The 121,896-nt window shown below is 40.1% G+C and overlaps 2 protein-coding genes and 1 long non-coding RNA gene across 9 annotated transcripts; 1 reads left to right on the top strand and 2 right to left on the bottom strand.

Annotated features, from left to right (window-relative positions):
- The first annotated feature begins 4,356 nt into the window (after positions 1-4,356).
- On the top strand, positions 4,357-97,403 carry AKAP7 (A-kinase anchoring protein 7). 7 transcript variants are annotated; one of them, XM_087776823.1, is made up of 9 exons: positions 4,357-4,650; positions 8,938-9,087; positions 10,133-10,278; positions 15,123-15,259; positions 20,579-20,739; positions 34,467-34,579; positions 46,037-46,181; positions 50,416-50,494; positions 95,136-95,160. In XM_087776823.1, exons 1-9 carry the CDS (start codon positions 4,458-4,460, stop codon positions 95,137-95,139), a joined length of 1,128 nt encoding a protein of 375 aa, XP_087632949.1. In that variant the 5' UTR covers positions 4,357-4,457; the 3' UTR covers positions 95,140-95,160. The 7 variants fall into 7 exon arrangements, with proteins under 7 accessions (XP_087632949.1, XP_087632951.1, XP_087632948.1 ...); XM_087776825.1 differs by having other exon boundaries at positions 50,437-50,494; positions 95,136-95,158; XM_087776822.1 differs by lacking the exons at positions 50,416-50,494; positions 95,136-95,160 and adding an exon at positions 96,102-97,403.
- Positions 39,051-41,486, bottom strand: MSH5 (mutS homolog 5). Its single transcript, XM_009460755.2, has one exon. It carries the CDS (start codon positions 41,484-41,486, stop codon positions 39,051-39,053), a length of 2,436 nt encoding a protein of 811 aa, XP_009459030.2.
- A 19,447-nt stretch (positions 97,404-116,850) lies between the features above and the next one.
- LOC148053355 (uncharacterized) lies at positions 116,851-121,670 on the bottom strand. Its single transcript, XR_015708075.1, has 3 exons — positions 121,317-121,670; positions 120,102-120,176; positions 116,851-117,506 (listed from the first exon to the last, which is right to left on the bottom strand). It is a non-coding gene; the product is annotated as an uncharacterized LOC148053355 (long non-coding RNA).
- Between the last annotated feature and the right edge of the window lie 226 nt (positions 121,671-121,896).

Raw genomic sequence — 121,896 nt, 5'->3', positions numbered from 1 at the left:
TTAACTTGACCTCTGGAGCTAAAAAGTCCAGCAGGTTTAGTAAAGTCCTAAAAGAGAAATGTGCTTTTATTTCAAGGTACAATCTCTTATGTTGCAGATCTATGAAGGTTTCCTGTCAAACTGTATGGTGCCTTCAGTCCGCAGACTGCCATTCTTAATGGTCTCCAGAACATGCAACTTTTTGCTTAAATCCAAATTATATGTATCAAGAATAAGAGAAACAACATTGTGGCCATCAAAATCACTTAAAGTTATTTTCTATTTTATAGTTTTGTTTGTGTGTGTATAAATATTTAGTAAAAAGAAAGCCATCTACTCACATCTCAAAATATGAAGTAGTAGTAGTATTCCATAATATTATTTGTATTCTTGTTACCCTATATTTTGAAAACTGAAGTTATGTATATCACATTGTTTGATGGAACTTGTGCTTCTGAGACAAAGGTTAAGAAATTAATAGCTTCTTTTAACCTGATGGTGGAGCAACATAGGGAAGACTGTTTCGTTGGCTATGGAAGGATGATGTAACTCTGATGCAGAATGAGGATTTACCTAGATAACTTCTGGTAGATTTTCTGTGCTGACAAGTGAAAGAAAAATTAGATTAGGAAAGTATATTCTACCCCTGCTGCTTCAAGTATTTAAGAGAAAATATTAAAACTAGCCAATGAGATATAATTTGCAGGGCAAATGGGTAAAGGAAATAGCTCTAATAACTGCTTTTTTCAGGGAGCAAGGGCTGTAGGAGTTCAAGCTAGAGATTACACCCTAATAATAATGCCCAATGCAGAGTCCAAGTTAGTAAAAAATGTCACAGACTGTAATTTAGTGCAGATGTGCATCCAGCTGCTTTTGCCAAAACCCATCTGTCCTAGATGCAAGATTTTACATTTGTCTTTGTTAACTTCATGAAGCAAGCATTTGTTGTTCCACTTCTCCAGCCTGTTGAGGTTCCCCTAAATGCTAGTCTGAGTGCAGGAGCATGAGATGGGCCCCCATGCACGCCGCTTTCTCAGGCAGAGAGGGACAGCCTCTGCCATCATGGTCCTGTATCCGCATTCCCATTATCTACCACTGCCTCTCTGCCAGCACATCTCTTCTAGCTCTTCCAGTTCTCTTCCAGCTTAGGTCTGATGGGACTGCTTCTCCATCATTCAATAACCTAGTTTAAAGCCCTCCTTATGAGGCTGGCAAGCCTGTTGGCAAAGACATTCATGCCCCACTTTGTTAGGTGAATCCTCTCTCTACCCAACAGCCATCATTCCTCAAAAAGACTGCTATCAGCATAAAAGCCTGGAGGAACCTGGAAGTGTCTCAAAAAATACCTGGGCATTAGTACCATTGAGTGTCTATGCCGATCTTTAGCCAGTGTCCCTCATAACAGGTCGCTATCCAGAGGGTAGCAAGTGAAGAATTGCTGCTTTGGGTAATCAGTTAAATTTTCAGCTGATTGCCACGGTTCTGTTCCCTCCCCCTGCAATGTAAATGAATGCCCGTGATCAACAGATCATGAAAATATCCATTTATGTTAATACTTTTCACATTAATCTTCATATTCATGTTAAATGTCAATCAAATGTAGTTTCTACTCATTAAGTACAACCGATAGCATCTTCATGCGCTTCTTCCTTTTATACCAGTTATTGCAGACAACCTAGCCAATTTGCTTTTTGATCTTTGCATTAAATTACTTTATCCCAGGCACTCCTCTACCTCTCATTTTCCATTATCTGTAGTTCTGCAACTCAAGCTTCTCTTTGTTTTGCTAGCAAATCTCTTATTACTATCAGATCACGGTTTATTCTTCTTCACTTGTCAGAAGACAAGTTGCTGTATCAGCAGTGTCAGTCATGAAGCCTTGTTTTGTGTCAGCTGTGTCCTCCGTTCTTATCACAATAACTCAAGCTTCCCCTATAGTCTCCATGCCCTCCCATTACAATACCTTCAACTCCCTCCCACGTCCTACACAATATCCCAATGTCCCCTACTGACATTTAGGCCTCCCTGTAACACATCCCGTTCCTGCCCCTTTATTTCCTAACTTCCCACAGTGAGTCATGTCCCAAATACTCATAGCTTCCCCATATCTCTTGCTTGACTAAGATAAGACATAGTATGTATTGATAATATGTACTGTGACCTATCACGTAAGGAGCTGACCAGTACTCATGGCCAGCCACCGTTTCATGGAAAAACATACACACGGTGTTGGTTTTTCTTTCCCTCATTTGGGAACTAAATGACTCTCTCTTTTCTCCCAAACCACTCATTTTCAGGAAAGGTGTGGGAATATCCTATCTCTGAATCCTCTTACTCTCTACTGAATTTGATTTAAGTTAGACGGTGGATTAAGAGACAGCAAGGTGGGTGAGAGGCTCACAGGCACGGGCAGTGCGGTTGTGTAAGCAAATACATTTGTAGAGCTGGCTGTGCTTCCTCTTTCTGTTAGCGTCACTCAGCTGTCATTATGTGATTTTTTTTTTTCCTCAAAGGGACAACTGTACCTCTGAGAGGTTAATCAGAAACTCTCTTTAATAAAGACAAGGCCACAGAAAATTGATAAAGTGCTGGCTTTAGCCCAGACCTAAGCAGCCTGAAAAACAGTTTCTGCCAGGTAGCGGGTCAGTGACCTCTATGAAACTTGTGCAGTATTTGGGCAGTCAGAAAAATCACAACTTGTTACTTCAGCTTTCTAGTCCTCAATTGAACATTTTCCTCTAACACCCGTTTTATCACTTGTAGGGACAATTCATGGTAACTGTTACCAGCTCCAGCGAAGGTGCTTTTGACTTCTCACTTCCCCTCATCCTGGAGATAGTACATTCAGGCACGTCATGAACCCAAAGAATGCATCTATGTGTAAGTTCTAGGCTAGTGGGTATTGGTTAGATACAATTTTAGCTCCACTAAAAATGCCTTGTGTTTTCAATTGCTAAGAGGATATTAAACACTAGCTTATCTAAACATTGCATTGGACTCCCCTGTCAACTGTACAAACAGAAATGTTCCTTCTAGAGTTTGCTTGCTGAAGGTTTCTGTGAAACACCTAATGAATTGATTCGGAGCAGTTTCAGATCCAAAACTGCGTTTTAAATTAATATTTTTAAAAAGACACTTGATATCAAAAGATCTTCTCCCAGTATTTGATCTGTAACCCTATGGAATCAGATTTTTATGGAACTATCTTACTTGCCGATGCTAATAGGCTAGGAAGAGGTGACCACTTATGTATTCAGTCTCCTAACGACAGCTGATATTCAGATGAAATGCATATAGTAAGAAAAACTGCCAGCAGCCTCATCCTAAAGCTCCTCTTGGATCCCACAGAACTTGGACTTCTGTGTCACATCCAGACTTTGGTCTCCACAGGACTATGCAGACCAAATGAAAATACTACGTGAAAGACAGTGAAGGTAAACACAGCACAAAATGGGTCAAAACAGTGGTAAAATATTTCAAAACAGATTTTATATCCCAGAAAGGGAAGGCACAGAGGAGCCAAATACGGAAACTGGCCTCATTTTTCACCTGTCTCTCAGCTTCTAACATCCAGCAGCCATGCAGCTTCCTCCCTATCACAGCCACCCTATTTTATTAATTTACTTTTGCCATCCCTACTCTCTTTAAAAATGAAAGTAGGAACCTTTATATACATAGAAACAATTGGCTCCCTCAGATCTAGTCTATATGCGCAGACCAATCTGTAAAAGCACCAGGTGACAGTTGGCTTGGCTTCTCACGCTTCTTCTGTCCCACAGAACACAGCAACAGGATTTGGCTTCCAGGAGGCACCAAGTCTTTATTTAAGCAGGCAAGTAGCGTCACCCATTCCTCGCCTCAGAGAAGCGGCCTCTCCCGTCCACCCCAGGGGCCGATTCCCAACAGGAGACTGTATGGCCACAGCAGAGGCGTTTGTGCAGGGCTCCGGGGCTGCGTGGGAGGGCGAGAGGGCTGTGTAAAGCAAAGAGTTTACAGCAAGACCATCTAGACTGCAGCTAATGGAGGGAAATGATCACTCTGGATTGTATACAGTTCTTCTGGCAGCCCTAAGCTACAACTGGTTATTTTGGGGAGACACCAGCCCAAACCACTCCGGTTAGTTGCAGCCCTTCTGTGGGACGAGCCCTCGGGCAGGCACATTTTGGTAAAATACCGAGTGAAGCAAGGCTTGCAAATGCGGATCTCACGCTTCAGGACGCGCTATCTCAATAACTTCTCCGTGAATCGGACCGCTCAGCCAACAACCGGCGTTAGGGAGGGCAGGGTAGAGGAAAGTGACGGGTGGGGACGTGCAAGGCTCGGGGCCGCCTCCCGCCGTGCCCCGCGCGGAGCACGCTGGGAGCTGTAGTCCCGCGGGGTCACGGCCCGCTTCCCCGCCGTCCTTTCCCCGGCGGCTGCGGTAGATCCCCTCCGGCCTGCGGCTTCCCGGCGGGCAGCCCTGTTCGCCCTAACCGGGCATGCAGCGACTGCTGCGGCGGCTTCTCCCCGCGCTTTATTCGGCGAGGCCGGCGGCGGCCCTCCCCCTCCTCGCCCGGCGGGTTCTCCCCGCGCTCCCGCGCCTCATGGCGCTGCGGCCGGCGGCGGCAGCGGGAGGGGGCGGCGGTGGCGGCGGGGACCTCTCCCGCGCAACCGGCGCGACCCCGGAGCACGGTGAGGAGGCGGCGGGGCGGCCTGGCGCTGGGGGAAGAGGGCTGGCGGTTTCGAGGCCCCGCGGACGCCCCCCCCGCCGGCTGCGGGCGCCTGCCCGCAGCCGGCGGGGGAGGCGACCGCGGGGCTTCGGAGACGCCTCAGCGCGGACCGGGCGCCCTCCGCTGCCGGCGGGCAGCGTGTGTGGGTCGTGCTGTGAGGGGCGGGGGGGAGACCCGACGTTGCTGATGTCCGTTAGCCGTTAAACGGTCGCGTTGGGCAGAGCGGCTGCAGAAACGATGGCGTGTGCACACGTATTCGAATGGAAAAAGGTGGATTTCACAGCAGGGGTTGTGGAGAGCGTAGGGGAAAGTGATTCAACTTAATGGTGGGCTGTTGCTAAAAAGTCTTCTGCTTTTATTTTCCCTGCCTGCCCCGCTCTGTCCAGAGGCTTGCAGTCGGTGTAAGCATCCGACCTGGCCGAATACTAAACCTATCATTTTTTCCCCCAAGTTTGGGTTTTTTGCGGTTTTTTTGTTTGTTTTTTTTTTTTAAGCTTTTTCAGTTCTCTGACTATATAAACACTGGTGCCAGCACTGGAGGTTCAAAAAGCCTGGAGAGTAAGACCATCTATTTCTACAGCAGTTTTCAGTTAAATTGTCTCCAAAGGATTCATTTGTTATTAAACATAGGAACATAAACATATTAAACATATGAACATAAACATATTAAACAGGAAACAGTGCCTAGAGACCTAATCTCACTCTGACCTCTGTTGTGTAGCTGTCATATAACAGAAGATTATTCTATCTGAAACTATAATCTGAGTATGGAGAGAAGAGGGCCGGGAAAGGAGTGCAATATCAAATACGTTTTATTGCACCATATTTTTGTATTCTCCCCTTTATGAGCTAGGTTTATAATTTTTTTTTTTTCTGCTAGAACAGATTACTTAAATACTAGTGAAGATGAGCAGCCACTTAAACAAAAATGAATATGGGAATAATGTATACACCTGTTCATATATGAAATTCAGGCTAATATAATTAAGCATGCGATTAAGAAACAAGAGTTTATCGTATAACAGCTTGATGGTCAAAGGGTTCCTATGGAAGCTGGTTTTGTTACTTAGGTCTCAGATTATCGATGTTATGTCAAGAATTTTGAAAAATCTTGTTTTCAGGTTGTTTTAGTGACTAGAATGCAATTCTTGAATTTTGTTGCTGATTTCTTTAATAAAGTTTTCAGAAGAGGTGAGGGATGGAGTTTTTGTGCTTGAGGCACAACCTGTAGAATTTGGAAGAAGTACCTGTTCAGTTCAGCTAATTGATTAGAGAAGGGACGTTGTTGAGCAAGCTGTGCCTTTGCTATGCCCATCTGCTATTGTGAGCAGACAGAATTTTTCAAAGTGGCTCAAGTATGTTGCTTCTTGAGCAGACAGAGCAAAGGAAACGCGTAATCTGCAATATACACCCTTCAGATTTATGTGAGTCCTTCCTCTGCAGCTGATGCCACCTTAACAAGTCCCTTTTGCTCCCAGCTGGTTATGATTCTGCACTTCTGAATCTTGTCGATAACTTTTCTGCCCCAGACTGACCTACTTGTTTGTCAGTTTCATAGAATTATAGAATCGTTAAGGTTGGAAAAGACCCATAAGATCATCGAGTCCAACTGTTAACCTATCACTGCCAAGTCCACCACTAAACCATGTCCCTAAGCACCACATCTACCCTTCTTTTAAATACCTCCAGGGATGGGGACTCAACCACTTCCCTGGGCAGCCTGTTCCAGCGCCTGACTACCCTTTTGGTGAAGAAGTTTTTCTTCCCATGGTGCAGCTTGAGGCCGTTTCCTCTCACCCTATCGCTTGTTACTAGGGAGAAGAGACCGACCCCCACCTTGCGACAACCTCCTTTCAGGTAGTTGTAGAGAGCAATAAGGTCTCCCCTCAGCTTCCTTTTTCTCCAGGAAACCCAGTTCCCTCAGCCACTCATAAGATTTGTGCTCTAGACCCTTCACCAACCTCATTGCCCTCCTCTGGACACGCTCCAGCACCTCGATGTCCTTCTTGTAGTGAGGGGCCCAAAACTGAACACAGTACTCGAGGTGCAGCTTCACCAGTGCCGAGTACAGGGGCACTATCACCTCCCTGGTCCTGCTGGCCACAGTATTCCTGATACAAGCCAGGATGCCATTGGCCCTCTTGGCCACCTGAGCACACTGCTGGCTCACGTTCAGGCGGCTGTCAACCAACACCCCCAGGTCCTCTTCCACCAGGCAGCTCTTCAGCCACTCCTCCCCCAGCCTGTAGCGTTGCATGGGGTTGTTGTGACCGAAGTGCAGGACCCGGCACTGAGCCTTCTTGAATCTCATGCAGTTGGCCCTGGCCCATCGATCCAGCCTGTCCAGGTCCCTCTGTAGGGCCTTCCTACCCTCCAGCAGATCGACACTTCCACCCAACTTGGTGTCATCTGCAAACTTACTGAGGGTGCACTCAACCCCCTCATCCAGATCATCGATGAAGATATTGAACAGGACCGGCCCCAACACTGAGCCCTGGGGAACACCACTCGTGACCGGCCGCCAACTGGATTTGACTCCATTCACCACCTCTCTCTGGGCTCGGCCGTCCAGCCAGTTTTTAACCCAGCGTAGAGTGCACCCATCCAAGCCGTGAGCAGCCAGCTTCTCCAGGAGAATGCTGTGGGAGGCAGTGTCAAAGGCCTTACTAAAGTCCAAGTAGACAAGAAGTTTCATGGACTTCTGTCCATGGACTTCTGTCTCGTCCTTCACTTTGAGATCTCTTTGAAGGAAGGATTGTTCTCTGTATGCTTGTGGATCACCAGCAACAATCTGGTTTGTGTGAGCTTTACTTTAATCTAAGTGTTAAGTAAAAGTTTTATTACTGCTTTAACATCTGTTTATTGTGCATAGTTCTTCAGTGTCTACAAGGGGAACAAGCAACAAATCTAAATACTTGTTTCTTTTTAATAGCCTCTGGGATAAAGTTAGGTGTCAGACCACAACCACAGAGTGATTTATGCTTCCCTGCTTTAGACTGGAGTGAATTAACATTTAATCAGGTTGTTCTTTTACTTATCTTTCCTAGCATAAAGTGATATGTGCAAAAAACACTCCACAGGGTGATAACCCAGATTGGGTCTGTAATACTGATTTTATACATGTAGTGTAGCTTTGCATGCCCCAAGAACATAACATGCACTTTTGCTGCCAGATTTTCCCCTTGGGCCAGATTTGGACTATCTGTACTGGTCACAAGAGGAGCTTTGAAAGTATGTTGTCTGTAGTACTGAGCTGTCCTAGGATAAACTGCAATTCTGACATAAGACTTCTTCCACTACAGTAATCCCATTGTGGAGTTGTCCCAAATGAATATTGCTGGATGCCTGGTTATGTGCACATTTTTTGCTGCTAGAGAAGATTTTACCTTTTCATTTTTTAAGGTATAATTTAGTACGCAAATATTACAGTTTACTGATGCAGAAGCATGAAGCAGACATAAGGAAGTGAGTGGTGCTTAGTTAGTACTCTTAGGGAAAAAGACATTTTTGAAAACTTGTTAGTGGAGATTATTCTGCTATTGTGGTATTACTCTGAGGTAGAACTTCATGTGTATCTTTATACATGCGAGATGAGTTTTGATTTGTATTGGTTCCTTCTTTAGCTTAAATACTAAAAGGCAGTTTTTAGAACCAGAAATTCAGATCATTGCTGTCTATAACATGTTATATTGTGTGGGAGATGCAGGAGTAGAATAATCATCTCATTCCTGAATATATAGTCAGCTGAGAACTCTTTGTTATATGTGGAATGGTAGGATTCCCTTCCTGCTCCTTCGTGCCTCATTTTCAGTGTGTTTACATTGGAATTCATTTGCCAATGTTTTTCTGCACTGAATTTCATATGCCATTACTATTATCTAAAGTGAACTTTATGTGACGTCTGAAGACTTTATTTTTTCATGCTTGGTTATAAGTTTTTTATATATAGATATATCCTTTTTTTTTTTTTTTTGCACGTAATTGCATTTTCTTAGAACCGAACAAGACCATAAGTTATTAAGTACAGAAGGCTGATCTCCCTTTTTTTGCTATTCCACATAAAGCGTTGAAGTATTTTTGCTGATATGTTGACAAGGAAGAAGAGCAGCATTCTTAAGGGGGTTACATGTCAATATTCATTTGCTGATAATTAGAGAAATGTATGCTTGGTATATTGCTTGTGTATAATGCCTCTTAGTTATTTATATCAAGAACTAAGACCCAGTGTGTTATTTTAAATATATTACAGATGGGCTGGAAAATGTACAGCAAAAGAAAATCCTTAAAGAGAATAAGAAAAGCACACAACAGAGAAAAGAGCCATGCCCTGCTGATTCGGTAGAATCTCTGATGGCAGAAATGCCATTTGTCGACACAGATATTGAAGATGAATTTGTTAGTAAGTATATTAAACAGAAGTAGTGTGAAAGCATAGACACATCACACAGTCAGTTCTTGGTCCTGCCTGTTGGCATGTACACATGGAACAGAGTCTCCCTGCAAACAGGATCCAGTCCAGAGCCTCTCTTATTAGTACTCAGTCCTCCAAATACTTGAGTGTATTAAAAATTTACCATTTTGTGATCCATTGCAGCAATGAGTCACAGAATAAAGACATCTTGTATGTTAATTCACATTACTGTATATGAGCTTCTCACATGGTGGCTTTTATGAGCTATCTTTCAATATGTGTATTCCCAGCATGTGGCTGTAAGTGCACCCCAAATTAGACAGTGGATGTCTGCAGCCTGGTCAGCTTATGGGTATGTGTCAAGCCGCATGGTGGAAGAGGGTCTGCAAAGTCTTGAGGAAATAAACTGGGAGAAAAATAATTTATGGTGCAAAGGAAGAATTGAGGACGTGCACTTTTCTTTTGCTATCTGTGTTGGAAGGGGTCTTTGGGAAAGAAGGAAGTAGAAAGTAGATCTGGCTTGGATTAAATTTTCGTCTGGGCTGGCTTTGGTCCTTGAACTATAGGTTGGCCAGTCCTAGTCTAATACAACCTTTAATAATCCTATGTATTATCTTGTTTTATATTTCAAAATGCAGCATGCATGGGATTTTTGAAATTTAATATTGGCGCTTTTGCTCTAAAGTCACGTCCATATTCAAGTGTAGACAATTAGCAGGCCTATTCCACTGCAGTGTGAGTTGGCTAAATGAAACACAGCAGTTTGGAAGCCATGTGTCTATGTTAGCAGTTTATAAGCCCTGCTTAGAGATATAGGCTGTTAGTTCAAGTACGGTACTCCACTTGTTAGACTACATTAATTCAGGTTGGAGTAGGATCCCAATCAGACAGTTCAGAGCATGGGCAGATCAGATGACTGGGAAGACACACTTCAGTCAGCTGACTGAAGTCCAGCTCCTGTTGACATAAGATTAAGTATATCTTTGTTTTGATTTGTCGGTATGCTGAAAGTAATCTTTTTTTTTCTCTTCAGTGCATGCAACCTCTGAAATAAATTTAAAAAAGAAAAGAAAGAGGACTACTGGAAGGGAAATTGAAGAAGGCAGTGAAAGAAAGAAGAAAAAGAAAAAACAGTATCAGCCGAATTATTTCATTTCTCTTCCAATTACTAATCCACAGGTGATATTCTTTATTGTACTAATTTGGTATAACCCGAAGTACTTCAACAGCTGCATGTGTTTATAAGAACAGTGTTTGATCTTGAGCAAAATAATTTTTTTCAGGTATTTTTAAAGAAACATTAGCAGCCTATTCAAAGAGTGACTTTATTTTATGTAACATTTTTGCGAATAAAATTGCTTATCTGGAAAAGACTAGAGGAAAAATATTTATCTGTTTATGCAATTTGTCAGTCTTATGGATTTCACATTACTTTGACTGAAGCTAACTTACATTTCCCCTCTGTACTGTTCCAATATTGCTTATTTTGTCATTCACTTAGAATAAGGAAGAGAGACATTCTTATTTAATTTAATAAGAAAATCCCTAGCAATATTTTTAGCTCTCCTTATAGATAGGAATTTAAATTTGGATCTGTTGCTGTTTTAACTAGGCAGTTTGTAGTTTAACATTTTGCAGTAAAATTGACCATCTTATTTAAAATTCAAACAACCTATTGTTTTAGTGAGATGTTGTTCAAATGGATTCAAGAAGTGCAGAGAGCTCTTTAAGAAAATGTATTTTCTTGTAGTTGGCATGTGTTGTCTCATTTAGACAGTGAATGAGAATGATTTATTACATGCTGTGGGATGTCTCTGATACAGCTTTGATACCTTTTGTGTCTGCAAACGAGGAAAGTAGGTGCATTATGTTTAAAAAGTTAAACCTCACAGTTTACCACCATTTCCAAATTTAGGTTTATTTTTTAATACCAGAAGCTCTCTCAGATGAATTTTAACTCATCCTACATCTGTACTATCTGTTCTCTGAGAAAGTCAAAGGATAAGAGAATCCTAAATGAAAACAAAGCAAAGTAGGTTTGAAAATTATAGTGCAATCTTTGAGTCTTCAAAACATACTATGTGAAGAAGAGATTGTAGAGGCTGGTTTTATAAGATCCAGGATAGCCTGACACGAATATTGTGGGAGATGTTTTGTGCCGTCTTATTCTGAAATATCTTTTCTTCCTGTCTGTTCCATGATTTAACAAGTGCAAGAATAATGTAGGGGTTATATAATCTGATAATTGAGAATTCCTGCTCACAATTGTTATTATGTTGAATGACTGGTTGAGTGGAAAAGTCTTAACTATGTATGCTTTTTTATATGTCATGTGTTTAGTCTTATATCATTTACAGAGGTAAAGGAACAACTATGTTTAATCTCAGAGCATTTGGGAATTCCAGGGCTTTGCTAGAAAGTTTTGTTTATACTTGCCTTAGATGTAGAATTGTTCTGAAAGTAGAAAATACACGTTCAAGTTTGTATAGGCAGCATTAGCCAAAATTGAGACTGAAGACACCTGGTTTCTTGATAGCCAGAGGGAATCTGGTAATTACTGGTAGTATTTCAGTTAGTAATGAGAGACCTTTCTTTTCTTGAGGATCTGATTTTATTCCAGTGAAGTGTTTTAGGCATTAGTACTCTTTCTTCATATTTTATGTAGTATTTTAAGCTTTACCCAGGGAACCATTTTGTAATAAGGGATATTTCTGGAACATTTAATGAACTGTTCCTCTTGGAAATTAAACAGTTTCCTTGTTTTCATTATGTTTTGAATCTTCAGAAATAAAATGTGGTCTTCCATTAATTTTGAATTTATGTTGAACTTTGCATTATTACTTGTGCAAAAATAGTTAAATGGATGATTATCATTGTATCCTTCTCTGGTAATTTTTTTTTTAAGTTATGTTTCATCTGATGTGTTATCACTTGGTAGGTTAGTCTTTCAGGGTCCTCCAGTCTTGATTATAATTATAATTAATCTGTTAAATCTATAAAGCTTACAGTCTTTGTATTCACTTACTAGTAGCATCCTTGCAATAAGCAAAACTAAGTTATTTTATTACTCTTCAGAATAACATATTCCAAGTAATGGGAGAGGGGACTTTGAAATCAGTATTTGAGGCCTTATATTGGAGCACTTTTAAAAATAATCTGAGGGGGGAATTGTTGAGTATGATCTGCCTGCAGACATTTCTTTCAGTTAAGTTAGGAAATCTCAAGTTAGAAGAAATAGTCAGCATGATAGCAGTTGGAATGTAATATAAAACTTTGTAAGGTAATGTAAGTAGCAGGTTAAATAGCAATTTAAAGTTTTTATTTATGCCGTGGGTCGTAACTAGTTATACAGAGATATAGGAAGAGTCATGGCTCGCTTAATTATAATTCAGCGTACTCAACTGTTAATTTCACCTTAGATTTATTGAAGAAAACAGAATGAATCTGAAGTTACATTATGCATTGTGATGGCACAGCTAAGCTACAGCTATTGTGTTACATTTTGATCACATAACTTCTCGGAAAACATATTAAATTCCTGACATTCACAAAAATGTACTTGAAAACTTTTTTTCTTCTTTCTGAATAGTGTAGCTTGTGTAGAATGTTGTCACGTAGCCAGGGAAAGAGAACATGCTCAGTCTTTCTATTTTGCCTTTAAAAAAGGCAGCTCATTTCATGCTTTTCTGGTAGGTTCAGCAATAGCTTGTCCCTGGAACTGCTAACTGGCCATCTTTGGAATTAATCTGGTTCCAAAGATATGTTATTCGTTAGGGTTTTAGCTTGGTTTCCTAATGGAGTTTATACAGGTGTGAACCTGCCTATCTCTTTGCCTTGTTATAACCCCATTGGGTTTCTGTGGGTTTTGAACCTGCTGTGGGTTTTCAACCTGTTGTCCAAATTTGGATTAAAAAATTGACATCTTGGAAGTACTAATTTCCTACAATTTTTGTGGGATTGGTGCTTGCATAAAAGAGAGAGCCTTGAAAGAACATGCTTGTAGTGTGAGTGTGGCAATTCTAGACCTGCCAGCTGACAAATGAATATCTGCATGTTTGTTAGCCAGTCAACCCCTTAAGCTGAAAATCAGCCACAGCGTGTGTTGCTTCTTGCCCAAGCCAGAACTGAACTATATGAGGGAGCTGGAGGTAGTTTAGGACATGAGCAGGAAGGGACTCAGAAGAACTACTGAAGGAAATGACATGGGTGAGGGGATGTGGGGTATTGGCTGCTAATCTGGATGCTGAATAACATTGATCTTTTTCAGAGCTAGGATGGTCTTACTGCTGTGATAACACAGTTCCACACCCGTCTTCTGTATTTTCAAGGGCTTGTACACTTACTTTTTTTTTTCTTTGCCAGCTCTCAGGTGCAAATTAAATTTAGAAGCAATAGTTGAAAATGGAATAAAATTGTAATTCTTATGATAGGTAATTTCATTTTTGAGGCTTGTGGGTTTTTTTCATTACAGGGATAACCACATTTGCTTTAGTTTATAAACTTAAATAATTTTGCAGTCAATACATTGTAATTATCAGGGATTATGTTTACCAGTTTTTTGCTTAAATGTGGGTTAAATTTCTCCTACATCTGAGACAATAAAAGTGTTATTTATCCAGGATAAGATCAGTTCTGACACATAAAGGAAGATGATCTTATTAAAACATGATTTATGATCAAAATGTTGGTGCAATTTTCTTCATATGTCTTACACTACCGAAGACACTTGTGGTTTTGTAGATGCCATATCACCTTTTTCTAAGCAAGTGGCTTTTACCTTCCTTCCTCCTCCCCACCCTCCCTAGAGTTGGTTCCTTTCAGTCATAATTTGAATTTATTTACATGGCACTACTAGATATCTATGGCACGTTAGGTGAAACTCCTGCATGTCAAAACTCATCTTAAGAAATATGATCAGAAAAATACTGACCACTCCCATTAGATTGTGTTTTCTTAGGAAATGTATGTGTTCCTTAGAATTAACAGAACTACCAAAATATATCAAGGCTTTTTTTTTTTTTAACGTAAAAGCTACTTGTGCTTGTGTTATAAAAGTCAATATGTACAGTATATTTGTGAAGCATTCACCACTGAGCTTCAAATAAATAAAAAAATCAGGTTGAAGTTTTCTACATGCTTCTTTTAGACTCTGTACACCAAAGCTGATTTGTCTGGAATGTCTTTGCTTACCATGCTTTAAGAAATAACTCATTTTGTCAGATGGTCAAGGTTATTGGATTTGATTTAATTTGCACTAACATATTCAAGAATTGTTGCAGGTTTGGGGTTTTTTTGTTGGGTTTTTTTTGTTTTGTTTTGTTTTTTTTCATCACTACAATACAACTATCATAATGGCAAGCACAGTAAACATTTTGGATACAATTTATAAAGCAGGTATAACCATACAAATAATTTTCAATGAAGAAAATTGAATTCAAATAGTTTTTAAGAAAAAGACTGATGAAGTTAGAATTGTATACATGTTGTATGGAAATTCATTAAAATATGGTTGAAGAGAGTATATAAATTATATCTGTCTATTGGACAGTATAATCAGAATTGTAAATTGGATATCTCTACAAATTATTTACTGAATATTTCTGGTTTTTATGTGCCCGATCCTAAAAGATCTCTTTCCAGGCACTTGTCTGCACATAGCAACATACAGGTTTAGCAAAGTGGGCAGAGAAAGTCATTGAAGAAGCCTTTTATTTGGATTACTGGCAGTGTAAAATTGGATGATCTTAATCTGCTCCAGGAATTTATCATACTTAATGGAAGCAAACTCCTATTAACATGTGATGGGGAGTGTCCAGTGATTTATTAATGGCTCCATTCGTACCCACTTTGAGTTTACTTGGGTCAATTAGTGCAGCTTTGTCAGAGGATAAAACTTCCTTCTGCTAGAATGGTTTTTACATAAACGTTTGATTTCAGTTTGTGTGCTTTCTTGTTCACTTGCATGATGGGATACAGTAACTGTAATGGCTAACTCTTGTTTCTGTGTCTGTCTTTCTTCCCAGATTACTGGCAGGATTCAGGCTGTCCAAGACGCAATAACACAAAAGGATCAAAGGCTTTCCAAAGCAATGGTTCACTCTGGCTCGTTGCATGTCACCATGTTAGTGATGCATTTATCCAATGAAGAAGAAATTAGCATGTAGGTATTTGGTGTTAAATGAAGTATATACAAGTATTTTTGCTGGAGGTGTTCATAAAAAGACTAGCAGGGGTAACTGATGCTTTTTTTTTGTCAGCCTGAAATTACTAGGGTTACTGAACATTTAATTCATGTTATTCTTAAAATGCTAATCTTAATATTAGCCGTTTTCATAATTTATGGTATGTCATGAGCTCTGAACAAAGCATGCTTTTTTCCCTTGCATTTCTCATACTGTGTGCTGAACTTGCATGCACAAATCTCATGTTTGCTCAAGTAATTATTTTAAAACAATGTTTTGATATAGGGGGGACTAAATAGATTAAGAGGGGAATTTTCAGGATTTCATAGCTTAGCAAATGTTATAAGCCAAATTAGTAATTGTCACTGAAAGACTTTAATAAAGTAAACCTTAGCTCCAAGCTAATGCCTCATGCAGTTACAGGGTTTTTTTGTGTCCCTAAATGAATTTATTATACTAAAAATTTAAGGACGCTAGAAGAGAGGTGGCTATTAGGCCTTACCAAAAGTATAGTTTTTATGTTGCTTCAGTGATATACCTGATTTTTTTGATCATATAAAAGGTAGAAAAGTTGTAGAAAGGCGTATGTATTACACAATGACATTATGTGTCTAAGTGTTAGATGCAACTACTTGCTTTATAAAAGTGCAGCTCTTTGGTGGTTTTTACTGTTTATCACATGTTGTACTGCTATCTGACAAGCCTACTTTAATGTACAGGTTCAATGGTTAATACGAAGATGTTCAGACTTTTAAGTCTATCTATACAGCTGTAATTTATGAATGTTCAGAATAATAATTTGTGTGTCTAGCTGTAATTTTGACTTGAAATGAAAACATACATTGTATTTTATAGTCCTGCTTTATGCAGACTTTCTCGATGGTTTCTATTTAGATGTGGTGCCCAATGGCCTGCATATGTGATGTCTCTATATTTGCACATTATAATTGCAGAATTGAGATTACAAACACTTTGGTAACTGTAACAGAGTATTATGTAAAATGCTGATAAATGGCCTACTGGCATTATATGAACATCTGGGAATCCTCCATTGCTTATGTGTCAATTTTGTAGTGAATTGCTAATGAATCAAAATTCATCAGATCCTTATAATTCTGGGAAAGAGAAGCCTCACAGTTTCATCTCCCCCAGATGAGTTATTTCAGGGGCCCTCTGTCATATATATATATATCTATCTCTGTATATAATCTTACTCGTTCTCTCTGCAGTTTTAGCAGGCATGCGATCTATGTACTGAATTATCTAGATCACATAATGAATAAGTGCAGTGAGACATTGCTTTGGTTATGGTAATACAGTTACAAAATAATGTGTCTAATAAGTGTGTGTTAAATAACTTTTTTCCCCCAGAGGGTTTGGCTGTTGAAGTTTGCTCATAAGAGAGTGAGAATCCAAGATAGAACGTAGGAACCATTTGGTAGTCAAGGGCATGCTTCTAATAAGTAGAAGTGCTGTGGCTAAAAACATTTAACGCACCTAAAAATATTGAGGTATCAGTGTATCCAAATCAGTTGCCCTGCTTATTTTTCCACACTTGTTTCCCTGAATGCTGTATCCTTGAAGCCTCTAGACTCTTACCTCTCCTGTGAGGATGCAAGTCTGTCGGCATCCTTGTTTCCTATGGTCTGATCTAAAGGGAGAGGAACAGATAGCTGGGAACAGAGAATAGAAAGGAAAGCAAAGGATACTACATCTGCTGGACTCCCTCTCCTCTCCATGTGCCTTTTGTCTCCTGGAGCAGGCATACCAGCTTCCTCTTGCCCTGGTTGATGAGCAAACTGTGGTAGCACCAGAAAATCGGTGAGCACAACCACCGACTCTGTGCACAAGATTTTTTTAAAAAGGGTTTGAAGTATGAACTTTTTAGAAAAGGGAATGTGAGAGGATATCTCAAAGGCAAGTATGCCTCCTCCTGAATATTTTTTAGAGTCCTAAACTGTATATCAAAACAAATATTCCCAAATTCAGTATCTTTTGCTACTCCTTGAGCTCCTTGTCAGCTCTCACTGTCTGACTGCCACCCAAGCACTTACTTACGGAGTTCTTCTCTGCCTCTCCCAGCAGAACTCCACAGTCCAGGCGCCCAGGAGCTGTCCTCTAGTCAGCAGCAGCTTCCCCAGTGATTCACCCCTTCCCTGGCCAGATGCCTCCTACAGGTATCTAGCTCAGCTATCCTCAGGTATTCTAGATTGCATTTTCTATTATGTGGGATTCTTTTTTTTTTTTTTTTTCCATAACTGATGTTTTCTGTTTGATCTTCTGGGACAACTTGAAGCGTAAAAAGTTGAATTTTCGTTTCTTTGCTTCACCAATTTTTGATACCAGGTTAATGGAAAGAAACCAAGACCCAGGCTGGCAAAAGAACCTGTGTGTTAACGTGGGGTGAGAGTAATCCCTCAAACAAAGTGCAGCTAGTCAACTGGGCATCTGAGAGTCCATAGATCGTTAGGTTTGGATCCATTACGTTACTTAGATATCTACAGTTTTTCTACTGTGTTTGCACAATAGTGCCTCTGTCTATACAGAAATGAAATGTGTTGAACGCTATTTGAAGTCAAAATGCGTGATAAGAATGTGCTAAACATAACATTCAATTCAGTACAAAGCCCTTTGTATGGTATTTTAGTACATACAGCTTTCACCCTGAAAATGGAAGATCTGTATTCTAGGCTGCTCTTTCTAAGGGAATCCAGACCTGCAATTCCCATGCGAGTTGTAACTCAGTTAACTGATTAGCTGTGACCTAGCCTGCATGAATGCACTTTAGATCTCTTTTTGTAGGACTATATGAAACCATGAATGTGAGATTTTAAAAACCACAAAGAAAGCAAGCAAGCAAGAGTCATGACAGCACTCCCTTCAAGCAAAGGAGTTCTAGTCCATGCTAAATGTATGTGTAGTCATGGGATCAGGTACTAGAAATGAGGATGCCTGCCTTTGCAGTAAATGCCTTCATTACCAGACTGTAATGTCAAATTCTTCTTGCTTGTCATTTGTCAAAGACTCTGTGAATCTAACCTTTTCATTATAAATATGAGAGCTGAAAGGATTCAGTTTGACTTTTTTTGCGGGGTTGCTTTTCTAACGAGTAATCAAAATTAGCAATTCAGAAATTTCTAAAAAGAAGCTATGGCAATTTTAAGTAATATAAAATTATAATATTTACACTACAGCAATATAGAAAAAAACAGGTACTGCTTCTATAATCCTAGTTTGTATTCAATTAGAATATGCTGCTTAATTCTTCCCCTTCCCCCCCTCCCCCACTTTGGAGCAAAATGCTTGTAAACTTTTTTGTTATCCCTGTGGATTAGTTGCACTGAGCGTAACTACTATTTGGCATTGTAAATACTATTTGGTATGGAATAACAAGAAAATACCACTGTTGCATTTGTTGCTATTGATTTCAGTGGAAATGTTTGTCCTTGTGCATTATTCTTAAAAAGCAATTATTAGGTATTACTAAGTGATTGATAGAATATGGAAATACAAAATATGCTAGAGTGAGATGACAACTATTTTTCTAAATATTTTAGTGTTTACAAGATTATATATAAAAGAAAAAGTAGAACTAAATCTTCAGTGACACAGTGCTAAACTGAAAACACACTGCACTGTTTGAATTGACCTTTCATAGACCTCATCAGGTAGAGTTGGTCAGTGAGTTCTGCAGCAGACCCTACAGTATGTAAATATAAATCTTTGTTCAGCTGGGGAACAGAGCTTTCCATGATTCCCTGTGTACCAGTTCTCAGATGCAAAAAATCCAGGGATGGGTTTTAGGTATGTGCATGATTCACTACTTGAAAGCCCACTGCAATCTTTGACACTGTATTTGAAATATTTGTACTTGTTTTGGAACAATTTTCGGGTTCATATCGGTAAATAAATCTACACATGATTACCTGTGAAGTAATCTGACAGTTATAATCAGTATTAGATGGTGTTTTTGAAAGGCCTTGAAAAATAGCACATATGGAAGACATAGGAACAAGCTTGTGTAATGATGATAAAAGGGTAGGTAAGTGGCAGAGACTATGCTCAAAGAAAAATATCTTTGCCGAGGAACAACTAATGGCATTGTTGTTTAAAGTGGTTATATAGGAGCTAAAGTACTTCTAGGTTGTAGATTAAAGCCTTATAAGAAAACCACAGGAGTACTATATCAATCAAGGATATTTTGTGATGTAATCAACCTTAACATCTTTCTTAAGCTGCCCTATGTTTCAATTAAATGCATAGTTCTCATCAAGAGTCCATCTTGTTAAACACAATTGAAACGTGTGCAGAGTTGTTTGTAATTGTACAGGCATAAGAATATATTTTAGCCTACTTTAGAAATCATGGTGAAGGCTTTCAGCTAGAACAAAAAAAGTAAAATAAACTCTCTTGAGAGTTTTTAACCTGTCACTGCCATCTAGCGTTTATAAAATCAATGTCCGTTTAGTGAAAAGTTTAAATTCAGTTTTGTCAAATAGAATTAAAAACTGTGAGCAAGTGAGAGATCTTTTAGAAGACACTAAGACTGTTTATATAGTTTTTGTTTAGCAAGTGAATCACTTCAAGTGCAGGTCAAAACAAACATTTCATGTAATCGTACGTGCCCTTAATATGGCTAATTAAAATGGTTATTAAAAGGTTACCAGGTTTGCTCCTGTTTCTTAAGTTACATGTAGATTATGCGTGCATGCCACTTATCTCTTAAAGAAAGTAAGCATCAATTTAGATAGTACTTCTTTTAATAACAGTTCTCAATGAGCTTAATAGTAATTTCCATATGATTTTATCATTATATATAATGTCACTAACCTCTGTTTAAAATATTAAGTAACACTCTGTAGTAACTTTGAACGAAGCAGAATTTTATTCAGTTGAGCTATCAGGAGATGAAAAAAGTGAACTAATTTAAGAATGAAAAACGAAATGCTTCCGAGTAAGCATCTTATTTAAATGGGATGCACAGAGTAATAGAGACACTACCATGTTAATACCTAGTCACCTTGAGGACTGAGATAAACTCTTTTCAGGAATTACACCTCCTGCGAGGTCTGCCTTATTATTTCTGTGGTTTTGCAGCAGGGTGTATGAACCAGTTTACCTTTATAAAATGGTAATAATAATACTGCATGGATAGGAAGTAGTGCAAAAGTACCTGAGTAGACCATCAAATGACACTAATAAAGCTTTGTGAGATTTTTGGATGGAATCATAAGTAGCCATGTAAACAGTATTCATATATTTGACTTTCACATAGATATTTTCTTTCCTCTTGACAGAGCAGTTGGTGCTCTTTCAGACAGCAAGGATTTTGTAGAAGATCTCCTGAAAGGAAAAACTGTGGATTTGTCTTTTCAAGGAATTGATCACTTCAAAAATGAAGTTGGATTTGTGAAGTTGGCAGAAAATGATCATACAACTATACTTACGGAAATAGCAGGTACACTTGTCAATCTAGTTTAAGTGCTTTAAAGACATTTTGTCAACCTAGATAAGAGTGGAGCACAAAGATAAGTTGGTGCTAATTTAGTCAACATTAATTTACTTTTAACACCTGCAAAGGCTATATGATGAATTTCCCAGTATAGTTCAAAAGGATATTAATGAATTACAGACAGTACTGTTATCTTGTATCTTTTTATCTAGTATAGGTAAAAAATGTAGTGCAGGTTTGTAGATGGATATAAAGACTCCACTCTACGTTGTTTTGGTCCAAGTACTGTCTGCTGTTTCTCAAGTGATATTTATACCCCTTTCAATTTGTATATTTGTACTTACTGACTTTGAGATCTGTGATGCATGTTACCTGACTTGCAAAGTTACATAGTTCTCTCCTTTGTATTCATGCTGAGTAGAGCACTAAGTAAGAGCCAGTGACATTCTTTCCTCTTCTGTGCTCTGGGGAGTCTTTAAGTTTTGTGTTTCCTGTATGTTATACATATCACTCTTAAATTTCAGTAAATTATGACTCTCACATGTATAAGTATGTATAAGTAAGTATGTATAAGTAAGTTATGACTCTCATATATATATGTCTCACATAGATACACACACACATATATACGTGTATATATATATGTACTTCATATATGCACATCCACTTATGTATAAAGTAAAATCTGGACTTTCTCTACACTCCTGGAGGATGAGGGGAATTCAGGAGAAGGACATGACTCATCTGCCAGAGGAATGGAGTTGGATTCCATGCTGCTTTAGCCTGAAATATTTTTTTGGAGCAGTTATGGAACCAGTCTGTGGCTTGTTCAATGTTAATTGCTTTCCTTTGGCAATTAGGAAGTTACTGAAAGATGTGTCAGGTACGTGCTACTATGCATGTGCGCCCACATGTTCACTTCAAGAGTGAAACTCTCAGTTCTGTCTTAACAGGGGAGCTAAGGCCACTGCCTTTGCCAGTCAGATAAAATGCATCCAAAGATACAGTTCAAGTCAGTAGGAATATATAAATTTAAAGGAGTGTAAATATCAGCTGAGAAACAGCAGTCACTACCTAGACCAAAACAAGGTAGAGTGGAGTTATTTTTATCTGTCTGTGAGCCTATACTTAAACTATGTTGTTTACAGATATTAAATAAAAATTCTCAGTGAACAATACTGTCTGTAATTCCTTGGTGTCCTTTAAAACTATCCCGGCAATTCCAACTATTCCTTGGAAAGACTCTAAAAGAGTTTTTCAGTATTGATGAATTATCTTTTGTGCTCTGAGGAATGTGAGGTCACACCATTTTTTAATAGTGCAATAGCCCATATAGGACATTTTGTAGAGTAGCAAAGACTGCTGCTGTCACGCTACCTCTTTGCAGTCCAGTACAGAGAAAAAATGGAAGAAGTCTTTATTAATACAGTGCTTTCTCTCGCAATTCATTAGTTTAATTTCTGAAGGGCTTTTAGAAAACGTGTTGTATTTTTTCACTTACATTTCAAAGAAAGGTTGAATAGAAGACCATGAGCTTTTCAGCTTACCAAATTGCTAATGCTGTTATTGGGCAATGCTTTATTATTTTAAGCAAGCTTGATAGAGAAGTATTTCTAATATTCAATATGGTAGAAATTGAACAGTACTTACAGTTCCAGAGAGGCTTTGGTTGTCAAATAATCCCATAATTATTTCAAGGATTGAATCTACCAAGTCCTTTGGATGCTTCCTCATCCTTGTCTTTGAGTTTGTCTTTAGATTTCTTTTGAAGATGACAGAATATTGCATGTATGCTGTTTTAGAAACAGTGAGATAATTCATAAACTGTGTTCCCTTTCAAATACCTCTTGTGAAAGGAGATGAATGGTTTCTGTTAGTGACAGTAACTTTTGATTTTGAGAAGTTTATAGTTAATTATTAAGAACTCCAAAATAATTGAAGTTGCTAGACATGGAGAGCCAGATGTCTTTCAACTACAGGAAATAAAGGTTTGTTATGAATAATTTTCTACACATCTGTGTTGGGTTTGCATGCCAAGGTTTTGGTAGTGGGGGGGCTACAGGGGTGGCTTCTGTCAGAAGCTGCTAGAAGCTTCCCCCATGTCCGATAGAGCCAATGCCAGCCAGCTCCAAGATGGACCCACTGCTGGCCAGGGCCGAGCCCATCAGTGATGGTGGTAGCACCTCTGGGATAACCTATTTACGAAGGGAGAAAAGTTACTGCACAACAACAATTGCAGCCAGAGAGAGGAGTAAGAATATGTGAGAGGAACAACCCTGCAGACACCAAGGTCAGTGAAGAAGGAGGGGGAGGAGGTGCTCCAGGCACCAGAGCAGAGATTCCCCTGCAGCCCCTGGTGAAGGCCATGGCGAGGCAGGCTGTCCCCCTGCAGCCCATGGAGGTTCACGGTGCAGCAGATATCCACCTGCAGCCCGTGGAAGACCCCACGCCGGAGCAGGTGGATGCCTGAAGGAGGCTGTGACCTCATGGGAAGCCCATGCTGGAGCAGGCTCCTGGCAGGAGCTGTGGAGAGAGGAGCCCACATGGAGCAGTCTGTTCCTGAAGGACTGCACCCTGTGGAAGGGGCCCACACTGGAGCAGTTCGTGAAGAACTGCAGCCTGTGGGAAGGACTCACATTGGAGAAGTTTGTGGAGGACTGTCTGCCGTGGGAGGGACCCTATGCTGGAGCAGGGGAAGAGTGTGAGGAGTCCTCCCCTGAGGAGGAAGGAGCAGCAGAGACAGCGTGTGATGAACTGACCACAGCCCCCATTCCCCGTCCCCCTGCACTGCCCATGGGGAGCAGGTAGAGAAATCAGGAGTGAAGTTGAGCCTGAGAAGAAGGGAGGGGTGAGGGGAAGGTGTTTTAAGGCTTGGTTTTATTTCTCATTACCCTACTCTGATTTGATTGGTAAGAAATTAAATTAATTTCCCTGAGTTGAGTCTGTTGTGCCCATGGCAGTAATTGGTGAGTGGTCTGTCCCTCTCCTTATCTCGACCCACAAGCGTTTCGTTATATTTTCTCTCCCCTGTTCAGCTTAGGAGGGGAGTGATAGAGCGGCTTTGGTGGGCACCTGATATCCAGCCAAGGTCAACTCACCACAACATCTTAAAGGACTAGTGGACCAGATTTTGATCAGAATTAGACAAGTGAAAGATAAGATCAGATTTCAACCTTTGCTTTTCAGTTTGACAGTCCTTCCCAGTAGACAAACTCAGTACAGTCAAATTTAGCAAACAAGCAAACCTATGTTTTCTTTGTAAAGCTTAACTATTAATACTCACTCCATATAAGCATTCTTTGCTTATATTAGAACTACAGCTGTATATTATTATTTCCACTTAACATTGCTGTTTAGTAAAAATGTTTCTTCTTTCAGTGCTTACTTTTGCTAAGTGAATGGGTCATTTCTTGGCCTTAGGCCTGTTCTTCAGTCTCTAGACTTACAGAGTGATATTTGTTTCATCTGGATTTAGTTCTGAAACAGGGTAGGGAGCTGAACATTACCAGAAGAAAATGGTAAAATGACTGAAAATGTTTAATGGGTATGATTTCAGGATATGCTACCTTTACACTTCCTAGGGACTGTCATAACGGTAACTTCTGAATCGCTGCTGATTTCAGAGTAGCTTTTTGTGCCTTCTTGGATGTGCTAATATTATTTCATAATGAGTAACCTATAATTCAGGAAAGCAAATTCAGTGTTTGTATTGATGCTTGTGCCAGAAAAAAAGTTTTTAGGTCTGTATGTAACGCTGAAGATTACACAAGTGTGTTTCAAATGTTAGTTTAGTTACAGATTAAAATAGTGAAAAGGCCAGGTATGAGTAGGAAGAAAATGAATACAGTAAACAGTTTCTATGTATGTCTTCATTAGATTAAATTGCAAAAAAATTAATACAAGTAACCTGATAAAAACAGATAATTTCTTATTACACAGATGTCCTTCAGGGCAGTGCAATTTGGAATGTGAAGTAATATTAAACAAAAGAATCCGTGTGAACTCTTCAGAACTGGTGAGGTAAACAAGAGAGTCATTAGGATTCTCCCCCGTCCCCCAAGCATATCACATGTATAATTCCTTTAATGTAAGAGTACACTTAGAGAGTTAATTTGAACACAGTTTAGTTTGCATGCAGTTTTTACAAAACGTTAGCAGACAATCCTCTAAGGGCCAAACCTGCTACTGAAGGTGTTGCATTTTGGGGAAAAGACCATGTAGTACTTTCTGGGCTGTACTTGACACAATAAATATATCTTGTAATGTAAAGAATCATATTACCAGAAATGTGCCATTGAGTTTATTTTCTGTAATACGTTTCATGTATTAATTCAAAACACACTGTATGTCAGAATTATGCCTAGTACCTGCTCTGTGGATAATATCCTGAATACACAATTTTAGGGAGACAGCTGCGGGAGAAGATAGTGGAAACTCTTTTCTGTTGGGTTGCTATTGTCAGGATCTGTGTGAAGATTGCTATCAGCTCTTCATAAATGCTGCTGTGAGGTTATATAGGGTTGACAGAAATTAATAGTCTCAAGTTTATTCTGGCTCCTAGTACAGCTTGCTTGTGATATAACTTGTGTCCCTAGAAAACTGCAATTTTAAAACTGAAGCTGGCAGAAAGAAAAAAAAAATACACAGTACTGCCTGCAGGGTGTTAATCATTCTGTTGTTGTCCACAGAACAGTAAATAGAGATCATTTCTGTAGCTGGTTTGATTTTTGGCAAGACCTAAGTTTAGTTTATTACAGAATTACTGTTTTGCTATTTCAAGATTATGTTTGGTTTCTGGTATGCTCTAAGGTGAATTTTGACTTCATGTGTTATTTTGTGTTCTACATGGATATTGAAGGAGAAATATTGATAACACAAAAATAGAAAATAAAAGAAGTCAAATTAGCTTCTTGTAAGAACGCATTTAGTTCCATAAATCATATAGAGATTTGTTTGAAACCTGTAATGTCTGAATGTGGTACAGCATTATAATGGTGCATGTTTCCTAATGCCAATGTAAATGTAAGTTTCCCAGAGACAAAAGTTCAGGAAAAGCAGAGCTAATATGGAACTTCTGTTTGTTGTAATTTGCTAGTTTTTTCCCAACAATCCATTAAAAGACATTAGCATCATATATTTATCTACTAGGAATAGTGCTAAACTGCTATGAAACAGAAATTTATTGATAGAAATTTTAGGAGTATTTTAATCACTCTTTGTCCAAGTCTTTTTAGAAATCCTGAGCTAAAAGCAACATACACGCTTACAGTGATTTAAAAGTGCTTCATTGCATGTGCTTTGCTACACTACAGAATATGTGAAGTACTAAGTGAATTTGGAAAAGGTAATTAATTGTTTGGCTTTGATTTTCATTTTGATAGTTATATTGTAAATGCTATTTGAAGCTGATAAAAGTGAATCGGTGAATCCGGGTTTTTACCCACCAGGATTTGCAGATTTTGGTTCTCTGGACGTATGATGCACATTATGGTCTGACCATCAGAGGGAGCTTGTATTTCATGAACAAAAAAGTGACTCTTCTGTTTATGCAGATAACTATTTTGTTTGCTTTTGGTCCTTTCTTTTTAAGAAATGTTGATTTGTTGGGTTAAATATTTTAATACAGTTAGGACTGCACTAGACAGACATGTCGTACACCTAACTAGTCATTTTCTTTAACTTAAGTTTTCTAAAAATGACATTTAGTCTAATCTCACTAAGCTGATTTTCCTGACAGTCCGTACTAGAGAGAGAGAAATGGAAAGCAAGTCACACTGCCCGTGTTCTTCTCTAAGTACATTACAGCTTTACTCAAGCATAAGCTGGCATTGCCACCATACCAAAGCAGTCCATCCCTTTTTGTTGTGCTGGGGATTTCTGCAGCTGCATAGTGAATATCACTGTGGTTAAATCAACATTTTTACCTTTGCCAGCTAATTTTTAACCTAATCAGTTTGCCAGTGCAGTTTACTGTATAGCTACATGACTGTCGGCAAAAAAGATAGGAGCAATGGCAAGCACGGGGCTGGAGAAGAACAATCTGTTTTGGCAAGGATGGTGGTTTATGAGTTTCTTTAAAGATTATGAAACCACACATTTAGCATCTATTTTAGGGTAAGTTAAATTGCCCTGACTTCAGAGGGCCTAGAGAAATGGTTTAATTCAGTTAACTTTGTTCACTTTAGTTCCAGATGGCTGGAGCTAAGATAAATGAATTTTGCCTCTTGTCAGTTATTCTTAAGTCATTTCACATGATGGAAAAATTAAGAAGTCAAACCTGTTGTAATTTTCCATTAAAACAGCTGATTTGTACAAAGTGAACAAAAAGCTGCTAGTCCAAATCCATAGCAGTTGCATGGAAAATGTGCTGCTGTGACATGTTAGATTTTCTTCTAGTCCATGTGCCATTAGTTGTAGTTTCTACTAATGTGTGTAGCAGAACTTTACTGGCATGTGTGGGAACTTGGCTCATCCACAGCAGGAAGAGAAGCGTGCTCTGAAGTTGAAAGTGGCAGTGTTCTGCTGTTTCAAGAATGTAATTATCTATGTCAGCAAATATATGTATATGCTGTACCGTGTGATGAATAACTGGCAGAAAAAAAAAAAAATCCAACAATTTTTTTGTTGATTTCATTACAAGAGCCAAGACACCTAGTACTTACTTACATCAAGGACTGATTCCAGTAGACCTGAGCATTGTTCACGGCTTTTGATATTACGTAGTTTTCTGCATGCAACCTTTTCTAATTCAGCTTTGTGCTACATGACAGTTTTCTTCATTTTAGGCCCCTTGACTAGACAAATACTGACAACAGGGGCAATCATTTTAGTGAAAATAAACAGTTACTATTAAGGCCTAGTATAACACCAGTTAGTTTTATGAGTTTGTGCTTCCAACAGGTAGTAGTTATTAAATACAGTTTGCTCTGGAGCTCAACATTTATTGCATGGGAATATTAAATGCTGTGCTATTGCCAGATCTCTTAGCTCACCCTTTTTGTGTGTCACATGATAAGTAGGAGAGGCTAAAGTAGATACACAAAAGCAATAGGCTGGGACAGGTGCCTGGCTTTGGAGCACTGTATTGCAGTGCCTCTCCTGCCCTTTGACTGTACTACTCTTCACTCAGGGTCTTAAAATTTTGATCAATTGTGTGGAAGGAGTCAGAAAGAATAGAAAAAATTGTTTCAGTTTGCTAAGAAAAATGTGATTTGGCTGTATACTGGCATTTTCAGCAAGGTACAGAGAATGCAGATACAAGGGGAAGAATAAGGGTTTAATAGAAAGGAAGTCGGGGTAGCAGGAATAAGTAAAGGATCTGTTTGTAAGGCAAGGAGAAAGTAAATCTTATGGGAGGATTTTGGCATTTACAGGCCAGGTAATCTCTAATTTGCTGTTGTGTAGTCAGGTGGGACTGGAAGCAAAGTTTTAAATCGTTGCGAGGAATTTATTCAATTAGTAGGGAGATTGAAATATCTTCAGTTTGTCATAGTATTTTATCTTTGCACCTTGATGTTTATTATGGTTTTTATTCTCACTGTAGTTGTGTTTGTGAAATATATAAAGCAAACTAACCATGTGCATGCCTGGCTCTGAACCTGCCATTTAATTTTTCCTTGATTTTTTTATTATGAGATGTTTTTGATTCTTAACACCCCTCTGTTCAGAACACATATGATGATCTGGTTAAAGGTCATTGAGCACTGCTGTATTGTTTAATGAAACTGAACATGCTGTTCACTATGTTCATTGACTGTGTTCCTCTAAAACACCCATTAGTGATCTCCACATTTGTTCCTTAATGCTAAAAATGTGAAGTATGGTTCTCTGAAAGCAAGGACAGCAAATGCTTTTAGATTTTCATTTACATTCTTCTTCGTATTGTGCTGCCAAACACTGAATAACAATTACTCTGATAAATACCTCATCAAAATGACGCAATAAGATATGTTTTTTGTGGTTTAAAAGAAGGTACTCTCACCCACTTCTTTTTGTGATCATGACAAACTTTTAGGAAGTATTGGAATGTATTAAAGCCAGTAAAAGAACCCAGTTTCATCAAGTCCTACCTATGTTTCTATTTCAGTCCAGCACTTTGAGCCTTCACATTATCATTGTTTGTTTTGCAAGGCTTAGCTTACGTATTGGCATCCTTGCACAAAGTGGGGATTGCTTGGTCCAGCTGCTTTTTGGATCCTACCTCATGAATGAGCACATCTTTTTTCTATATATGTGTATGGCGATGGAGAGAAACAGAACAACCTGCGCATACTGCCGATACGTGTTTGAAATAACCATATAGCTCACTGATATATGATAGTGGTATGGTACAGTGACAACTCACTGTAGAAAAGCCAAAGTAATATATAACCAAGTAGCAGTGGAAGAACCATTGGGAAATTGGCTTGATTCTGGTTTACCTTTTGGCACAGTGTAAAGCTGACTATTTTCAGAGAAATGCTAGTACTGATGGAGATTTAAAATAGCCACTTTTCATATGGAGAGATGAGAAGCAAGAGCTTCCCTTTTCTTACATCCTGGAGATAAAATCACCAGACATGAGGTAGTGACTGACCCTGGTTTAGCCACCATTTTTTTTTATCAGAGATTGGGGATTGCTGAGGTGTTCAGGAGTCAGTAGTTTTTGTCAGGCAGCAGCCAGGGACACTCCTCAGGCTGCTACTATCATTTATGATGGTCTTAACAGTAGGATGGTAGAGAGTTTGGTGCTTGATGCAGCCTTTGATTATATATTCCAAGCATAACATGATAGCTAAAATAATTTTTTTTAAATTTGTGGTGCTCACCTCTGGTGACATATAGTTGAGGTTGTGATAAATACTAGCATCTGAAATAGATGGCTTTGAGTTCTTCACTGGCTTGGAGATGGGGTCTTGTAAGGCTTTGTGAGTGCATTCTGCTCAGTGCTATTAGGAAAGTAAGGATGACCAGAAGAGCTTGTTTGTAAACCCCAAACTTCTGCTAACTGATAGCCAACAGAATACTCCTAAAAAACAACTAAGAACTTAAAAATTTTAACATGACTTAACGTGATGGTTATAATTGTAAGTTATCTATGCTTAGCTTTTCCTCAGCTCCAAGTGTAAAGTAAAAAGTTTTTCAATAAAGAGACAGAATACTGTTTCTAAATTCTAAATCTTTTAATTGAGGGAGCATGGTTTAGAGACAAGCAGAAATTAATAGACTGTACGAAAATGTGCGTACATAGCAGTTTTCCATAGCTAATGAAATCTTGGAAAAGAGTATGGCCATTTGTATTATGGAATATGGTTCAATGTGCAATTTTTCTATGAATCATTCTGTATTGATCTAGCTGTTGAATTTTTGAGCCTTTCCAGTATATAGCAGTTCTGAGTAAGTTTCACATATCACATTTCAAGTCTAATTATGGGGAAACAGTTGTCTAATGGATTCAGCCACATCCAATGTAAGAGAGGCAGATGACATTCAGTAACTTTGACATTATAAAAATAAGGTACAAAATGGTATTGCAAAGTACTTCAAATTGCATGAAAGACAGTCTGAAAGCTGTCCAAAAATTTGTTCCAGGAAGTCATTGAGCTTGTAAAAATAGTCGTAACTTTTCTAGGGTATACTTTGAAGCTGCGAACATTGGTCAGCCTGAGACTGGCCAACATTTTTCAGCCACAAAAATGATCAGAAGGATGGAGCACTTCTCCTATGAGGAAAGGCTGGGCTTGTTCAGCCTGGAGAAGAGAGGGCTGCGGGGAGACCTTATTGTGGCCTTTCAGTACTTAAAGGGGGCTTATAAGAAAGATGGGGACGGGTTTTTTAGCAGGGCCTGTTGTGATAGGACAAGGGGTAATGGTTTTAAAAAGGAAGAAATTTTTTATGATGGGGGTGGTGAAACACTGGAACAGGTTGCCCAGAGAGGTGGTAGATGCCCCGTCCCTGGAAACATTCAAGGTCAGGTTGGATGGGGCTCTGAGCAACCTGATCTAGTTGCAGATGTCCCTGCTTACTACAGGGGGGTTGGACTAGATGCCCTTTAAAGGTCCCTTCCAACCCAAACCATTCTATGATTCTAATAAGGGAAAACACAGATCTTGTGTGATTTTTCAGTCTAGCTAGTAATGTTGATGTCTGGGGGAAAGATGACAGATCCTCATTTGTTAAGACCCATGGGCATTGTCTGTCTACCATTCTTGTCTTTGGCCTCTAATTTCTTTCAGTTCAGGCAATCCCCATCATAAACCTTAACCTTCGTCTATTTGCTCAGTCTTCAAATCCACTTTCATGCTGTCCCATAAGCCTGGAACTTTCTCTTTCCCACAGCATCCATGCTTCCTTCCCCATTTCTTTTAAAACCCTTCTTGTGGCCACTTCTTCAAAGAGCTGCATGTATATTAATAGCATTACATTATCTTTTAACCTTCCTGTGCTCTCAGGAAAACATTTCCCTTTGTTTCTTTTTTTCCCTCTCCATCTACTCAGATTTCTTTCTATTTTCATTATCTTTGAAGAAGGAAACATTGTGCTAATTATGTTCGTAAGTCACCTTAACCAGTAAAATGTCATGCGTTCCCTAAGTGTCAGGCAAAACTGGGGCTATCTGTAGTACCAGCAAGCGTGGCCAGTCTCTTGAGCCTGTGATGTTTAATGACAGTCCATGCCACGACAAAGCTGTGTGAGAAGTCTGATCACCATGAGAACGTGTGTGGACACACACACACACACACACGTAAATCTCTTAAATTTAAAACTGCAGTCTGTCTCTGAAGTTATGCTTTCTTTCCTCTCGCCCAGTTTTTCATTATGTTTTTTTCTTGATTAGAATTGCCAGGTATGAAAAAAAAAGATAAATTTAGAAAGATAAATCGAAGCAGACACTGAACAAAGCTATTTAGCACAAAATGGAGACACGCAGGCCATGTGGTTGCTGTTCAGCGGTGTGAAGTGTGGGTCCCCTACTGTCCCACTGTGACACACATTGATAGTGCCATATGACCAGTCTACCCTGTTGAAAACACTGGGCTTAAAATCCTGTGATCAGGTGCACATCAGCAAACCTCTGGTCTGACACTAAGCTCTTACTGGCATTAAGGGGACACCCTTAGAGGTGCAGATCGTCACCAGATCTTAATTGCAGAGTGGGAGGTAAGACGCTGCTTGGCATAAGACATGGTGGCAGAAAGACTTTGAGCTTTTAGGGGAGAAAAAAGACTACAATCCACAAGACTGAGTCAGAATATCACAGGATAGCATAAACCTGGTTTTGATAAGACTAAGCCTTTGCTGGAACATCAAAGTCAATGAGTCCCCAAATGGTGCAGTTTAGAGAACCAAACAAAGGAACCAGAAAATGGCTTTGTTACAGGCAATTTCAGTTTCAAATAAATGTAACATTTTATTGGCTTACTTACATCAGAAAATAAGCAGGCTGTTAGACACAGGGAAATACATGCACACCATAACTAAATGACTTAATTTGAACTTCCATATCTCAGTTTGAAGAAGCAGCAAACATTTGTAGTCTTCTGTTTTGATATGTTAATCTGTTGTTCAGTAGCATTTGTGTGCACAGCTGCACAATAGCTTAGTGCGGATTCAGTGTAAATTTAGAAATGTTTCCCGCAGACACAATTTAAAATAATACAAGTAGGTAAGCTGTGCTTGTGTATAGATATATAGCCATAGCTATAGATATATAGTAGGCCTATAGATCTAGATATATAGATCTATAGATCTATATAGCAGTTATGCTTGTATATACATACAGGGGTCGGGGGGAAGAGAGAGAGAATGGGCACAAACTGAAGCACAGGAGGGTCCCTCTGAACATCAGGAAACACTTTTTTACTGTGAGGGTGACCGAGCACTGGCACGGGTTGCCCAGGGAGGCTGTGTGGTCTCCCTCCTTGGAGATATGCAAAATTCATCCAGGCATAGTCCTGGGCAACTGGCTCTAGGTGACCCTGCTTGAGCAGGGCGGTGGGACCAGATGACCTCTGGAGGTCCCTTCCAACCTCAACCATTCTGGTAGGCTATTTTCAGCATCTGCCATAGTCATGTGGCCCCTATTACCATTGTGTAAACGCTTCGCAAGTTTTAATCTGGTTGTCCTTTCAGCATCCTGGGAGTTAGAATAAAAGGTTGGGCTAATTCTTTTTTGTAAAATGCATCAGCATCTTGTAAGTGGGGAGTGAAGGTTGAAAGAGAATTTTCAAGTGGGCCTGTTTAAAAGAGATGGCATTTGGGTCTTTGATTTCCTTGGCTTCTTTCAAAATCCCAGCTTTAGTTGCATAGACTGTGGAGCCTAAGGTTATAAATCATATGCAGCAAAGACAGAGAAGTGAATTTTGATCTCCAGGTCCCAAGTGAATACTCTGAGCTTCTTCTAGAACTTTTCTGTTGCAAAGTGATGCACAAACTTGTAAAATCTCTTCTTAAGTGTGATTTCAAAGTAGCTCACTTAAATAGTTACTACAGAAAACAAAAAATGGTAAGAGTAAGGGCTCTGGAATGACATGTTACAGGAGCGTGAACTGGCAGACTTATGCTAGCCAACTCTATATGCCTATATTCCTCTTCTTTGGGCCTTCCCTATTTTCTTTTCAGCCAGCTGTGTTGTTCGGTTCCCAGTGTAATGCATTTTCTTCCAGGTGGGAGAATAAAGCACTGGATCTTTCTGTTACAGCTGAACTATCAAGCCAAAAAAATAATACACTTAAATGCAAATACATCGTTATGATAAGGGTTGATTAAATTCATGTGATAGGATTGATTTTATTTTTTTCCCCTATTTTGATTTTTGTTCAAAGATAGCATGCGTCAGCTAGACCTACAGCTAGTGAAAAAACTGGTAGTTGTATTTGCAAAGGAAAAAAAAAGGATATTGCAGTTTTTCTGTTTTTCAATTAAAAAAATATTCTACTTATTGGTATTATTTTTGCCACAAGTTTTATCAATTTTATCTAAACTTTTTTTTTAAAATTACAACAGAAATTTTTCATTTGTAGTATTTCAGCTAAAAGAAATATGGAACATAATCCAAACATTATACTAAAATTATTTTTCCAAAAAATGAAACATTACATTGGGCAGATGAGTTGGGAAATAGTAAACTAGGTCAGTGTAGTAGAGTTGCTTTGGCCTGGGCTGTAGACAGATAAAAGTGTACGTTAAAAATAGGAAATTAGCTTGGAAGGCAACAGTGAAGCTTAAAAAAACAAACAAAAATCATCAGCATGCCTATTCTCTAATTCTGCCATGTAAATCCAGTGCCAGAACTTACAGCTTTCAATTTCAGATTTCCTTTGGTCTGAATGGGAGATTACCCAAATACAGATAACAGAACTCACTACAGAATAGTGTTCTTGAAGAGAGACAATTCTGTTACATACTCAGTTTTCCTGAAATTTCCAAAACTTTTCCAGTGAAAGTAACTCCTGAACAGTTCTAATGTCAAGTTCCTATTTTGATAGCAAAAGCAGACAGCATGGACAGCTTTCTAATTGCCATTATGTTAGTAAAGCCAAATTTATGACACATATTAACTGCAAATATAAGACTATTTTCACATGAAATAATATGTACCTTTGAAGTTAACTAGAAATCTCTCTGCCTTTTCGTACACATCATCTTGTTTTTTCCATGTGGAGCGGCTATGACTCATATTAGAGTAGAAAGCACATTTTTAAGCATTCTATCATGTAATATCTTTGTGCCTCTACGTTTTTCTCCCCACTCAGAGACTATGAAGAAAATATTTCAAGAAAAGGGCATCTTGGCAGGAGAAGAAAGAGCTTTTAAACCACATCTGACCTTCATGAAGTTGTCAAAATCAACCCAGCTACGTAAGCAGGTGAGCTCACATTTCACATAGCTCAGCAGCAATCTAGAAAGTTTAATTTGGAGATGAACAAAGGAGTTGCTTGTGCTATAGCATCATACTTTCTACTTTGTAACCAGCTGAAGAGGTAAGACTTGAAAATACTGATTTTTTTAGAAAAAATAGTTAGTACATCTGCCTTATAAACAGTAGTCCTGTACTGTAAGTTACCACTCTTGATATTCTCAGTACAGTAATATCATGGTCTGTTTTCTTTTGTGAAATTATGCAAGACCAAAGGATGAAAGTACTTGTTCAAAACTACAGAATTGTTATGAGGGTGTAGATTATATGCATGCAGTTTGTTTGGATAGTTTTGTTTTGTTACTGTATAGGAGAAAATAAGCAAATAAACAGTGGAATTTATATTTGGATTATGCATAATATGCAGACCATCAGTTCCCTCTATTGAATATGCTTCGGTGAATTTCAGAGTAGTGATGAAACACATCTTCTATATTCTGTCTCGCAGGCAGTTATTTCTTGCCTGTTTATTAGGTTTTTTGACAAAATACACAAATACATAAAAATAGTTTATAACTGTGATGATAAATATATAGAAGCAATACTAGTATATCTAGTTTTTTATTTCATATTAATTTAACAGTAATGTATTATTTAACATAAATTATATCTCCATAAAATTTTTTTGCTGACATTGTATAGGATGTTTTATGTGATCCTTTAACATTAAGCAGGAAAATAATTTTAAGAAAAAGTGTATTTTTAAATAAGAATTAAAGTACATAATATAAATATTTTAAGTTGATTTTTTCCTTAATAGTAAACATTAAAGAAAAGTACTTTAAAATGTAAGTAGAAATAACTAAAAAATGCTGAAGGTGCACATTTTAATTAAGTAGTATTGTGAAATCAATTGGAAGAAGGCAGTGAGGTTTGAGATACATCAAGAAACTTCAAGGGCACACATACTCGCTCTGAAACAGAAATAAGGACTTGTCCACAGGTTGTAGGTGGTATATTATAGCTATTCAGTTTGTAAGCTCACATAAGCTTTTGCTTGTATTAACAATTGTTCTTTAAAACACTCATTTTAAAAATCCATAGCTCTTCTAGAATATCAGCTGTTCAGTAATTTAACTGTTTGGTTAAAACATCTGAGACAATCAGGGTGGGTTTTTTGCTGTGCTGTTTTTTGGTGGTTTGTTTTGTTTACATTTATCTGCCTTTCATGAACTATTAGCCAGGATGCATGCTTTCTGTGTTCTGATATTCACTGCTGCTGACAGAACAAGGTCAATGGCATTCCAAATCATCTTCCTTAGTCCTTCATAATGCTGGATAATGCATATGGTATTCTAAAGATACACTGTATAGAAAGATACTATGTATTAAAAATCTGTAAATTATTTTATCAATCAGGAATTTTTCTCTGTCAAGCCACTGTCGGGCATAAGCATCAGCCTTTACTATCATTTTTTGTTTCATTGTGTCCATGCATTTAGTGAGATGGTTTCATGCATTTACTGAGAACAATAAATAAAAACATGAAATATAAAAGGAATAACTATTTTATAGTACGTTTTAATATAATGTTTAATTGCATTTTCAGGTCATACAACAGTGTGAAAAACAAGAAGGGAGGAGTGGATAAAGATTACATGAGAAAGCATATAAAAGAGCAAATAGAACTAAAGTAGTTGAGTATAGTTCACAGCTATAGCTTTGTAACTATATTAATACTTCTTTTAAATGTTAAAAGTTTCCTTGTTTGAAGCAATACTCTGTTAAGCCACTCTCCTCATAATGACATCTAAATTCCACAAAGTTATCTTTTGGGGAAAAAAAAAAAATCTGTTTTTCAAACCTTAATATAGCTACAAGCATTTTTGAAATGCATATACTCTGAAAAGATTTTGACTTTCCCAAATTGTTGCTGGTATTTACAAAGCAAAGAGTTTGAGAATTCAAAATTAATAAAGATCTCAAGAAATCAGCTTTCCATGTTGAAAGCACAGCATTAAGCTAAAAATGGTAAATGCAAAACACTTGGAAACAGACATTAATAAAGGATAAAAATGTGAGATAAAGTAGGTTAGAAAAGAGCTACCTGGGTTACTGCACCCTCTTCAGCTTCTCAGGTTAAAAAACTTATTTACCTACTCAGAAGTGGGAGCAACTCATTCTTCGTGGTTAGTTGGACAATTCTGAGATCAAATGTGCCACTGAAAACTTCCCCAAAATAAGGAGGTGGGGTGTGCCTCTAGGTGTCGTTGTGGAAGGAGATAAAGGGATATAATTTACTTGCACATGTTTAGCTGTTTCCACAATTGATTGTTTGAATGAGAAGAATCTTGGGTTAGTATCATTATCTTCTATACAAAGAACCTAATGAAACACAAGGAAAGAAGCAACTGGAGTTTTGCACTTGAAGATAACATTTCCATTCCTGCTTCCCTCACTACCCTGCTATGCTGCCACAGGTCATTCACAACCCCTCTGCTTTTCATTCGTCCAGACTGCTGTTTATTTCAGGGCGTGTTGTGAGGCACACTTGATAAATGCTGCATGACGTTTGGAGATCCTTTGATACCTAGTGCTGCCAGAACTGCAAATACTGTGAAATGGATTTCATAAGTAGAAGATGACTGACAGCTAAATTGCTCTGATGGCATCTGCTTAATTAGTAAGGAGTATATCCTTAGCCTAGACAGTGGTTGACAAGAAAAAATGCCAAAAATATAATTTATGAATATTTAATATATGATGTTCTTCTGTACACTGTATCTTTAGAATACTCTATGTATAATTAGTAAAAGAGAATATATTAGTGAGAAAAATCCATTTGTATTTACAACACTTGCAAGTGTTGTACAAGGCCTGATTCACTGTTACCATTCAGCTTCAAAGGTAACATCATCAAGATGCTAGATATTACTTTGCAGACAGTATTATTATGATTGTACTGGAAACAGCAGTAACTGCATGATTCAGTAATTTAGTCTTGTATTTTTAATGTAAATTATTTTAAACTTTTGCCACTATCCTAGTTTCATATAGAGATAACATGAGGTACTTATTTTGTAGTAATAATAATAATCATAATTCCTTCATCATAAAAGAAAAAATTCCACACTGAATCAAACCCAAAGCAGTGTCTCCAAATTCAAATCTTTTTGATGTGCACTCACATTCATCTTTTTGCTATCTTCAGCTAGACATACCAGATAAGATGCTTAATACTGATAGTTATGAAGGTAATGACTTTTTTCTCATGTAAATTTTCTCTCAATTTGTGTGACATTAATATTTTTGGCTTCTTGAAATGAAATATAGCTGAAGAGAGATGTAGTATATCTGCTGATGTCTTTTATTAGCCATACTGTAAGCAGTTACAGCAAGTTTTGGCAGTCAGACGATAAGCTATCTAATGTCTCTTCTGTCTTATTTAGATAAGGAACCCCAGGCACTTATCTTGTTGCAGGGAAGGATATTACTTCTATAGTACTTCCATATCATGTCTCCTGCTTCATTAATTTGTTAATGAATTTTTGTTGCATATGCATACATCAAATACTGTGTTCAGTAAAGATCCTCTGTATGACAAGAGAAGTGAAAGGGAATCCTTCCCTTCTGGTATTATTTCTCTCATGTTAAGTTTTACGCAATACTCAAAAATAGAATAGAAAACGTGAATTTCTGTCTTACATCCTAGTATAGTTTTCAGTTTCCTAGATTTGTAATTTTGCTTTTATTTATACCCATATGGCATAGATACATAGTCATACCATATCGAATCTTGTGAGAAGAGTGATTCTCAGTAAAACCAAAGCACTTCCCCTGTTTATCAGTCCCTGCTGATTCTGACCTCCAGCATTCTTTGTATAATAACTCCTGGGATCTCTGGCATTTTGGACAGAAACGCTAGTATAAGAAAAGCTGCAGAGCTCATTAAATCGCTCTGTATTTCCATTTATCAGCCTCCACGTCAGTGGTTTGTATTATGACAACTGTTACTTGCTGATACGGGAGTCTGAGGCACATATTTATTTGGAATCTTTGATGCTGATCCTAAAATGTCTGAAACGATCACTTTGGCACAATACAAAACAATAAACACTTTGCTTTCACAGTTTTATGAGACCAGCAGAAATGTTTTGTGATTTTTCTACAGTAGTTTTTTAATCTGAAGATCTAACAACAGGGGCAGAAAATGCACAAACTGTGTGACCCAACAGCTGGAAGAGGTTCTTGAATTCTCATCTTTCGGTCTTCCTGCTTTCCTATCATACACCATATTGCAGAGATATGTAACTACAGTACTTGTTTTAAACAAGAAGAAGAAAGGACATAACTATAGACAGTTTGTTGCAAGCTAAATGTAGTGTGAGGTGTTAGTCACAGTGATCATTCCTTAAATTTCCAAACTCTTCTACTGAACATGCTAGATAGGATGTAATCTATGCTGTTACACCTACCCCTGTTACAGGACGGAGGCTGCAGAAGGCAGCACCTCTTTACGCATGAACTCTTCTACGTCCACATGGGGATCATCGAGGTCTAGGCGAAGAAACTTTTCCACAACAGACTTGCATTTCTCCATCCGATCTCCTTTTGAAGGATGATCAATACGTTTGATAGCTTTTCCATTGCGAATCAGTTCTGACACTTCCACTCCTCTTTCAATAATTTTGGCTGGCATTCCTGCTAATGCAGCAATGTTGGCCGCATGACTAACAGTGGACATGCCCTGTTTGATCTGATAGAAAAATATCAACTCATCTCCATCTTGGTGGGTCTCCATGGTCAGGTATTCCAGAAGAGGTGTGTCAGGCAGGAGTTCTAGCTGCATTAAACTGTGAAAATTAGTGGAGACAAAGACCTGTGGGCACTGTGTTCCTTGACTGATCCAGTACCTCAGGACCGCAGCCAGAAGGGACAGGCCGTCCAGTGTGTTGGTCCCTTTACCAAACTCGTCAATAAGTACCAAGGACCTCTCTGTGGCATTGTTTACTGCCTTGGCAACCTGGTTAAGATCAATCATGAAAGTAGAGAGCCCTACAGAAACTGATTCCCTACTGTGGATTCTTGTGTAAATCCCATCAATTACTCCAATCTCTGCCTCTGCTGCAGGGACATAACTACCGATTAGAGCCATGAATACTATAAGACCTACTTGCTTTAAGTAGACGCTCTTTCCAGATGAGTTGGGCCCTGTGATGATCTTTATTCGTCTGGTAGCCTCACCACTGTTCACAGGATTGGCCACAAAAGTCTTTGCACATAGTTCCATGAGTGGATGTCTTCCATCCTTGATGCGGAAGCCATGGCGGTGAGTAAAGCGTGGCCGGCAGTAGGCATTCTCCCGGGCCATCACTGCCAAAGCTAGCAGCACATCTAGGTGTGCAGTATACTCAATCACACTGTTAAGCACTTCAGACTTCTCCAAGATCTTTGTCTGCAGCTGGTGCATAATAAGTGTTTCCTGGTCTCTGATCTCACAGTGCAAGTCACCCAGCAGGCTGTCTAGCTCCTTAGTCCTAGCACTCCTGTAGTGCAGTTTATCCTCTGACAAGAACATGAAGTCCAAGCCTTCAATTTCGAAGTCACTCTTATCCACCATAGTTGGTAGCCGTGGAATGGAGAGAAGGAACCCAATCAAAGGAATGTAGATCACACAACAGGAAGGAATACGATTGTCCAAGGTCTCCAGTTCTTTTCGTGCCACTTCAGTAAGGAAGTCTGACAGTCCCATCAGCTTTCGTTTCTTCTCATCGATGGTGGGGTCCACATTGGGTCTAACAGTGAAGCGGTTCTCTGAGCTGCTGCCTTCGAAGTCCACCACTTTGCTGATTAGACTAGCAATGTAGTGCAGATCATCAGTGAAGACACGCGAAATAGTCTGAAAGAGTTCAATAGTGTTGGGCAGAGAACGACATGTGTCTCTAAGGCACACTGCACTGTACACTGTCTTATAGAGTGCTTGCCAGTCACTAACTTTTGTGTGGGAAAGAGTCATTCTCTTTAGAATAAGAGGCACATTTTTAATATTCTTGAGGCAACCTTGAAGAGTGAGGACTGTTTCGTGGTTCTGAGCCAGTAGGAAGAAGTGGATAACATCTAGCCGTTTGTTCAGCTCTGTCAAGTTCCGAGTAGGTCGTGTGAGCCACAGCCTCAGCAGTTTTTCTCCCCATTTGCACCTGCAACGGTTTAAAATTCCATATAAACTGAATCCTTCTTTTAATCCACTGGACAGCTTGTACACAGAAGGATGGATATCACTTTTAAATATCTGCAGGACACAGTAAGTGTCTTGGTCCATATTCACAATATCTGACAGCACAAACTTTTTAAAGGCCAAAATAGGAACTGCAATAGTGCTTTCTTCGAGCTCAACTCCAACCCTTCTCCTGTCTAGGAACTTAAGGAGTCCCCCTAGGGCTCGTATCATGAGTGGGCTCTCAAAAGGGATGATTGAGGACAAGTAGAGAATTTTCTCTGTTGCAGTCATATGAGATGGGATAAATGGAAATTGCCTAGATAAGATCCGTTGCTTGCTGACTTCTAGGCCAAAATCTATGTTAGGAAACAGGACAATTTCTGGTTTTCCTATATCTTTATCACCAGCAGTAGCTGTTAGGTTGGTCAGGAATTCGGCAATATTCTGGTCCTGTTTTGCACTGGTCACTATGCATTGAGGATTAACTTCCCCGATCACTTTATGCAGTAGCTTGAGGTCTTCATTATCAGGTGTGTCAGACATGAAGTAGACTGAGCAGTCTTCTGTATCATAATAAGTAATTGCAAGCTGCCCTGCATACCACAAAACAGACATGTGTGTCTCAGAGCACTCTTGGTCCTCTTGTTCAGGCCCAAGTGGTGGTGGCAAGGCACAACTCGTGGCTGATGTGGCGCTCATTCTGTTGGAGAAAGATATTTTTATTCACAACTCATCCAAAAAGTCCTGAGAAGTAACTGTAATTGAGAACAGCAGGTTAACACTCAGTCTTCCAACCCTGGAGAAACTAAGATGCTACCAGGAATTAAAAACACGCGTTACCTGTTCAAGTGAAAAGATGCAGCCAAGAACTACAGCCGCCATCTTGCTCCAAGCCATGTGTGACTGAGCTAACTACCAGCAATGCTGGAATTGTTTTACAGTTTTTCTTTGTATCCTTTATTTTAGTAAGTATATTTGTATGCCCAAATACCCATAAATACAGTAATGTATATGCACATGTATATATATATGTACAAAATCATCATTCCTCAGAGGTACGGGACACCCCCACGGGCTGACCACAGCTCCTCACAACAATGCAGCCACGTAAACTGGTCATTGTTTCAGGGTCCTACCCCAGCAGCACCGTCACATAGTACCAGTTTCTGTACAAGTACATAACATACTGCTCCGGGGATCAACCATACCAAATGGTTTCCACAGTGGCTGTCAGCAACCCACCTCCAACCCTCTCCCACATCTTCCCCCCTCTACTCACCCTCCTCACCACAGACGGGCAGCTCGCCTCGGTTGCTGCGTCTCTTTGCAGCCCAAAAAGTTTTATCTTGACCCCCTTCCCCTCCCTCTCCGGGCCGCTGCTTGGCCCTCCCTGCGCTCAAGCCTCCCCGCCGCCGGGTCCTGTCAGGAAGGCGCCGCGCAGCGGCGCTGAGCCCCGTCTCCCCAGCCAGGCCGCGGCCGCCATCCCGCCCCCGCCCCTGCCGCGACCCGCCGATCCCCCACCGCTGCCGGGGGCGCACGGCAGCCCTCTCCCGGCAGCAAGTCCCTGCCGTCATGCGGGGAACGGACCCCCAACCTCCCTCGCGGCCTCCCGGCGGAATGGGAGCACCCCTCTCCTCGGGGCTCAAGCTCTTCCCCGCCAGCCCCTGCCCCGTCCTCGGGGAGCGGCTCCCGGCCTCCTCGGAGCCCCGCGCTGAGGAGGATGGAGAGGCGGCGGTCGGAAGAAGCCCCCTCGAGCAGCCGGCCGGCAAGGGATGCCAAGCGTCCGCTCCCAGGGAGCATCTCTGTGGCCTGCCTCTGCACCGCCTGTCAGTGCGACAGCGGGACCCATGGCCGGCCCTACCCTCTGCCCAGCTCCCCGCTGCTCGCCTCTTTCATCCGTTGCGGCTTCTGCAGTTCACTTAACGAGCTACTTCGAGCAACTGTAAATGAACCTCCATATGCAGTCCTCGGCTTTGGAGAGCTGGATGTGTGGTGATGGGCGTCGGGCATTTTGGCTGTGGGGTCTGGTACACAGAAACTGAAGCTGCTTGCGGGAGGGTGTCGGGCACCTCGCTTTGCAGCCATGTTAAGGCCTGTCACCACTTGAGCCTTCCTGCCCCTGGTCCCACGACGGGGCGAACGCTGCCTGGCTGCCTGCTGACAGCAGCCATGGGGGGTCCATGCAGCTGGAGGGTTCAACTGCAGGCTGGGGGCGGCAGGCTGCACCTTCCTGCCTGCATACAGAGGAGGTGCCGAGAGTTAACAGACATGACAAGGCTACCAAATGCTGTCTGCTTGGTGCCCTGCCAGTCTTGCAAGAGCTCCACATGCAACGCCTCTCCAGGCCTGCATTACGCAGCCATGTCCCTTTACAGGCATCTATTCATTACAGCGCTTCCTCAAGAGGCAGGTGTCTTCCTCCTCCCCTTCCAGCACCAAACGCTTCAGAATGGCCTCTCAAGTACTCTTGTTTCTCACCCTGCCCCAGTTATAGCATATCTCTGTAATCAGCATCTGTAACTTTCCCATGTGGAAACAACTCCTCGTTTTCATCTCTACTGCTCCAGACCCTTTCAATTAAGAAATGAACCGTGACCTTCCCATGCACCCGCATTGTTTCATCCTTTCACATCTCATTACAAACAGTGCTCCAGAAATTGCTCCAAGTTACTAAAAATATCATAGTTTTCCCATGGCTGCTTTTCCAAATATCTTTCAGTAGTGCATCTCGAGCATAACTAGGTTCCTGAGCATTCAACATTTGATTCACATCGTACCAATCTGTTTTTGACAAGCAACATCCCAACCTCTTGTAAATGCTATTTTTTTATTGGAGCGTGAAGTGGTGATTTTGATCTTTTCCTCGTTTTGTTCCACGAGTACTCAAGGCTTCACATTTTGACAAGTGTTCTCCTGGCTGAAAAGGTGTTTTTTTATTACTGATTGATGTCTAAATGTATTTCAAAGAACTGTCAGCCAAAAGGCAAAGAATGATGATTTAATTTCAAAATAACCTTAGTACATAAGGACTAATCTAGCCATAGAATATCAAATTTTAAATAATGACACTGAGGCTGGAATAAATGTAGATTTCCAAGGAGGTGGTGTACCTGAAACGGAAAGCATCCACCACTAGATGTCATCGTTTCAGAGATTAAAGAAATGGAAGGACATTTCTGATTTTCACTAAATTAGACTTTAGGGGACCAAAAGTCTCTAAATTAGACTTTAGAGAACCAAATGTGCAGGTACTTACTCAAGCAAAGTGCTTCCGAAGTCAATAATTTTGTACCTAAGTAAAAGCTAAGTAGACATACCAATGCTGAGCTCATCTTGCATATGAGTAATTGTAAATGAAGCATCACGAGAAGCGCCTGAGTGTGATGCTCAGATGAACGGATATAGTGTAAGGGTGTGAGGAAGGAGACGGCATCTGTCCCCTTTAGGGTGTCTGGTGAAGGACCTTTTCAGTGCAGAAGGGGATAATAAGAAAAGGAGGAAGCCCTAAACAACACATACAGAGACACAAACCTGACCAGCACAGGATAAGGGCGGCAGTAGCAAGAGCCAAAGCTGGTCGGCCGCACAGACTGATAAGGGCATGTGGAGTGTGGGGATGTTTATTTCAGTAGCATTGTCTGGCTGAGTACCTTGTCAAATGGGATGGTAAGGGAAGGGGGGAAGCCATAAACAAAATACAGAAAGACAGAAACCTGTCAAACATAACAGACAAAACCAAGAAACAAACCTCGTCAGTCACACTAATTGATGGGCTGTCAGGAAACTTCAGGCACACCGGGACTTTGCAGCTGTTGGGGATGTAAAGCTGAGGGCCCAGTGTGCTGGGGGGGTCGGTGGGACTGTGCAAACAGATGGGGGATGTGCAGGGGAAGGGGATGGGGAGGAACAAAGGAGGAGTGGACAGAATGGGGTGTAAAAGGGTCGGTTCTGTGTAAAACGGCGCTGGTGGGCACACCAAGCTAGTGCGCTGGCTGCTGGGGGCAAATGTCTGTATCTTCCCTAAATCGGGGGGGGGGGGGGGGGGGGTTTGTCTGCGGGTGTTCACTACCAAACCTCAAGCTGGACTGGCGGGCAAATGGGGGACCTGTGAGGTGGGTAGGGGGGCCTGGGATCTGGGCAGGGGTGCCGGGCGGACAGAGGGGCCGTGACAGTGCTTGGGCGATGCACAAATGTGTGTGTGCTTGTAAACCTGGAGAGAGTCATGGGTGCACCCGCCCTAGCGACCTTCTGTCTCTGCTGGGGGCTGTCCACACGTGTGTCTCTTGTGGGCCATGTATGTGGGTGCTGTTGAAGGCAGCACCTTGTGTGTGGCAGCCGGTGTAGCCAGCCGTGTCCATGTCCTCTGAGCATGTTTATGTGTCTCTGGGATGGGAAAGCAGCAGGTACATCCATCAAAGACCCTGGGTCCCCGGGGCACCGGGCTGGGCTCCAGCAGCCAGGCAATAGGGAGCCCTGGGCTGCAGCTGCTGGAGGCAGTGGTCATTCCTAACATCCCTTAGCATAGAGTAACGATTTTTAAAAAGCAAACAGCATTATTCTGAGGTAGCTTGAAGGAGGAAATATTGACTTTCTGCAGAGATCATGCATTTTTATTGAAAATACAATGGAATGAGGAGCCCTAAACTCTTAAAATAACTACTGAAATGAGGTTTTCTGAAAACAGCCTAATAGAATATTTATTATGTTCCACTTTGTATATGCAAAGCTACATAATGATACTGATATGATAAATCACTGGAAGTTTTCTAGATTTACTGAGATAAAATGCCTAGTGCTCATTAAATACAACCATATTTTCCTGTTTGGTGATTTTAAAGACCCAGAAAACTGCCCTTGACAAACATTTGAGATTCTTCCTTGAGTAGCATGCCCAGTGAGGACAGCAAGAATAATCTCCAGTTACATGTTCCATGAAGACTGCTGCAAACCATTGGAAGTTAAAGCAGTTGTAGCATTGTGTATATTGAGTTGTTTCCTACAGGACTGAAGAAGGAGGGGTAGAAAGGAGGTGTAATGGCACTTTCATTTCATTGTTTAAGTTCTGTATCCGTCAGTGCTTAAGTAAAACAGAAGATCTGGCACATTATTGTTTCAGTATTCTCTTTGCATCTTGAAGTAGTTTTCCATCGTAACTATACCTCTGGTTAAAATGAAAACTGTAGGAATTAAATATGAAAATTCTGTCTTCTAGTAGCATGCCTAATTGAATTTTATGTTGCTATTTAAAGGTGAAAAAAATTGACTCAAGCCTGTACGAAGATTTTAAAAACCATTATTTTGGAGATGAAATCCTGCACCGCCTAGATCTTTGCTCCATGTTGAAAAAAAAGCAACCGAATGGTTACTACTTCTGTGAGTCCTCTATTGTTTTTGGTAAGTACATCTTCATTTTCCTGTTATATCAATTGTGCCCATAAGTTATATGCCTGAAAAGCCATTTTTTCTGCAGTTTTCTGCAGTTGGGCGATTCTTGTAATAATATACATGGAGTCTGACAGAAGTCTGTCCTTTAATCCTGGCTCTCCAGGAACACTGTGCAGTGCTTCTTGCTGACAGCTAAAGTTTGTGTTCAACTATCTGTCCCCAGAATCCAGTTCCATTTCTCATCCTAAAATGAACGTTTAAGATACATGAGATGTATCACTCTCCAGAGCTGCTCGTCTCTCTGTTGACTATAAAGACAGCCTGTGTGACTAAGTTAGATTAGATGAAGTAATTATAGATGACTAAAGCTAAGTGAAATGTCTCTGGTTTGGCAGAGACATGACCTTACTTGGACTACATTCATATACAGACAGAATTTCAGTGGTACAACAGATTTCATAATAACTGTTCAGAATGCCATCAAGACTTTAAACATGGTACAGACACCTTGCTTAGATCATTGCAATGCTAGAAATCACAGTTGTGTTCTCCTGCTTCATCTGAACAGAAGCTTCACATCCCTATGATTAAAATTACAGGCTTGTCTTCTCATTTCTGCCACAAGTTACGTATAGCTGGAACTTCAGGTGGTACACATGGAAGGTCTGTGGACTGAGGGACTATGGGATAATGGCTTGTACAATACATCTCGCTGTGATGGTTAGTTCCCAGCAGCTGATAGTGGATCTTGGGGCTGCTATTAGTCATATTAAGAACATGAGTTAAAACACGCTGAGTGGAGTAACTAGAGAATGTTGAGGATTTTTTCTTAAATGCAATCACCCCTTTAAATCTAGGAGTATATTGTGTGATGTGTTGGGAATATTTTTAAAAATACCATTCCTGCACCTGCAGGTCTTTAAGAAATCAGATGACATGGGAAGACGGTCAAGTAGTAGTACTGCAAAATACAAAGTTTTTTATATTAATTGCTTTTTTCACCTGTCCTAATTAGGCTGATTCTTTATATATGTCATGTCAGAGGTGAGTCTCAAAAGACACGTTTATAGCAAGGAACAGGCCATGGTCTTTGGAGATCGGGTTATATTTTTTCTTTGTACCGGTACAGCTTGGTTTTTATGTTTGGGGGATTTTTTTTTTTTTCTGGAGTCATGTCAAAGGTTGAATGCAGTGTTGGAAGACATGAGATACTGAAATTCATACCAAAAGTTCGTGTGAAGACTTAACTTTGTCTTTTTTCTTTAGAAATAGAAATTTAGAAATAGAGCAAAACTCTATTTTGCATGTTGTCAATGAGCAATAGCTCCATCTCACCAAGAATATGGACAGTGTTAATAAATCTTTATAAAGTAAAGTATTGACTTTGACCTACTTAAGGAAAAGAGAACATCTGTTCTTATATGGATCCTCTAATAATAGGAAAGAAATATGAAAAATCTTTTATAAGGAGCCTCAGCAATAAAATGCTTACTTAAAGACTATGATAAATTTGTTCTCATATACCTTGCAACATTCTCCAGATTTCTGGTAATAAACAGAAATATAAAAAAAAAAAAAAAAGACCGGAAGTCATTCCAACAAGCAAATTATTCAGTGGATCTAACATTTCCCACTCCAAAGCATACTAGCCTTAGTAATGAAAATATTCATGACCAAGGAATGATCATATCCTCAGAAAGAAAGAACAAAACATGCAACATCAGGGAAATCTTCCAATACCGCTGCCATCCCAACTAGCTGACTAGAAACGCCTTCACTGGAATGTTTTCTCATGTGGACAGTTTTGAAGGAAAGTCCTATCTTCACCCTTAAGTAATAAGGAATCTCAAAAAGATGAAAACTTCTATTTGTTATGAAGACACATCCTTAAGGACTAAGAAATCTCAAAAAGATGAAAACTTCTGTTTGTTATGAAGATACATTGTTAAGGACTAAGAAATCTCAAGAAGACGAAGACTTTATGAAGGTACCGTGTCCATCCCCAAATTCTGCAAAATGTTTAAAAGTATGGTGAACATAAAATAAAAGGAAAACTTTTGATCAGGCACCTCTTCTAATTGAGCTAATTTTGATGGAAAGATCCAACTTTCAAAGGCTTATAATTGACGGAAATACATGTGAATAATGCATTATACTCCATTTTTCCTAAGCACATATTGGTTTTTTCATCATCGTAAAAACTATACCTGGTTAATAGGCAGGTTATGCCTGGTTATACCTGGTGTCTCATCTGCTGTTTTTCAGCTGCTTTTCAAGATCTGAATTGTTTCATTTTTAATGCTATCAAAACCAACACTCTGTTGGAGACAAAGGATGTTCATGAACAGTTAGTAATACTTCTAATTCCTGTTGTTTGGACCAGCTTTACATAAACACCGTTATTAAAAGTTGGTGCTGGTTCCACGACTCGGTGTAGGGCTCTGGTGGCAACTTGGTTTCTGCCTTCTGGTAAACTGTTTCCCTATGCTGCAGCATTGCAGGTGGAAGTGCTCACTGGTCTTGAGGACTGTTTTGAGGACTTATGATTAAATACTTATACAATACTTTAAACATGTTAGGCACTTTGCAAATGCTAAATATTATTTCCTGTAAATGGTTTTGTTTGCACTTAGGGCCACCTTTATTTAGCTTAGGTAGACTGTTAACAAAACAAATCAAAAGCAGTACAGAGGGAAAAAAAGTGTAGGATGTCTGTTTAAATTAGTGGTAACACTATTGCAAAATCCAGACCAGTCAAAATTAAAGTGAGATATATTTATACATATCTATTTTTCTATCTATCTATCTATCTATCTATCTATCTATCTAAATATATTATCATCTTTATTATCTTGTTATGCATATCTCATAGTTATGTTTATATCTGTGTATATAACCATATATCTAATGTCTTCTGTACATGTTTTTATATTCAAATATGTATTTATGTGCATCCAAATGCTTACATAAATAGAAATTACAGGATTACTTAACATGTTATACAATTTTTCATTTGGGTGAAATTGAGGTTCTACCGTTCACAAATATACTTCAGAATATTTTGGAATAGATATCTGATTAAGGAATTTGGTAAATAACTCATTACAAATAAAAGTTGTTTAGTAGTATATTTGGTAGATATTGACAGTGTTCTATCAAAACATTTGTTTAAATCTCTCTTCTTGAACTTGTCTTGTTACTGACATCTCAGAATGCTAAAATGAGACAGTCAGTCTTTCAGCTGTCTTTTGAATATGAGTCCTATTAAATGGTTTATAACAGCAGTCAATCAACTGGTATTCAAAGCAAGAATCAGATGCTTGTTTGGCTTTAACTCAATCCTGGTGTGACAATGCATAAAGAATTTATGGGAACTGTCATTTTCACTGTCCGAACAGAATTCTCTGAATTATTTTTACACGAGTACTACCTCTGGCTTTCTCTAGCCGTGGTATTTGAATGGATGTTCTTCACTGATGCCACATTAAGAGAGGATAGTATTACTATCCCCACTTTTCTCAGTCCTATATGGACATAGGTGCATCTTGCCCGAATGCATACATTTAATTTTTCTGGTTTTGTACACGTTAATATTTATCTAAAGCCAACAGGAGAAGGAAAACAGCTATATTGGAACAGAGTTTAAATCACTTATTTTTTAATTTTAGAGAAAAAAACCTATATTTTAATGAATTTTGAAAAACTAATTTTAAAATGTTTTAAAATGTGATTTGAATAGGGTTTTTAGTAACTATAGGTAGCTAGAATATTAAAATAAGCACAGGAGGGAGTTAATGCAGTTCTATTAATACATCAGAAATAGTGAAATTTGAAAATTACTTAATACAGACAAAACACTGTCTAGCTCTAGTCCTTTCTACGTGTACGTGTACTCAAGCATCTTCTTTCCTTGAAGTGCACAGAAAATACAAAAACAGTGTTTACTTTTTGTTAGCTAGAGTTTGGGCCAGACTTGAGTGTTATGCATCGAATAAGATGAAAAGATCTAAAAAGGGATCAGAACTAATGTTAGAAACAGAAATCCATACACAACAAAGAATTGCATACTACCATAACTAATAAGTGCCACAACACATATCGGCTTGGTAGCTGTGCATTTGAAAAGCATGTTTAAAAATATGGGAAGCATAAAAGCCTGATATGAGTAAAGACAGCTGTGAAACACCTGCTGAGCTGCAGCAATATGCACAGCAGGTAAACAGGCTTTGACAATATGTTACAGAGCAGCATCCGCTATCTTCAGCAGAGCCTACCAACATCTGCACCAGAAGATTTCTCTGCATCTGCATGCCAGCCACAGGGTATGTATTCAGGAGTTAAAATTTAGTGTGACAGTGACAGTAATGTTGAAGCTTCATCCTCAAAGTAGAGTGCAGTTTATTCTTTGAAGCAAACAAAACAGCAAGCCAACAAAGTGTCCTTCTTCAGAGCACCCACCTCATGGCAGCTGTTGTGTGTCACCTCAAATCCCAAAGAAGACCAGTGAATGCTGAAATGAGTTGAGCTTCTCAATGTATACTCCTTCACCTGAATGATTGGTCAGTTATTTGTGTCATGGTGAAGATGTTCAGTAGAACCTCTGACCATCAAAGGGAGCATTATGTAAATCTTCTTATGTTAAATATGCCTTTAGTATTAAGTATCTCCCTTAAATATTTTCAGGATCCATTCATGAAGATTTTTCTAGGCTTGTTTCAAAGAAAATTTTTTATAGTAATGTAATGTAAAATGAGATTATACACACATTAAAGAAAGTTACCACATGCCAAGCTGTATTCAGCCTGTAAACTGTGATAAGGTTCTCCTGAGTGGCTAGTAAGAAGTTTATGTATCAGACTTCTCCTGTGCTGTCTCTGAGGTAGAGAAACTTCAAGACGTCTGTTCCTTGGTGGAAACCACCCAGCAGGTTACTCTGACTTTCTGCACAGCCAGAACTCGTATGTCTGGAATGTGTGCCAAGTTGGAGGTTAAAATGCTATTATAGTTCCCCTTAACCCTTGCAAGCTAGCAGTAGCAATATGGAAATTGAAATATCAGACTACAAACATCTATTTTATCTGGATAGAAGCATAATAACACGGTAAAAGGTAATGCTCCTTGCTGCTCAAATAATACCTCAAACAGATGCCTTTTTAAGTAGCAGAACATTGGTGGGTTGATTTACATTTCAATGGAACTATGTACAAGTTCAGTGTCCAGTCTGACCTTCTCATCAGGGTACCTTCTGCAGTTTCTCTGAAATGGGAAACACCTGCAGAAAGTCACTCATCCCATCCTAAAATGTGTGTGTAAGACAGGCAAGATCTAAGAGGTGTCTAAGGTAGGCGAGATGTGCGTCTAAGATATCTACTTGAACGGATGTTAATATTTGTTAATTAGCTTGCTTGTTAATTTCATATATGTATATATAAAGACACAAATTTTCAACTAAATGACAAAAAGATGCATTATATTTGCAAGCTTCACGTTTCTGAGGGAGGTCAATAATATTATGAATGGAACATGTTACAAACAAAATTTATTCTTGCAGATTGCCGCTGTTAGGCTAGTTGAATCGTTTAAGTAACTTTTTAGTTAGTTAAACTTTAATAACCTTGACTTAGGATTTAGTGGTGCAGTTTATGCTTCCACATTACATTTTACGATGTTAGCCAGGCAGCTGCTCAACACCCATGTCTCAAACAAAGAACAAGATGCTCCTGGTGGTACCTTGTATAAGAGCTGTCCAGACTGAAGACAGATTTGTCAGCAGTAGGTTTTGGGGATACCTACCAAGAAGAAAGAATCGGAAGAAAGAAGAACGGGAGAAAAGACTCATCTGTACCTGAAACAGAAAATAGATATGATAACATCACTTTATGAACTCAAAATAATACTGAGAAGAAATAGATGACTGAAAATAAAAGAATTGGAAACCACTTGGTAGTTGGATAGATTGTGAACATCCCTCGGTTTGCTCTTTTTAAAAAATGCACTTACAGTGTCAAGCAAAAAATACAGTAATATTTCACCTTCATCATCAAGGAAGAAGAGAGTTCAAATACAGTCTGCAATATGAAGTTTGCCCAGTTGGTCTGAAATCTTTTTAAAGTGACACTGGCTTAAATGAAGAGAAAGACTGCCATTTGTCTCCTTTAGATACTCTCCTCCTTCTCTGTCTACAGATGGTTTGACCAAAATGTGATTGATTTTATTCATACAGCATTTAAACATTTTCACACACTGGAAACAGCAATGGTAATCAAGTAAATGCTGTTTTGATTGTCCAGATTCTACATCCTCCAAAATTACACATATCGTGTGTTCGTTTCTTTTACTTTCCTTCTTACTCACATGACAGTGACTCACTTCTAAAATTCCTCATTCTTTGATTTTATCTGTTATCTGCCCTTCTTTCTTGTTTTTCTATAATTTCAAAGTACCCTTAGGTCTGTTTCTTTCACTCCTTAATTTTTCTTTCCTTGGTAGTCTATTTGTAGGCTAGCTTCTACCTTCTGTACTTTATGAGGTTGTGAGTAACAGCTCTTGAGTTTCTTGCATATCTATGGCACTCTTCCTAAATTATAATTAATAATATGGCAATCATAATGCTTTTGGATAAAAATGTCTTGGGCAGCTTCCCAGGGTCTATTTCTTAACATTTGAAATCAGTAATTAATTCACTGTTTGTGATGAGTTTATCCACAGCTGCTGCAATTTTGTGCACGTAGTATGCTGAATAACTCTTTGCCTACATAAAAAGCAACAGGTATTGTGTGCTAAGTAAAGTCCTTCCCTAAAGCACTATTTCTTAGCAGAGTCATGTGGTAGAATATTGACTTATAAAAATGATTCTTTTAAACATGGCAGAGAAACACTCACATTTTAGTTAACAACCTAGAAGCCAGGCTCTTTATGGACAGTAACTAGAAAGTGGCAATCCGGTTGTTTCTTACACACATCAAATGTTTTCTATTCACTGCCTAGAACAGAGTGGTGGTTCCCTATTGAGTCCTTTTCTCTAGTCTTACATTAAAACTGGATGGATGTTCTCTTTAGCTCTAGTGACATATCTCATCTTGTATCGCTACATTGGGCACTTTTTTCTGTATTTGGTAATTTTCCGCTATGGAAGTATTGACCATTAGTATAGCATTTTTCATAATGAGATAGCATTTTTGTATTAATTTTGTAATAACAGTTATAACGTAAAAGCTATATTGATAAATTCTGTGTGTGGAAAGGAGGAGAACAAGCTGACTGAGAGGGAAATAACCAGTGTAAATATGGTTTGAAAGCAGAAATTTTAATTTCAGAATGATACTTCATTGTTTTGAGGGCAAATTCTAATGTCCCTGACTTTGAGCTTTAATGTTGGCAAATGTGTAACAAACTTTTCATTAGAAAGTGACAGGGAGCTTTAAGGACAGGAACGTGATGTTTAGTATTCAATCATGCATCTCCTAATACTGAAAGTAAGTAAAACTTTCTCATCACCTTCCATGATTCTGTGATTTGCAATTCTGTGATTATAAGGTATGTAGTATTTGCTTTATTGTATAGGGTAATTTTTGCAATTTTCTTTTAAAAATACCATAATGTAATTCTATTCTAAAGGCTGTTGTCCTTTTATTTTTCAACAAAAAGGTGTTTGAAGTAGTGATGTGTTTTCATGTCAGAGCTGTTATCAGTAGTTGAAAATAAGTGAAAATAAGATTTTCCACAAATGACACTCAAAAATATGTGCAGACAATGGGATAAAACCAATGAAATAAATCTGACAGGAAAACACAAAAGCACATTTGACATCAGTAAGAATGTGATTGATGACTGAAAATTTAGTTGAGTATAAAAAAAGGCAGAATTGATTTTTCACAACATAACATAGTATGCTGTAAAATACAATTTAATAACATCCAGCAGCTTTTTTGTATCTTAAGTACTTCTGCTTTAAAGACATTTTTCCTCTAGCGGACTTTGGTGTCCAAACAACTAATTTATTCCTAAATTTAATATCTTAAAAATTCATTGAAAATCTGTAAAACATTAATTTCAAGATATGTTAATTGCAAAAAGTAAACAGACTGCCTAGGAGGTGAGGAGTAAATTAAATATGTAATATTCTTTCATTGAATAGATCAGTAAAAGATAATTACGTTTTATTCTTAAAATTTTCCTAGCTAGGATGTTGCTTTTGTTGATACATATTTATTGTATAGTCTTAACATCAAGCAGAAAGTATGTTTGATTTACCATAACTGAATTAAGCTCTTCTGCAGTTCCTGTGAGGAGTTTTCCATTGTTCAAATGTCACCATTTTCAATTGTTGATGGTTAGTGCAGATCCGAAGAGCTTATCCAGTGTGCTGCATGTTTACACAGAGAGAGAGTCTACTAAGCTTCCTACCTAATCCCTGTGAGGTATTCTAAAATAAGACATGGTAGCAGATCAATAGAGATCAGTATTTCAGGGATAATACAAACAGTGACATAAAAATGTGGTTGTTGAGGAAAAGGGCTTTGCTTTGCTTAATACCACAACTTAGGTTTCTCTTTCAGAACAGTACTCAGCAATGAATAGAAACAGGTGATAATTTCATTTCCAGTAGTTTTCTTGTTCTAGACTGTACATAAAATATTTTTGAAGCTCCTAGTATTTGTAAAAATAGTTTCTTTTCAGTGGAAATAATTTCAAGGTAAAATGTGACAGATTTTAAAGAAGCATCATTAATGTGGCACACAGTCTCATTTCTGGCTTCCTAGAAAGCAGCAACACACTGTTTCTTATGGAAGCAGTAGAACATAAGAGCAAGATTACATCAACCACAAGCTAAAACATGCCATTATTGTCTTAACAGTAGTCTGTCAAATTACTTGAAGCTTTAATCTGTTCTCAGACCCATAAAAAAGGGCCATCACAGTACCTGCAGAGTACATAGTATGTGATCTTCTATTTTTCAAACAAAGATCAAACATTTAAGATCTGAATTAATGTTTAATGACAGGAGAGAAATCTGAAACACCTGTCTGTTTATAGGACAGTTACACAAATCTGTTGGGTATGAACGGTTGGCGAGTGTCACTCAGGCAGTATAGAGAACTTTCTGGGAGGGTGCATACAATTCATAAACACCTTGCTTTATTACATAGGTGAAAAGTTTCTATTTCTTCTTAGTGAACTGTGACTGAGTCTGAATGTGGGCCCTTATTTGTCAGCCATCCAGCTGTGGACAGTCCAGCATTGGGCTTAATCCCCCTGCCCCACAGCTTGGAAATTTACCAGAGGACATGGGTTAGAATAGAACCACTGTAGGCAGAACGGTGCCAAACCTTGCCATTTACAGCCCATAATAAATGGCTGAGCAATGCATAAGAAATAACTTTTTTATGCTGCCTTTCATGCTATGTGTACATTCCTCTGCTGTTCTATTGCTAGATTAAATGGATTTGGGTCAGCTGTGAGTATGGGAAGAGTGAGCTCCTCTTGTCCCCTCTAGACTGCATGGTTTTACTTTAGGTAAATAGCTTGATTTCTGAAGTGCTGAGACACTACAGCTGACCCTTTGGCATATGCTTTCAAAAACGCCTGCTGTAACTTTGTGTTTTGCAAAGAGCAGATTTGTCTTAAAGAATTCTGAGTAACCATCCACAGCCTGCAGATTACAGCAGAAAGTAATTGCTGACTGAAGACTGTTTAAAAAACCTTTCACCTTTGAAATCACTTATTTAGGGAAACAGTGAAAAAGCCACAATTGCATTTTAATACCTAGGCACTGTTTCCATAGCTTGCTTATTTTTTAAAAATGTTTAAGGTGTTTTGAATCAGAAACCCCAGATACTGAACTTTATTGCTTTAATCAAGAGAACAAACAAAAGGCTTTCTTACACATAAAACCATTCCTAATTAAATATACTTGGAAAGTGGGTCAAGCTGAACAGGAACAAAGCACTCTTATTCCAAAATAAGAGAGCTGACATATGGAATTATTCAGAAACAGCTCTTAGCACTTGAAAATTCGCAGCCAGTGTTAATCTGTCTTATCTTTCAAATGCAGGCAAGCCCTATAGTTTTCCTTCCCCATTCCTATCTATTGTATTGCAAACACAGAACACATTGGATGTTACAAATTTACATTGCTTGATTAGGATTTGGCAGAAAAGGAGACTTGTCAGTGTATCTTCAATATTAGAAATGTTATTTTCACATGAAAGCAAGTAAAAGCATTCATTATTTTACATGGCAAATATACCTACTTGCGGATGTAGTCTTTTAGAAGCATATGTTGAATTCTTTGTGATCTTTATTATTGGTGAATTCCATTTTCTACACATTGTAATTTCCTTTCCTGACATATTACCCAAAATGTAGAGATGCTAATCTCCAAATATCTCAATCACCATCCATAATCGGAATTAGCTGTTACCTCAGCCATTTACACCTTCCAGTTGTCTTGCAGTTATCTAATTATCTAGTCAGAGCTTCTCATATATGTTTTTTCTTTTCAGAAACATACTGAGCATCTGGTTTATCTTTCTTCATAGTTCATTACCTGGATTGGTTTGAATGTACTTAGTGGTTATTTATATTCTTGGGGATAGCTTTTCTTAATTTTGAAGAACACAACACATGTGAAAGCATATTGTTTCTCCAAATGGAGTTTAAAATCTTGTAGTACAATTCTTTCTATATAGGCATAACAAACACGTATTTCAAAGTAAACCTAAATCCGTAATTTGAAATAGACGTGTGTAAATCCTAATGCCTTAGTTATTTTTAAACTATTGTAAATAATTTCCTGATGAAGAATCGTCTATATTTTTACTGCTTCTCTGCATCATGGGGCCTTTTTTGGTTTATATGACCATTTTTCACCATGATGCTCTAATTACTCAGGTTGCTTATGAGGAACAAGGGCTAAGAGTTTTTAAAAATGAGTTCTTTCTGATTGTTTATCTGCCCTTTCAATTTTAAACTCTCCAATCACTTTCAGTCCTTTTCTTCACTTCTTTCTCAGTTTGGGACTTCAGTGGTACAGGGACAGAGGTGATGAGGCTTACATAAAGGAAAAGAACATTACTTTGGGAGAATACTGCTCTGTGGTAGGGTAGATTTAAAAGTAAGAATCATACAGTACAGTGCAATAGTCGAACACAAAATATTTTTGAATATTTGAATATTTTTGAGCTTCTACTTAGCATGCCTCTTGTCTAGACTCTGGATGAGTTGCAATGCTCAACTGCATGGAATTAGCCAGCTGCATATATTTAATAAGTTTGTCTTTTGTAGCAGTAGCTATTCTGACTATTGCTTTTTTATTTGAACACTTTTGTCTTTATTGGTTTATTTAATGGAAGAATCTGTAAGGGGTTGCATTCTGTCACATATACATTTTTTCAACGTAAATTTACATTTGTGCAAATTCAAATGTAATGGTCCATCAGTGCAATTATATGAATAACTTTGTGCTATTATAGTAAGAATTATAGTAAGAATTCTCCCTACAGACTCTCTCCTAAGGGCTGTATTCCAAACAGATTTTCGTCCGCAGTCCTGGTCCACAGTCTTTTGCGCCATGGAATATAACACATGGACTGAACGTACATTAACCTACCTGACTGAAAAGTGCATTTGATAGGTGTATTATGTTGACAAGTCCTGCTGTTTTGTATTAAAGGAGGGGTTTGTTATATGTCTTTGTGTATAAACAAAATTTACAAGTCAAAGAAAGGTTTTAGGTGAATGAGGTGCCTCCATTTCCAATTGTGTGCGCAGAGTCCAGTATCTCAGAGCAGAGTCAAGAAATTGCAGGCTGACCTGAGTGCTGCATTGAACAAGCCAGTGGGAAACACCCAACAAAGAACTGTGTCAACACCTCTCTGTCTTCATTTGATTTTTGAGTTAGGCATCTCACCCTACTGGGATCCAAAGCCCAGTATCCTCTGCTGATGATACATGGATACTTAAATCAGGTTTCACTTTTTTTATTTCAAAGAGGACATACTTATTACACATATAGTTTGGTTACAATTCCCATTCAAATTGACCATCAGGGCTTTTTCTTCCCCCAGCTTGGGGGAATTCAAGCCCCCAAAGGCTGAAAAAGCCACAACTGGTAGCTTACCATGGAAGCTGAATGATGCACCTGTGTTCTTCAAGGAGCTTCTCCAGCATAGCAAAGAATTCAGATCTCATAGAGCCAAAGAGTGAGCCTCCCCTGCCCCAAGTCAAACTCTGTAATCCTGTGATTATTTCTTGGAGTGTCTAGTCTTATGGAGATCACAGGCACAGTGTTAAAATGGACTCTTAATCTTGTGGCCGATTTAGGAAAGGGAGTATCCAGTTTCTGGATCCTAAGCAGATGGAGCCCAGGCTGTTCAAACTGAGCCAGTTCTGAACATGACTGTTTCTACTGCTGGGCAATAGCAGAATATGTGGGTTTTATTCAGGTTTTGGATGCAGACACATCACTCCTGCCTAAATGCCCTGTTTGGGGCTTGTCTTTTTTTGGTATTCATTAGAGACAAATTGTCTCTAATGTGTATACAGGGTGGATACATACGTGTATATATATATGTAGATGTCTGTGTGTGTGTGTTTGCATATTTGTGTATTTGCACCTGCATGCATGTGTACATAGCATAACTCCTGGTATTTACTTTACTGTGAGGTAATGCAAAACGTTTCTTTTAAGCAGCATTTTTCTTGCTGGAAACCTTTTAATCAATTTAGCCACAAAAGTGGGTGGTGTTTGCATGGAGGAGGTTAAGAAAAAGCACACCAGAAAAGCATTGAATAAATGTGGTTTTGGACAGCCTTTGGCTATGGGATTTGTACAGTACCTTGACATATATCAAAGGTGCTTCCTACCAGTTGCACAGTAGGTTCCCCATGATAGGCTTTGGACTGAGTACAGCCCAGATGTTCGTTTTCACATGTATTGTTAGTACATGATTCATTGAAATGTTCCTTTTCTTTGGAAACAGTTCGCCGCATCTCGTACACTGACATGTATATGAACGTCCATTTAAAGGAGCATCTTTTTTGATTGTTGCATGTCGTTATTGTCTTTTGTATGTGAACTCATTTTTCAAGCTACCCTATCTTTTGCATTCGTACATAAAAGTTTCATTAGCACTTAAATAAAAAGTTCATGTTTAACATTGTAATTAAATAGATAAATCCCATTTTATCAATTGGTATAAAACAGCAATTTAAAAATCAGAGCAGATACTGAAAGTGTAACCAGTGATTTCTCCTGTCTCCAAAACATACTTACCATTGCTGAGGATTAAAACTAATGTCTCTCTCCCTTCTCTAGGAGGGAAACACAGTTGTAGTTTGTACAGTACTCAGAAATTTTATGGAAATAAACAGAATCCAGAGCAAAGGAAACCATTTTACTCCTTTTAAAGCCTGTTTGTACATGAGTACATTTTGCAAAGAAATATTTTTCAATACATTGAGGGAGGGACAAAGCATTTGTTCTTTCATTTAGTAGATACTGTATCCTCTCCTTGTTCTGACAGCAAATGCAGAATCACATTCCTTTGTTTTTGACCTTTAGAAATATCATTGTGTCCTTGGAGTAAAGAAATATGTAGGAATGCCCACTCAGTTACTTATGGTGTACTCAGTTAATATAGGCATCTCAGTCAAAGCTGCCAGTTCTTGAACTCCTTTTTAAGAATGAAAATATTTTTCTCAAAATGGTACAATTTTTGTACAAATAGAATAGGTGTTCATATATGAAACTAAAATTCCAGAACACACTTCCCTCATAGTCATAAATCTTAAAAACGGAGATTGAAAGACAATAAGCATGTTTCTAGATGAAGATACAAGAAGTTTTCTAGGTGTAGTGCTAGCTGGCTTTTTTTGAGAACCTTCCAGTAAATCAGTCCTAGCTGTTTGCTCACTTTTGACTCCATAGATTTTTAGGAGAACTTTCAGATTATGCACTTTTAGTGTTACCAACTTTATATTAAATAAATATCACTTCTATAGATTTTTATAGAGATGTGATAGAAAATCATAATGCACAAGCTTTGCTTCACTTGTTCTTACTTTACTTTTTAATTCGTCCAGGTATACATAACAATCAGATTAATTGTTGTCAATACTCTCTTATACATAATGACTTACAAAATAACTTATTGATTTGAGTTTATTTGAAAATGCGTGTATTTTAATTTTATATCTGTAAGTATATTCTGTTAATGCTTGAGTCTCTTGGGTAAGTAGTATAATTACATTTACATTATTTTAATGAACTCTAATGTTTTATCTCCTCTGTAATTGGAGGCCAGTGGAAAACTGGCAGAACTATTTGTTTAAATCAATATTAAAATTAGGAGGCTGTTGGTCTGTAGCAAAGGAATGGCTGGGTTCCAGCAGAAGTTTCTGGTAACATTGGGGCAGGACATAATTTTTGTGTTACTCGGGTTTTTCTGAGAAGAATATATGAAGTGAATAACAAGAATCTGTGTATGACTAACCAAAAGGAGTTTAGTTCACAGTCATCTGAGAAAGCAAAAGCTGGCTGACATTCCCAGTTCTCCTTTCCTTTCCATTTAGAATGAGTTTTCTGCTTTGGTCTCAAGAAAACCTTGGAGCAGAATACCGTAAGAAATGAGTCAGTGTTTTACTGCCTGTTCTGATCTTTTAGTAGAGACTATCTGGCACTTCTCTCCATGATGATGAATCTGATAGATTCACATACAGGCAGCCGTGGCAGTGTAATACCTATTAGTTAAAATTAAACCAACGTTTGTCCAACTTTAAATCCTTTGGCAATGCGTTTATGATGTGTTGGCAAACTATATGCTAGGGGGTCACCTGCAAGTGATAAATGCAGATTATTCAGTATACTTGCTGCAAAGATATATTAATAATGAATGCATCTTTTGTGCCTGTTTGTGAGAATGAACATTTCAAATTCCGTGCTGTTTTCCCCTTCCTTTTCATAGTTTAAATTAAAATAGCAAAAATTAAAAAATGTAAAAGAAGAGAAACTTCTTTGTTAAGTCCTTGTTAAGTCCTTCCTAAACAGACAGAAATGGGGCAAGGGAAAATATTTCAGGATCCAGCCCACGTATTCTAGAATATTGTAAACATTTAGTCTAGCAATCACTTATGGATTGTAATTTTTAAAAGCTGTTTCTGAAATAAGTTTGTTTTAACTGGTATACTCAGAGTAGAGCTTAACAATTTAGCGCAGTTGCTACCTCCAAAAGACTGTACTCCCTGTATCAGTTTTAGCTGGTGTAGATATGGGCTTAACCTTGTAGATACTGCTTTAAATTACGTAGTGCATCTCAAATGAAAGCTACAGTGCTGCACATAAATCAGATAAAACAATTCAAAGAAGAGGGCAGCCTGAAAGGTCTGTTCTTGATTTCTGTTTGAAACTCAAGGGAGAGACTGCTGAATTTCTGAAAATAGCTGTTGAAGCTGCATGAAGTATAAAGCCAGAGATGGTTCCATAGTCCAGCCTGATCTCTGCTATAGCATGGGCTGTTAGCCCACCTGGCCCTTCACTGAGATGAATAGGTTTAGGGAGGCTGAAAAGATGATCTATGGGGTCCCGCAGGTGCGCGGTGCAGGCATGGAACAAGGACGTTTTGCCTGCTGCCAGTGGTCAAAGCCCTGGCAACGGCGGAGAATTAACTGCTTGGAAGACTAAACTGCTCTCCCATCTCATTGGCATGGAAGAAGCTAGAATTCCTTTGGGCATCAGTCTTGGGCATCGGTCTGACCTCCTGCACGCTGCGTAGGTGTGCGCCAGTCAAGCACTTAAGATTGAGGATGGTCTGTACTGAACCTGGTCACTGGTCAGAGCATCCTTCTCTCTTCCTGCGCCATTCACAGACCTTCTTCCCACTATGGCTGATCTTTTCAAAGGGCGGTTGGCTGTGAAAGAAATGGACGTATTTAAGGATATATTCAAATCTAGAGATTCTTTTTCTGGAAAGCTTTGAGGTGAAACGTGTTATTGCAAAGGAAAGGGAGTCAAGGGTTAATCCTTTTCTGTCAGAGTATTTTTTTTTTCTTTATAATCTGAACAAACATTGGTTAGGGTGTGTTTCTTGGTTAGCTATACAGCTTACTAAAGCAAATGACAGCACACAGGCAGATTTCAGTGAACCATATTAACGTGCAGCAATCTAGCAAGTGCTATCAGCTGACAACATCAAAACCTTATTAATTGTGGGTTTTTAAATATAAGTTTTACATGGATTCCTTTGCTGACTTAATGCTACTTTCCTTTTTTCCTCCCATGAATCATGAAAAACCTTTGATAAAATCTTAAAAACATAGCTGTAATGCACAGTAACTAGCATTGGTCTTCTGTTCTTTAATGCTAAGTATTTGCACAGCACCAAATACTACGTTTTCACTGGCATACCAGAATAATATGGCAAAAGACTGAAAAATGACCTGACATGCTGGGGTTTTGTTCTCACGAGAAAGTCAGCAGAAATAACCTGTTACTACTGATTTCCAGAACTTCAAAGAGCATAAAGCATCTGTCTATTCAACATTTAGTTTTTCTTCAGACTGTAAAAATACATATTTAAGGAGCCTTCTGCTGTTGCACTGTCAAGTACATCTTAAAGAAATGAAAATTTTACAGAAAGGACTACCTTAAATCTCAGCTCTGTCCTGACTTGCATTCTTACCAGCAGCTTTAACAAGCAGGAGAAAAGGAACTTTGTAACATATTCTCAGAAAGTTAACAAATGTGGGCTCTGGAGCTTCAAATGTAGGAGACTGTGGAAAAGTTGCAATACTGAGGAGTGCTGCAACAGGAATGGAAGGGGGCTGTAACCAGGGCCTCCCTGTGCAACCTTATGCCAGCTAAATTTTGGGCACATTCAGTGAGTCTATTTATATACGTGTTCCAAATCCCAGAAGAATTCTAGTGTAGAACGATAATGAAGAGCAATGCATCAGCAATAAAATACTGGCTGGGGCCAGCAGCATTAGCAGATCTGACACACTGCGGTACAGTGTCAGTGCATTTCACTGACTTTCTTGACAGACTTTGAAGGGAAAGAATATTAGTAGTCATCATTTATTTTAATTTTTTTTTCTTTTTTAAAAAGTTTATTCAATTTGCTTGTCCTAGTGGAAAATTTTGATTTTTTTAAAAAAGAATTGTTCTTTTAGGCTGTGCACAACACTCAGTATTCCAGAAAGCAAGTTTTAACATGATGACATTGAAAATATATGTACGTTGCAAAAAATATCTCACTGTGCTGTGTTCATATTGCATTTTATTTTAAATGTAAAAATTTGTCATGTTTGAATGGAGAACAAGGGAAGGAGGTACAAGAACAGACCTCGAACTTCTTGTTCTTGGTAGCCACATTTTCCTGTTCATCAAAACGAGCACTTAAAAATGCTAAATGTAATCAGGAAAATAAAGAAAATATTCAAAACAACATTTGGGCAAAAAATTGAAGTCCTCTTAAAAAAAGGCAAATGGTGTAGTGATAATTTGTTGGAAATTAAGATCTGCCAATTTAGATATCAGAACGTAGTCATTAGAGCTTTGCCACTGTCATATCTTCCTCTTGTTTAATTTATATACACAAAAGAAAAACAATCTCATTTTTTTACTACAGTAAATAAGTTGAAAGTAAGTGAAAGTTTTTATGTTCTCCTTAAAACTTTTTCGGTGTCCTCACAGTCAGGTTATCTCTCAGTAAACCATCATTGGACAATGATAGCTGTCTCTAGCTACTTACTGCTTGGCAGAATCATTGAGAGACTGCCAGGCTATGAACATCACTCTTTTCAAGCCTCATTATCTCAACAGTTCCGTTCACCTTTGAAATTTTAGAAGGAAAAAGCATGTAAGTACCAAAATTTTTGCCTTAGCTTAAATTGCACTGTTTTTTCACATACGGCATTTAATAATTTGTGTTAAGCTAAGAGATTTGATTTCTTTTTGTGATTTTGAAGGGTTTTTTCCCCACAATAACTAAGGTATCCTTCAGTTTCTGGTCTCCTTCCTTTTATAAATTCCTTAATCTTTCTTTTCCATAACAGCAGGAACTAGCTGAATACTAAATTAAATGAATGCTTGATAGGTCTCAGAGGCTTAGGCTTGTAAGGTGAGCCTTGGGAAGACCCTGAAGGATGAGGGGTACCTTGCCCCAGCTTTTCACATTGTCATTGTCTGGGGGCTTATCTACAAGTCTCATGTGTCAAGGGGGACACATTCTTGTATGCTGGCATCCACTATGAAGTCTATCTCATACACCCGCTCTCAGTCAGGCAAAATCTCTGCAGGAATAGATGGGATACCTCAGGACATACACACCACGGGTAGACACGTCCACTCTGCAAAGAAGGGTGCTGTGAGTACTCTGCAGAGCTTGAATATATTTGGGGTTTTCACCCAGAGGTGCTGTATGGCTTATTCTAAACACGGCTCTGAATGCATTCCTGAGGGTGAACAATCTGGACAGCTGGCAGATTTGGTCTTGAGCCTGGCCCTGAGGTTGCACTTAAAATAGAAGGCCAGCGTATCGGTGGCTGGCGTCCCAGCCTTTGCTGAAAAGGTACAGTGCGTTCAGCAAATGGTACTCACAGAAACAGTGATTTACAGGGAACAGGAGCAAGATTCTCTCTCTAGAAGGCAGTGTTGTAAAACATATATTAGTGGTGAGATTTCCCTGTAAGTATTTTAATGTGGTTTAAAAAAGCATCGCTAAAATAGGCAGTTCTGTTTTAGAATGCAAATGCCAACTCAGTACCTTTATATTTCTGAAAATACTGAGTATTTTCTTTATAGTACATGTTTCTAGGAATATTCTTAAGCCATTGAAGAATAAGAAAATCAAATACTTTAAAATTAATTTAGTCTAGTCATTTAAGTTTTTTCTCTAGAAAAACTGAATTGGAAGTGTTTTCAGAAGGACACAATTGAAAATTTGGTAGAATTACACATTGCATTACAAACCAAGTATCAAAAAGAACTGGGAGCATAGTCTGCACTGTCAAACACAGAAGGAACATGTTTGCATTTTGGGAAGTCCAACAGATGATTTATTTATCCCTGGTTTTTCTTTTAGATGGGGACTGGAATTCTGATTTAGTAGGTGCTCCCAAAACAACGCAGTGATACACCGTCTTCTGCACTCTGTGCATGTGTGTATGCGTGTTTATATACATAGGCTTGGGAACAGCTTAGGTTCTGAGTGCAGAAATACTTTTAAGTTGAAATGCAGATCAGCTTTTCTTCCTCACCCACTTTTTACATAATTTGCACCACAAGCATCATCAAAAAAATCTTTGCTAGGTTCCTTCTGGACCAGCTGAACAGTACTCAGGAGCATTAAGAAGGCTGAAATTGCCTCTGCTTAGAATGAATACCTTTTAGTTTCTCTTAATCTTTATCTGCTCCGAAGAGAGACACTTTCCAAGATTCAGAATTGTAATTTCAGCTTGGTAGAGGCCAGTGGTTCTGTTTGCTGGTTTTGCATCAGTTTGTTTTGGCTCGTCTAGGCAACCATCCTTGATAATGGATGGCACCTTGCCATCCCTTACCTGGAAAAATTCCACCCCTCGGCCTCAATGCCAAGGTGCCCTACAGCTTCCTTGCCTCCCAACAAAATACATACCAGTGTCTCTTGGGGCTTGTTCATTTTTAATAATACTTTGGCTGTTCAGGCCTCGTATGGCTAGAGTTATTGTAATTCTATATCCGATCACACTTACGTGCCTGAAACAGCTGAAAGCTTTGCTGCTGTGCTATAACTTGTCGAAGTGTACTTTGTGTATCTCACCAAAATTTCAAGAGATGCCAAAACAGAACAAACTACAGGCCTTGAGCTAGCAAAGCACTGAAAATGTGATCAGGCCCACCTTTGTCACGGAGTATATGCCCAAATACTTAAGATGGACCATATCCAGCTGGGGGGGTTTCAGTTGACTTCATGGTCCCTACCCTCATCTTGCCAGTTAGAGCACGTACACTGACTGGCCAGTGCTAAAAGGCCAGGGCCCTCCTTGAATCCTCTGTTTCTTCTCTGTGTCAACATTTGTGCTTATGTGTTTTGTTAGTTTTGGCTAAAAGATGGGCTGTAAATGGATGAAAGAGGTCTGTCACTGGTTGTGACTATTCTAGAATTGCTTAATAGACTATTGTCGGCCTGACATCCATGGATTGCCAGGACTGCTTAGAAAGCAATTGGTAAAACGAACTGTGGATGTTTTAACTATGGATGTTTAAACTATGCATGTTTTAACAGAAGGATGCTTGGCTCTAAGTACAAGATGACTTCATGCCTCACATGCTGCTTTGTAAAACATACTTGTCAAAAGGCGACAGCACCGGGAGTTTTATATTCATTTAGGTACTACATAGATGTGATCTGTCTCTATAGAAGGAGATTATGCCTATATAAAACTGAAAAACATATGTTATGGTTTGGTGTGTTACTTGAACATTTCTGATTTTTTTTAACTTTGCCTGGTGGAGAATATTTGTTTTCTTGCCTAAAATGTTGCCTGTGTTCCTGTTTTGATCCTGAGCAGAATGGAAGATACTGCTCACTCTTAGAAATAGTCTCTCTGTGCTTTGATGACTGGCTTCACTTATGCCCTGTAGTATTCATGTTTAATTCACTTATGTTGTAGAATATGGGTCATGTTCTTTTCTTTTTGCTCTTGGTTAGGCTGACAGCATCTCCTCAAGTGAGGCAACTGCACAGCTGAAATGAATTTCTATGAATATAGAACTTAATAACCATTACAGTTATTTAAAAGACTTGTATACCACCCTGATTTTTTGTTTCTGCTACTAGAAGATAATAATTCTTAAAACAGTAGTTTATTTAATTATTGTTAATAACAGAGTAGTGATAGAAAAGAATAAAAAAATTTACAACCTGGCAATCTTATTTTAATGCATTTTAGTTTTGGAATGGTACTTGGCTTAAAGACAATTCTATTTTCATAAGGAACAATGGCTTAAAAATATGTTAAATATATTACACTTGTTCTTCTCGGATAAACTGACTTATCTCTATAAGAAACATGTAAAATTCATAGGATTCTCCAGTCTGAGATTCTTACGTCTAGGAAAACAAACATATAATCTCATGAATCAAATAGTAGTTTGAATATGAAGCGCTAGACTTTTTTGTGGAGAATTTCTGCCACTGATTAAATTATTTGTTTTCTGGAAAGCGTGTCATACTAACTAGAACACATACAAAGTGGAGGTTAATAGTAGCAGAATTCATACCCTCATTTTGTGGTGAAGGGATTCTTTTTTCAACGGTAAATACTAGTCTTTAGAATATAAACAAGAATATTAAAAAAAAGTCATCTAAGCCTTATCATTTATTTTATTGGTGTGATAAGGAAAAAAAGTGCATGCTTTATCCATCCTTCATATTAATATTAAATGTTAAGAACCATCGCTATCACAGGTTATCTGTTACATTCAATGGGTGCTCGAAATGCATCAGTGACTGCAGGTATTACCAGAGAAGGTGTGCAAGATTAGGTCTTTTAATGGAAAGTATTTGTGAATTTGGTTTCTTCTGAATTTATTTTTTTTTACATTCTGAATGTAAAAAAATTACTTTCAAAAGCAAAGATGATCTTTCAGTGAAACGCCATGGTTTCCCTGGATCTCCTGGACAGGAAATTGTGTGCAGATTTTCCAGGCTGTAATCCCACAATTTCTGTGTGTACCTGCCTGCCTTCATTATTAGCCTAACGATAGAAGGCTTGTGGAATCATGCTTTGCGTATGTATATGTGCGTGGTCTGTCCGTTACAACAATATCTTTAAAATTTGTTGGCAAATTTCTGGTAAATTAAACAGATGTAGAAGTCTCAAAATATTAAATATCTACATGTTAGCAGAAATACACATAGAAGAGGGAGATTTTATGAATTCCCACAGTGAAGGAAGAATTGTGGTATGACCTCAGCTTCTAGGAGACGTGGGGCATCCAGGGACTGCTGTCATTATGAAGGGCTTACCGTGGGACAGTCTTCAATACGAATTCATTGGGCACCAAAGAGCTACTTCTCAGCCACGTAGCTCAGGCACATCCATTGTGGTCTGGCAGAACAGTTCGTGAGGACAGCTCTTTGCAGTGAAAGCTGGGATATTCACAATATACTTGCCCTGCAAGGATGCTTTGATAGCTAACGGAGTGTGAGCACCCCGGTAGTGTTTGTCCAGTTCCTTTAAAAATTCAATGAACTGCAAGACAAAATAGGTAGGAAGCCAGGCAGTTTTGGTTCCGGTGAACAGAAGAATGCTTAAACAAAATGTACGTCATCACATTTGGTTTTGTTTTTGTACTTTGGATGAAGGGACCCAGTCTGCCAAAGCTATACAGGCTGCGCTCATTTACCACCCTGCCTCACTGTGTACGCCAAGCTTCCGCTCCTGGGTGTTTTATTACTTACTTACTTTCAAGTAATTAATGACTGTGTGGAGTAACATTGGGACTAGCACTAATCCCTGTAGGACTGCCTTCGGTTATTTTTCATCTTTAATCACTAACTTACTCCTCACTGATGTTGCATCTCGTTAGTTCTTTATTACCGTAGGAAAGCCCGTTTATTGCGTCCACCAGGTGACCTTCATCAACCGCACTTGTAATACGTACCCAGTTGAGAAGGAAGGTTAGTAACCTGGAGTAAAGGCAGGAGACCAGCTCTATCCCTGCGGATATGGGTAGCGAATCCCCACCAAACTGAGAGCAATAATCCCAGTTTGTTTCTCAACATCTCTTGCTAGGGCTGCCGCTCCTCCAGCAGCTTGACTGGCTTTTTTCCTTGCTTACTCTTATAACCCCATTTTTGCTTCTGGAGGAAAGGAGGAGAGCCCATTTATTAAGAGTGTGTGTGTGTATATATATATACTTAATATAGATACTTAAGCACGTTTTCTCCCCATTCTCAGCACACTTTGTGAAGTGGAGGGGCGCCGTGGTGGCAGAGGGCACACCGCCACGCTTAGACTTTTTAAACGACGGGTGCCTTATTTAAGGCGGCCAAATGGTGCCTGTTTTTTTTAAGTGCCCGCCCCTCCTTTAACAGCGGGACGGGTGAGGGGAGACCGGGCAGTTGTCTTTAGGACAAATTGCATGGCAGGGAGGAAAGCCGCGGGTGCGACGGGTCCCCCGGCCCCGCCGGAGCGGAGCGGAGCGGAGCGGCGCGGCGGCGGGGCGGAGCCGGGCGGAGCCGAGCCGAGCCGAGCCTGCCGCTCACTCCCGCTCACTCCCGGTCTCCCGCTCGCTCCCAGAGCAGAATAAGCAATATTTTTCACGGACTACAGCCTAATTCACAGCTTTCGCTGGAGGTGCGCGCAGAGAGGAGGAGGAAGAAAATAAAGCGGTAGATGCCATGGGCCAGCTCTGCTGCTTTCCTTTCTCCAGAGGGGAGGAAAAAATCAGTAAGTGGGCAGGGGCGTGCGGCGCTGCGGGCTCCGGCGTGGCTGCTGCGGGCTGCCGCCGCCGCGGGGGGGAGAGCTGCGGGAGCAGGCGGGCATTCCTGGGGGCTTGGCGGGTTGCTTCCTTTTGGAAAATTAACTGATTGCTTTTTAGGGAAGGATGGGGGTAGGTGGGGACAAATTGAGCAATGTTTCCACTAAGTAGATTAAAATTTCTTTGTAATAGAGATAAATAAGTACGTCTGGTTTTGCTTATAGGCATTCTCGTAGTCCATTTCTCTATGCAAATGTAGCCAAAGTGAGTATTTTAGTGTTCCTGTTCAACAGGTATGATTTAAAGTAAAAATGAGAAGGTTTTGATGTTGATGGCATACCCGTGTTGATGGTGATGCTCATTAGCAACAGATAGAAGGAATGGAGACTTTGTTGATGGTAATGTTGACGGATGATGAAGGAAATCATCAGTTCATTTTCCGTTTGGGTGTTGGTTGGATGTGTAGTTTTAAGCTGACTGAGTGAGGGAATAGTTGCAGTTTATCTGCTCGTATTAGCCTGGATGTGTCTGGAGTGACTATCGAGTATATATCTCTGGTTTTGCTTTTAGTTGTGTAAATATAAATTGAATTAGAGGAAGCAGTTCTGATTGCCCCATCCTTTGGTGCACTGAGTCAAACTAGCTGATTTGACTGGAATGTTGTTTCTGTTAAATTATGTGCTGAAAATGATGTTTGTCCTAAGTTTGGTTACACAACAAAATATTTACTCTTGACTTTTTACTCACTGAAATATTTTCAACCTTTCTTCTAGAAGATGCAGCCAAGTTTCTGTCACATTGTGTCTGAAATAATTTTTAACTAAATCCACATAATTCATTAGCTGTAGGCTAGAAAAATCCAGTGTTCTGATCTGGTTTATCTTTCATTCTTGTTACTCAGGAAGCTGTCTAGGCATAAATAAAATGAGAGTTTATACCCTCAATTAAAAAATAAATGTGTACACCAATAGTGCAAGAAATCTAGGAGACAGCCGCAAGAAAATGAGTTGTTTTGAAATGTTTTTCTGTCACAGGTCATGGTATGAGAGTAAATGTTGTAAATTTTGCATGGGCAAAGTAGCTGGGAATGTTTTATATTTCAAAACTTTTTTATCATATAGCTAGTACAGAATGTCCTTATGTGAAAAGCAAGTAGCTAGTGCATCTCACTTCTAATATACAGAATAGGTAAAGACAGACAGCAAATACAGATGGTTTTTAAGATTGTTCTGTTGACACAGAACAAAAGATACAGAAGAGCGACAGATTCTTCTGCATCCTGCTTCTCTCGGTCCCCTCACTTCACTGCTTTTTGACTTTTCTTCTGGCGTTACCTGTCATGCACCAGCTTTCTTTGTATGTGCTCCTGTGAGTGAACAGAACGTATAATAAATATAACATTTAGCATAGCATGACCTCAAACTGCTTGTAGTCGAACAAATCGTTCGGGAGATGTCATTGAGTGCAAAGTCATAAGGGCTTTTGAAAGAGGAGGGCTTTTGGCCTGTAGCAACTGAAAGGTGTGGCACAAAGCCCCGAGAATGAGGAAGGGCCAAAAAGGATAGTTGTAGGATGACGGGAATCTGGCTGCAGATGAAGTAAGGGGGCGGTGTCTGAAATGAGGAAAAAAAAAATAGATGTTGCACTGTTTTACCAGTGTTCGTGGGGGAGTAAGATAGACTGAGACATCTTAAAAAGGGAAAGACAGAGGAAGTATGTGACAAGGATGGTGGATATGATCGGCTTTTCCCTCAGTCCAGCGCAGTCTGGAGAAAAGAGAGAAGGGAAAGGGCTTTCCTTTCAAGTGGCCCCCTGGCCTCCCTTCCCCTCTTCTGCCACACCTGGTTCTTCCTCTGGGCGGTGGGAGGAAGCACTGCCGCGCGTGGCCGCGTGGCTTTGCCTCAGCTAGACAGACGGTTTGATGCCAAGCACATGGAACAGGCAGAAGGGAGTGACTTTCACATCCATTTTTCATCTTCCTATCTTATTATCATGATGGCCTTTAAACTAATTGTGTTGGAAAGTTAACCTGGGCTTTTTATTGCCACTAAACTATCCTAGTTAGCAAACATGCAGGTGCACATCACAAACATGTGATTGTTGTATATGAGAAACAAAAATTGCATTAAATAAAGACAAGCATTTGCAATAAACAGCAGCTCACCATGTTACTTGACTCACTTCAGTCACAGTGAATAAGAAAATGTCCAAACTTCATTATGGTCTTCCTATAGGTTTTGTTTCTGTTGCGATGCCTCAAGTTAAACACAGCTGACAAATGCCAGTTATTGAATTGCTGAGAGTTCATTACTTAGTCAGTAAGGAAATGTTTCCGTATCATATACAGTGTAGTTTCAAAAGGTGTTTTAGATTATATTATTTGGTACTGTTACATAGTACATATTTGTGCTGAGTGAGGTGAAAGCCCGCTGCTTTTATTGCGTGCTTTTTAAAATTTGAATTTAGATCTATTTCACATCAAGTCTGAATTGAATTTAGCTTCAACCCATTGCATAATCTGCATTGTTGGGTTTTTTTCTTAAAAAAAAAAAAAAAAATTAACCTTAGAAATTAAGAGATGCCTATGACTGAAATGCACCAAAGTACTGACAAGTGGAAGCTGAGTTGTGTTATTGAGTTTGAACAGCCACTTGCTTACATCTTGTATCCACGCACAGTATGTATTTCACATCCCTCTCTATTGTCTTCAAATACAGGTATAACCTTGGAAAACGTTTAACCAAGTTTTATGGTTATGGTAGGATCATAAAAGTGGTTCTTCTGGACCAGATTTAAGATCCCCCTCCCCAGCATTGTAGGAACAGGATGCCTAATAAAACCATTAGAAAAGGGCAAGTGTAAGAAGGTTTTTCCTCAAAATACAGCTCCAATGCTGCAGCAGTTCAAGGCTTGTGAAATTCATGAAATGGGGTGGCATCCTTGATAATTAAAAGTCTTTAATAAATTGTTCTTCCAATATTTTTTCCAGTCACCTCTTGAATCCACGTACACTTTTAGTATCTGTACTGTCTTCTGGTAAGGAGCTTTACAGCTTAAATACGTATTTTGTGAAGAACCTTATTAGCCATGCCAGCAAATACAATTTGGTTTATTGAGTACTATCTAAATAAACAGTTTCTCTGCCACACTTGATATAGAAATCAATTCCCAGAAGGTACTCTGGGGAGCAAAGAGCTAGGGTATTCTGCAGAGAAGGGAAGGAAAGAAGTATCTCTGTCCCACGAGCACTGGAGGACAGATACAAGTAAAGCATGAGTAGAAGCTGTTATAACTTAGGCATTTAGGACCTTCACAGCCTATTCTTTCAGTTGTCTCAGTGAACGATCATGTAACCACTCTAAGGCTGGGGAGCTTTCTACAGGGATGCAGACACCTGATTCAGCATCTCCAAATGCTGCCTTTATGTATATTCATCTATGCATCCTATGTTGAGTCCTTTACCAGACAACCCTTTTTAAATAACCAGTGGCTTAACCAGTTTTTATTTTGTTTTTAGGTACGTAAAATGAAACCATATTGATATTATTATCCTGGTCTTGCACAAGAATAGAAATAATAGTTTTAGAGGTTACATAAATTTTGATAAAATTTATGAAGACTTTTTTCTAAATTAAAAGTTTTAAGGTGGAAATCTGTTTATTTAAAAACAAAACAAAAACAAAAAAACCCACCAACTTTATTACTTCTCTCATTCAGCAATGTTAAATTCCAGTGAAGGTGGTGGGGCATTCAGAATTTGGCTTGCTATGTTTAAGGAGGGGCTTTTGAAAGAGTGTGTATTCCAAAAAAAGACTAGTGTATAGTCTAACAATTAATTCTTCATATTTCTGAAATTATGAAGGAATTCCCTGTATGATAACCCTGAAGTTAGACTTTGTATTGATTTGCTTATGTCAATGCTGAATAAGTGCTTTTTCATTTTGGGAAATTATCTCAAATCATCTTTAATTGCTTTTTGAAATTATCTCATTGGAAACTTATTTCTGGTCTAAAGTTGTTTGTTTATTTTAACTTCATTGCATAACACTTCTTAATGTGGCATAAAAGAAAACATTTTACAAAATAAGCATTGTTACACTTCATTTTAGCTGTATACGTGTTAGCCCATTTGCTACCTGATAGGAAACCAAGGATTAGAGTCTTTGTTGTACTGGCCAGAAATTGTTAAAAAAGGCTGTTAAATATTGAATGCATACAAAATTCCCATGTCAGACAATTACTGATGTGAAATAAGGCTGGTCACATCAAAGTAGAACATGAAGCTTTTTTTGCGTTCTAAAAGATGTGATTCACAACTTGAGAGGGCAGAGCATAGCAATGTGAGCACTCTTACATGTTTTGATTTAATGAGATTAAGCACCTAATTTGTTGTTTGATAGCTATTATACAGTATTACTTATGGTGCATGTTGAATATAACACATGCAAATAGTTGTGGAAATAAGTAAATGAGCTCAGGGCCTGGGGCTACGCACTCTGTGCACAGGAACCAGGCAAGCTCCAACACGCAGCCAGGCCAGCGACATTCAGTCCAGATCTTGCTCTTATGGGCCTGACCAAAAGTTGCCCAAATGTATCAAACTAGGGATTGGCTTTTGAGGGTAAAGGAAAGTTCCGGGAATGAAATGCAACTACATTATTTAGGTCTTAAATGGATTTTGAAAATCTTGAAAGTTACATTTGCAAATCAATGATTTCATCAAATTTTCAGTTTGTTATAAGTTATCATGAATTATTTTGCATTTGTACTATAGCCACATAAAAGATGCATTGTCTGTCTTTATGTCATGAGAGACAGGGCAGGTTTGCCTACCACAAATAGTAAGTCAATCCCTGTTGTTAAACAGCCCTTGTACATTTGCCAGGCTGTCTAAACAGTTTCCAATACTGATAGCTCCCTGTCCCGCAGGTTGTGTGCCCTTTTCACTTTTCTGTTTTGTGAGGTTTTAACTCTTAATTGCTCGAAGTGATACCTGCTCTGGTACTATAAAGACACTGTCCTTTTCCCTTCTTCTTCCCTGAATGTGAGAACACACACTCATCAGCTGAGCTTGGTGAGTCCTATATACACTCCATTTTCCAGGGCTTATCTTCTTTCCTGTCTTGCCAGTGTCCCTGTGTAATATTGTTTCTTCACTCCTACGCATACATTCACTCATACACACAAGATATACACAGACAAAGAGGTGTGTGATGTGAATGAAAAAACAAATAGTTTGAAGGAAAGGTGCATTCCTCAAAATGATATTTTGAATAACAACTAGGTGTTATTTGTCTTTTTCCTTCATAGAACTTCAAAGTGATTAGGTTGCTAACATTGCTTCCATTCTCTATTGGAAGAAAAGAAAGAAAGTTTAGTGGTCCCAGCCAAAATTAAATGTTCAATACTTACCATGTCAACGTTGAAAGTTTCAGAAGTCTTTCTCCTCCTGCAACCAACAACATTAGATTTGATGACCAAGGCAATAACCCTAACCAAGGCCTGATGACAGCCAAGACTGTCATTAGTGTTTGTGAATCATGAGTATCTCTACTTGTATGTCCATTCTTGGGACTGACATTGGCTGTCAAAAATAATCCCTCAGTAATGAGGTTAGATTGCTAGAAGAATTGTACGCACCAGTGAAGACAAATAGAAAGCAGAGATTTAAGGAAGATCTGGGAGAGAAAATAGGGCGGTTAGCTGAACTATTAAGTTCAACTTCATTGCAAGGTATCCAGGAGGGGATGATAGAAGAACAAGTTTTTAAATAGGAGGAAGGAGATTTTAAAAAGTCTGCAGCAGTGGATGCTTATTTGTGGCCTCAAAAAATGGAGAAATATAGTCATCTTGAAGTAAAGAGAATAAAAATAATGGTGACTGTGAAACTGGGGAGTTTTTTAAATTATGTTAGATGTATCCGTATGCCTTAGGCAATATTCCTTGAAATTAAAATGTCTCTACATTTTTGTTTTTTGTTTTTTTTTTTTTTTAATTAATAACTGCTTTTAGAAAATAGTCCTGTATGGTACGAACACATATTGCTGAATTGCCTCCAGTGTCTGATCTATAGTCATTTCAGGCGGCATTTGAGTTTCAATTGAAAAGTGAAATTCAATTTTTTTTTTCCTCCCGTTATGTTTAATACAAACATATGTAAGTCCAAATTTAAATCCTATCAGCATATATGACCCGTGGAAAGAAATGAAATTAGCCTATTGAATTTTTTTTTTTGTACCAGTTTTTATTTGGGTATAGGGAATTTTGAAGCACAGAATTGTATCATTTTTAAAACTAGGCTACATTCTGCTGTTTCACGGGTATGCAGCAGACTGTCTTGCTCTATAATCTATTAGATCGCAGATGTTAGGCTCCCTTCCACCTTCCTGGCAGGATGTTTTGTGTAAAATGAAGAGCAACTAGAAATTCTGGAGATTAATCAAGTCAAATGTGATTGCCTTGCTATTAAGTTACATTACTGATGGGGGGAAAAAGCAGCAGTGTTTATTATATAATTTATTTAGAGATAACAGCAGAACTGCTTTTTACCTGAAATGAAACATGAGCAAAGAGAGGGAGTTCTTTGGTTCGTAATCAAAAAATGTCCAGGTTAATTTATAACTGTTCTAAAACAGTGAAAATTGGAAATTTGGGTAAAAGTCTAATCTTTATGTAGCATGCACTTATGTATGAAACGAAGATGTATATGGTGCTGAAGGCCTTATTTGGGAGTACTGTGGACCACAGTGATCCATAACTACTGTACACTGAGAAACTTGAGCAAAGCCCTTAACCAAACGTGTTTGTATTAAACGACTTGAAGAATTACCCATGAGAAGTTAGGAGGAGATTTTATTTTATTTCAGTTGTAGCAAGCAGAAGACCAGGACTAGCTAATTGGTATAGGTGACTAGTTTCCTCACTGGGACAGGTACCAGTACTACTTCTTGATCATACTAAGAGAAGATGAGAAAGAAAGAGTAATAAAAAAGTTCAGAAGACCCTGATAAGAAACTTTGAAATGGAGATGCGGTTGATAAAATTGACTCCACGTTGATGGAGTTGGAACTTTAATAAACTTGACGGTCATTTTTCAAAAAGTGTGTCAGCAGAGAACCAGCCTCCAGTGATTTGTGACTGTGTAGCAAGATGAGAACTGCCCAGGGCCCTGAGTGCAGCCTGCTGTTCTTGCAATATATTGCTTGTTTTCTGTCTTCCACTGATGCCATCAAGAGCCAGTTGCAGAAAATGTCTGTGCTGATGGTTAAGACTCTCTTAAAATTTCCCTCCTGGATATTCTTATGGGCAGTTTGTTCCTGTCTGTTGTATCTAGACTGTCCATTAGCTTAAGTATTCAAGGGTAAATAGCTTAACGTCCATCTTATGGTCAACGTAATTGCCAAACCATCACTTTGTGTAGGTGGAAAAAATAAGGACCTTTTCAGCTATCAGATGACACGTAATATTCTTCCTATATCACTGAAAGTATGTTTCTTTTCCATATTGAGGCTGTGTGCCATCCTCTATTCACATGCTACTGTTTCTTTGCTGTCAGTACCTCTGCAACTGTATTAGGTCCCAAACACGTCGGGAGAGAGAGAATTATATATACATCTTTTATATCCATTGAAATGACTGGCAGAGGGGGCATAAGATAACTCGTCTTTTGCTTTTTCGCTATGCTCACAGTCCTCTTTACCCGCTATGTGGGATTTGTGTGATCTTTGGCATGCCAGCCTCCCTGATAAGACTATCAAGGTGAAAACTGGCCATGCTTTTGGTACCCCTGTCTGTATTTTGTGGTGGGTTACTGCAAGCTGCCTTCTTTCATAGTGAGTTCTAGCAGGAAATATGTGACCATACACAGTACTAATTAACCTCACTTGTTACAGATAAATGTTGATAGAAACAAAGTTACTATGCTGGCAGTTGTTAGATAAGCAAATCAATAATGGCTCTAGGGCCATAAAACCCCATCCTTTTCTAGATTCAAAAGTGCTGACAGAAGAGAATGCTGATCCCTTGTAGTCATTGCTGCCACCATCCCCAGTCATGTACACCGTGCGCTGGTGATGTACGCTGTGTACACTGATCCACAGCAGAGAAGGTATGTGAGCACTTCTTCAAGGCAACATCACCCCAGTGAGGTTAAACGCTTCTCCATTGTTGGCTGACTAACCTGGCTAATTTTGCTTGAAGTGAATTAAGGAATCCCCAAAAATCCTGGGGCAGATGATGGTAAGCATCACCTAGCCACAATAACTTCTTCTACTGTGTGACTGGATCTGGTAAAGAATATCTGTTGCTTCAGAAATAGACGGGCTCAATCTTGCAAAGTGCTGAGCAGCCTCGATACCTTGTGAACATGTGTGCATGGGGTGATGCTGGCATCCTGCTGCCCGCAGAGGATGCTGGGGTGGCAAGGAGCCGAAGCTTTCCTTGCACATGGGAAGGATTAGCAGTGTGGAGGGAGGGGACGTTGATCAGAATAGGTTGATTACAGGGTCTTTCTCAACAGACTCTATTAGTAACATGTATATGGAGATAAAGTAAAACTGTACTACTCCCTTGATGCAAGGAAAGGGATTTTACTGTGTCTAAAGTAAGAAGCTCTGTTTCTGTGCAGATTGATCCACTGATACTTGTGGATCAAACATGAAATCATGTAGATGTCCGATGGGTCAGCGTTCCCAGGCCAGTGAAGTGGTGTCTCTGTGCCTACCCTGGACTCGGATGGAGAGAGCAAGGAGGACCTGCCTGCTTGTAGTCCAATGCATTTCAGGAACAGCAGCAAGAATAGTGGGAAGGGTGAATCTCTGAGAGGTGTATGGACTACGTTTCTCCCTTTTGCCATCCCTCCCAGGTGTATTGCCTCATATGGCTGCTGCCCCACAGGATAAAGTGCTGTACTTCCCATTGGTTGGCTAACTTCCAAGGTCCTGTCGCGTTTATCATGCTTATGTTTCACAAGAAGGTTATCTTCATATTTGTATGCTTCCCCATCCTCTTCTGACCTGCAAAACCATAATTCTCTGAGAAATCCAGAAATGAGTTTATTGACAAAGAAGTGATAGTTAATGCCAGTCTGGGAATGTTAAGAGCCATGAAAGAAAATGAAACAACTGATGCAAGCTTATACCTCACTTCTGCTGTGAAGGTCATTGTATGAGCCATTTGTGGATTTTTAGGTAAAACAATCTATTTGATTATACAAGAGCAGATTCTTCACTGTTTAGTCATGTTAGTACTGCAGTGGATAACTCTGTTATGGGATTTTTCATTGAGCAAAAATTAGAGACAACATTAAAATTGTTTGGTTTACAGCTGAAGGCTTCTTTGCAGATTATGGGAACTGAGCCTGTGATCTCAGTGAGCCCATACAAAGGTCACCACTGCTGCAACTAGTCAGCACGCTTGTCAGACTAACAGAGGCTGCTGGTTGAGGGGGTTGTGAAAAATGCACTATTAGTTATACTATGGTTATGCAATTCTTTTTGGGTGGAAATAAAGCACAGTAAGCAATGATGATCAGTACCACGCAGTATTGCTGCTATTATATGTATAGCACTGTAAAGAAAAGGAAAAAAAAATAATCCTCTGTCAAGGAGAGGGATCTTCCTTAAAGTATTTATTTTACTGCACGTTGATGCAATGAATTATTTCTGTCATTTGTTTTCTTGCTTGTGCTCTCTATTTTAAAATTTATGGCCAAGTAACTTTTTAGTACGCTCTGCTACAAGGTCAGACAGTGCATGTGGAGAAGTAATGCACTGGAAACTTGCTTATGTGGAGAAGTTTCTGTGACATTAGCCAGACGTTTTATTCATTGTTTCCAGAAGGTACTTCGTTCAAAGACCCACATAAATAAAAGAGCAGATTCCAAAGGAAAAGTAGTATTTTCTTGATCTCCTTACTGAGCACGCTGACGCTCCTTCAATTAAATTTATTGGCAAATGTTTGGAGAGACAGGAAGCCTCAGTAGATACAGAATTGAGTCCTGTATTTCTTAGATTATATAGGTATCAGTTTAAATTCCATCCACTGTAGGTCATTTCCTTGCCCTGCTAGCAGGGGAGAAAAGGCCCAAGAATATATGCAAAACACTCTGTATGGCAGTCTAGGAAAAAGGAAGCTTTACAATGATTTGGAATATGAGCGAGTTCTGCTGCAATAGCATTCAAATAGCCCTGGGCATTTCTGTGGGCCACCAGCTGCAGTGGCAGATTATAGCTGAAAATTGCATTTAATATTCCAAGTTGTGCTGCTTCTTGGTTCAGAAAACCAAACAGTAGTGGAGACCAAAGAATGGTGAATACCATTTCTCATAGGGCCAAATCTTTCAAATGCAATTAGTTTGTTTTGTAAATCTCCAGCATAAAGTTAGAATAAAAACTTGAATAGAAATAAGTAACTCTATTTAAAAATACTGTAATGGGTAATATTTGCCTTTCATCTTCTGTAAAGGGGAAGTAGTTGTCATTTAAGTATTGTCTATCAATTTGCAACATAACATAAATAAGAATACATGTTGCTTTTGCCCACAAATTTATTTCTGTATAATAAAAATTACACTTTTCTGGTAGTGATAAAATCTCAGGAAAAATTTCCAAGGTACAGTAACCGAACTGGGAATTTTAATAATGTTTATATGCATTAAAAGTAATGATTTCAATAATAATTTCAATAATAATGTACCATTTAGTACTGCAGCGCTTGGAAGCTGTCTAAAAGGACACTTCATTTGGAACATTCAATTAGAAGCAAGCTAGCAGTATTTCAGGATTTTTGCTAAACACACAAGTAAAACCGTGAAAGTGAGACAGATTATCTGGGGCATGAATCAAGCGGTAGTGAAAATGTCAAGTGAAACCCTTAGCAGCAGTAAGCAAGAATAGTGCTGATTTACACCAACCGAGGACCCGGCCTGCCAAGAGTCACGGCTGTGACAGTCCGCTGGCAGTCCCTGGGGTCAAGGGCTGCAGCGAGATGGATGGGAATATCAGCTAGCCCATTTAAAAGCAGACCTTCTATAAATAATATCAGAGAGATTGGTTCAGATGCCAAGCCAACAAATTGCCAACTCCATCTGGAATCCTCTTTGTAAGTACATACATAGCAAGGGAAGGAGTCCAGGTAAAATACTGTTCTTGCAGCCCTAGGCATTAAAAATCAGGCTGGTAGTCTGCTCTTGCAGGAGACTTCCAACATGATTTCTTAAAGTAAGAGTGAGCCTGGAAGGAAAATAAGAACACTTTTAAATTTTCTGCATTTACACTAGTTTGCTTAAGCAGTGTGTCTGCTGTTATCCCATGTTGGGTTTGAAAGGGAGAATAAAGGGCAAAAGACAAAGTAAACATGCATAAACATCTCCTGGGTGAACTGAAGAGAGTAATTTCACTGATTGTCCTGTATGCACGTGTTCCACTTAAGAAGAGGAAGTGTTGTATTAGATTTCTCATACTTTTATAAGTATGCAGGTTAAACATTATTGCTCATTAGCGGAACATGTTTTGTATTCACCCCATATACACCTAGATGTGTGATATTCTGTCTTTTAAGCTGTTAAGATATTTAAAGATTATCTTAGTAACACCATTGCCACAGCAAAAGTCAGACTGGGTTCTGGAGGAACTCTGCCTGCTTTACCCTAGCATACTATTGAATAAGGCAAAGGCTACAACATTATGTTGTTATTGATTTCCAAAGGGTAAATTACAGGCCGTTGCTATCAGATAGTATTAAAAGCTGCCCTATATTCCCAGTGGACAACATCCAAATACCTTATTCTGTATAATGGAAATCCCTGTATGCTGTTTCTCATGTTCGTTATTATGTACTCCTTTCTCAGCTTACTGAGTCTTATGTATACTCTGGCACAGTGCCTCTCAACTCACTATACAAATTGTGCCACTTGTTACTCACCAAACGGTAGAAGGAGCAGCATGGTTTTCTGAAGTGCTGTGAGACCTGCCTTGAAAAGTAGAAAGCATTGGAAAGTCTAAATATTTAGTTACGAATTTTATCCTTCCATTTCCTTATTTCTGGAGGTTAAATCAGAACTGTAGCAGTAGGATTTCATTGTAGTGGAAGAGGAATTGGAAATTGTGTTGTTCCACAGCTTTATTGGAGTTGCAAGCCAAATCCTGTCCTCTGGCACATGCGTTACTCTAGCTACTACTGCATTACTCTCTGAAACTGTTTTTAGTTCATATTTCTGTTTTCATTTGTGCTGGGCTGCTTTGGAGTTACGAGTCAAAACCTCTGCCAGTAGAAATCCACAGAAGTAAGTGTTTCATGGATGCGGAATTTGGCTGAATGTACTGCTCAGCTTTGCTACCTGCAGACACACCGTGGCTCTGCAGACGGCTCTACGTGTCTTGGACTCCTGTGTCCTGCACGAAGGGGTGTCTGGGGATGCGCCTGGGCGCTGGCACTGCCTTGCCTATGCCATGACCCTGGCATAGTTCTGGCCCTGGCAAAAGGGCACCTTCTGCAGCAAGTCCTGAGCACTGATTAGGAGTTAGCACCAACCCAAGTCCAGTCCCAGCAGGCAGCTTGGATGCAGTCATGCCATTTCAGAGGCTAGCAGAGCTGGATAGGGTGGACCTGAGCTGCCCTGGGCTAACTGGCCTCATAGCCAAAGAACAAGTACTGGCATTGTGGAGCTCACCTGTGTAAACATAGCCAGGTACCTCTGTATGAAATGTTGGGTTTCAGAGATGCTTTTCATGTTACTGTGAGGACAGGTGTTATGTCTAACGTCAACATAGAACCTAAGTTGAATTTTCCTTCTCTGTTCAAAAGTGATGCGCGAGCAAATCCATGTTACAGCCAAAGAAGCGTGACATGCTAAACATGAAATACTGTTCTCTGTTACTATATATGAACAGCTACCCCAGTTGAGACGATACTCATTTGCTTCAACCTATTGTGTTGCTGTATGACAAGTCCTACTGTAACCTAGTCCCTGTGAGTTTAGAGTGGATCCACTCACAATGTAGAAATTGTAACATATGGAAGAAACGTCTATTACAGAAATAGAATCCCACTCTTGGGAGTGGGAAAGTATCACACAACCAAAATGTGGTAGTTGTCTACTTCTTCCTAACCTGATGTTTTAAATGTGCTTTTTTCCCTTATACTGTCTTATTTGTGATGCTTAATGCTAGCTAATTGAGTGCTTTGTTTTCTAACGGAGAGTGGTATTCCTGGAAGCAGGCAGGCATGTTTTAACCTTTATTCCAGAAATGATTAAAATATTAAAATTTTTAAAAAAATTATAAAATTGGTCTGCACAGCCTCGCTTAAAGATACCATATAATTAAGAAAGAGAAAATAAGTTATTTTATTTTGTTTCATTAAAGGTCCCTAGAAACCAAAATCTAGACAAATAATCAGACTCTCAAATTTTACGTTTCTATACTGACCTGGAATGATCAGGAGGCTGTACTCAGTCCTCTGAAAAAGCAGAGAAAACATGTTTCATCTATGGAAAAGGTTCACCTCTGGGAAGGAAAAAAAAAACCCAACCCAAACCCTGTCTCTTTTTCCCCTCCAGCAAGATACTGTGCTACCAGACCTACAACCTTTAGCAGAAATGGCATGCATGCAGTGCTAGCTAAATCTGCACTGGAAAGATGCGTGTAACTTTTGTCTTAGAAGCTCAAGAGACACAATCATGGAGCAGAGGAGGAAGAAGTTTGGAGGAGGGGGTTACGTTTTCAAAGGAAGATAATGCTCCAAACACAAAGTAGGAGCCCAGGCTGCACTTCCAGAAAATGCCTAGGGGAACTGCAAAGCTCTTATCTTGGGGACAGCCCATGTGCTCTGAGAGTAGGAACTAGCTAGTTTTGGGAAAAAAAAAAAAAAGGCAACAAAGCCAGAAGGCAGGAGGAGGAACTGGTTAACATGATTAAGCAGCTGTTAAGATAGCATGGGATTACGTCTATTGCATCATGTGAAGTAAGAGCAAGAGAGAACATTTTGTATATATTTCAGGGAAAGCTTCCTGTCAGTGACAGATGCTGGACTGCAGAGTCTCTACGTTTTGCAGTGTTGTGACCAAGATTTTCAGATGAATGCAGACAAACAAAGAAAACAAGGCAAACAAAGGTCCTTGGTCTAGTGAGGGGTTGTCCTTTAGGTGACAGTGGTCTGTTATTATTTCTGGAATTATTAAAAGCAAAGTGGAAAATAAGATATCTTGAAAAGTACTGTAATAGGGCATACTGGCACTTTGTTCAGCAGCTGGTTGAGTAATGTTTCATACCTAATCATTTTTGCGATTCCTAAAATTTGAGTGATTCTGTTTCTATAAGCTTGAACTGTAGAATTGACTGAAGAGACTGAGATTTAGAGGAATTCAGGGTATGGGAAAAGGGTTGTATATGCTGTGGAAGTTAGCACAGAGAAAGGGCTGGGAAATTAGCCTGCCTTAGCAAAAGGAAAATGGACTGGAAGCCAGAAACATTGTTTGAAATTTAGATGCCTTCCATTGATAAACATTTGACTACAGACTAAGTCCTTGGGCCTTAAATAGCTAAAAGTGCACTGTACCAGTAATAGATTTGGCACTGCCAAACTTTAACAATAGTTGATGCTTTTGGACTTGTAATTCTGATGTTAGCATACACAGCTGAACTTTAGTCAGGCTCCTGACCCTGCCTGTAACTCTCATGAACCTTAGGAATTGCTGTTCTAAATAGGTATAGAGAAAATTCACTCCTTATTAGATATCTTCCCCTGGATGCCAATCCCCCAAAATCTCAAAATCCACCATTAACTTTATCTTTTCTGCTGATGACTTAATCCCTTTGAATATCTGCCATTCTCAGGTGAACTTCATGTGGGCACTTGCTGAGTTCCCTGTGAGTTAAAATCCTCAGGCATGGCAAATTCATTTGCTCTTGCTAGAAAACTTGGATCCTTTTGATAAGAGGAGAAATGTCTTGTGCCATGGTCTATTATTGTGTTACTCGTTCTGTTTCACGTCACAGCAATAACTTTTTAAATGGCATTTTATTCAATTTTCCATGTTAGTACAAAGCACAAGGATTGAACAAAAACATATTAAGTATCAGGCGTGTTTTCTGCAGCACTTACTGTGGCTGAGGAGAATCAGCAAATGAGTAACATTTTTTGCTGTCTTAAAAATCCATTACCATCCAGTATAGCCCAATGCAATCAAAAAGGTTTTCCTTTCTTCCTCTCTTCTTTCAGCTCCCCTGTTACTTTTCACATACACATAGTAATAAAATGTGAGAGGTTTTTCCAGGACAAAATGAAAAGTTTATTCTTGCAGTTCTATGAAATATAACCTGTGACTGAGTTCTAGTGACTGAATGCCCTCCTGAAGTCTGGGATTACCTTGTTAAAATGAAATTTGGTGTAGGGTTTGTGTGTTTTGAAACACTGTTGATCCTCTGATTTAATGATATAAATGTTACTTTCTGTTGATCCCACCTGTGTGCCCTGTTCACACCTTGTGTGTGTTCTCTGTTATAATTAGACTGAAACATTTGGAAGGAGGGCCAGGTGTAATGAAGACAGGGGGCTTGATATAACATGGCCCAGATCAGGGAGGCATTGCCTGTAATGCCCGCTTCAGCACAAGTTAATGATACTAACTCCATTTCAAATGAAGCTCATAATTTTGCTTTGAAAGATGAATTTCATTCCCTTGGTTCTTTTTTTTAGCCATAATCTCCATAGAAGGCATAAAATAAGAAGAGATTACAGGATTAGACTTTGGATAAAAACACGTTATGTGGTAAGATGTGTCCAAGTATAAGCTCCTACACGAGCTGTAGAATAGCTGGATCAACATGGTGCTGCACCCAGGCTGTGAGGCTAATTCTCAAACGCTCACGGTTGCCACTTCCGGTGCCCCATGAGGTAACAGCGCATAACCCTCTGATGTATAGCTATACCTGCGTTCTTGGAGTTAAAACATTCTGCCATGCAGCTATCGTATGTGTTTACATATCTCGGGAAATGTCAAAATCGTGAAGGATACGATTTGCTCTTAAGGGGAGCCATTGCCCATCTCCTTCCTTCTCCTCATCCTTAATGAACTTTTCTTGGCTCCTGCAGCCAAACATAGAAGTGGGAGAACTTTTCTGTGGAAAAAAAATGCATTGCCGTTTAGCTGGAATGAATTAAAAATACCTGCTTTTGATTTCACAGTTGGTTCTGACTGTAGTGAAGAGAAATGCAAAAACTGTTTTTGGCATGAATATCCAACCTTTATTCCTTTACTCTGAGTTGGAGAAAGACTGAGAAAAATGTTACTTTAAAGTAAGAGGAGATAAAGAAACGAAGATTAAACTCCAAATTAGAACTGTTTAGCCTGATAGAAGTAAAGGACCGGAAGACTAGCTGGCATAAATAAGCAGTTCTCCATTGATGTTAATTGGACAGAATTAGAATTATTAGGATGCTGAAGAGGAAGGGATGGAATTGTGAATACTGTGTAGGTAGAGATACCAATATTTGCGAATGGAAAAAGGAGTGAAAAGATAAGAGAACCATCAATTTTAAGGCACAGTAATGAGCAATCCGTTACGGTACAGAGCGTAAGTTGCTAAAAGTTGTGAGGATTAGTTCAGGTTTTGGCATAGCAGATGTGTTTTTCTGGATTGATTTCCCTGAAGTGCTGCTAGAATAGGCTTTGACTCACTGAGTTTGGGGAAGTAGAAATATGGGGGAAGAGAGAGAGGGAGTTATTATTTTGCTAGAGTGCAGTGTAAGAGCTGTTGGGAATTTACTCTTGTGTTGCTATTAGGTAGGGAAATGTTGGTTATGTTCTTAAGGAGTTTTATGTTGTTTCACAAAGAAAATGCTTTTACAACTATGTGATATTTAGCATAGGAAGGGTGTGAAAGTAAGGCCCACTGGTTTAAACACATAATCAGAACTCAATTATTCTTGATTTCTAAGGGTGACGCAGACTCAAGAATAATGTTAATTTTGATTACTGGGTACTTGTTCATCAACTTAAGATACACTATTCATAAAGAAAATAGGATGGAAAAAAATGAGTGTTGTCCTCTAGTATTCTTATTCTGTAATTTTTTTTTCTTGTCCTAGATTATAAAGTCTGCTTATTTTATGTGAAGGATTGATTGCATTAAATTTAGTTTTATGACATGGTGACATTTCAATTTTTTTCATCCACAGATTTCATTAAGTGAGGTCTCTTTATGCTATGCTCTAGCAACAATTTTTAGATTCCCATGAATTAGATTAAGTGAACTGTAGTCATACCTTCAGCATTCTTAACTCTTTAACTATAGCTACTCTGGTTTCATATGGCTGAGGTGACCAAAAACCCTATGATACAGAGCAATTTATTATGACCAAAAATGTGTCTGAATTTGTTGCTTACCTTACCTGAACATTTTTTCTTTGGACATCAAGATTCACTGTTCTTGCAAGTGAGTATATTTGGGCTTTTAGAGAGAGATTAAAGTTGAGGAAGAGCTTGGCCTGGAGAAGAACCTGAGCAGTAGTTTTGTGAGTTCAGAGCCATAGCATTTAAAGAGAGGTCTAAACTTTCATAAACAAATTTTTCCAAGTGTCAAAAATAAATTTCATGTTTACAAACCTTTCATAAACCTATATGTGGTAGAGCAGTGAACATTTATACAGCTGCATCTCATAAAATCAGAGTGAAAACTTGTGTCAAACTCTAGCTTTAAAAAAACACATTTAAAGTGGAGGTTATGTGGTAAACAAAAAGGAGGGAAGAAAGAATAATGCTAAATACATTACTTAAGGCAAAATATATAATAGATAAAGGGGATTATGATAGGAAATGCCATAAGTACTTTATAATTTTTTTTTAAATTATAGTCAAATTGACTTAAGGGTGTTATGTTAGTTTTCCCAAAGCTATTAACAAATGTGGTCACATTCTGTAGGCTTCATCCATTAAATGAAAGGCAGCAACAATACTACTCTTATGTTCAAAAATACATACCTTCATGGTTTGCCCAAGAAGCTGATGAAGTGGGTTCAGTTCCTTTATGCAAGATCCTGGGGGAAAGGGATTAGACCCATCTATTTTGACAACCTTAGGATGTCGTTAGACTACCAGTTCAAGCCTATGTAAGATGCTCCTACCAAAAGAGGTGACTGTAACCTTCTTCCATTATATTTAGGGTCTATTTAAGTGTGATTACAAAGATGTTAAAAACACCTTGCAAATTACATTTTTCCATAAAAATTGCACCTTATTACAGTATTTTATGGACACTGTTGGACATCCTCTTGAATTGCAATTACACTTACCTCTTCATCTTTGTTGGACAAGATTTCATTTTCCTTTTACAGTTCAAGCAGTATGCAGCTGTGTTTCACAACTCATGTTACTGCAGTTGAAATAATTAAATGAAAATGTGTGTTGATGAGAATTTGACTTTTCTCTCCATAATTTACAAATATATTCAAAACTGCTTTCCCTGAGGAAAGACACGTACTATGTGAGAGACTATTTGATAGCGTGAGTTTGTATGGAGTCTTTTTTGGAGCTCAGGAGGAGCAACAATGCAGGATCAGCTTGTTACGATTCACTTCTTAACACTTGTTTAACATCTGTCTGAGTCCAAAAAAAGTTGCTTTTTTTAGTCTACTTGATAGCACAAAGATGTCTCAGCCAAAATAGTGTCCCATTGGAAGCTGCATAGTAACAGATGAATCATAAAGAAATGAATTTGAAGTTGACAGAGAATATAGGAAGGATAGGAAACAAAAGGTGAATGTATATTAAATTACTTCCCTTACCACGGTTGTGAGTAAACGTTCAGTTTTCACAGTTGACTGGTCCATAAGCAGGGACTTTTAGGATTTGGCAACACGTTTGGACTTTGGCAATTAAAGTCTGTGTATATCCTATTTTGGTTAGCTGCTGCATTTCTTGGGCCTGCCCCCCCGCCTCAGCTTAGTGACCTAGCAGGGTGATTTTCTGCCTTCAAGACCATCCAGCTCTGTCTGTGGTCACTGGCAACCAAGGCTGATGGGGGAGCAACCTGCGCTGTCTCCCATAGTGCATTACATTCTCAGTGTTATTTCTGGAGGGCCATTGAAGATGAGGGACTGCTGGGTCTGACCTGTTCCAGCATTCAGCTTTTCCCTGGGAAGCCGGGAAGCCTGGTTTCTCTCTCTCGGGCTCTGAAAACAGCAGGAGGCTCCCCCTTGGCTGCGTCCTGGAGGGAGGAGGAACTCTCCTGCTCTCCCCGCTGGCCCTGCTGGCCCAGGCGGCTCCTGTTCACCGGTTCCCTCGAGCTGCTAGCACCCGGCAGGGCTGTGGACGGTGAAGGGGGGGTGAATAATTCTGCCTGGATGTTTGCTATTGCAATCTGCCTGGTTGGTTTTGTTCTCCCACTGTCAGCGTGCACAGTGGATGTTCCTGTGGTTATGTAAAACCACTTTTGTGACTTGGGCTGTTTTCTCTACCTGAGTATTGGTGAGAAAAATCGAATAAAACTCACAGCTTTTTAAGCCATCTTCTTTCTTTCAGCCATTACGTTACCTTTGTTTCTTATATATAAATTCATTAAGTTTAAGCATTAAACTACATTAAGAGAGTCGGGAAATTTCTCTGTCAGCAGGTGTCTTTTTAATAGGAAAATAACCCAAGATATTTAACAGAACTGCCAGGAGCAGAGTCTGAGTTACTGTTTTTATTTTCTTGAAGGCTGGTGCCTGTGGCATTGCATCCTTCAGTGCTCGTAGAAGTAAGTGTAGGTTTAGCAGAGCACATCCTGTTTCTCCACTTACAGTTAGAGGTGGTCAGAAATTTTCAATCACTGAGCTTCAAAGGGTTTTGTCTGAAACAAAACAAACTTCTGCCACGTTTGCCAAGCCTCCGGCTCAAAGGGAGCTGCAAGTATTCCCGCTGTCATCACTGCAACTGGCAAGAGGACCATTTTCCCTGAATAGCTGTAACACCCTTAATTTCCTCTTCACTAGAAATTCCTATTTTTGGTGTTTTTTTCCCATGGTGGGCCAAATCAAATAAAAAAAAAAAAAGTCTTTCCAGCAAACTAGAAACCCATGTATTCAGCGCAAAGGACAGCTTGGTATTGCCTGTATTGCCTTGTTAGACGGTCCTGTATTTACAGAGCAACATATGTAAAACTAAAGAAGTTTGTTAGATTTCCAAGAGGAGAGCTAAACTAAACACGCTGCTTAACACCAGGTGGGAACATCCAGCAGCACAAATGCCATCACCATCATGTCCTAATGAGATTATAATTTCACCCTTCCTCTCAGTCCCTTATTTGTGCCAATTCCTTAAGTGACCACTCAAGAGACATTTCATGGAAGTCCTTCCTAATTAACGAGGAAATGTTCAGAGTTGTGACTTTCCTGTCTATGCTTATTGTGTTGATTAGATATGGGCACATGCTCATGTTTATGTTCATTATTTCAAAACCGTGATCTTGAATATGCTGGCTCATTCACAGTCTGTTGCAAGGGTGGGAAGCATACAGTCTGGTGGCTGGTTATAGCTTGTTATTCAATTTATTACAGACTGTGGACTCGCTGTCTTTGCAGGCTGAGGTGGGGTGGTATTTCTCTAATGCTAGAGTTCTGTTTATATATGGCCTACCAAATGTAGCTGAAAGTCCTCAGTAAAGAAAATGTTCAGCACATGGGTCTGATGCATAGGACATCACAATTCAGTATATAGGTGTGGGAACTTCATTTGATTCCCATGGAAGTCAATGAGACTTAATTTAATTTTGATTCAGACTCTGCAGACACAAAGGTCTAGTGTGGCAAAAACTAGATGTTTCCACAGGCTGCAGCTGGGCATGGCAGCCATGCAATAGCCTACATCTGCCTGGGAGTTGTGAGTATAAATGATGTCTTCCCTCTTAGGTCTTTTCCTGATAACATAGAGATAGTGAACCATGATAAAGGCACAACCACTGACGTTGCAAACTGTGTGAATTCACATGCTGAAATCTGTCAGGCGTTTGTTTTATGGGCCTTTGTTTTCTCTCACCCCACCTTATGCAGAAATAATTGGTAGTCATCTGCTGAAGGTTTCCTAGTCCAACAATAGTTAGGGTAGTTGTCTCCTTCCTTCCAGTCCCACTATACTGCACAGCAGCAAAGCTTTTTGCCCCTGTATGGAGGGGATAATAATCAATTATGTTATAGTGAAGGATTATTATGAGTTGGAGCCACTGAGGAGTCGCCATAAAAAGGGAGTCTTGGGAAAGCTTTGAGTGTTTGGAACAGTGACTTGGTTCACCCTCTTGGTGTCAGTCAGAGGCACTGTGTAAGTAGAAAAATGAAGCTTTCCAGCATTCAGAAGGAATTTCGTAACAATTAGTTTTTGAAAGATTGCCTGAGTGGTTTTTTTGTTTCTAGATTTTGTAAAAACAGTATTAGAAAACTGATCAACCAAAGGGTAGATGGAGTCATGTCTGTAACCACGGCCCTCCCCAGGGTGCAGACTGTAACCTCTGCTGCCAGAGTACGGACTTCCCAGCTAGTCTAGGTCACCTATTCAAAATACCAAGGGTCTCCTTTATAATTTGCCCCATGTTGGCATCATTTTGTTGTGATGAAAGGTTGTTGGAAAGAAAAGCAAAACCTAGTGTGTTGAGGCCATGAGGCAAGGATTGCAGAACATTGTCTTGGAGTGTAGCTGGTAAAAGGTTGTAAAACTGGCTTTTTCTGTAAAAGGGATCCACTGTTGGTTCCTTCAGTTAAATATCTCACAAAAAAATGGACTACTAGTATAAACAGGAGAGGGATCCAAGTAACTGGATCTCTCCAAATCTGAGATATCCACATGGACTCTAAAACAGGCTATGTCAGGACCGTGAAAGTGCTGTACCAGGACCATGAAATCTGATTTGTTTCAATGCAGTATTTCAAAATCCAGATCACAGTTGTGTAAAGTGTAAGAGGGTGTAGACTTAGAGAGCATACCTAGTCCAGCAGAGAGAGAGAGAGCAGTGAATTTTAATCCAAACTTGCATTTGGTTGCAGGGATCTGGTTCATGTCCATAGCTGCTAGTAGCACGCTGTGGGATCATAAAGCCCCTTTTGAGTAATTCTGTGCAGTTGATAGTTCCCTTTTGTAAACAATGGTGGTCATTTCGGGACGATAGCTATGCTTCAGTTTCAGTAATAAAAAGCACTGCTTAGCATGGATGCATTGAGATACATTCGCAGAGTATGAATTTGTTTTCATCTTTTGAAAATTATAGAAGACAATTCTGGGATAAACAAAATGAAAGGGGTTTTTTCATTTTTATTCTGAGCTACATGCAGGAGAGGGCAGTGGAAATTTTTTATTCACAGGCACAGGAATAAAGTAGTGACACAGTCCGTATTGAGAGGCACAGCATAGATGCAAATACAGTGCATGTGGTGTATCTGTTCCCTTTTCAGAGCAGAGCTTACAAACAAGGCAATTTTGAATTTTTAAACCTCCCTTTTAAATCTAAAACATTCATATCTACAATGTCTTTTTACTGATACTCTGATAATTCCTATAACGTGAGACAGTCTATACAAGAAGTATTTGCCTGCTGCAAGGTAATTGTATACATCTAAGAAGTAGGCAAGCAGCAGGTGCAGCATGGAGAGAGAGAGATAAAAAGGACATATACGTGTGTTTAAATACTCAAGTAAATGTAGATGATCGATACCTGTTACTATTACGTGACCTATTTCTTTTTGTCAACAGTCATGAATAGGAATGATACAATAGTATGCAACTACCTTGCCAAAGAACCTCAGCATTGCACAGACACTCACACAACTGCTATTCAGGGAGTCTGAGAATATGAACAGAGCATGAGTGAATCATATAGCCCCATGTGCTGGTCCACCAAGGTGGCTGGACAGATAAATCCAAGGGCGCTCTTCACACAGGGATGTGCACGCATTCGTATGCACGTGTCGGTCAGGTCCCACGTATGTCTTCCCAGTGGGAATGCAGAGCTTACTTAGGAGGTATTATAGACTGGACTCCAGACTGTTGGTGAGCCATGAATGTCTCAAAATACTAAAAACAAACAAACAACAAAAAAAAAAAACCAAAACATTCTTCTGTAGCTATGTAAACTGTACTTTTAAAAGGCTCATTTTAAGCAGTCTGACTTTTTTCATGCTTGAGAAATTTACACAGTGAGCTATCATCTACTTACTTTGAAGTTTTAAATGCAATAGTAGATATATGGATTTTATACATATATGTAAATGAGAACTGTTTTGCAGAAAATATTTATGAGAGAAGAGGTCTGTCCTTCTTTAGACTATAAGAATAATATATAATGTACTACAAGTAAAATTACGTTCTGAGTAAATATAATCATTCCTGTTTTGTGGTATCTGGAGGCCTCTGTGACTGATTAGTCATATTCTGCATATTAAGTACTGTAGGGTCAAGTGTCAGAGCGGCTGAGCACCGTATTTCCCATTGATCTTGTTCAGAGTTGCGTGGACAGATCATTAGAGCTGTGTGAGTAACAGTTTCTGTGATTCACTAGCAGTTCTGAAAAATAAGAAGCTGTCTAACGGGAAACCACAGTATTTTTTTTTTTTTTTTTTTTCCCCAGTGAATAAATAGACTGGGACAACCCAAACATTTTGTCGAGCATCTTTAATAAAAGCAAAGGAAATTTGGAATCAAAGGGCTGCATTCAATGGGGCATGTGGGATCAATTCGTAAAAGCTGGGAGGAGATGCTGCTTATATGTATCTTGGGTCTCCTGAGAGATAAGAGCCTGAATTAAGTCCCTCCTCGAAGTAAGTTAAAGGATAGACTTAAACCCAGAGTTTACAGATAGCAAAGGAACATGGTAAGCAGCGGGCCAGAGAACGTGGAGCATGTAGCTGTTTGAGTGGTTTTGGGAATAGTGCCTGTGCCTCCCTCGGACTCATATATTAACCTAAAACGTTTCTTTTTGGAAATGCTAAACCTGTTTTTAATGTTTTCTCTTATTTTTTTAACTTTATTTTAACCAAAACTATTCCCATATCTGCCTTTTTAAATATTTTTTTAGAGTATTTTTCCAAACTGTTTCCAAAATGTAATTAAATGCTTTGCCCAGGTCTAGTCGGATGACTCTTCAGCTGGAGAGCGCAGTTTTCCTTCCCCACAGCAACAGTGCTGTGGAGGCCCAGCACTGGAAGAGTTTTGTCTGTCTCGCTGTTCCGGAGGGGGATGCTCATATTGACAGCTAATAAAGGCGTTGCCTCTGGAAATAAAGGGGTTTGTTTACCTCTCCCTCTCCCCCTCCAATCCCCATATGAATTATGTTTTACCAGTGAAATCACTCCTGGGTTGTGCAATCCACTAGGAAGACTAATAAAAGTATTTTATAGTTATAATCTATATGTGCTAGCACACTTGAATAAATTTACTTATATGAAAAAGAGCAAATTTAGATGATTGAACAGTACAGAGCTTTGTGCTGAGAGGATACAATGGTCTCTCTTTCCCCAGATGTGTGTGACTAAGCAGCCTCTTATTACTGGTTGCAGAATGCGAACTCCAGAAAAGGACACTAAAAGTACAGACTTTAAATACAGACAGAGGGGAAACAGTTATTTATCTAGTGCAAGAAATGGCAAAGTGGTGAATTACATGGCCAGTGGAAATCGGACAATAAAATTGGCTTTTCCTGGCTTGCATTCTTCATAAAAGGAGGATGCCGTAGTAGGCTATGTAGTTTATTAGGGAAATGATTCATGGAAAAGTACAATTTCAAAATACGTGTAATGATGTATGAGAATCCTCACTATGTATGCAGTCACTTCGTTGTACATGTTTATTCACGTGACCTCTTAACAAAGCAGAGAGATGCCAGCTTCTTGCTTTTATCAGCAGATATCTAAGAATAGGCTGCTGGAACTTGCATTCCTTCAATGTCAGAGCTTTAAGTCAGAAGACAGAAGAGAGGCAGGGAGGGCATATATGGTTTTTCCAAGTTTTATGCTTTGTTTAGAAAAAAAAATTCTAACCTGTGCTTAGAGTATTTTAGTCATTTTTCCCACAAGAAACTCTTTAATTACAAGCAGTGAATAAATAGGTAGAAGATTTTAGATTTATTAAGCAAAGCCTCAAAACAGGGGCAGCTAAATTTAAGAACGCTGCCAAAATGTAAATTTATCATGTGCCATGTTCTTCATCTTTGCCCAGATGGCACAGGTGATTGTTGGCCAGGAGAAATTAAATTTGCACGCTTACTCTTCGAAGCTGAGTGGGTGCTCATAGTGTTAGCCAGTGGCTTTTGCTGGAGTGTTACGGTAAAGATGAGCAGTGAAATATTTTTGATCTGAGGTATTGTATGCATCTTCATGAAGCACTTTTGATTCAGAGCTTGAGGAGGGGGAAATTACTGTTTACAATCAGGAAGAGACAGCTAATAACTTAAAATCCAGCTGAGTCAGAGGCTCCTGATACAATTACGGCTACTGTCTTTCCATGGCAATGAATCCCTTCTCTTGTCTGTTGTGACGCATAGGTGAAAAACATACAGCAGAGCCAGACGATGCAGAGCTGGTGAGCCTCAGCAAAAGGCTGGTGGAGAACGCGGTGCTGAAGGCTGTACAGCAATATTTAGAAGAAACACAAAACAAAACCAGACAGACTGATGGAAGCCCCATGAAAACTGAAGAAGCAGCCAGCAGCAGTAAGAATGAGAGCGACAATGATAACAGCAAGTGAGCACTGTGCAAAAAACCCAGGAGCAAATATCCCACCAAGAATAACCACAAAAACATATCCCAGCTCCCTGCTGAAATTTGCTAAGTGGTGCTGGGTGACAGGCACTCTGCTTTGTGAGTCTCTTATCAAAAGTTTGTTCTGAATCGAAGGACTCTGCCTGCCAGTTTAATAAGTGCCAGCACTGCTGAAAATCTGTTGAATGCTGGGAGGGATGGACGGTCGAAAAAAGACAAGAATGGTGAAGCAGGCAGCTCCAGTCTTCACTGGCTCTTCCTACCAGAAATCCCTTCCTTGCTTTTGAAAAGAAACTGAACCCTTTGCGTTTGCCTTTCGGATTGTCATGAATGGCCGTGGAAGAGGCCTTGCCATAAGTGGAAGCGATGCCCCTCGCCCGAGGGTTTGGCACTGCCGGAGGGCTGCTTACTCCGTGTGAGAGCACATGCTGTTTCCTAGTCAACAGCAGTCAACCCCAGGCTAAAAATTACCGCTACAGATATTCATCGCAGATACTATTACACAGTATGTAATATGGCAGGAGTTGCTTTTAAATGTGACACTGTACTGTTCTTTACTTTTGGTAGCATTTGTTGATGTAAATTATATTTTTTTGACAAAGTACCTTTTTATAAAAAAAATCAGTATGGGCAAAAGGCTGAGCAATTAATACTGTCCAAACCAGATACGATCTCTTTACCTTCATACATTAATGACTCTAAACAACATTACTTGTTATAAAATGTATTATATTGTTCTTTTCCTCTAGGAAAGAGCCATGAAGCAGACTTAGTAAAGGAAGCTTTGCACAGAGAAACACAGGCCCTGTTATCCAGACTGAATCAGATAAAGGAGCTGTTATCCAGATCTGATATCCGCATGCAAATTAGGAAAGAACTGTTTGAAGACAGGCACAACTAACTCTTAACAGTAAATGGAAAAGTTGTATTGACTCTGGATCTCCAAATGCATGATTGTAAATTGTCATAATGTAAAATCTCACTGGGTTGTTTAAAGACAAAAAATATTTCTTCAAGAAATTTTCCTTTCTGTTTCTTTTTTACTGAAAATATGAATGGGTGTAAATGGCTCATGAGGAATCATGCTGAAATACTTGCACAGAAGGAGTATATTTCACAATGATGAAGTACAGCCACTCCTCAGCACTGCTTTGGAACACGCTTGAATGTGCCGGTATATGTCATGATTCCAAAGTGGAAAAATACTGGTCTCAAATCTGAGCAAACACTGTGCCCTTCCTTTGTCATTGCAAATAATTCAGATTTTTCTTATAGATCCTTTCCCTCGCAATGGTATATAAATGTTAAAAAATGGATGCTTTTAAATACTTTAAAATGTACATTTGAAAAAAAACTTTTAATTATCTGCCTTTTGGATATGTACTGGCATTTCTGGTTAGCACTGTCTGGTTTTTATTTTTTTTTTTTAAACAGCACTTGAATACTTGTATAGATGCTGACATGTTGTTTCTGCTGATGTTTACACTAATGCAAGAATGTTTTAAATTTCAGAAAGAAATTCAGGCTCCACTGATCTCAATGGGAGACTCTCATTGGCTTTAATGGAGTCAGGATGCTGCAATTAAGATTTCTTGTGAAAATAATAATATTCCTTGGGATAATATTTGCCTTTTTACTTTTGTAGAACAGTGTTTTTGTCTTTTGTTTCTAATGTTTCCTCCATCTCTACCTTCTGCTGCCTGAGATGGGGTGTCAGTTTGCTCTCATTGTTCCTTCCACACACCTGCAAGATTCACTGAAGCTTTGGATGTACAACAATGCAGGAGTAGGTCCAATATCTGCATTTTTTTTTTTTAATAAACGTTGTTTAAAATTGCCTCTGGTCAAAAAAGCTATATAATATATGCTGTGATTGGTATCAGAATTGTGCTGTTAGAACAGCTGTGTGCATATTCTTCATTGGTCTCAAGCACTGGTCATTTATCTCATGTGTCAGAGCTTTTTTTGTTCTCTCATTTGATATATAACAGTATATTCTGAAGTGCGTCTCATACATGCCATGTTCACAATAAAGTATTTTTTCCTTTGCATTCTATGTATGTTTTCACCTGTCTCCAAATGGACTTTAATAAAATTAAGTACTTGCAAGTAACAGGATTGAGAGAAACACCGCTTGTATGAATCAGACCATTAAGCTGACTACGAGTGTTGTGCCAAGATACTGATCTAGAGCTTGGGTGCTGAAATCATGTGAAGAAATTCATGCAGATAAGCCAGTCCCAAGTCATTGTTTTAAATGGCAACACGTGAAACTCCAGGGATTCATTTATATCCTGGGCAGCATGGGTTTAGAAGGAAGTACTCGTAGAGCTTCCTGGAGGTTTATATCCACTCTTCAACACCAAAAATTGAATTTGAGTTTAATGAGTAGTCTCAAATTTGCTCTAGAATAATAAAAATTTTTAAAAAAAATCTGCAATCATCCCTGGAGCTTAAAAAAAAAAAAAAAAAACCAGACTTTCACAAGTGGATCTATACATCCCTGCACAAGTGACTGTCTGAGACCAGCTTGTTCCCTTAGTCCATAGGCTGAGAAGTGTTTCTCCTCCTTCTGAGGAGAGAAGTTTCTTCATCATATCGAACATTACTGAGTACTAGTTCATTCAGAGATAGCTATTCATATGGCATCAACCAATTTAGATCCAACTTGCGGATGACAACGCAAAACCAGGCAATCAGCTAGGAAAACAGTTTATTGTATTCTATCTGACTCTCAGGTTGTCATCTCCCTTTCCTCCATACATGTCATTACCATGATTAAGTGCCTTTTTATATTGTTCAGCTTGTAGCAGTCATTGTTCTCAGTTTTCAAGTAAAACTGTAGAAATTAATCACTGAATTTATGTCCAGACACTTTGATAGGTGGCCTGATTATTAGAGACTCTGCTCATTCACAGTTCTTATGGATGTCATCAAGAATAGCAGCTCTGAAAAAATAAAATATAGGGGACTTAATGGCCTGAGCATAGGCAGCTAGTATCGTTTGAGATGCCCTAGAGTGGGCCTGGCATGGGTCTGGCAAACATGACACAAACCCTACAGGAGACATACGTTCTTCTGGATCCGGAACTGTGGGCTAGAGGATACCCCAGAGCCTCTAAAAAGACACTGGATACCTGTGTTTAAGAAACTAAAACCCATCTTTGGTTTTCAGGTGTTTTGACCTATGAAAATCAACAGGGCTTTTCTTTCTAAACCATTCATGTTCTTTTAAAATGCTAACCATAGCCTTTATTTCTGGTTTTGACAAGACAGCACTATTAATTTACTGAAAATTGAAAACAAAGTAGGGTAAAAAAAAAATCCTGCATCTGGATTCACTCTCTTATGACAACCCTTCCTCTTGCTTTCTCTATTTTTTTTTTCCCCGCTGGTAGTGAAGCCTGGCTGCCAAAGTAAAGCATAAATCTCTTGTATGGAGCTGCGAGATGAGCACTGAAGAATGCAGATACATAGAGACTGAACCTCATATAGGCAGGTGTGACGCTCCGAGCTGCACGCACCAGAACAAATACCTTGCCTTCCTCACACTCGTAAATAGTTTTCAGACAACAATTCTGGTTTTTAATTAAGGGCTTCTTTGGGGGAATGTCTTGAGGTAGTGATGCACAGGTTATTCCGGGAAAGTGTTGGCATTTCAAAACAGATGGTGCAAGTTTGTCCGTGTTTTGTTTTCTGTTCTACCTTCTAGCTTGCTCGTACTCAAAAGTGTTATTTCTATGCTGCTGATTGTAGAGATGTCCGTGGCAGATGTGAAAGCAGTAGCTCAGCATCCAGGACTAGGCTAGCTGGAAGCCTTCGGACTGCCGTGACCCACTGAGAATCTGTTCCCGACATCTATGCTTGGTCTAGGCGTAGAGCGCAAAAGTTGCAGAAGCCATACATTTGATACCTGAGCAGCCCTTGCCATAAATTTTGTGTGCTGTTGAGCATCCGAGGTGTTTAAGGGTTGACAGAGTAACCAGGGAGATCAACGAATCCGTGTCAGTCCTGGCCAGCAGACACCAATTCCTGATGCAGGAAGAGAGACTGTTGTAGAAACCGATGTCTCCAAGCATGGGTGGACGTGGCTTAAGGGTGCTCAGTCTGGTAGCTAGGTAATAGTGCAGCAGGTGAATGTACATCAAGATCTTTCTGAAAAGGAAACTAAATAGTGTTTCTGCGTTGACTGAAGGTGATTGATATAAATCTAAAAAGGATTGGAGCTTAAGGTCAGATTCAGACACGGTATCCAGAAATACAGATATTGGGACCCACACTGGATAATACCTGTATCTACTAATGGTCCTACTGAAGTAAGTATGATGCTTTGAGTGGTAAAATACTACTTCATGGCAAGGTTATACAATCTGGAAGTTAGGATTCAAGAGGCTTCATGTTCTATATTTATAGAAGTTTCTGATCATAACTGTGCACACTTTTGTGTGTGCTGTTCCAGCCTAAAGGCCGTGTGAGTGTGTCATGGATCAAAGAGTGTCAGCCATGCTTCATTCTGGTGACAAGAATGATACTGTTTCATTTTTATGTCAGTCTAGACATGACTCATATACTCTTGTTAGAGTTCTGTTTTATATAAAGGTCCTGAGAGATATCCTACACCTTTCTGTAGTCAGCCAGCAGGAAAAATAGTAGAGAAGAGCAAAGCCACTGTGCTCAGCAGAGCTTGTAAGTTGAAGTTTAGTAAAACCACACATATACTTTTTAAATTCAGTTATGTCTGAGAACATGCTCATGAAATTAAGTGTAAACTGAAACTTTTTCACTGCAGATGCAGTGCTACCCGCAGAGCCAGCTCCAGCCCCCTGGAAGCCGGGAGGGAATCTGGTTGCCTTGCGTGGAGCCTGGTAGCTGGGCACCTGAGGCTTGCTTCACTCTGCTTCTAGCCTGGGACTTTGTTTTGCACAATCTTCTTCAAAGCAGTCTTTTATCTGTGGATGCCCTCTGCCTCTGGTCAGCTGTTAAGGGCATATCGTCTTGGCCTTCGAAAATGAGGGACTGAATCGGTACTGCAGATTTCAGCTGTTTCCATCCCTTTGGAGGAGGGGGGAAGCTGTCACTGAAATCCCAAAGAGGCTGATGTCTTTGCAGAGACACCTCTGGTCTCACTCGCGCTGCCAGAGGCCAGAGGAGGGCCTGCGTGGCTGTTGGCTGAGGTCTTCATCTAGAGATGACTGCTGGCTGATCCTGAGGCGGCGGAGACGGCCCAAAACCACCGGACCAAAGCAGTTCCCAAGGGGTGCACCCTCCCAGAAACGAGACGGTGAGCGGGTTGGCTGCATAGTTAGTGGGCAGTCAGATAAAGTAAGTGTTGTTTTAGCTTTATGAAAATTGTTCTAAGTCATGGTCTTGTAGTAATTTAATTTGTGAAAACCTTTTGGAATTTCTATTCTTCCATAAGTTTTCACATTGTGATACGGCATAATCTCTGAAACTGATGAAGGTGCTTTTGCTTTCAGAGAGCTCATTAGTGCCATACCAAAATGTTCTATAGAAATGCCTTGCACTTTTTATTTCAGTAAAACAAAATCATTGCGTTGTCCTGGTTTCAGAGGCAAGGAGTCACACCATTCCTATGGGAAAGGAAACTGTTTGAGTGCTGGACATAGGAGCACGTTAATGCTGACGTGTTTTACTCTGCTCTTCTTCTGATCAATACAGTTTCTGTGTAAGCAAGTTCTTAGCGTGCACTCATCTTCTCATTTATATTCTCCTCATGTTAAGTCTTTATAATGAAAACATTTGTACAGAATGAGAATCAGTCCTGAGAGATGGCTGGGCTAAAAAATGAAACGCACTCGTATTGGAGCAATAATTAGAACAGTACATAGGCAAACAAAAAGTGATATGCCTGCCATTCCCAGCATAGCAAAAAGGGCACTCTGGCATTGATAAGCAAATACTTCTGCAGCAAGAGGCTGGAGTTTGACTGCTGGGTTCTGGTCTCTGCTCCCACGGCTGTTCACGTGCTTTGTTTAGTGACTCTTGGACGCAAAATACATTAGCAGAGACTGGGACCTGGAACTGTTGCTTGCAAGGGACTAGCCTCGTTGCTGGAAAATAAAGCCCCTTTTTGCTCCTGGTGATTAAGGATTAAACCGATCAAAAATGCAGAATTAGGGTAGTTAAAAGGAGCTGATTAAGAAACGACACATGCGGATTTCAGCAGAAGCTTATTTGAAATAAAAGGAGTTTTTCTTTCAGATAAGAAAGGCAGAGATGTTTTGAGGTCAGGATTGACTCTAGAGATTCTGGTGTGGTTTTGTTAGCAAAATTACAATTTGAATTAAAAGTCATGGAAAGCATTGCACTTTCAGAATCCTTTTTATTTTTAATTCTTTTTTTTCCCCAGCCATACGGAGAACTTCAGGCACTGAAACAGTCAGAAGAGAAGAAGAAGAAAACGTGCTGATATGATTTAACTTCAGTCATAACTCAAACAGCCAAAATGTAACAGAAAAACAAAGCCAAGAAGAAATGCCAGCAGCTACTGATAAAATCCAAATGTAGCTGCCAGTGTAAGAAAGATGTAGTAAGTCAGTCCAAACTTTTAGAAGAACAAAGGATGAAATGAAGCAAAACGATAGCATTCTCTGCATCTGGTCGGTCAGGTGGCGCCCACCTGCGTATCACTCAGCTGTACTGTACAGGCAAATGTCCCGTTTCCCGGTCACGTTTTCCAATCAAACACATCTGAGAGGGAAGGCTGAATGAGCACATGGCTGTGGAACACCGCTCTGGCAGAGGGAAGGGCTACAAGGAATACTGCAGGATGGAGACTAAGTCAAGGCAAAGCTCAGGGAGGTGACCTCCCTCTAGAGAAGCAGCAAGAAGCAAAGGAACGGAGCGTGCAGTTGAAGCTCCTGTTACTAATACACTTTATCATTGTGTAGGTCCACTGAACTTCTGCGTCTGGAAATCAAAGTGGACTGAGTAGTCAAATCCTTAAATGTGCACAGAGAGCAACAGAAATTAATTGCGAATAATCTTAAATTCTGGGGTATGCATGCTGGCAGCCAGCGGAGCAGAGTGGGAAACAAATCTCCCTCCTCCAGAAACAAGTGGATGACTGACTGCTTGCAAATGGCTGAACGCGATGGCTGCAGCATCAAGCTGCTGGCCGCGTTACTTCGTGCTTGTAAAGTACAGGGAATTGGAATACAAATCGTGGGTAAGAGGAAACAAAACGTCTATTCTTTGTATAGGTAATGTCAGGAAACTTATTTAGGTTAATTGCCAAAAAAGATCCACTGCAAAACCAGGCAGAATCATCAAACAAGTATGATAACTAGATAAATTAAAAGCCGCTTTACCATTACGCTCTAAAATGAGATGTGTCACTGGTACCGGGGTGGATACTCTTGTTTGTAGAATGATTGCTAACAAAGCGAATATGTAGAGAGCTGCTAAACCAACATCCTAAGTTAATAATACTGCAATGGTAAGAAAAATGTTTCAAAAATGAAGATGCAAAAAGGAAAAAGCAGATTAATTTTTTAGTAAATCCAGATACTCACAGCTTCACCCTTCCCGGCAAAACTTCAAGTGCAGGACAGGTCTCTAAAATGTATAGCTCCATTACACTTAAACCACAAAAAAATCTCTGATGTGTTAATCAGAGAAACACATAACTGAAGCTGCTTTTAGTATAAGATGTAGCAGACATATAGAAATAGATTCATTGCTCATCAAGCTAACATTTATTGTAAATTACCTGGTATTTTTGTTACATGTGTATTTTGTAACTTTCTGTGTAGACACAGTAATAATTTTTCTAGAAATACAGGAAAGGCACTGAAATACAGAGGACACCCACTTAATTTGTACCTTAAAAGAAGATTATAAAAAAGGAAATGAAGTTATGCACTTTTCTGAGAGACTGGAAATTAACTTAATCAGTTAGGTACCAGGCACTCTTTGCATTTTCAGTATATGAGGGTTCATTACTTTCAAAATACCACAGAAAAAACACGTTACTGGACATCACTGAACTTAGTGAGTCACACAAAAGATATGCACGGAGAAGCCACAGATGAATTTGCGTCATTTTGTCTTGTTGTTATCCTGTAACTTCAGACTATTGGAAGACCACTTTCATCTGTGGTAACTGTGGAGATGCTCCTTCATAATTACTTGTTAAGCTTCTGGGTTTTTTACTAGTGTAGCATTTCTGGACCATCAATGTGAATTAATAATTTATATACATCAATAATTTGCACTAGGGAGTCTGGTGGAGTAACAGAGGCTGGAGGCCACGGGATCAAAGGGAAGAAGGATCTTCTCTGTAGTCAGTGAAGTACGAGGGGATCTCCTGTCTTTATGGAGAACAGCAATGCTCTCTACCAAGCCGGGTGAACAACCTACCCCACCAGCACAGGAAAGCTTGGGCTGGGAAGGTGAACGCGAGTAGGTCCTAGCTCAAAACTGACTCTCTTTCGAGTCAGTTTGTTTGGGCATCTTTAACCAGACACAAAGAGACTTTGCAAACAGGACATGCACATCTCAAAAGCATAAGGTGATCATTTATTACATAACACACATATTAAAAAATGGGATTTGACAAACCACTAAGCTAAGTGTTAGCGTGCTTCCTACCTCAAAGTCTCTCTGCTGGCCAGGCGGGCATTGGACGGGAGGAGAGGGGTCAGTCTCTGCAGGTCTCTGGACCGGAGCCTCCTCAGTGCTGGGCTGCCGCCTGCCACCCCTCCTCCAACGCTGGTCCACTGACCGTGCCACCCAGCGATGCCCAGCACGGTAATTTTGCATTGCTGACCTCTTGCCACAATGTCTCACAGCTCTTGCTCATCAGCCTGACTCTGACTTGCGCGGCAGGGCTCTGTCAGAGCAGGTCCTTGGCTGCGGGGTAGGTGAGCAGCTAACGCCCGGGTGGAGGGAGGCACAGACAGGGGCTGGCCTAGCCTTGCAGTGAGCCAAAGGCGAAGTCACCGAAAGGGAAGAGGAGCTAAAACATGGCTGTAGGTGGCCTGTACCAGGCAGGAGAGCCAAGTCCTGGCTGGACATCCACGTTATTCCTCCCGGGAGGAGCAGGGGCAAGCCCTGGCGCTGGGGAAGGCCAGCCATGCCTCGGCGCGTGTTCGGGCAGGACCCCAGGCAGGCAGGGGCAGTGCCAGCGTGTGGGTCACAGCACGCTCCGCTCCGCTCCGCTCGCGCGGCCTCATCGGGCCCTTCCTGCACCGCATCACCCCCATAGCCACAACGCGACCAGCGACCTAGCCGGGTCCACAGTTGTCACGTGGGTTGTTCCCCATGCCAGCAGACATTTCCGTCCAAATACTACATTAACTTACGCATGAGTGGATTAATGTTGCTGATAATATTCCAGACTCAAACTAGTCCTTGCAAGAATTAGAAAAAAAGGAAGCTTCAGAAAAGTGTTAGCTAACATTTGTTAATCATTATTCTTGAAATAAATCCCATAGCACTTGCCTCCTCCAAAATGTTTGGCATTTTCTTACCCTGTCTCCTTTTCTCACTCTAGAGAAATCCAACGAGAAGAGTACTTTAGCCGTGGCTGGCCCCAGGGGGTTAGTCACAGAGGCTCAGGAGGCATATGACCAAAATCAAACGGAAACCTAGGGAGACGGGCACTGAACACACAGGTAAGATCTCCACATTGCACGTAGTCTCTTCCTTTCTCTGGTTTGCCTGGGAGTCGTCTTGCAGTGCTCCTCTGGTGGGGGCTGTGCCACATGGAAATGCTCAGGTTCACCTGTTTTGTGTAATTCATCCTTCACTATCCATGTTATTTATAATTGTAGGTTTGTATAAGACCAGTTTAAAAATAAACACGAGCCCTGCAGAGACCTAGCACAGTTACACTCTCCCGATATTAAAGAGACTTCATATCCTACCAACACTTACCCTGGAAATCATACAAATAAATTAAGAAGCTTTCAAAAGAAACCATTTCTTAAACCAGAGAGGGAAAAGATTACCAATGGGCAGCTGCTATCCAGACATTTTATTAATTGTACGAGTGAGCACGCTAAAAGTTATACGCAAGGCACGGGCCAAAGACTCTCGCCTGGTGGCTAGGATTAAAACTCCTGCATGGTCACGCATAGGCCTAGGTTCACGTATTCACTTGTATTCCCTCCGATTTCTGCTGCAGCTGCAGCATGTCACATAAGTTACCTGTATGACAAGAAGGGTTTTGCCCATAGATGTGAGCACCATAAGGGGCTTTACTGGAGAGAAAAAGCAGCTCAGAGTGGCAGCACACCCAGAAGCTAAGCAAACCTGGGCTAGGAGACACTGAAGTTAGAGAAACTGGTTTAAAATCAGAGTAACCTTCAGGAGGGTCTTTCATCATCCAGATTTCTGTATTGAGAGGACAGATGTAGAAGTAGAATCCCCAACCTGAACCAGTAAATATTTATTAGGCAGTTGTTTATAGACTGGGCTGCTGGCCTGATGTGTAAAGTAGCCCTGTTTTTAATCAGACTACTTTAGAGTGTGTTTAAAAACTGAAAATGCCACTGCTACCCAATGGAGGTAAATTCACCTAACAGTCTGTAGGAAAAACATACCCAGGACGGAACATTTACATTAAAAGAAATGAAAACAGACTTAGGCCAACAGTGAATACTTTTAAAACTTGTTCTGAGCCTCTGGCCTAAACACAGTTAAATAATGGCAAAGTAAACCTGTGAACATATTTACAAATTCATTCCACAAGTCACATTATTGCTTTTTATGGGCTCAAAAATCATTATGCATAAAATTATCCAAGTATAATCACCCCAGTTTTTACGACAAACAAAACATTAGAGAAACTCAACATTTTTTGTCTTTTTGACTGCTTCCCTTCCTATAGCATTTCAGAGCCAAATGAGAATAGGAAATCTATCTCCTGTCTTAACAGGTATTACATGTATCAAACTGTAGTTTACATGAATAAACATCTTATTTCAAACCAGAAATTTTCCCTGTCTACTTTACTCATGTGAATGTTAAGAACTGAGTTAGAGCAAAGATCCATGTTGTTGGCTTGTAAGAGCAGCCAGCAGTGGTTGCTTAAACAGGGGCAGCTAGGTGTTTCTGTCCCTGGCAGATCCTCTCAGTTTCCAGCAATCAACCCTTCAGGGATTTTGTGAGTGGGAGCTTGCGGCTGGAACTGGAGGCTTTGATTACCAAAAATGAAAATGGTTTCCAAAGAGCAGAGAAGAGACATAAGAAGGCGATACTAAAAGACAGTTGAAGTCATAAGTGAACTAATGAGCTAGAAAGAAACTCAGTTCTATTTAACAATAATGGCTTGACTATTGTTTGGTATAGTCCCAGCACTCACAGAAGTAGAGGTGGGCTGCAAAATGCTGAGTGGCTTGGGCTGCTTGTATGCCCTACTCCTATCGGCTATGAATCTGTACCGACGGCGTGCACAGGGAATGGCAAAGCACATGCTATGCCACGGTTCTTAGCATCCTGGAGCAAATCTTGCCCAAAGCACTTAAATACGGAGATTGACAGCTGTCCTTTTATTGCTGTGCTGAATCGGAAACATTTGGCTGTTGTGGCAAGGAGGATGGTCCCAGCAACAAGCTGGTGGACAGCTCTGTTTTTCAAGCGGGACACTGCAAATCCTCGCCACCTGGGAGGCCCAGAGGCCATGGCCACCAGCCGAGGAGCAGTCATGCGGTTCTGCCTGGCACCGACATGGTGCCATTAGCAAGATCTCCTTCTCACAGGTAAGCAACTTGGGTAATTTATACCCTCCTAGGGCAAGCGTATTTCAACTAGACCAGAGGGTCAAAGGCAATCCATTAGACAAAATAGCTAATGTATGAGAGGTTTGTGGCTGCAGAAAATAAAGACATATTTTGAAAGAAAATGTTCTTACGGTGCTATTAGGGCAGGAGAAATGTTGCCTGAATAATAATTACAACCGAAATTACACTTTTGTTTTTCCTCTTGGTTTGGGGGTGAAATGGCATTGCCACAGCTAGTAGAAGAGTCTGGTTCTTCTTAATGCACCAAACCTGCTAACTGGAGAGGAAGTATTATTCATATTCCTTTTCTGCTCTGTTCCTTTCCTATTTATGTTCTTTCAAATTATGGTCCTTCTCAAATACATGGCAACAGGCTGGATGCATATTATTATTTGGTGCTTTGACAGCCTGGATCCTTCCAATATACTGTCTTGCAGTCAGGGGCATCAGAGGAAGCCGGCAGGACATGAAACAAACAAGGGGTTTGTCATGCAGCAGATAATCGACCTGTGGAACCTATTGCAGAAGGATCTTGTTAGTGGAAAATCTTTACATGGCTCGGGGGGACGAATGGATGGGTACTTGGAGGGGAAATTCACTGTGGATTGATATGGAAACGAAATCCACTTCAGGAAAGCTGCAACTATAAAACTATTTCTGTCTTTTAAAATACAAAATTATTTAAGGTTTTAAATCAGATAGTCTGTAAAAGCTGTGAGCTTTGTTACCCTTACTCCCTGGGCTTTGGAAAGTTGCTGTGCTGTGTATTTGCTCACACACAGGAAAAACATCGTTACCGAGCTGCGATCAGATTACGAATAAAATATAATCATAGACTTGGTAAATTCAGGACAGCCTATTGGAGGTGGTAAGATGTGCAGATCATTCTTTTCTAGCCCGAGGGGATTTTCATGCTCCTGCAGTATCTTTCCCACCACTGGCATAGGGAATCATCCTCCTTCGTCCCTTGCCCCGCAGCTCAATTTAGAGCTCCTTACTGACACAAATAACCTACTTGCTATTTCTCTTTTATTTGGGAGTGTGTGTTCTTCTCATATGGGAACCATTCTGTATTTCTCTATTTTTATCCTCCTTGGCCATTGCTATACCTCCCTAGCCCTAGGACGGGCCCTCTGGGCTGATGTGACTGGAACTGAACACACCATTGTCATTCCAGAGGTATATACAGTCTGGCATGATGATGTTTTCTTTTATATTCCCTATTTCTTTCCTAATAATTCCTAACATTCTGTTTAGCTTTTTGATCACTGCCCTGAACAAGGATGAAATTTTCAGAGAAATATTCACAGTGATTGCAAGATCTTTTTCCTGTGTAGTAATAGGTAATATAAAGACCATTATCGTGAATGTGCAATTAGAGTAGGTTGTGCATTACTTTGTATTTATCAGTATTGAATTTCTTTAGCCAGTGCATTGTTTACTGATATTCTCACAAAATCTTTTTACAGCTCTTGATGAACTTAGCCTTGACTACTGTGAATAATTCAATATCATCAGCAAAAAGTGTCTCCTAATTCTTCATATTCTTTTCATGATCCCTTACAAACATTTATGGAGTTCTACAGTTATTCCATTTCCTATTACTCTACTAATTTTATACTCATAATAACTTAGTTTCTTTAATGCACTTTGAAGAGAGAAATTTTAAAAATTATTTAGTGATTAGCTCATCCTTAATTGTATGTTTGTTGATATCTTCAAATAAATCCAACGGATTTTACTTTAAAAGTCATGTCCCTGTATAACATATGTATCTATTTTTATTTTTTTTTCCGTTAATCTGCTCAGTATATAAGGCAGGTTTATCTCCCTGTAATTCTCCAAATTTCCCCGGAGGTCTTATTAAATATTGATGCCACATCTACCATTTTCCAGTCCTTGGGATCTGAGGTAATTTTAAGCGATGGGGTACAGTTTGGTAATTTCAAACCATCCTAGGACTGAGTCAAGCAGAAATTACTCATGGTCTGGTAGCCAGACTTCACCATGTTTGTTTTGCTGCATTGCTGTGGGAAATTTCAGAGGAAAAGCAGTGCCACGCTGCAGGCTTAGCACCTCATCCACCTGCAGATGAGCACACCTTTCATTTGTATCAGTTGCTTTCAACTCCAGGGCTTTTTGGATTATAAAGGCTCGACAGAAAGTAGTAAGAAGAGGCACCTGTTGCCAGTGGCCTTAATTGAGTATGGAGTGCACTTCCAATGGAAAGGTTTTAGTGGTCCTTGTGTCAAAATATACAGTGAAAACTGGGTTAGATCCTTTATAATAACAAATTTAACAAAACTGACATGGATTAGTTAACTGTGCTGTATGAGAAGCTCAAATAGTTGAGCTCATGCACAACTACCTACTTCTCAATTCAACAATAACCAGAAGAACCTTGGACTGTACATGGCCTTGCAACCAAAAAAAAAAAAAGAGTATATCTTCTCTTTCAAATGAATAGTTTGGCTAACGAAAGCTCCCAGGTGAGGTGAACCCATGTTCACCTCAGGGGAGAAAACAGAGACACTGGTGAAGGTCAAATTGCATGGGCCTCCCCTTTCATCCTTCTGCCAAGGCTCATGCAGGTGAAACTAGGGCACAAACTCAGACAGCAGTTCATTGTAGGAAAGAGAAGATGGGAGATCTTCCAAGCATTTACGATAGCTTTGGTGTAGACTTGTTTCCCCTTGACTGTATTTAGATTTAAGCAATTTCAGGGGTAGGAAATAAGGATGAGAGAGAGAGAGAGAATTTAACAAAAAGAAAAACCCTGCATGCTGAAGTTAATAATGTTTCATACAAGAAAATTTATTTTTGGCCTTGAAAAAGAAAGCTGCTTTCAATTTTCTGTCATGCTAAAGCCATTTTGCACCATCTGGACTTCTGTTCCAGTTTCAGGCAGGAAATATTTTCATTCCTGTGTAAGCTTCATATCTTAGTTGCAGTGATTTCTAAAACTCAGTTACAATAATAATATTGCATAAGTTAGACTAAATATTGAGCATCAAATACTAGACTGATTTTCTCGTCAGAGATTCCGTTTCTTTAATGTGCAATTTGTTACATCCTCACAAGAGCCTGTTACAGCACCTTCCCTTCTGCTAGTGCTAGAAACAGAACCAGAGTTCAGCCCATGGCTTGATCCTGAACCTGCTAAGTATAGTGGCAACACTGCCTGCTATTTTAGCACTATGGAAAGCAGACTTGAAAGACTCAGAGTCCCATCAGCCTTCTGAGAGAAGTGTCAAGAGTAACAGATGTAAGAATCCAATTTAAGTCTTCATTTTTAAATGCAAAACTCAGCACTGGAGAAGATCTTTGGCATATGTCAATATAGTTTTATTGACTTGAGTTTATTCTATGTCAGGACAAACCTACCTGAAAATGTACCTTTAGGATTATGTTTTCCACAACAACGCAGAAACAGATCTATCCAGACAAAAATTTTCTTGTATATTTAGACATAGTCCATACCATCCATCTCCTAATTTGCGAGAGTACAAATGTTTGAACTTTGCTTCACAAGATATATCATCTTAATATTTAAAATAAATTTTAAAAAAATGCAACAGTCTCATGCTTCCAGATATCACAGCTGCCATTGATAAGTAACCCTGGAAAATCTGCTTGGAGATAACAGCAGGTGTTTAGATAAGCAACTAAAAAAGCACCTAAACCTTGTGGCTGCATTAGAACAAAATTTTCCTTATGATTGCTGGGGTTTCCTGGTTCTGTTTGGGCTGAAAATACTTTGGGAACAGTTTAACACAACTATGCAGCGGTTCCAGTCCTAGCAGCATCTGTGAAACAGAGAACAAAACATTAAAAAACAAAAATCAGCAAAAGTCTTAAAAATCCCATAAAGTTTCCTTGACGTAGTTATTATTTTGAAATGAAAATCTGAAGCGGAAACCTTCCTTTGACGAAAACCTGCTCACACCTTTTTTTTCTTGGAATGATCTCTCTTCCCTCAGAGAAATGCTGAACACACCAAGAAACAAACATAGGTTCTCCATCGTTTTTTCCAGCTGGGGGTCTTTGTTCAGTTAAAATATTCTTAATCTCTTAAGTACGATCCGATGCCACTTCTTTGCATGCTGCATGAGTCCTCTTCTGACCTTGTAAATCGAGTTTTATATGTACACTTCTCTATAGCTCTCATTTGCAAAGCCAGAGGCAATTTAATTGTTCAATACTTTCATTAGTCCCCTATTGATTGGTTCCTTTTCCTCCCTGCTGTGCAGAGAAAGGTACATTTCCTTTTGCTATTTGCTACTTAATAAAACCTTCTTACTGTTTCTTTGGCATTTTGATGATATTTGATGCTAATCTTACCTAGTGGTACTTAAAGCAACTTTTTTATATAACATTTTATTTAAAGCAATGTTTTAAGAAATTTTACCTAGCCCTGCAAGTTCTTTTGCTCTGAACCCATAGTAAATCACTTCTCCTCCCTGCCTCCCTCCCAGCATCTATTAAACCAAGTACTGGGCTAGGAAGTGGGAGGCTTTCCTCAGCCAGCTGAAGGCATTCATGAACTAATACTGTAGCATGTCCTCTAAGGCTACTCTTAAGTGTATGCTGGGAAGTACGGCACCCTAACACACTGTGGGTGTCATTAGCCGGGACATCGGGGCCTCTAAGATCTCAGAGAGGCATCTGCGATTGCTATGAGACCTCGCTGGAGCCAGCTGAGAGAGCAGCCATGGGAAAACCATGGCCTGCCTTGTTCCAGCCAGGGGTGTTAATGTATCACTATGATACATTAATTTAAAATGAAGTCTTTTATATAGACCTAAGCTTTCTTTCATGGCCTAAAGCCACAGCATTCCCATCCAGGTATGTCCAATTCTCCAGCTGGTGCCTCCTCTCTATTTCTAGGACATTTGCCGACCCCTGGGAAAAGGGCTCCTCCAGCTCGGCGAAGAAAGTCCATGCCTTTGGAGACCGTGTGCTCACAGCAGCTGGGGCTGCACCAGGCTCCCTGGCTCCCCATGGCCACGGTGGGATGCCTCCACCTTGTGCTTTGTGTTTTGCTCCAATTCTGTGGTCTTTGGAGAGTAGGACTTTCTGGTTTCAGTTTTCAAATCAAAAATCTCATTCACTTCAGCAGTTTTTCTAAGATTGGTCTTGTTTTGTTTTGTTTTGTTTTGTTTTAGTTGGGTTTTGAGCTTTTGAAACAGCTTAGACAACTAAAGGTCTAGGAGAACCTGTTGTTTAGGTGCTCACTAGCAACAGGGGAAAAATTAAAAACCTCTTTCACCTTTTTTTTTATGGTAAACCCCAACAAATTCATACTATGTCTCTTAAACACTTCATTTTTAAATTGTTCATACTTGGATTTAAGAGTCTTTAGGTGAGTTACTGGAGCAGTGACCAGCTGTAAGGCAGGAGCTGAACATGGTCCCAAAGTCCGTGTAGCTACTGAGGAACCAACTTGCCCCCTTAGAGCAGCTGGTCCCCCAAAGTCTGGACATTTCAGACACAGGTCCCCTTCCCTCCCCACATTCTCTCCGGTGTTAGTGGCAAGGGACAGAGGTCTCTGGGGTGGTGTGGCCTCAGAGGCCTCTCTCACATGTCCCCAGGGTGCTGCTTTCCCCCAGATGAGGAGGCAGTGCCTGTGGCCACCCCACTTCTTGCTGAGGGACCCAGGAAAGGTCCCACCAGGCTCAGACAGGCTGGACCTGGTGTTGAAAGAAAGAGAACAGTGGGGAGAGAGAGCGATTTATTCTAGCAAACCACCTTAAAAGAGCTAAAGATACATATATATATTTTGGTACGCACAGTATGCCCCATGTGGTAGCTCACCACCAAGTACTTGCAGATGGGGACGAGCTGGTACCTACGGGACGTTGCCAACGTGTCCTGCAGCTGCTGCTGCTGGCAGACACAGCCAGTCTCCACTGCGAGAGAGGCACACGGTTACAGGGACACCGTTGTGGGGCCAGTGGTTACTGGTGGTTGCCCCAGTCCAATATGACAGATGCATCACAAGACAGCGGGCAGCTGTAGTATATCACTGCATGGCAACTGCCAGCAAATAAAAGGGCTGGGGTTGTTTGACAGCATCATGGTATTCAGGCTGTTCTACAGATTTATTAATTTACTTTTTTTAATGAGTTACTAAGACCCATAATTCTCATACTGACCTTAAATATCTCTCGGGCGAGAAGCAAGACTGGGACTCACAACATATACTTTGAAAGGTGTACTAAGATTTAGGGACAGAGGAAAGTTGAGCTTGCTAGTAAGGAAAAACTGTGCTGAACTGCCACGTCTGTGTTTTCTCGTGTCCCCTGGCCTGCACAGAACAAGACTGAAAGTCCTTGGAAGTGGCAACATGCCACTTCATCAGCACTGAATGCTTCTGCCAGAATGACTCAACTCCAGCCAGATGTTATTTAAGAAAAAATATGAATAAGCATTGACATTGATTTATGATATGAAAGATCAGATCCTGAAATTTAAATTGTTATTACAAAGCTTTTTATCAGAAAAGTAAAAAGGCAGACATGAAAAAGCTCTGGTGGTGGTGTTCTCCATTACAAGGCCGTTCCTGAAGCTAGTGGAAAATGTCAGCCAAGTTTCCTGAATCCGTGGTTCAGGGTGAGGCAGGCAGGCACAGCTGTGCTTTGCCAACCCGTGACACGTGCTGGGGCACCAAGCACCCCCCTGCCAGTGTCTGCCATGACAGAAATGATGCTTCCCACTGCCATTATTGAGAAAACCATTGCCTGGTGCCCACCATCGTGCAAAATGCTTTTGCAACCAAGGTCCACATCATGCTACAATAGCTTTGGTGCAAGTCATGTGGCGGACAACTGGAGAGAGTCCTGCTCCATCTTGTTTTTTTCATGGTCATCACTGACAGTAATGAGGCCTGAGCACTTAGCAGGGAAAAGAGAAAATACAAGAGTAAAGTTAGAAACAGCAGGAGGCTCAGGGGAGGTGCCCAGCACCTGGTCCTTTTGGCTCAGCTTTGCCTGCAGCGACACAAGGGAGCAGCCTGGCATGCTCGGGGCATCTTCTTGCCCTGGACCCGGCGCCGCCGGCCGTCTCCTCTTCCTGCCAGCACACGGTGCCTCTTGGCTGCCATGCTGGGAGGGCAGTGGCTGCAGGGCAGGGGGACAGCAGGCTGCCCAGAGGCAGGAGACCTCCCACCTCGCTGGGACACCCCAAGCTCCAGGCTTGGCCAGAAATGGCTTAATTCGGTGCAAAGCTCTTTCCCATGGAAACAAAGTCACCGAGCTTGTCCTGGGACAAGTTCTTCATCTTCCTTCAGGGAAGCTGCACATCTCATGTGAGCCACGGCCATTCCCAGGCTGTCCGAGGCCCTCCAGCCCTGCCCCATGTTGCAGACCCACCACCTCCATCCCCGAACCTCCCTGCAGAGCCCCTTGGCGCCGTCCCATGCATTCAAGATGACATGCCAATAGTCACCAAGAAACCAAGTCTCTGGGGCCCCGGGAGGATACGCCTGGGCATACTTACATGCATGTTTTCAGGTGATGGCTGCAAGCAGGTTGGGCTACAGCCACGCAGTCCTCAGCATTTCCAATCCCTAAAACAAATACAATTCTCTCTACTGCAGCTTGCACAAATGAGGAAGTTTTAATGGCATCCAGAGAAAAAAATGGCATGCTCTTTACCTCTGTGAGAGGTCAGGTTTTTGCAGGGCAAACCCTTTCCTTCAGCCCCCTGGCCCAGAGCCGGGCTGCATTCGCACTGTCGCAGGGCTGCTCGGGGCTCCTCTAGTTTCTCTCGTCCTCGCTTCACTCCACAAAACAAGGGCTCAAACCCCCCGTGGATGAAGGCTAGCTGAGGCAGCGTGGCTCCTGGCTTGCCAGACACCTGGCGCTAAGCACGGCGAGCATTGAGTGTCGCACGGTTAGTTTGGGAAGCAGCTAACTGAGCAGAAGAAATCACCAGGGCTCATTTGGCATGGGATGAGCACCTGGGCTCTGAGGTAAGGTGTCATTAGACCCTCAGGGGCCACAGATGGTGTGGGTTATGTTTTCCCACTTCTGTTCAGTCCACGTGACTGTCTGTTGGAAGTGGGACGACAAAACCATAACTAAAGCAAACGAACCCAAATCATCGCCTTTTGGGAGGCAGCACTGAAAGGCAGCTTGGAAACTGTCTGTTTCCTAACAGGCTGAAACAACAGTGAAAACACGATGCTGAAGTTACTGTGCACAAGCACTGGCTTTGTAGGAGCACTGAACTGAAAGGGACCAGCTTGTGCACACGTATTGGATGACTAGAAAGGGCATTTACTGAAGCCATTCCCAAATACCTTGTAGCAAATGTAAAAGCTGCTGCAAAAGGTCAAAACCAGCAAGTATAACGTGTTGGAGAGGAGAGCAGGGCATCGTAGGCATTGCTCATGTTTTAGGTTCACTGCTGCAGAGAATACATTAAATGAAACTCCCGGACAATCACAGAAAATGGACCTTGCCCAAGAGAAAGACGAGAACCAAGCCCAGAAGAGTCAGTGCATTGAGTCCTGGCACAGTGACATGCAGGAAGGGTCCCCCAGACAAAACCGGTGTGATTCTGCATGGCCATTTGTTACTGCCGGGGGTAGCAGGATGTCCATGTCCTGCCTTTGGGCGCGTAGCCCCTGAGAAAGGGGAAATTGTTTATCTGAAGTAAGCTGTAGCTCACCAAAATACGCACCTGCGGATATCGCAAACCATTTACATTTCGGCCACTGCCTGGGCCAAAGCATCTGAGCTGAAAGGCAACAGATCAGATTTTAAGACACCCTCCGAAGAGCGGCGGGGCAGCTCGCCCATGCCTGACGGTGTGGTGCGACAGGGCTGCTGGCATCGGTTCTGCCTCCCTGCCCCATGCAGCCCTGCTTGTTTCGCACAGCCAACACCCACCATGGGTCCCAGCCCTGTTCCCTACAAATGCATCCAGCTTTCTTTGGAAAACATCAAGAGATGGCAAATCCTTCATTTCTGTAAGCAACTTGTCCTACTAAGTGCTCTTGCTGGTAAGAATGCGATCCTAATTGCTAATTGAATTTCTCTGGATTTGTTGCAAGCTGCTATATACATCTATTGCATTGTTCACACTGATTGATAGTCTTTTAAAAAGGATTGACACTATATTATCACTCTTCCACGACATCTGGAACTTCTCTGCTGTTAATGGGGAAAAGCCTTCTCAGCAAACTCTTTTAGGAGTTGGGAACAGATTGGTTATATCTACTGAATTGAATTTTTTCGCTGAATTTGCTTAACCTCCTTAGGAGTTACTAGTGGCACCCGAATAGGCTATAGGTAGCTTAACCTATTTCCAAATACAGAACAAAAGCTGTATTGAACATGCAGGATGTTTAATTTTTCATAGAAATGAAACGGTTGATTAATTGTCAGTGGGATTCACAGGTATGTGCAACCCCTTTTGCTAATAAGCCCCTCAGGTTTTGGTATTAGGTGGAAATTTCAAAAGCAGACAGAGAGCTTAAAATCACTAATTTTATTGAACACCATCAATGGGTTTGCGTCACTTCGAGCAACAGAGTCAGCGCACGGGAGACCAAGCAGAAGTGATGCTACTGCAGCTGAGAGAGCCTAAGGGCCGTCAGCACAATATGCTCGAAGAGAGAAAAAAACTCATTTACAGCCACATTCTTCTGGGAGATGAGCTTATGTTGCTGACCTGCGGACAGCATCCCTTGCAGCCAAGTAGTCCTGCTGTAACTGCTGAGCCAAATACTGGCACTTGTGGATCTCAGTCATACGGCTGATTTGCAACAATTAGGTGTGGCACAACGGCGGTGAATGCACGAAATGTCAGCGGGACAGTCTGTGGGGAGAGGCCAGCTACGAATGGCACGAGACACATTTGTTAGTGAGAACTGTCTGCTGGATTTTAGCTGCAGGAAAAACACTCTGGGAGATCTCGTAGTCAGCAGCACCGTGTGAGCTGATATCCGTGGCTATTGATGTAGTGGTTGCTATGGGAAGTATGTTTTGAGAACAGTGCGGGGGGGGGGAAATCTCATTAGAAGAAAGTGTGAGCTGGTTGCATGCAGAGGAAGGCGAGGTCACCAAACCAGAGGGTGCAGTGCAGCCTGGCTGCAGTCGGTGGCATTCAGATGGCTCAGGAAAAAGACATGGAAAATCCCCTGAGGACAAAACTGGGGCCTTGCAAAACCAAACTTGAATGTGTGAGTTACTCTCCCTCAAGGGACGCACTTCGGGGTGTATCACTGGCCCTACCTGGTATGTCGACAGCAAAGCTGAGGGTGCGGCCCCATAGGAGGCACCTACGGCTTCTCTGGCTTGGCCATGGAGCTGCCCCCCCAGGAGACAGCCTCCCTGGGCAGCCGAGTACAGTGCGCGGCAGGGGAATGGATAAAAAAGAGCCATCTTGTCCGAATAAAATCTGTTTGGAAAAAAAAAAAAAAAGAAAGAATTAAAAAACAAAGAGAGAAAGGAAGGAAAGAAAGTAGGCAGGAAAGAGGGAAGGAAGAAAGTTTGAAAGAAAGGAAGGAAGGGAAAGAAAGGGTAGAAGAAATGAAGAAAGAAAGAATATAAAAAAAAAAACCCAACAAGCAGAGCTAGTTTCTAAAACCATGACTTTAACAAAGAATTGTATAGTGTTTGTAATGCATTTTTAATTTAGTAAAGGAATCTATTTATAACCGATTTTCTTTTAAAACAAAAAATACCAAAAAAATAGTAAGATTCTTTTATAGCTAATGGATCCCACCCACAAGGGCACGCGGAGAGGTGTGTGCTTGCAGACACAGCCCACTCTGAGCACTCCAGCTTGGCTGACCATGAGGCAGGTCCAGTCTGGACACCATGTAAATAAATTTGGTCTTGTGGCTCATTTGTTCAGTCACAGCTCTGCAGCTTCTACCCTGGAGGTGGCTTGTGTCCTACCAGTCTAGCACATGAACATAAAATAAGCAAACACATTTGTCCATTAACACAATCCTTCAGTATGCTGTCTTATTTTTGCTTCAGTCGCTTATCTGGACTGAAACTTTTTTTTTTTTGCTTTAATGGCAAAGATCTAAACCAGAATGTGTTATTGCAACATTCATTAATTCAGCCTATTTCTTTGATAATGATAGGAATCTGGACCCAATGTGAGGACTGATAAAATGAAGAGATCCTAGTGGCAGTAAAAGTCCATCAGGCTTTTAACAATTTCATTGATATATTTAACAAGATCAAAGGAGAGACAGATCTTTGAATATGCATATCTCTGTTAGACCAAACCATTGCTTTGGGCATCAGAAGGAAAATATTGCAAGCACGATAAGTTTCAGAAACACTGTGCAAATGCTTTCCTTTGGATTCCCCCCCACCCCTGGTCTGTTTTACACATTAGAAAAGCTATGCAAGGCTTGCCCAATATTTACACAATTGTAGAGTTGAATAGCACATGCAAGTAATATAAAGATTGTATATCCAGCAAGGGAAAGCATTTTTGGTTGTTACAGGTATCATGTAATCTAAATACACAGCAGTCAGATTTTTGTAATCTTTTACTAACGTCGTTTCTATCCTGAATGTGGAAACAAAACGCATTTTGCCGGGAGTGCGCCCAGCTCTTTCTGTGAGCAGGTGACACCACAGGCACAGAAAATGCTCAGAACTTCCGAGGAGCAGTCCTATTGTTAGAAACCTCCTCCCACACTGTCCATTCTCCCAGATACATAGTTTTTACACCTCTGAAAGATGTGTAAGGTTCAGAGCCTGGAGAAGAGACACGCCAGAGTCCCATCTATCCAGCAGGCAGAGCAGAGATGCCGGCTCTCTTGGCAAGTGGAGAGGGGCTGCCAGGAACAGGAGCAAAGAGCCACATCCAGTATCTCTGTTTGACAGTGGGAGTGTGGGAAAAAGAGATGCAGTTGCTGTTTTTCCAGCTGATCTCTGATGGTTCATTAGCCTACTCCCACAGCATGATTAGATCAGTTGGGCCAGTTTTCTAAAGCGCTCCAGATGATTGAATTACCCAAGGATCGGTCAGATTATTTCTGCATTACTGCCATCACTACAGTGCCATAAACATATCAATTAAAAGAGTTTGCTCTGACAGGATTCCTGCTCTTACTAATTCAATGGCTCCTGTTATAAAGTAAGCCACCTTGGTGGTAGCCCTGAGGAGCCTGTGGCAGTTGGGTGTGGTGGGATGCCCCACCTTGGGAGCGGAGGAATACCTCTCCTTGTCCTGGGCAGAGTGCACATGGCTGGGTGGGATGTAAAGGAAGGGGTGCTACGGGGCCAAGGCCCCACATTTGGATGGCAAAGCACTTGTTTACACAAGTGAAAAAATTCAGCTGAGCTTGCTCTTGGAACCCTGCAGACTCCTGAGGAGTTTGGGGACATTGCTCAGCACCCCAGGCTTGTCTCCCCCCACCCCAGTTAGATGGGTCCCTTTGATGGGTCCCATACTGAAGCCTGCTGCCATGACCCCCTCCCAGGCTGGTATTTGCTGACCAGGTCTTTTTCCTGGACACTCCAGCTGTATGCTGTATGTTGCAAAGATACAGTAATCATGGTGTTCACTTGACTTTTGGGATTTAACTGTGAAGACAATTTGGTCTTCAAAGCTTATATTTTGCAGGAAAAACATTGATGCCTTTAGACTGAAAAAGCCTCGTCTGTATTTCCTGAAAGCAGTAACAAGATCAATGCTGTAGGACAGCAATGCTCACATAAAAGCATTATGTACTCTGAAATCCTTACCTAGATAATTGTGGATGAGTAAACAGCTTGCTGATCACTTAGTAAGCTTTTCAAGAACTGGAGAGCATTTCCAAATCGTACTTTCCAACAACTTGTAGCTAAGCTGCAGATCTCTGCTCTGACCTTGGGCTTATGAGATATTAAAGCTTTCCCATCAGTCATAACACCTCAGGAATATTTCATGTGGGTTACCTATGATTATGATAATTTGCAAAACCAAATGCTGGGTGGAACTCTTAAGTTCTGAATACACCATTTATTTGCATCAAATACATACCTCTCTTAAAGCATGCTAGGAGTTTTCATGTGGAGCCTGCAGAGTGGGTGGATCTTTTTTCATAATGCCTGAAAACTGAAATTCACAAAGCAATACTCAGATGAAGCCATTATCAGCATTACATGGCTGACCCCCTAAACAAAAATTGTGGAAAGAGATCTCTTATAAAAGGGTGGCTGCTGTAGCCAGGGGAGGTCTGGGCTTGCTACGCCTGGCTGACTCCAGCTGATGCCTTGCGAGTCCATTGATGCAGCACAAGAAAGCACTGCCGCACAGCTCTGTCCATCGGGCTTGAAATCGTCACTGCTCGTACATCTTGGCTACACGGGTCACATTTATGACTTAAAGAGTCCCTCTGCCTATCATATTGCCCTTCCTTGCAAAGCTTTCTCCCTCTTTGCTCCTCCTCCTCGTGATCAGAATCAGTTTGCTGTTACATTAGATATTTCTGCTGCCTTTTTTCAGTGCACTATGCCAACGCAACACTGGAGCGTGAACCCAAGGTTACGTTTCCCAGAACAGACCTGTCTGGCTGCGTTATCCCTGTTCCTCAGCACACCGCGGGCCTGGGGCTTTCAGCAGGGCTGCGCAAGCCCCTCGTGCCACTGCATCACTTCATCCTCCTGCGGTGGCAGGAGGGAAGCCCTTGCTGCAGTACTTGCTATTTTGCTAGTATTAGGTGTGACAGGGCCCACCAGCAGCTGCCTAACACTTGCAGCGTTATTAAGGCTGGATAGTGTAACCTTTGTTGTTCATAAACAGCAGAAGCACCTGAGGGAGAAGGGCATGTTCTGAGCATGAGTTGGGAACAAATGTTGGGAACATTGAGGTGTGTTGGAGGAGGACACTGACAGGAGGAGCAGCAAGGAAGAAATCACAACTGCAACCGAGATAGAGAAAAGTATCTTCATACCTATGGGACAAAGGTCATAATCACAGGATAAAATCCAGGTGTGAAAGTAGCAAAATAATAAATACCAAACTGGCAAATGTAAAATGCAACAGGATATTGTGTAGAGCCCTCCCTATGGGGTGATTTGACTTCCACTCTCTTCTCCCCTAAACCTAAGAGGGAGGAGTGATCCTACTGAAAGAGAGTTCACAAAAGCCATTTCTTCACAAGCTGCAGGTTCCCAGGGCACCTATGGCCTAGGAAAGTGATCTTAAAAAAAAAAAGAAATCCCTAATACTTATAGATGAAGACCTTCTACTCACCTTCAGAGGAGTGGCAGAAACATCTATAGGCAAGCACCTCGCACATCTCCAGCTTGGTTAACAGGTTCATTTCTACCGTGACCATGCTCTGAAGTCTAAGTCAGGATTGAAGTTCGTGTTCACCAGATTGCTCCCGCCTTCGTCATGGCCCAAAGGGAAAAAATATCATTCAGGCCACCTTGAAAATCAAATCCAAAAGCTGTTTTAAAAACTGTCACTTTAAATTGGAGTTATCAGTAAAGAGAATTAACATTTGTCAAGACACATCTGCAGCTTTTAGAGGCCTTGTTGCTCAAGGGTGTCTGCTACAGTCTTACATTTCCTCACATTTTCAGTATTTCCCCTCCTCGCCAAGGTGGCTGCAGACAGCTGTGAAGGAGGAGGAGGAGGGAGGGAGGGAGAGCAGGGCCCGTGGGAGCCAGAAAGCTCCGTCCCCTGGCCGGGAACAAGAGACACAACTGTAAACTCTGGCAGAAAGAAAGGCCCATTCAGGCGCTGGAGGGGCAGCCGCTGCGCTGTGCCCTCTTCCCGAGGGGAAGGCATGGCTGCCACAGCCCGCGCGGAGAGGCTGCAGCGCGCC

Source organism: Nipponia nippon, unplaced genomic scaffold (assembly GCF_047370975.1).
Source record: "Nipponia nippon isolate SJK-2023a ecotype South Korea unplaced genomic scaffold, ASM4737097v1 scaffold_4, whole genome shotgun sequence".
Lineage (NCBI taxonomy): Eukaryota > Metazoa > Chordata > Aves > Pelecaniformes > Threskiornithidae > Nipponia > Nipponia nippon.
The sequence above is the reverse complement of the archived record's forward strand: the minus strand, read 5'-3'. Positions and strand labels throughout refer to the sequence as shown.

Coding starts and splice junctions, on each gene's coding strand:
- AKAP7 (XM_087776821.1), top strand. CDS start 4,458: ATGCAGCGACTGCTGCGGCGGCTTCTCCCCGCGCTTTATTCGGCGAGG. Junction 9,088..10,132: donor TATTGAAGATGAATTTGTTA/GTAAGTATATTA, acceptor TTTTCTCTTCAG/TGCATGCAACCTCTGAAATA. Junction 15,260..20,578: donor AATGAAGAAGAAATTAGCAT/GTAGGTATTTGG, acceptor TCCTCTTGACAG/AGCAGTTGGTGCTCTTTCAG.
- MSH5 (XM_009460755.2), bottom strand. CDS start 41,486: ATGAGCGCCACATCAGCCACGAGTTGTGCCTTGCCACCACCACTTGGG.